The sequence below is a fragment of the Syzygium oleosum genome, unplaced genomic scaffold, assembly GCF_021117445.2.
Source record: "Syzygium oleosum isolate NSW1041296 unplaced genomic scaffold, Sole_v2.1 Sole_v2.17, whole genome shotgun sequence".
Classification (NCBI taxonomy): Eukaryota; Viridiplantae; Streptophyta; class Magnoliopsida; order Myrtales; family Myrtaceae; genus Syzygium; species Syzygium oleosum.
Window position 1 is genome coordinate 6,169,131 of NW_026607501.1, and position 131,315 is coordinate 6,300,445.

Sequence of the window (131,315 nt, forward strand, 5' to 3'; positions counted from 1 at the left end):
GGAAGAGGTTGGAGATAATCGAGTGGAAAAGCGAGAGGAGAATTCACATGGAGAGACGAAACCAGATCTCCTTGAGCCGCCGTGACTTGTGGGCCGCGAGGTGAGGGCATATTTACTATTTCGGGATTAATCGAGCTGAAAAAGTTTGGATATCTCTCTTATAAAAAGAATTATAACAAGACCAAGACATGCAAAATCCAATAATTATTTTATGGGAATATAACACAAGCAGTCCGTGAACTTTGTATCAATGTGCAATTTGATCCCTGAATTTTTAATTTGTTCAATGTAGTCCCTGAACTTTAACCGAACGTGTAATGTAATCCCTAAACTTTTAATTTGTTCAATGTCATTTCTGAACTTTTGGTACAAGTTTAATTCAGTTCCTGAACTATAAGAAAATATTCAATGCAGTCATTTTATTAATTCAAATTTCGGGACTATATTAAACAATTTCATATAGTTCAGGGACTACATTGAGCATGTACCAAAAGTTCAGAGATCATATTGAATAAATTAAAAGTTCAGGGACCACATTGAACATTAGGCTAAAGTTTAGGGACTACATTGAACAAATTGAAACTTTAAGAACTAGACATGGCCACGGGCCGGTTTAGGCTTAGAACCGGCCCGGAATTGGCCTGGGTCAAACCCGGGACCGGCCTGTGGTTCGGAACCGGAACCGGCCTATGACCTATGGGCCCAGTTTCGGGCTTGGATAAAAAATAAAAAAATAAAAACCGCAGCAGGGCCTGTAGATAAAAAAAAAAAAAACTACAGTTGGGCCTGCTGCCTGCAGATGTGCAAGACCTGATGTTTTTTATTTTTCCGGCCGGTTCCGAATCGGGCCGGAACCGGAATCGGCCCGGAACCCCCGGTTTCGGTTCATACATGGCCGCGAATCGGAATCGCCGGTTTCGAACTGGAACCGGCCAGTTCCGAACCATGGCCATGTCTATCAAGGATCAAATTATACATTGGATCAAAATTCAGGGACTGTTTGTGTCATTATCCCTTATTTTATTTGACATGAGCACGATGAGGACATACAAAGAAATACAATACTAATCATTATGTTTTACCTTATTTTTTCTGGTCAGGTTACGGTTGACCTTATTTGAGTATTGAAGAACACTGCACCGTTCTTCCTCTTCTCTTTCCGTTTTCAAACTCTTCAAGAAGAAGTCCCCACTCGTTCGTCTTCTTCCTCCTCCGCCCACCTGCAACTTCCACCGCCACCGCCAACAATCGGAAATGGATCCAAGACGCAGCTCCTTCTCCACTTCGAGAGCCAGATAGGACGAAGAGGGTTCTCTCTTCCTCTCTCTCTGTAAGCCAATGAGGAGGCTCAACAAGAATGTCAACGACCCTGATGAGCCATCGAAGCAATCCGACCCGGATGATGCTCCGACCCTCCCGAGAGATCCGGACAAGAGACCCGGGTACGGCCCAATGCGGGTCATGGGTGTGTTCGTCGTCTGCTTGATGGCCACGTCGGTCGTGTTTTCTCTGTCGGTGGTGCTCAGAGACCCGCCCACGAACGGTGTTCCTGCAGAAGGGAGGAGAGTTCATGAAGTCACAGCCCCTGAAGGTACTGACTTCATGGTTGTTTTGCTGAGCATCGGATCTGGCGTTTGTGGGTCGCTAAGCATAAGCATCTGTGTTCACTCATCACTGCTGTTGTTACTCGTGGGCCGCTAAGCATAAGCATGCGTGTTCACTCATCGCTCCTGTTGTTACTTGTGGAGCTGGATTTGTTTCGAGCCTCTCTAAATGATTAACAAGAAACGCCATTTTGCTGCAATGACCACACTTTGTAGTTCATATGTTGCTTAACCAGCATCCATTGTTTAGTATCTCGATTTTGCGGTGTTTAAAGATCCATCGAATTGTGTAGTTGCTTGAAATTTGTAGTGGGACACTGGCACTGATGTGAGTGTAGTTAGACAATCATAGTTATGTTAGGTTCATGTTGACTAGGCTTTTTTACCAGCAATAGAACTTCATACGATAGCTGACTCGGTTTGAGTTTGCGTGGGCACTCGAATTGCTCTGTAAGATACGGTGCTCGCGGAAAGCTTGTGTGGACTTTACTTCCATGCGCTTCCCTCGGCTTCTCTGACCATGTTATCTTATGTCACTGAGCATGTCAGATTAATGTTTGCATAATGTTAGTGACCCATCTGGATCTTATGGATGGAAATAACCAATAGAATAAATTGATCCATCCAAAATGAGTTTTTAGCAGCCTTTCTTTTTTAGCAATCTGCATTGCAATTCATAGTTGGAGATGGTCAAGCCCTTCTCTGTTGTCAAACCACACTCATAGCTTTTTTCTTTCTTCCTACAATCCATTGGTTCAGATGAAGTTGCCTCTCATACTGTGGAGGAGCAAAAGAATGAACTGCTTGGTGGCTTGCTTGCTGCTGGGTTTGATGAAGGATCGTGTCTCAGTCGATACCAATCAGTTTTATTCCGCAAGGAGTCAAAGCACAAACCTTCTTCTTATCTTATCTCTAGATTACGAGGCTATGAAGCTCTCCATAAGCGATGTGGACCTCATTCCAAGTCCTACAAGAGAACCTTGGAAATGCTCAAATCTGGCCATTCCACGGGAATCTCAGACTGTAAATATGTTATATGGATTTCCTTTAGTGGATTAGGGAATAGGATATTGACTCTAGCTTCAGCATTTCTCTACGCGATTCTCACGAACCGCGTTCTTCTCACTGACCCTGGAGTGGATATGACCGATCTCTTCTGTGAGCCGTTTCCAGAGGTTTCATGGTTCCTTCCTTCGGATTTTCCCCTTAGAGACCAATTCAATGGCCTCGATCAAAACTCCCCACACTGTTATGGAAAGATGTTAACCAGTAACACCTTAAGTAAGTTGGAGATACCATCTTTCACGTATCTCCATCTTGTCCACGATTACAATGATCATGATAAGCTTTTCTTCTGCGATGAAGACCAGTCTTTTCTCCAGAGCATACCCTGGTTGATTATGAGGACAGACAATTACTTTGTTCCATCTCTCTTCTTGATCCCTTCGTTTGAGCGAGAATTGGACAACCTCTTCCCAGAAAGGGAAAATGTTTTCCATTTCTTGGGACGATATCTTTTCCACCCTACAAATTCTGTATGGGGACTCATAAGAAGATATTATCAAACTTATTTAGCTAAAGCAGATGAAAGGATCGGGATTCAAATCCGAGTCTTTGATACTGGAGTTGGTCCATTTCAGCATGTTCTGGATCAGATCCTAGCTTGTACTGCAGGGGAGAATCTGCTACCAAGGACAATTGAGGAAGGATCCCCAGAGGTTACATCCTTGAATCGGAAATCAAAAGCCGTGCTAGTGACATCTTTATCGTCTGGTTATTTTGAGAGGATAAGAGATATATACTGGCATTACCCGACAACCACAGGAGAGGCAGTTAGTATTGTGCAGCCGAGTCATGAAGAATATCAACAAACCGAGAAGGAAATGCACAATAGGAAGGCATGGGCAGAGATGTACTTGTTGAGTATGACCGATGTGTTGATCACGAGCTCTTGGTCAACTTTCGGTTACGTGGCTCAAGGTCTTGGAGGTTTGAAGCCATGGATCCTCTACAAGCCTGAGAATGGAACAGCTCCTGACCCACCCTGCCGCAGAGCAATGTCCATGGAGCCTTGTTTTCACGCGCCTCCATTTTATGATTGCAAAGCTAGACGAGGGGTCGATACTGGTGAGCTGGTACCCCATGTGAGGCATTGCGAGGACATGAGCTGGGGCCTTAAACTTGTTGATTCTCATGATAATTGATAGATGCATTTTTGCATTTTAAGTGGATTCATTGCAGTAGTACTCAGCTGTTATAATTGCAGATGTTCCTGGTAAGTGGCAACACTATCACGTGGTACTAGTCCTTCAAACAGGCAGTGACCGTATCTGAGCAATCATTCTGGAAAAGAGAGTTTTGCGAGTCTGGAACATGATCCTCAGCTGGAAGTTTTATCAAGTGCTCCGGTCACAGAAAAGTCGATCTTGGCAGACTTCTGTTTGCTAGCAAAGCAATTCATTAACTACTCTTGCCGGATACATGAATACGTGCCGCCATAGTTGAGAAGGTGGCAACTTCTGCTGAAAGAGAGAGTTTTTACGAGGCATAAGTGGTTTGTAAAGAGTTTCAACCGAGATGAATGTGGGCGTTTAGTGGAATTCAAATACATATTTTCGAGCAGTGTAAGTTTGTTTGTCATCTGACAGATCAATTGTTTGCGAGAATCTGTACCCATGTACACCATTGTTACAGGTCGATTGTCCCATGTCTGAATTTTGTTTAGTTTTTTCATCTCAAATCTTTAGGTCCCCTGGTTCTCTTGTAAATTATGCATATGCACAATAAAATTTCCTGGGATTAGCAATTTTAAAAATGGAACTTGTTAGTAACTCATCTATCGAAGATGCAATTTTTCCGCTGGATATATGAGAATAGGCTATAACCTGTAATTTGGCATGGATTTTCATTGGCTTCCTGCAAACTAGATTGTAATATTGAGGCTTGTTTAGACTTGAATACATCAGAGTTACAATGATCACCACTGTTTGCATGTTATGAATTTCATCCTACTTGGCATAACCTATGTATTTAACTTTTAATTGGTTGGTCAGATCACCTGTCACTAACACATGATCGATGAGAAAAGTTCTTACTAGCAAGTCAAATGATTGGACGTTGGAGCAAATATTCAAGCACTTCTCTGAAAAAACTTCAGGATCACTTTTCACATGAGAGTGCACTTTAATGAAAGCAACTATGTCTACCCTAACTCTCTGCCAGAATTCATCCAGATTGAAGCATATTACAAGATGGCAAATTCTGCAATAGTTCCATTATTTGAGTGCACTAAAGGTGGACCGATAACTTTGGGCAATTAACAAATTCAATCTAGCAAAAGCAATTTTAGCATCTATATCAGTGCAAAAAAAGTCGTGGAGCAAAGGATGATCAAGGCAGGTGCAAGCAGTTCATCCATCGCATGTACTTTCCTTCGTAAGATAAGGTTGTTTTGATCCTCAAAAGTGAAGCTAAGACCGGCCATGATTGTTGCTTGCCTTGCCCAGTATGCTGTCTCGCATGGCGAACAAGTTAAACTTCCTTGTATGTTCAAACCTGACCTCTACCACTGCTGAGAATAAGCATCTTGACTACTCAGAATCAGAATCCGAAAATGGCATCTGGTAAGCATCTTTAGGTTCTGCATCAGTAATTGAAGAAGGCCCATCTTTTTTTGAAGTCGTTCTCCGTCGTTCTCTGCGTCCTGTTTTAGCTTCCTCCTGCGGAGACATTATATGAGCATGCTTAAATTGAGAATTGAGAATTTATTATTTATAGCCACCATGGCCGCATCCAATTATATAGCTCTGACTTGATGACCAAATTTGTCTTTCAAGATAATGAGTATACGGTGACCATAACAGTTCACCATACCATCTCCAAACAAAATAGAATCGGTGATAATGTGACTCAGGGGGATGGGGTGGCTTTTTTGATTGCTGAAAGAATGAATTGACTTCAGGAGCTTACCTTCCTGCTTGGCTGTTCTGATTGATCTGGTTGACTAGACTGTTCTGATTGATCCGGTTGACTTGGCTGACTTGGCTGACTTGGTTGACTTCTACGCAGCCATACGGTACCAAAGGACACCAATGCTCCTAAAAGCAAGAATGGACCGATTCTAGGATCTCCCAGGCGATCAAAAAATCCTCTTATGAAGCCACGGATCTTCTGGGTCATTCCTGTACTCTTGGATAAGATGTTCTGAGCACCTTTGGAAAACATGGGTTCTTCGCCCTCAGGAACAAGCTCAGGAGTCTTTGTTCTCTGAAGATGTATTAAGAACATTAAAAAGGTGTACATACATTGAGCCCAGGATACTCACCAGAACTTCTGATGAATTATAAATTTGGTCAGATAAGGCAGGCATGTTGCGATGTTTGCACCCCAAAAACGACATGTAAATACACGGGTTTCATGCATGGTAATGAGGTAGCCCAACAAATGTTATGGCAGCAGAAAAATTAAAAAGTTGATCCTGAAACCAGATGTCATTGATTAGTGCTTTTCGGTTAACAGATACAATTCCAAATGACTAAATTCTACTAGTTTCTCAGACAAAATTAAGTTACTAAACTCTCATGATAGCACATTTAAAAGGCATGATTGCCTGGCTTTTCCAAAATCAACTATCGAAAGACTTACTGAAAAATGAAAAATACTCAATGGGGCCAAATAGAAGTAGATCTATATTGCATGTTATAAAGTTAAGTTTCTGGAGCTATGAGAATACCACCTGACAATTAATTTAAGGAGAAAAAATAGAAGGTGCCTTAATGACACGATAGGACATTAAAGAAGAAAGAGCTAAAAACAAGGTATTATTGGCAAAGGCATCAAATCCCAAATCTCTAATCAACTATGCGTAAGAGAAGGTTGCTTACATAGAATGGGAGATCTCTGGAGTCGCCATCCTTGATTATACCAGAAATCCATTTACTAATCTGCACAGGCCCAGACAACATTGTATTAAGCGAAAAGAAACGGAGCTCACGGAGTGACAATATGACTGACAATCCCACCACAACAAAAAGATATTCCTACCTCAGGAATTTCGTTGGAGCCATTGTACCTTGCCACAAGCTGTGCTGCAGGATCCGCATCCTCATTTAGCAATGCATCCCACATATTTCTGGGGTTTTTCTTAACCTCAGTGTTTTCCTCTGTTGAGTTTCTCTTGTAACGTACAATGAACAACCTAGGCACATCAGCAATGTCCCTTCTAGGTCCACAGGTATCATAGCTGGTTTCTGATTGAAGGTAAAATAAGCAATATTTCTGGGAAGAAAAAATAGAAGATATTAGTGGTTGACCCATGCACAATTACCATGGCTGTTGTCTACTGAGTTGTGGCTACTGGGAATAGAATAATTTACAATCAAACAGATTCCGAAGCATAGAAGCAATAATCGATTAACATAACACCAGTAACTATGAGGTTCTAGGAGCAGTCTTCAGCCAATCTTCCCAAACAAAATCTGTTTATTGCACATAGCAAGAATACAAGAAGCCTGACATAAAGTTTAAGTCCTTGGGATGATACTATTCAAGACTTGAAAGCACCTACCCTCCTAGAAATATGCTAGAAAGCACAAGAAGACAGGAGAGACCTCCCCAACAAATGGGTGGTGACATGGATGCTTTCAAAGTAATCATTTTTGCTGGAATTATTATGATACCTGCTTTTCCACTTCTGACATGCCATTAAATGTAATGTATTCAGTATATCAACTCTATGGATTGCAGTACACTTCTGCATATGGTTGTTCCCACATACCAGGAGCCACTTGCAACAATTTCCACCAGCCTAAATGTGTGCATCATATATGAATCCTCTGAAAACCATCCAAATTTATCCATGGCATTATGCAGATAAAAAATTGTGATGTGGTTCTGCACAAATAGCTATGAGCACTGACAACTCTGTCAGGCACATCCATCAGCTATGTGACCATTTAGAAGATAAGGACAACCAAAATCTTTTGCATCCAAAATTTGAGGAATTCCCAGATGGGCATGATACGTGCATCAAACATGTCAATTGTAAGTTGACCATACTCTAAACGAGAAAACATAAAAACAAAATGACTGCAAACAAATAAAGACAAACTCACTTCCTGGGATTCCCCATTAAGCCATGTAAAAGTGAGCCGCTTATCTTTCAATGCAACAGCTGCATGTATCGAGGATTCCTCATTGTCAACTGAACTTAACTCACCATCACTAGATAACATTTCTCGGATCCTGCACATGGTCTGTCAATGTGTGAAATATTGCGATTGCCAAATTAAAAAAAATTATCAGAGGAGGAACTACCACAGACAAAATCTTATTTAATAATTCCATATAAACTATTAAAAATTAAAACTTAATACTTTTTTGCTAGAAAACAATATCAAAAGGTCGTGAAACTTTGTGTACATAAAATTGTTTTGGGACTATTCATTTCAGGCCTTTCAGAGACAATAACGCGTTGGCTGAGATAAGCTATTCAAGGATATTTAATGCCACATCATGGATTACGAAATGCATGACACAAAACCACCAGCTCATCTCCTCTTCCTGCCAGTGTAAGCTCGTTAAAATCTCAACGTGTCCACTCAAACAGACAAAGGTTTCTCAACCAACCTTATTAGCTAACCATGCGTTTCCTTTGCCTTGCCTTGGCCCTCAGCATTCAGGGACTATTCAGGGACTATTCAATTATTCACAGCATGATATACAGGTGAGGACATTGAAGCTTTATCTTTCAAGAGTTCTTTCATTTGACGTGTTATGAAGATGTGTGACAGAATTATCTCAATCGGATGTTTGTCTTTTACGAACTTCGTTGCAAATCAGTAGAGCAATACTTCGTTTAAGCCTTAGTTTTGGCCAGCAGTGCTGTCAAAGGAGAATATGTTGACCTCAATGGCTGAGCAGGGATGGCATCTGGTTTAACCTTTTCAAGATCACAATTTGCCGGTTGGTCTCTAGAGGCTATTTGAAAATAGTTTCTCTAAGCATAAACAGGACGATACGTGCAGGTTCAAGTAGTGGCTGTTTTAGGATGAAAAAAGGGTAACAGCCATTCAAAAAGTCAAAAAGAGATTAAGGTGGACATTATTTAAGAGGAGAAAACACGAACTCTTGCCATGTCTGCTGAGAAATTTTCATTTTAACGGATTCAAATGAAATCATCTAACAAACAGACAAAATAACTCATGGCAGAGGAATGATTGACTTAGAACTTCAGAAAGCTAAACTGTTAAAAAAACTAGCTCAAAATTGGGAATGGAAAAAGTACTGGGGCTCTTTGAAAAATATCATGATTTAAGGAGAAGGGATGGACCCTGCTGCTTCCCCATCTATCCATGTCTTTGGTGAGAACTCCCTGTGCTTGAGGCTTATATCCACAAGGGATCTCAGACACATAGCTGTGTAGTCTTGCATCAATTAAACTATGGTCTACAACACAGAACCTACAAGCCATTGCTAGAAGCAAGCATACAGATATTTAACAAAGAAAAAATGAACAAATGAAAATGAAAGGTCTACAGACTTTGAAACTATTTTGATCCTATCCAATTTGTGTGTTTGCATGCAAAATCTTATGCTTACAACACATATGTTGATGTTGTAATTAAAGCTTGGAAGCAAAACTTGAAAGTACACTTAATTCGTCTGAATAAACAGGGGACGCTTACTTGGCGCATTTCATTTAGCTCCCGACTGAGCCTCCCCGCTAGTATCACACAGTACCATGATTCCACATTAACTCCAGCTCGGGAATAGCCTCTGGGATCGCAACCCAGTTCATGTGATGTTACAGTCCTCAGTTGAGGAAGTTCTGCAAATATGAGGTCGCACATTTTAAAGAAGACTTCCCCATTGTTTATAAACGCCAATTATTTTGTGCTCTTTTGACTCATTCTAATCCCAACAATTCAAATAAAATGCCTTCATGTCCTTAGTTTCGTCGTGACAATATAACCAATCAGCCAAAGTAAAAGTACACCATCAATGATCAATCCTTCCCCATGCAAGTTGCAAACTACCTCCTAAGATGCCCAGAGTACAGGAAGCATGTTAGTAAAGTAATCCTGAACAACTGCTATACAAATTCCTTCTATCGACATCCTGTCAAGATAACAAGCCTATACACTAGAAATGGAGTTGGCAGGAAGGGCTAATTCAACATGATACCCATTCACAAAGTCCATTAACAGTTTCTGTTTGCAGCTTAATTGATGAATTACACCCTTGAAAATTAATTTCCAAGTCAGAAAAAGACAAACTACACACTAAAACTAATTACACTGCATAATTATTCCTGTGCAACCAGATAGTCTTTGAAAAAAACCAAACGACAATAGATGCACATAATTACCAAAATTGCAAGTAATAACCGTGTCCAACTTATTCTACTCCAAAATCTAAGAACTCAGAAACATTAACCTTCATTATCCGGCTGACATAATATCCTATTTCCCAAAGTGGATGCAACAAATTAAACAAAAAAGGAGGGAAAGTTCCTTAACAAAAGAAAATTTTCTCTAACTTTTTGGTACCATGAAATAGGGTGCCCAATTTACTATTTTGTTTTAGCTCCAAAAGTCTCCACTCTCTTGTGTCATACCGTGCAAGTCAATGTCACATACTCCTTCAGACTATACAAAGTTCAGTCATATAGTACAGGAGGGAGGCAGCAACTTTCATCAGACAAAATAAGAAAACCAATAGCCATAGAACCCTTGCTTCACCTTGATGTTTGTTCTGTTCTATCAGATTGGAAAACCAAGAGTTGTTGACTGGTCCTGCAAGTTCCCAGTGTTAATTGTCAAACAAATTCTTTTGTCTGTAATAATAACAGAGTAAAGGAGAAAAGACAACCCTGTTTCATAGAAGGGTGCAAAAATTTACAGATGAAAAATGCAAACCTAACATTGCTGTGGAATATTTATGAATGGAAAAAAACTGTCTATTTAAGTTCTAATCATTGCAGCATGTAGAAAATTAGCAAAATTCTTGGGCATACATCTGTTATTAGAAAGCCGCAGGAGATTAATTTTTTTGCCACTCAAAAGCAACATGCAGCACTTGGTTTCAGACAGCCTTCAGAAAATTCATAATTTGGCATACAGATGACATCTTTGCAATGTGACGCTAAACTCATCAACCATTTTCTTTGGCATTCAAAGTGGACAATGCAAGTGCAATTCTTTTCATTCTCGATGTAAAAGTTAGCCCCTCTTAATGGCCACGAAGGTCATTGTGATTATCGCATCTGAGAACAGCCAATATAATTTAGTGTTGAATGTGTCGGGGACTACTCAATCTCTGACGGGAAGCAAATGTGTCAAAAGACTACATTTGCAGTTTCTTTTTCTGTCTATTAATGAAATAGAGAGCAGGGATCCCATCGGGTTTGGATGGGGGAAAATAGCATCTCCCGCCCTGAAGAAAATGGAAAAAATGCCATCTAATCATCTTTATCCATATTCAGCAAAATAAGGAATACCATGGTGCACAACAGGCTTGACGCCAGGATCTTTCAAAATTACGATAGCAGGTGCAGATTCCACCTCAAACCTAGCATCAAAATTCAAAAAGCAAAAATGCTATCACCAACTTATGCTACTGATGGAAGCAAACTAAAGCAACAAATTGACGTACATCATCTAAAAGAAAACCCATCCTTTTCTACTTACGCATTCCACCAAAAGGAAGATTCCTCTTCTCTCCACAGTACAAAAGCAAATGATGCATAAGACCAATAATTCTTAGCAGCAAGACGCACAAATGGAGTGGCACGTTCCCCCGTCTTTGAGAACAAAATAACCTTTACCTATAAGGAAGAAGTGCGCAAGGTTTGAATGTACACATGTAAGTTACATATATTAACAGATACGAATAATTGATTTCTTTTTATAGGTGATATGGGGAGGGGTAATGCGGGAATCCCAATCTTGGTAAGAGTACCATCAATAGGCCAATCACTTTTCATGATTGATAAAGGTTCATATGTGCCGAATGACATAGTTATCTTTTTTTCTTTTTCTTTTTTGCTTTCTTGAGGGATCGGGCCTTTGATCTTAAGCTACAAGTCCCAACCCCCACCAAGACATGACCACAAGGCCACACATGACATAGACATCTGGCCATATGTTTCATCATGGATGAACTCGTTACGCACCTGCACGAAATAGCTGACCCCAAAGTCAAAAGAACAAAAGAGGGTGCTTTTACAGAGTTGTGCAATAGATTCAACAAAACAGTGTTTACCCGCGTAAGAAATTTCACAACCGATGGAATCAGAGATATTGAAGCTTTAAAAGTTGGGAGACGATTTCTATTGCAGCCATTAAAATTCAGGTTGATTACTGCTTGGATTATGTTATCTTAACAAAAAAAAAATAAGCATTATTGTTTCTTGATGGATAGAGGGTCTTCTGAGGACACTTTAATGCTTACTATGTTGTGTCGAGTTTTCATATCTCATTCTTTGCAAATGAAAAAACACTCCGCATTTACTATGTATTACAAACGAGAAAACGAATTTACTATCAATGGAAGAGAGGAGTATGACCATTGTATTTGGCGAGCGTGCACACCTAATAATGCATAAAAAAACCAAAATAATAGGCTTGCACAACAAGCTGTCATGCTTTTTCTTTTTCGGACTGAAAAGCTAGCTGATTTTAAGGTACATGAACCCCTTTCTCAGATCACTTCAAGCTTCACTGACAAAAGTATAGTTGATCAGTTATACTAAATGGTCGCTCAAGATCACTAACTCGGTGTAAAATCAGAAGTCAAGGAAAACTGGAGATATGTATTGACTGAAAAATTAATACACCATTCCCAACTAGTAGGATCAACCAAGTACCTTGTGAGGGCTGGTCTTTGCCATAAAAGCTTGTCCCTGCAAGTATATTTCCACCATTAAGCAAAGGAAGCAAGAAACAATCACAACTAGCAACCAGGTTTTTGAGCGAAAGGCTTTAATCTTAGTTGTTTATAAAAAAGAAGAAGAAGAAAAGAAGTGAATGAGAAAAGGAGAGAGGTATCTGGTATCTGATGTGACATATCTTGTGTAAACACACATGGAGACTGATCAAAAAATTTTGAATGTGAACATTAGGATATTAACCTGTGGAGATGTTGAATGATCATACCTATTACTAGCCACTGAATTATGAAGAACTTAATGAGAGTTATGGGTTTTTACGACATAAGTTGCATAATAAAAAATTTTCCCCTCCAATGTGATTGTAATAAATGAAAAACTTAAGGACTGTATAAGGTCCTAACGTTCTCTCTCTTTGACAGGAGTAGTTTATCACAAGGGTAACATACTATGTGCAAAAAGCATAATCTCCAACATTTAGAAAAAGTACTGGATCTGCAAGAACCCAAAGAAAAATATAAAGCACGACAGTACTGTTAAAACAACAAAGCAAGGAGTAACAACCAGAATCAACACAAAACACAATAACAGTGAGTGACCTAAAGCTTAGAGACCATGTCAAATAACCGTTGTCCCCCAGAGTCTAAAACTGTTAGGAGAAGGGCCCAGGCCCACCATATAAATCTTGCATATTTTTAACCCCAAAAAGTATATCTAGGATATTTTTTAACAAGAACTTTAGTGTCAAGCCATCTACCTGTATCTATACCCCAAATCAACCCGTTATCCCACCCCCCCCCCCCCCCCAAAAAAAATAACAATAATAAATAACCGATTAAATAAAACTTAGCTAAAAATGAAATTTCAAAAAACAGATAAGGAAGACAAAAGGAAGAGATCAGCATGTGATCTTTTGCCTCGGTACTATTCCAACATTAAGACTGTTTCATGAAGATAAATAATCAAGGGCCTCTAACCTGCAGTTTCCATTGCGGTAAACAATAGCTTTAAGTAGTTAAACAAAGGGGGCAGTTAGGGGCCTGATTGATTCAACTTGAACATACACAAAACAAAAAAGTTAATATGACTAGAGATGGACCTTCTTTCCTTAGCTACACGGCTGGATGGGACTATTTAAAGCAAACAGCTGACTGATGTTAAATATGGAAAGGTAGTTGACTATAAATAGAGATTAGAGAATCAAAGGGCAAAGAATGGGAACTCAAAAAGCGTAGGTCAATTTTGCAATTGGGTAGTGATAACTAAACTGAATATACTACCTTTGATTGCAACAGATAACACTAACTACAGTGAGTATATTAATCGTGAAACAATTGAAGACAACTAGCTCCATATATGTGATTAGTAATTTCTTTCTCAAATAAGTATTCTGCTCCGTCAATCACACTTTGTTTAGTTCTCATTTTTATAAAAACATCAGTAAAGTACGTGAAGATCGATTAGCAAGCTAAGTAAAGTAAAAATAGAGATTGACGTCTATAAATTTGGCTGTTCCTATCAAAACAATCTGGATCTGGCCCTGTCCAACTTATTCAACAGTGCTTTACACTGCAAATGCTATAGCATAACAACCGTGATGATAAATGAAGATGCAATAAAAAATTATCTTCTATTCCTACAGTTAGCATAATCTTTTTCTGCAAAAGTGACAACAGAAAAAAGAGCATCCACACTGTCAACAAGAATAAGAACTGGCAAGGAATTTGTAACTTACAAGTGATTCCTTAGAGTAGTATCGAATGCGAGGTAAACTGAGTATGGTTGTCGCAAACCAATCGGTCACCGCATCAGTACTTAATTCTCCTTCAAACCTATGAAAATTTCCAAGGTAATTTCTACTCATGCTTCTCTTCTCATTTAGAAGAAACAGAAGAACTTCTAATCATAACCCTTCCATAGGAGAGGCATTTCCAACCGTCACAAAGACTCAGAAATCAAAGCTTACTCAGCACACAAAATGGGCTAGAAAGTGAAACTCACCTAACTAGACAGTCTGCATTTCTACATTGAGGTGGAAAAGCAACAATTGAAGGAATACCTGTAGTAAATTCGTCAAATTAATAACAAAGCACACTGAGTGGAATGTCGTCTTCAGTACTCTCTCTTTATTGGATTGAAATACAAGTGAAAAGATAAGGAAATTCCTTGCATAAAGAAAAAAGCTCAACACATATTCCAGTCTTGCTTCTTAATTGCTTAAAATTTGTGACAAATGAATATAAAAGCATATTACATTTCTCATCTAAATAATGTATACGGGATGCATGCCAATGATGGTTCAATTCAACCAAATCTGCCAATTGAAAAGAAAAATACAAGAGTATTTTTGGTTTTCCTATCCAAAGGAAACCCACGGCATTTAAGGAAAATAAAGAGCATTTTTAGATCTTGACCCCTATAACTATCAAACAAGGTACCACATGGAAGAGCTGAGAAGATGGGCTACCTAGCTTTTTAGACACTTTATCCATGAAGTCAACACTAGGAGAATTATATGAGAAGCAAGCATAGGTGCATTGCTAGATGTCCCTTATGCATTTCCTAGGATCAAAGAAAAAACTAGTGTCTAGTTTGTGGACACAAATCGACTTTTGGAATGTGTTGTTCAGTTAAGATGAAATATAAATCACACCAGAGGTCTCGAGTTGATTCTTCATTCTCTCCTTTCAGTTTTCTTTATTTATATAATGGATTTAATCCATTTTTTCATTTACACGTTACGTTTCGCATGCTTAAGGCCTTCATCGTCCTAGCAGCCTTCATGTGAGGGGGGATGTTGACTTGAGATATAAAATCTAAACAGCGTTGCTCTCTAACAACTTAAATGGTTGTGCAATCAACTTCACACAGTTTTTAGCTGAAATCAACTTTTGATATAGTGGAAAAGCAAACCTTCCCTTTTTCTGTTTGATATGTACAGAGAAAAATCAAGGGCTTCTTTATTTTGGTGACATGCTAAATATTACCTTCCACATGGTCCAAACGATTTCTATCCAACACAACCAAATTAAAAACTAATAGTGATACATCCAAGTATCTCACCATTTCTGTAAAACAATTGTCCTGTTGGTTTTCTCTCAGCAAGATATGCTGCAAGTTGAACCTCGCCAAGTTCCACAGCACCAGTATTTGCAACTCCATCCAACAGAGCAGCTGAATGTAATTTAGAGGGGAACATGATAAAGGGAAAGCACATAGTGAAACCAAAGTGATAATTCTTTAGTCATCATCATGATCGCAAGATGTGAAGCAGCTACCATCAAGTACCGAAAATTCTGTTTGCTTCAGCAAAAAATTCACTCCAAGTCTATTTAATTCTAATAATTCGAATAACTTTTGAGTGCTCATATTGCTTTGTGAGAAAAAAGTTTAGCATGACCGGAAGCATTCCCGCTTTTCTTCGTACTATAGGCCAAAAAACTCTCAACTATCTTGAAAACTCACAGTCTAATCAGATTGAAACTTGAAATGCAAACCTTTGAAGATTGTGCATATGAATGAAGAACTAGAAAAGGAAAATGAAAAACAACAGATCTAGACTAAAATCGAGACTTTAAGAAGTAAATTGTCAGAATTATGCGAAAGCATGTTTCCTCTCAACATAAACATGAATTGATATCAGTTGCAAGTATTTTACTTTTGAGAATAAGAACTAGCAGTAAGAAGATGGCTCTGAGCATGAATAGCACAAAAACAAATAACCCAACAACACTTCATTAGTAGGAAGAGCGATGAGCCTGCACATAGTGGACGAGTTCAGAATTTAAGAAGAAGAAGAAGAAGTATGCAGCAATTTTTTTCTGAAACTGTGTTTACAAGTTTACGACAGAATGTAAGGAGTAAGAACGCATCCACACTCAACTAAATATCATGTATAAGTATCGGACAACTTGGCAGCTCAATTATCTAGCAAAACAATAAACAAAGTTTGAGAACTAGGAGACTAAGACTTAACAATGAATTTTTATAAATTAGGAACGTACCTATTCTTTTCCAGATGTCAAAGCGATGAGCACAACACTTGCTCCCAGATGAATATATCTAAATTAAATCATTTTAAATAAATTATTTGCAGACTACATGTGATGAGAGGAAAATAAAGTAGAAAAAGGAAAACACATGACAAGCACAAAAGCATGCCAAATTCACAAATATTGCAGTTTTTGGTTTATGTATTGCTCGATTTAGGTCCCTGAATTGTAAAATTTTGTGGAGCCACTCTCAACAATTCTAAATGCTTACGCTATTAGATGACAGAATAGTTTAATATGCAAATATTCTAACACTCCTCCTCATACGTAGGTTGGACTTTCGCTTAAGACTAAAGCCTGGAAATAAAAGAAGGGGGGGAGAGAGGGGTGGGAGGAGGAAGGGGGGTGGGGAGTGCAAATAAAGGAGCCTTGAAGAATTGAATTCGCGATATCCAACCCTGATACCATGTAAAAGCTCTGTGGAACTCTGCCCACTATTTTAAGATTTTAAGCTCTTAGATGAAGGCATGATTTTATACTTAAACATTCTGGCAATAATAATGCAGAGGTCCCTAAAAATTACAGCCCAGCTTATTAACTGGCCACTATCAATCTTCTAAAATTTTGTAACTGGATGGACCCTCCAACTGAAATGCAAGGGTCAACTGCTTGAGATACTCTAATTGATAGGTAACTTCTAAAACGAGTGCGTGAAAGTGTGGGCAATCCAATCAAGGCATCCTTCATGCTCTTTCTCTCGCTCTTGCCCATAACTTAAATGCTCCACATAGCAATCCTATATTTGAGCTGTCTTTTGGGTCTTGACTAATTTTTGCACGTGTTGACACCATGTGAAGCCTTTTCTTCCTCCATCAAATCTTTATAGAAGATTAGTAGCTCTACAGCTTTACCATTTTCATCATCTACAACTCAATCAATCAACAATATTCTCCCATTTTGTAAAATGCAAGGATCTCTATGGTTTATCATTGTTGTCATTCTATCAACCAATTAGTAGTATCTGGACTTTGAGAAAACATATCAATTAGCTAACCTGTATTATCAAATTTCTTTATCAACTCATAAAACAAACTATATCAAAGCCCATACAGGCCCGAGGAATAACTTTGACAAGAAAACACATACAACCATACAACAACAATAGCATAGGCTGCTTCTCTTTTCTTTATTTTTTTCTATCAGAGTATATAAGGCCAGTCTTATTGATGGTTCTCAGGAACTCGGTGTAATAATCGAGTGCTCATCCCTCCCTCCCACCCCGAAAGCTAAAAATAAAAATGCCTGGGCAGAGAGAAGAATGCATTTAAAATGAATTTGTCCTTATTTCACAGAAACCACGAAATCTCCCACGACAATGGAAAAGAGAAGCACCAAGATAAATTGTGAACACGTTAAAAACAGCCTGGATAAAAGCCCAAATAAGATGTAGATAGCAGTAGTACCATAAATAGCCATGGGCTGTCAGCTTCAGATGTAAGAACATCCTTCAAGGTAATGGCATTAGAAGCTTGGTCTCCAGAGTCTGATCAGAAAATGAAGAAATTGTCTATAAGCTTAACCAATGCTTGGTGTAGGTGGAAGTTTATAACCAGTTCCAATCTAAATCCAAAAAAAGGATAACCAAGAAATCGCAGTATATATTCTTACTTACCAGAAGCAGCGGCATCTAGTAACGGAAGGTGCACTCCAGAATAGCTTTTCCCAGCATATTTCTGTTTGGCCTCTTCAATAACATCCTGCGGACAAAAAAGTTAGATGCCGTACCGCATCTACCCTTATTCTCCAGTAAATAAATAGTGTATGAAAATGTACACATAACACACCTATCAGTATCACTAAGAAATACCACTCACATGTTGCTCTTCAATGCCAAACATGTCATAATTTCTTTTCCAAGTGGGGTTGGTCAGCAGTTCATAAGCATAACGAATCTGCAAAGCATGAAATGAAATGGGGTCTATATTCATGAACCCAAAACTCAATGGCAATGGAAACAGGACCCAAATAATCCTGCAGATGAGAGAAACAGGATGGATAAAGAAAAGAGAAGACAAGAAAATTCACATATGTAGATAGGTTAGAACTTTACGAGAGAATTTTTTGCCACAAGTATTCCACCATAACTGCTAGTTCAAGAGTACCGGAGAAAATGTGGATCCATTGCAGGATAAAGTCCCCAGAAAAGAGCGATACAATTCAAAGATAAAAAAAGTGGCAATGCTAAAATTCCAAAGAAAAAATAAACAATTAAAGAGTAATACGATTAAGTTCACCATGAAATTGTAGTGAGAAACATGAAGCAACCAGAAACTTCTCTGGCAAAGTACCAATAAGTCGAAGTCCAAAAAAAATGAAAAAATGGAGTGGAAGAACAAACTTGTCAGAAAAATCAGTCTGGAAAGATGGACACTATGTTCTGAATATGCAACTTTCAGCAACAAAAAATGATATCCAAGAACAAGCATGGTGAAGTTTTGCCACACTCCAAATTAACATTGAAAGAAATACCCCAGATTGCAGTCATTTCAGTTCAAGACATGTGTTTGTGCCGTCAACAGAAAAGTTTTGCGGAACAAGGCATTAGTTTTGGTGATGAAAGAATTATTTCCAAAAGACAACTTATAGGCACCAACCGTTCAAAACTTTCAGAAAGAGGAAAAGGATGTGGAAACAAGTAGGTAATACGAAATTCCCCGTCTGTTTTGAGAAAAGCGTACACCAATGAACTCTTTATAATTGCAGAAAAAATTTCCCTTTTGTCAAAAACACTTAGGAATCTACTCACTCCCCAAATAACACGTGGATAGAAGGAGCGAAGTTGTAATCATATTTTAAAGGGAAAAGGCACCACACTCTAGAGGAGACGCACATTATCTACACACATTGGTGATTCTAACTTTCTAAGACACCAAAAGAGGTAAACACATTGATAATTGAACATTCCACACAACTGATACAAGAGCAAACATAGTTGCTGCCGACTAAGTATATTTTGCCAGTTAGCTCCTTGTTTTAAACCAAAACAAGGATGAAAATATTCTAAACCCCTATTTCTAGACAACGAGCGATAGCATCATGACAAAAGTTTAAACGGCAGGATTTCAGGCCACGTACTGCCAAAGTCAATCTTTCTAAATTCTCTAAGGTCACAACCAGTGACAGAGGAAGCATGTCGGTTGTATTTGAATGAAGCAATGGAAAAACTACTGCTACCCATCGATCAACAGCATCACGGGAAGTTAGTTGATATCGAAAAAGAAAGTCATACGGTGGTTTCGCCATGACTCCAAAATTGATAAAAGCATCACAGAGGCAATTCGAGTGAAGGCATAGATAGTAGGATCATGTTGCAGCAAATAATGAGCTGACCTTTATAAATTCGGATGACTTTTGCAATTCCCCATCTGAGTTCCTGAGTTCGTTATGGTGGCCAAAACGATCAAGTTGCGTAGGGTTGTAAATGACCAAAATTGTTATTGACACATATTGTGAATGTCCATCGAAATTTAAAAACGTAGGTGCAATAAAACTAGTAAACCAAACTGGGAATAGAATCAACTTAAAGAAACTAAAACTGACCCAGATGAGGAAAGCTTCTCATACGCCTCTTCTACTTCCTGGATAGAACTATGCCTCTTCAAGACCAAAACTGCAATTTTTGAACCCCCAAAACAAAAAAGATATCAGATAACCTCCGATACAGCTCATTACTACGGCTAGATCAATCACATAAAATCCTCAGAGCAAATACATTGAATGCTTCCCAATTCCCGTATATTGGCGGATCAAGTAGTGAGCAGAAGATACCATCATAGTGACAACGAGGGAACGTGTTTGGAATAACGACGAGCTGATACACCATGGCTCCAATGAAGAGCATCAGCGGAACCGAGTACGCCTTCACCGTCGTCAGCATCGAAGAAACCCTCGCCATCTGCAACCACGAACAGAGTTACACCCACAGTCAAAGCTCCTTCTAGCCCTCGGATTAACCGCGTGCCGGTCAGTTCGGCAATGATGATCAGCACCCACCAAGTCAAACCCCCCCCCCATCAAAATTCCATTCCCTCATCATCAGCCTTCAAAAACTCTCCACCATAACCAACCCACGCGCACGCACTGAAGCTAAAACAGCCCCATTCCGACATCCAATCGCGGCAACACCCACACAACACACAGTGATCCGACAAGGACCCTGCTCGAGACGCTCAGCCCACGTCTCATTCCGCCGCGCGGGGCATCGAAACGATCGAGAAAAAACAAGAGCTTGAACACCGAAATCCCCCGCGCGCAGAGCAATCGCGGAGCAATGGTGACTCCGATCGTGGCCCAAAACGAAAGCGAATTGCTCGACGGAGGCTTAGGGCAAAACAACGAGGTTCGAGCGCGAAGGAAGGAGACGAATTCGAGAACCGGAGACTGACCTCGGGCCACAACCTCGCCGGAGCAGGGGTAAGAGAGAGAGAACGCGAGAGAGACGAGGAGCAATGGCCGGCTGGCTTGTGGTTATACGAGGAAACGGATCTTTTTAGTTATTTACTACAAGACAAAATATATATAGGCAAACAAGAAAAAAAAACCTTAAAAAAATTGACAATATGGGCTTCGTATTGTCCGTACTAAAAGCCCATTTGAAGCCCATATTGTGAAGACCGATGTGGGCTTCGACCCAAAAAAGTTGACAATATGGGCTTGTGGAAAATGGGCTTCGCGGCCCATGAATGCATCACGTTTTTCGAAGAGTTCGACGCTAGACCTGATCAAGGGCCGGGCCGTGCCGGGGGCTCGAGGTCGGTACCAACTTGTCGTCCAAGCATGCCCATGCTACATAAGATTTCGGGTAGGTCAGAGTCGTAATTTGCAGCCCGAGCTTCTTCTTTTTTTAGCGTACGGAGTGTGTTCCTAGGTACGCGCATTTACAATTGACTGTTCTAGCCCGAGCATGATAGGTTGTCCAATTGCACACGTATAGATCATGAATGTCATGTACGGGTCATGGAATTGAAATAGTTACTTGCAATTATACGTAAAAGTATCGGTATTTCATCGATAGGAATACTGATGCGACTCAATCGGCCCATTAATTCGCACGGATTGGAGAAGTTTTGCGCGAGCAATGATGTCGGATGGGTTCGGTTTAAATTCGGCGATAATACGAAAAGTATAATCGACCCAAAATTCATTTCTATTTCGAGGAAAATAAGGTGCGGAAAATGTGCTCTTGGATCCTTTTTCTTTAAGGGATTGGGGGTGGGTTTAGTGTCAATCGTCCAAAAACATCATCAAAAGGGCAAATGATAGAATGGCTAGATTCCTCTTTCGATGCCTTTAGAAGGCAAAGATGAACTTTATGCAAAAATGGCAAAGAAAGATAAGATTTGACTTCATTGTACTTGACCTTATCCTTTGGAAGGCCGTCATTATTGCCGCGGCTTAACAAATTATCTAATGTTAACGTCAATCATTTAGCTTTTGCAACGTTTAATTGAGTATGATCCCGGGTTCAATTTGGCCTTTTCTCCTGCCCATTGAGATCTTCTCCACATGGCCCCCCTAGGAAGAATTGTACAAATCACAATGCGTGTGCTCTCGAGGTCCTTGCGAATAAATCCGGTTAATTTATGAGCCGTTCGCGAAAAGAAAAAATTTGAAACCCGTGATGAAAATAATAAGGCAATGGCCGATCCGATGGGGACGAGGAGGAGTCGTCATCGGCATTGGAGCGAAGAGTATGTTGTTTGTCTAGACTACTCAAGAGGGAATCGCTGGACAGAGATTCGCATCAAATAAAGAATGGGCAAATGCATGCGCGAAAGCGGATTTGATCTATAGTGAACGTGATTCGATGTAATAATTAATTCGAGCAAAACTCCGTCAGTACCCTTTAATCTATTCTTATTCGCGCCTTTCTGGAATCCGGGTTATCGTAATCTTTAATTTATGAAGGTACTATAGTATTTGATAATTTGGCTTTACTTAGGGAAATACCCTTCTTTGATCAGCTATTGGTTGGGCAAGCGCGACTTTTGATCTTTTAAAAATTATCCCTATTGAAAGCGACACGAGGTGGAACATCTCCAATCAATTGCGAGTCACACGACAGTCACGTGCCTTCTCTTTTTCATTTTTTTTCTTTGTTATGAAAATAATTGAATTAAAGTATGATTGTTCGAGGATGACAATTTGATTAGATTCGATTGCACTATTGTAATCTCGTCTTTCTAAGTTTTATTGCATAGCAATATCTTCTTTCAGTTCCACGGGAACAATTTTTGCGGCATCATACTTTATATTTCCATTAATTAACTAAAAGGGTATAAGCATCTTAGTCAAGCATGATTTTTGAAACATGCAATTACTGAGGATAATCAACGCGTTTCGTATTAGGCATAGCTTCTTTTCTCGACCGGAGTAACTGATAAGACAAGGTGACGTGGAACCAGAAGGTTAAAACGAGGATCGGTACTTGTCAAGATCCAAATTAAAGGCGATTATAGGTCTGGCAACCCATTAAAGCACGCTTAGACCCGATCAATACAAAAAAAAAAGGGCAAAAATGAATTGTATTGATTATGCAATCATCTTCTCGAGGGTGGCTAATCGCCTCGTTCCACTCAGGCCCCGTCACCTTTTACTTGCAAGTTTAACGTCCGTCTGATAGTCGGCGGACCTAGACAGAGGGGCTTTCTGGTCCGACGTTGGTCCTGGCCAGAGCACCACCTCGGGGCCCGTCGATAAAACCAATCGCCCCGGGCCATAACACGGACCCCCCATCTCAGGCGGGCGTCGCCCCGAATTCAGTGGCTGCGATTGCATCGGGTCCATAGATCGGGTTCAGGTCAAGGGCTTTATCAAGAAGCATTATCTCTCTCTCTCCCTCCACCATTAATGCGCGGTCATAGGACGCGAGAGAATCCCCCCCCCCCCCCCCCCCTTCTTTCCTTCCTTTCGATGGAGGCCCCCCCTCGAAGTCGAGAGATGATGGTAAGTAATACTGTCATCCCCCGCTTTGTCTCTTTCCGCCGGAAGGCAACCGTCACCCACAGCTGTTACCGGGGTGGGGGACCGAACCCAACCCCACCCCGCACCCCGCGCCCCGCGCTCCCCCGCCACGTGGCGGCCTCCCATTGGCGGGTGTCGCGCTCGCCGGCGGGTCACGGGGTGACGCCAGCGCCCCCCACCTGAACCGCGTGTCGAGCTAGGGGCGGGGAATCGCGCCACCGTGGGGGTGGGGCCTCCCCGCCGACGTGTCGACCGTTAGGGAAGGCCGAACTCTCCCGGGGCCGAATCTTGGGCCCACCACCCTACCCCCTCCCGTGGGCCCCGCCGCACGCGATTGGAACCCGGAGGCCCCTCTTTTTTTTCTTTTTTTTTACCCCTCTATTATGAGAAATAAAGACAAATTTATAGAATTTAATAAAATGGGGCGATGCAATTTTTTGAGAGATTAATTCGGACAAGCGAGCCACGTTTAAGCATCTAATAAATGTGTTTGTCGAGTCATATTTCGAAATTAGTGTACATCTGGAATCACTCCTATATTCTTCGAAATTTCAGTATATCCGGTATCACCACGGAATATTGCTGTTGGAATTATGCACGGACGCAACAATTTACTTTTAAAAACTCGAGTTAGCAGAGGATAACGCACATACTTTATATGTTTCATAGCAATCCTTTGCAAACGAAGGTGCGTTAGGTAACGAGTGCCTTGGACACGAAGAGAATCGCGAGAACTGATCTCGAAAAGCCTATTTCAACAATTGTTCGAGGATGGCGTGTATCATTTTTTTTTTAGGATTAATACAATTAAAAGTCTCATATTGGTATACACAATATTTTTAGTTCAGACTAATTTTTGTCGCAAAAAAATGTCAAACCAATATCTTCACGACACATTTACAAAAAGAAATTCGCCTCACAAAAAATCTAAAACTGGTACCGCTGACCTAAATCTGTTTTTTTTTTGGTTGAATGCAGACCTAAATCTACCATCTACTAAAAGGCATACTTAACACGTCAGATCCGTAGCGTAATTATCTGCGAGACGTATGCATTTTAAAGAAATATTAGACAAAATGCGCATCGGGAGTAGATTTGAGTTAGGGTACCAATTTCGATTTTTTCTGTGAAAGGAAAATTAGATTGGCTAAATGTGTCGTGGGAGGACCGGTTGGGATTTTTGTGAGGCGAAAATCAATTTAGATAAGATGTGTCGTGACAAAACGGTTCGAGATTTTTTATGACATTAATCATTTCTTTTATAGGTTCATCTTAACTATATCTAGCAATTCATTCAACATGTATGATTAAGTTTGCGTGAAAATTGTCTAACCCCATTTTTTCGTAGGTCAAGGGGCTTGTGACGGAGGACTACTCCACTAACTAGAAAGAGAGAGTACATGCGAAGGTGACTAAATGTCATTAGGAGTATGGTCATCTGTCTACCTTGCTTCTAATTAAATTATTGGTTTGGTGACCAATAGAACCGAAAAATGCGCCCCCACAAATTTCGATTAGCGGGCATTTTAAAGAAGGAAATTCTCGATCTAAGTTTCCGTTTGTTTCGCAAAAAATGAATGATTTGAAAATTAACAATTCACGTCTGAACATATTCGTGGACGATGATAATAATTTCTGTTCATTCATTTTTTTAAAGCGATGTAAACAATTGTTTTTAGAAAAAATATTTTTCGGATCACCCATTTCCATGAAACGAGCGGAGCCTAGTCTCGATTTCCGGTTACCGACGCATCTCGCGAAAGGGGCAAGGAAGAGTCTCCCCCCCCACTTCGATTCTAGCTGAGGAACATGTCGTGCAGGACGCGAATTGCTCGCGATTCAATTGAGGGTGCTTGTTCATGTGTTCGAAATCGAAAACCCCACGTGGTGCACAGCATGTAATGACGAAATTAAAACGAGGGCACATGGAATGTGTGTGCGTGCTGTTGACTCTTACATCATCATGCATTACAGCTTTGATAACTGAACGAGTGCGAAGGAATGAGAATGGAGACAAGAGCACATTGGTTTGCTTAATGGGTTAATCATGCTTCAGTTCTTGTGATTAGGGATAATATCTTGATTAAGAGGGTGCGGATGGGTCATTAAATTCGATTGATGGCATCGTCACTTCTTGAAAATTTTACCGAGTCTCATCCTCGCCGAGGTTCCTAAGGTCGAGGGTTTTCTTTCACATTAACCGTCAAAATGCCAGACTTAGATTACCATACCGATTAATCGACATGGGATTACAATGAAAAAAAAATGCATAAAAGGGGCACATATAAGAGAGGGCGCGCACTAACCACAGACGACCCGTGTCGGGTTTAAGACCTAATTGGATGATTCATGTCAGGCAAAGGCAGACGTCGCCACCGTGCCGCCTCAATACAGATGATGTAGCCTCAAACCAACCCCACACTCCCCTCCTCCCCTCCCTCCCGGGCCCTCGACCTCGAGAAAAAGACTCGCCCACGAGTGGGCGGGTGCAGAGGACGATCATAAGCGAACCCTATTCTTGGTAGCCAATCGCGCCGACCCGCCGCATGTAGGGACCGACATACGAGATTTCCGATGCCTGGATCGAATGCTCAAGCACTCAACAAAACTTACTTAGGATCACCTTCGCAGTCACATCAATTGTCAAATGGGACCCGATCTCGTCTCAACTTTATCAAGGGCCACTAATACATAAAAGACAGAGATAAGTGCCCGTATGAATTCCAATCGACACAATTCACGTTCAAAATTGTGCGTGTGGGCACGCGCGCACGAGAGCGAGCGAGAGCGAGAGCGAGAGCGAGAGAGAGATTTAGGGAAGGTTGTCCATAATGGGCGGCGGGATGGCATGCTCACTTCAGTCCCCACAAGGACAACAACATAGAACGAGAGAAAAACCCCTCTTCTTCCCCCCAACTGTACGAGAATGAAACTCGCTTTCCCCCCGGTGATGCAAGAACCGGAACAACTTGGGGCTGCTGCCATGGAGAAAATACTCTGCACTAGAAAATTCATTAAAGAATGAAGATCGGTTAGCCTCAGCCACCAACTTAGACTTCACGTATGTCACATGTTTTGTACTCGAGCCAATCTGCACTTGCGACGCTAATGCTGCTAACAGAACATCAAACACTCCATAAAATATTCATTGTGGGCAATCACAAATTGCGCTAAAAATCTCCTTACAAATGCATAACGACATCATACAGAACATGCTTCACTTTCTTTCAATCACTCCTTGGGATTTAGAAAATCTATACAACAGGCCCACGCTCACCCATAATCTTCTTTTATGACGAATAAGAAGAAATGACCCCAAGCCTCTCCTAATGACCAATCTGTATATTTGCTTAGGAACGAGCACGAATTATAATTTTTTTTTCTAACTTGAATAGTTCCAGAGGACGTCCACGTCCATTGGTCCAGCCGAGGTTGATGGAGCTTGTTGATCCTCGAACTGCCTCCTCCCCATTCCGAAGCTCTGCATGACGGAGGAGATCTCGGTGTTCGCGTCGTTGGCGAGCCCCGTCTCTTGCGAGGCGCTGATCGCTTCCCTCTCTGCTCTCATGCTCTGCCTCATGCTCAATCCGTGGTGGTTCTCGAGCAGAGCCCTGAGGACGGAGTGCTCCGGCACGAAGGCAGGGCCCAGGTATTGGAAATTCGGTGGTACGGGGATGGGCTGAGCAGGGTATAGTGTGCTCAAGAGCGAGATTTTGGGAATCGGATTCATGGGATTCGAAGAATTGGGAAACAGAGGATTGTTGAAGTAACTGTTCATGTTTTCCTTGTTCTTTTCGAATTTCGTGGGGCTGGAGAAGCAGGGCACGTAAGCTGATCCGAGGTTGAACGTTGTCGTCTTCGAATCTTGCGGAGAAGAATCCGTTAATGGCGGCAAGCCGGAGCTCATTTCGTTCTCGAGAGACTCCGTCCTCACGAGGCCCGAGATATGGATTTTCTTCCCACCGGAGCTCTTTTGGAAGACCCTGCAAATGACCCACTCGTTCTGCAACACGAAGAACAAGAACTATAAATTTGTGCTCTTTCAATTATCATGGGAAAGTATACAAAAGAAAACGGAAATAACAGGGGAGGAGCAAAGAAATCATGGGAAAAAACAGAGGATTAGCCATTATTCATTACCTTCGAAGTCTTGGGGAGATTATTCAGAGAGAGTTTCCCCTCTAATCTGTATTCATGCATGACCCAATTCGTCTTCTCGCCCTTTGGAGCCCTCCCTCTGTAGAAAACCAAGGTCTTCTTCATACCAACCAGAGATTTTCCCCTGTAAATCTCTTTGTCTTTTCCCGTCGCCTTCCAATAACCAGCTTCCGTGGCTCTGTTGGTCCTTAAACCAGTTGGGTACTTTCTATCCCTCACACAGAAGAAATACCACTCCTTCTCCCCCATCTTCGCCTTCCCTATATACTCAAACAAAAGCAATCGCGTATGTCAATCTAATTCCAGAATGAATCAGACGTGAATAGAGATAAGTGAGATGGGGTGATTTCGTGATTGCTTACAAGGCAATTCCCAGGGCTCAGACTTGTTCAAATCCACTTCTCCGATAGCTTTAGCGGAGAAGCCGGTGTCCATCACCTTCTTCTGCAGGTAATGGGTGATGAGCTCTTCATCAGTCGGGTGGAACCTGAACCCCGGTGGCAACTCGATTTGATCATCTTCCTTCCCAAACCCGGCCAAGTTCTCCATTTCTTGAAACTGCTAATCGCCCACAGCGCCCACAGATGAAAAAGAGAGATTCAAATTCTTCAAGAATCGAAGAGCCCAAAAGTAAGCAACTTAAAAATCCTGAGGACGCGAAAACTCCCGAAGGGTAGGTGCTAAAACCACCCACGGTATGCCGTTTATATATCAACCAAGCAGAGAGCGAGAGAGACGAAACAGGGGATTTGAGATTCAGTGAATACAGAGATATTTGAGCGAAAAGTTCGAAACGAGAAGCTGTGGGAAATTTTTTTTTTTTTTGGTCGAAGCTGTGGGAAAGTTGAGGGAGGAGAAAATCTGGGGACAGGAGAAGATAGAAACTTGACAAAAAACGAAGAGACGCGATTTAAACTCAAAAGCTGCAATTTTCAAAGGGAAGATGTCAAGGAAAAAAAAAACGCATGTGGCAGGAACAGAGGCCCCTAAATACTGCTCTCTGTTAGAGAGAGAAAGAGAGAGAAACGTGGAATGTAAGGCAGCTCGTATCTTGGCTTTGGTAGGTTGTTTCTGCTCTCTCAGTTGCTTTTTTGTTCTAATCCTATCTTCTACTGTTTGACTTGAAGACAACTCACACCTCAATGTCATGCATGTGTGCTTTGATAATAACCGATTCATCATCATCTTTCAGTATGGCCAGTGGAGTTGGAGATAGCCCCATCATTTGTTTTCATTTGACAACACTGTTCATCTCTCCATCAGGAAGGTTTCGATGGGGGGGGGGGGCATCACAGCACGTCAAGGAGTTCGTTCACGAGCATGTTCGGTCGGGGTCGATCGCCCCGAGCCGTCGCTCGGCCCACATCGTCCTCGTTCGCGTTCGAACAGTCTCGAACTGTTGCCGGGAGGAAAACGAGCGATGAATCTGGTGCAAAAAGGAGGGGTATTCGCAGAACAAACTTTCCTACCTTTGGCAAAACCCTTCCGAGCCGTGTGTGAAATTGTGAATGCAAAGGAAGACTTTTTTTTAAAGTAAAAAAGTCTCTTCAGATTCGGGCACTCGACACGAGCTCGTGCACGTTTCGAGTCGAAATTACAGGCTAGCCCCTCCTCCTATTGACTTGCCCCTCCTCCCATTGACTTTGGTACCTGCTTCGAAACAGGGAGAGGGCGTGGAAGCTTTCATTTCCGTCACCATTGAACCAGAACTGTGGGCAACAGATGAAGGGAATGTCAAGCAGCAGGCTCCTGAGGTCAAGTCACTTTCAATAAAAAAAAAAAATTCAATTAGCAAGGCTGAAAAATAAATTATACCCAATTCTTAGCCAATTTGTCCCTTTTTTTTTCTCGTGTATATTTGATTAAATTATTTAATTATGCGGTATTAACTTTCAAGCTAAATCACGCTAATGTCATAAGTATTGCGGTTACATGTACATGCATGTTGTATTTCGTCCTGGCTCTGTTTGATAACGTTCATGCACGGCCCTAGCTGGTGTTGGGCTCATTTAAACTCCATCATTAGGCGAAGTACATATCGTCATGAATGCACGCCGGAGTAATTAGTACCAGATTGTTCCGAGGTTAGCATCGGTATCTCGAGACGACGGTTAGGATTACGCTCCACCGATTATGGTTGAACAATAACGTGGTAACTTTTGAAAGTAAGGTACAAAATGGTGCATTTCACATTCGATCAAGGTGCAATGAACCCATGGATGCAAACCCTCATTCTCACTTGGATTGAGCAAACAATGGTGCCTTGGGTGCCTACCTTAGCCAAACCTTATCAAGATCATTTAGGACTTTTCGGAAGTGATAAGGTTGCACTTGGATTTTGGTAGTAAATGGAAACCGAATGACTCTCAAACTTCCTATTTTTATATTACTAGGTTTCCATTTCTAGTGCCCATGATAAGAAGAAAATCACATGGTTTAATGGTAATTGGGTAAAGAGAAGCAAGAATTAGGTCTATGATTTGCGCACCCTTTTTCTAGATTAACACGGAACGATAAGATTTCGCGATAATTGCAGATGTTTCAGAGATGCACAGTTAGTATCAAGATCGAGCATCACGAAAAGCCCTGAGTCTTGCTATTAGACATGCGCCAAGTAGGCATCTCCAAGAAGGTTCATATTATTGTTAATCATGCGTACTTACACATCAAGGACAAAGGTGGAGGTGGGGTATTCCATTTGGTGTGTAAATTAAAGAGACGTCAATTGTCATGTACTTCAAAATGGCCTTCTCCAGCTGGGGCCTTTGGTACTAATTTTGAATTATACTTTTATCTTGAATTTCATAACTGAGAAATCAGTAGGTATCAAATTGTACTTTAATTGATTTCCTATCTCGCAACCATATGTCCAACAGTGGTATGTTTACGAAAAAAAAATGTGGGGGAAAGAAGATGTTTCGTAATCACTAGAGAGCGCTGCTTGACATTTGACATCAACCCCAGGCCAAATTGATTCGTGATACCATCTGAAGCGTATCAGATCCCATTTACATATGAGCTGGCATATGTACGCTACGAATTTTCAGCTGAGAAATTCCGATTGAATGATAGAGAAAAGTCGCGTGATTATTTTGACATAATGTAATATCTTACCAAATCACACAAGAGCCCATAAAATTATCTAGTATCGTCGGCATTTTAACAAAAAATATTCAAATTACAACCACCAAATTTCCTAAATGTTAATATAAAAAAAACGAGAGTTCCCTCAAGTGTACGGCACAAAAAAGGCAAGAGAGTCCAATGAAATCGGCTTTGCTAATCTAAGGAATCTACATCTAATATCTATTATCTTATTAACTATTATGGTTAAATACCAAATAAGCATCGTTTACCATTTTTTAATAATAGAATGACGAAGATGACCTTTCCCTTTCAGGGGAAACCCCCCCGATCTCCGCCGTACACGTGTCGCCCTCCGCCCATCCGAGGGGAATTTCAGTCGTCTCGGAAATCCCCCGAATCTCGCCCGCCCCGGAGCCCACGCGCCCGCCACGTCAGCGCCCCGCGAAGTTGACAGTGCCGGCCGCGCCGCACCGGATCGCAGCCCGTGGCGAGCGCCACGTGGCGCGTCGAGAGAGTTGACCGGGATTTAAACCCGCGGGCTTGGCTGGCTGGCTGGCAGGCAGCAGGAGGATGGAGGGGAGGGGCTGCTGAGCTGGCGGGGTTTCCGGGGGCCCCTGCTCCGTCTACCGCGACATGGGGGTCACGAAAGGGACGGCTACGTGGCGCGCGCTGATTGGCCAGGAGAGCCCGCGTTAGGCAGAGTGTCAACTCCTTTGAATCCCTCGGAAAGAAAGCAAAAGGAGTCCCCGGATTTCTCTCTCTTTTTCATTCGATCGACTTCTCCATGATTCGATTATTTTTTTTTTAGGGACTTGCCTAACTTTGAGATAGGACCTAGCTAAAGCGGAAAGCTTTAATTTTATTTTAATTTAATGTATTTTTAAAAAAAAATTATAGGTGTACGTGGATGCTTTTGATCGTACTCTTATTCTTCTGCGGATGACAAATTGCCACTCTTTTTTCTTTTTAGGGTTGGGTTGACTTGGGAATTGGGATTGAATGTTCCACGACCAGTGTTTGGTTTTGCAATAGATAATTAGATAATGAGTAGATCTTGGTTCTCGAAGGTTTGATCAGATGATGATGATGATGATGATGATGATGATGATGGGGTCGGGACTTGTTCGTAGACCTGTCGGGCAGGTGAGTCGGGTCGAAAAATGATCCGACCAAAATTGACAATTTAACCCGTTTTGACCAATTTCCATATAATATAAATCTAGCGACTCATACCTAACCCATTCAATACCCAAAAAATATCCGACCCGACTCATATTACACACACACACACACACGTATATATATTTACCTCAATTCAGGAAAACTCATACTCAAACTAAGGTAAAAGGACGGAACGAGCGAACACGAGATTGAGTGAGGGCGAAACACACACACACACATGTATCTATATTTACCTCAATTCGGGAAAACTCATACTCAAACTAAGGTAAAAGGACGGAACGAGCGAACGCGACATCGGGTGAGGGCGAGAGAGGGTGAAGATAAAGTCACAGAGGTGGATTTGATCTAAATAAGTTGTGAACCTATTAACACCCATATTAAATCCATTTATTATCAATTTATTAAATATAACTGACACGTATAACAACCCAACCTATCAAATATGTGTTAAAAAAATGAGTTTGCGACAAATTTTGCTAGGTCTACATATTCGTGGTTCCAAAAGTTGCAGGTAGTTTAATTGCTTGATTGTGTTTCATTTCATCACCATTTGCCAACTTAGCGAGGAATTGGGAGACAAGGAATCGAGCTCTACTATGGTTCTTCCCTTTTTTCTTTTTATATTGATTTCGTAGGGGATTCCGGTACATCGATCAGAATAGTGATGGTGTTTTCTTCAGCCGAATGAGATTTACTAGGGTTCGATATGGACGAGCCAGATGCGACGTGGGAAATGCGCGAGTGCACGAGGTGAAAGTAGGTGATTAAAAGCATATTACTTTCATATTAATCAAATGAATGTATGTGTGTTTTTGGTTTTATTTTGCTACCCCAATCACGGTGCTTAGGATCCTTCTTAACCCGAGGATGGGGGCAGGCCAACTAGCATGTGGGTCGAAGGCCAAATAGTCGTAGTTTCAATTTATTGTGCTCGACCGATGTATTTATTTCTAATCTAAAGTTTTCGATACTAAGCAACATTTCTAGTCTTGATATTAATTCCAGTATGAAACATTCCATTGTAAAATCTAGGAAAATTACCAAAAAAATCTTAAATCTATTATGCTTGTGCCAATTCATTGCTAAACTTTTTGATTTGACCAATTTAGTCATAAACCTTTTGACAATTTGTCAACTTAGGCATTTTGGCCAATTTTGGTCGAAATCGCCGACATAGATGCCAGCCATCCTATGTGGCACGGCCGATGTTGACGTGGACAATTTTTGTAATTTTTTGACTTTTTATATTTTTATAGCTATTTTTTCTTTTCTTTTCTTTTCTTTTTTTCCCCTTCTTCTTCCACCAGCCTTTGGGCCTCGGCAATGGCCGACGAGGCTCGATCTCGCTAGATCCTGGCAAGGTGACCCCGATAGGCCTGCCAATGAGGTTGAGCCTCCTTGGAGGTCGATGAGGGTCGACCTTGCCAGCTTCAGGTGAGGCTTGACCTCGCCAAATTCGACAGCGAGGTGACCTTCCTAGTGTCGGGAGAGTGAGAGCCTCACTCGAGGCCAGTTGCTGGCCATCACCAAGGCTTGGTGGTAGACAAAGGAAACAATAAAAGAAAAGAAAGAAATGAAAAAAATTTAAAAAAAATGCAAAAATTGTTCAAGTTAGCATAGGCCGTGTCACATAGGACGGCTAGCATCCACGTCAGCGATTTCTGGTTAAAATTGACGAGAAGAACTATATAGACTAATTGTCAAAAGGCTTATGATTAAATTAGCTAAATTAAAAGGTTTATGACTAAATTGGGACAAAATGTAATGAGTTTAAGACTTTTATGGTAATTTCCCTGTACAATCTTGCCAAAAAAAGAAAATTGGTATGGGCATTGTCATATAAGTTACCCCACCAAAATGTTAGTTTCCAAAATATGTATACCTAATTTATGACAAGTACAAATTAGATCTTTCAACCACACACTCCAAAAGCTGTTCTTGTAAAGAATAACTAGGGTTTGTACAACTCTTTACATTAGTTTAGAAAACATCTGTTGGAAATAGTTGCAACCAACTAGTTGGGGTTGGAGGATCTTTCTCCAACTACTTATGTACACCAAACCCATAAACTCTTTGATTTTACTACTACTTCCATTAGCCCATAAAGTCACTCAGTTACATCTAACTAGACAACCTTGCACGGTTTAATATTTTTCCTTCTCCTTCAATTTTATCAAGGGCCGAGCCAAAAAGAAAAGTGTGTTGCGTTGCGCCGCGCACCTTTTCGGGTTACTTTTTTTCTACGTCGATGACTTCTTGAGGTCCATTTGACGTGGCTTATTTCGATATTAAAGGGGGGAAAATCCTGTAGATGGCGAATTTACATTCATTTTGTGGCGGGGGCAATAATTCAAAATCACGTTTTGGACTACTCGACGGACCGGGCATTTGTTTAGATTTGACTTAAAAAGATAAACCTAATTAGGGTCAGATCCAACGACTAAACCGAACTCATCTATTCACCATCTTTCACACTTTTGACCCTCCTCAAGTTCAGCAGAGAACTAGGCATAATTCTTCTTTAGCCGCCATTGTTTAGCTTTGTATATACCTAAACACTTCGATTGGCTCAAAGGGTCTGTAGGAATTGGTCAGATATTTGCTTTAGTTTATGAGGATGGTGCGAGTCCATTGGTCCACCAGTTCATAACTGAGAATAGAACTGTTTTGTCTGCATTCCCAAGCATTATTCATTATTCTATGCCCCTTCTCTTCATTCATACACTGCCCCTCCCACATCAAAAGACCCCCCACAAAGCTCCATCACTTGACCGTTCAGCTCACCTAATCACTCATCACACTGATGTCACGGCTGCGATTTGTCAGATCTTGCTCCAATCCCATTCGATCTCAGTGGCTCGGAACCCCTGCATGATTGCTGATAAAACAACCAATATGCTTGACCTAATATCCATAGGGCTTACGTCTGAGTGGATGGACATATATTCCCCTCCCTCCACCGGTTTCTAGAGAAAATGATAGTGCATGGATAACTGGTTTCATTAGGTAGATCATATGCCGCGAGGACCTATGAGCCAGGAATAATCTCACCTAATCTTGCGCTAAACTAATGCCGATTCTTCAGTCAAATTTTTGAAACCCCTTTTGAATTTTTTACGTTGTTTGATTCGTTTTGGGGGCATCAGGACTATGTTGGCATCTGCCTTTTGAGGACAACATTGATTAGGGACATATGAGGTGGTGTACATGTTTCACTCAGCTAGGATTGAAGCGGCCAATGGCACGGGGAGTTGTGTAATGATGCCATGTTTCATATATATTTTGCTAGTTTAATCGAAGGGTTGCCAAACTAATGATGCTTTTCATCTCTCTTTAGCAGTTTCATTTCCTTTTCTAACATGCATTGTAAATTCAGTTGTCCTTTTCTTTTCCGCGTCAGTCACCAATGACGGATGTTAAAAGAATTCCGATGGGCTAAGTCATATAGAATATGCAACATGGCTCCTTTTTAATGTCCCAAGTTAATTCCTTAATTTTCGATGTAACATATAATTAGTGTATTTTTCTCGGATTCGAAATTTAAATATCTTTGTTCTAAGTCGATGAATCTGTACTAGATGTGGCCGTTGATCGCATCTGGTCACCTTAGCCCCACCTGAAATTGAATATCGCACGGCCTTTGTAAGCTCGACCTTGCAACCTTGTTAGTCGCCTAGGCTTGCCGAACAGAAAGCAAAGGTCGCCCATGCTAGCCCCAAGTATACATATTTCTATGTTTCTAGCTTAATAAGGCATGAAAAACTAGAGTTAATTATTTTAAAAACGAAACACAACTCGATTGCACACAAAAATCTCAAAAAACATGGATAACATGAACAAAATGTCAAATTCTACTTTACATAGTCAATGTCTAGAAAATTGCCTTTGAAAAGAAAGCTTTCTTCTTTCTTAAGTAACATGGGCGAGTCGAAATGTCCGCTCTAGATCGAAAGTTCGGGCCTCTTAATTGAGTAAGTGGGCTTGGACGGGCCAGTCCGATCTATTGTCCGGTCTAATTGTACTTAAAGTTCGCCTGCTTTTATTATTTCGCAAAATCACAATCGAGCTAATAATGACTAAAAAGATTTACGAGAAAAAGAAGGAAATAAAAAAAAAAAGCTACAACTAGTAGATATGCGGGCTATTTTGGGCCCATGGCCAAGCTTGATTCATGAAGTTCTAAAGCTAATCGGGGCGATCTAGATGATCTCTTTCCATGCAAGAATCATTCCGAAGCACGGATGCTCCAATATTTCACGTCCCTCTTCAAGAAATGCTCCACCCTCGCGGACGTCAAGCAGATCCACGCGCGCGCCATCCGGACCGGCTGGATCAAGAACAAGAACCTGTTCGTCGTCGGCAAGATCATCAACTTCTGCGCGGTTTCCGAGCACGGGGACATGGGTTACGCGGTCAAGATCTTCGAGAGCACGAGGAAGCCTGATGGGTTCCTCTGGAACACGATGATCAGGGGCTTCGGCAACTCGGGTCAGCACGGGAGGGCCTTCGAGTACTACGGGAGGATGCGGGGCGAGGGGATTGGGGCGGACAATTTCACGTTCTCGTTCTTGCTCAAGGCCAGTTGGCATCTGGGGTCTGTTGCTCTGAGCAAGCAGCTGCACTGCAGTACCGTCAAGTGTGGCTTGGACGAGCATGGTTTCGTGAGGAACAGCCTCGTCCACATGTATGGAATGATCAAGGATATTGAGGCTGCGGTTCAGCTGTTTGATGAAATGTCTGAACGGAATTTAGTGGCGTGGAACGCCATGCTCGATTGCCTCGTGTCCTGCGGCCAGTGCAAAGAAGCCCTCGACATGTTCGCGGATATGCTACGAAGTGGCGTAGGACCCGATGAGGCCACTCTTGTTGTGATGCTCTCGGCTTGTTCCCGAGTGGGTGCCTTGGACTATGGGAGGTGGCTCCATGACTTCATCAATCATACCGGCCTTAGTGATATCGTTCCAGTGTGTAATGCGCTCATTGATATGTATGCAAAGTGTGGTGCGGTTGGAGAGGCATATATGGTTTTTGCAGATATGAGCCGAAAAAACAGAATAACATGGAATACCATGATTCTAGGACTCGCGATGCACGGGCATTCAAAAGACGCTCTTCAACTCTTTTCGCGGATGTTAGAGGATGGATCCCAAGAGCCGGATCATGTCACTTTCTTGGGTGTTCTGTGCGCTTGTAGTCACGGCGGGATGGTCAATGAGGGAAGAAGGTACTTCGGATCCATGAGAAAAGATTACCATATCGAACCGACAGTTAGGCACTATGGTTGCATGGTTGATATGTTGGGAAGAGCAGGTTTTCTGGAGGAGGCGTATGAATTAATAAGGGGCATGCCCATACGATGTAATGCCATAGTGTGGAGATCGCTGTTGGGTGCTTGCCGTATGCACGGCAATATTGAACTTGGGGAGATGGTGAGAAAGAAACTGTTGCACTTGGAACCGGATCATAGCAGCGACTATGTTCAGCTTTCAAGCATGCACGCAAGTGTTGGTCAGTGGAATCTAGTGCTGAACGTGAGAAGAATGATGAATGACAGGGAAATTAAGAAACCTAAGCCAGGTTACAGTTTTGTCGGGGTCGAAGATCTTAGAGATGGAGTCGTTTGCAGCATATAGAAATCTAGGTTATGAAATGTGAAATATACAGATGGCTCTCCAACTTTGCCAACTTCCCTCGTTTTCTACAAGAAGATTGGTTGTGTAAAGCTTCAAGAAATGAAAATGCATAGAAAATTTACAACTTTAGTTGATTTCAGATGGCTTTTGACACTTTCAGGAGCATCCCACTTTGACGTACCCAAAATAAAAATTCACGGAGAATGGCATTTATTAGAGGAGCTTGGAAAGTATTAAGCGGTATCCACGGTAGCATGAACACATAATCAAAGTCATAGTCGAGAAATAAGGTGAAAGAGTCTTGATTATTTGTAATGTACATCATTAATTGGACAAATCCTGGAGAAGTCCAAAGCTCAAACTTGATTACAGTGTTGCATACAAGTAATAACATTTGAACATCACCATCGCAATCAGGACATCTTCTTCTCTTTCTTTTCCTTCCAATCCGCGATGTCGGCGTCTATTCTCTTTTTTACACTAGCATGAAACCCTGGGTATGGTTCATATTCAAAGACAGTTTGAAGAACCTGCATACAATAATTGAATAATATCTTTTCAAGCCATTCTCCAGAGAAAACCAAAAAAGCTCAAAACTGTGCAAAGATTCAATGACTTGCCTCAAGCAAAACAAAGAAAGGAGCCATTAGAAAGGCTTGTACAAGATTGTCCAAGAGAGCTGGCGCTCGTTTCTGAAACAAAGTGATCCAATTGAGATAAAGCTTTTTCTATGGCCAAAAGTGACTATATAATAGGTTATAATTAGTGAACAAAGCAGAAGACAGTTCCAAACTTAAAGGATATGCTCACCTCAAATACGCCATGTCCGAGGAATTGACCTGTCCAGCAGACTAATTGAGCCGCAAGAACAACCTGAAGAGAGATAAACCTTGTGAATGCGTATGAAAAATATCGAGGAGGAGATGCAATTGCCTTTTGATATAACTTCGCTTTTAAATGACAAAATTTCCCCCTTCATAGCCAACTAATTAACCACCATACTTCAGGAAAATTTGCTTCCGCATATAAACTAATCACAGGCATGTCCCAACGTCAACCTTCCGAATTTATTCTTAGTTCCATCTCCTGATGGAGATAGAGAAGAATAAGCACATTCACCCCGGTCGATGCGATTTCCTTAAATGTGCAATATGACAAGAGCAAGGCAAAGTTTAATTACATAGGAGAACTCACCGAGGCTACTAAATTATATAGGTGTACTTCTTGGAGTACATTTTTACCATAGCTTTGATGAGGAAAACTTATTCTGTACAAAGTATTATGCTATTTTGATGGTGACAAACAAGAAGTTTCTTAGGCTCTCCAAAAAGTAAATCAGAGCTACTTCTACCTTGCTTTGATTTAAGAAAACTCTTTCAGGAGAGTATCTGCAGAAGTTTGCTGCTTTTAATGATGGGTCTGCATAACACATGGAGGCGCAGCATCCTACATATCTCAGAGATCAACGGATCTTTAGGGACTTCATCCTTTTCCTTTTCATCGCTTTCTATTTCTTTGAGTTAGTTTTTAATTTGGTATATCTGCACAAGTTTGCACTCATAATCCAAATTCAAGATCCTATTCTCAAGTATATCATTTTCTTAAATATATCCAGATGGATTCTGCTTAATACTCCCTTCCACACTCAATCTCTTACTGGGCCCCAGAACCCCGGCTGTCTCCTCAAAACAATGTCAAATAAGTAGCTCAACAGCCCAACCAGCCAAAACATGTTATAATCCATATTCTATTTACTATATGTCATGTAGGAGAACCAAAACACAAGACTGCTAAAAAGTGGCTTCAATAAAGACAAGAATGTCGTACGCAAGGAACAAAGCCATCAGACAAATACTAGGATCCACCAACTGCCGGATGCTGCAAAAGCTCTATTCCCTAAAATACCAAGGTAAGAAGATGAGTAGTTTGAAGGAATTTTGACAAGGACATTCAAGAAACATGGTCGCTGTACACCATAATTCTTGCTGTCAATGTTCCAAAACTGCCACATCCGACAGTTAGGGCTGGTCACAAAACCTGACTTGATGAGGCTCACACAACTGTACTTGGTGAGGGTATCCAAGCAAATGAGTTCATGTAGGTTGGGCTCAACAACAAAATACTGGCACTTGAGATACCTATGTACAACTCTATGCTACCTAAGCAAGTTAAGAAATCTCAATGTAAGGGCACAAATGTGGCGTTTAAGTACTTATGCACCAGTCCTAGTGACCGGATTGAGATTATTTAGCATCTTCAACCATTCCACGATTCAGCCAAGTATTGACTTCGGAGTTCTAATTCTATGGTTTAGAGTCAGAATTGTTCTTTTACTCTTTAATGAAAACAACTGCAACAATACATAGTAAGAGCTTATAATGTTAACATAAGAAGAAATGAGATATCTGGTTCCACAGAAATTATCATCAGTTGACTCAGGTCCAACAACACATGGGTGTTTCCATTCACGAATGTGTTTCCTATCAACCAAGAGTGATGATCTAACAGTTTTCTCCCTCGTGATTCTCTCAAACTCTGCCCAAATTCAGAAACTCAAGGCATCCAAGGGACAAATTCACCATTTGTTAAATGCTTCTTCTCTTCCATGATATGGAACTCCACTTTAAATGAAAAACCTCACTAAAAACTAAGACGTGAGCCGAAAAATAGGTGGGTGGCCAAACATGAGATTGTTTGTACTTTACTGGTGTTGAAAATCGAATTTACGTCATCTGTCTAATCCACACACTGAAACTGTTTTTTGATCACTCCATGTACCGTAAAATTAACCGTACAGAAGTTGTTCTCCTAGAAGAAATATGATCCTATTCTCTGGAACGGCCTATGTGGAATTGATGAGCCGGTTTTTGAGTCCGATTAGTCAAAACTAAGGATCACTAGGACCACCAGGACCACCAATCCTCCTCCTCCATCCCAGAACCATCAAACAACAATCTTTTCAAGAATAGCATCACCAAACAAACAATTTGAGCTGACACAAAACGACCTGCTTCTATCTAACCAAAGGATCAAACCAAAACTAATGCAAGTCCCTCCCACTAAACAGTTATTGATGATGTCCGATAGATTCAAGTACTAATTATATCAGATATCAGATATATCAAAAAAAGAAAGAAAAAGCGAGACAAGAAACGCGATACCTTCCAAGCCAGGGAGAAACCAAGATGCCTAGCGAGCCAACTGGCCCCAACCCAGCACACCATACACAGCAAACCCGCCAAAGAACCCGCCTTTATGTCCATGCACACATAGAACACCGCGTACAGGAGAGCGAAAAAGAAGCCCAGATTCAAGAACAGGCCGTGTCTCGCCAAGAAACACTGGGGCTGAAAGCTCAACAGCTCGCAGATCGAGGGAGTGAAGTAGAAGAGGACGAGGGAAGTGAAGAAGATCGGCCAGACGAACACGGTGTGGATCAGGATGTTGACCGGGTTGCTGTGGTACGCCCCATAGAAGGCGAAATGCTTCTCGAGATCGAACAGCCCTTTCCTCCCCATGGAAGCTTTTCTCGAGAAAGGATTGGTTTTTCTCGGAAAGTCGGCGATGAAGATGACAACTTTTCTAGGTGGGGGGTCAATTATAGAGAGACGAGGCGATGGGTTTCTTGAAAACCAAGAGCAGCAGAGACCCACCGGATTGGTAATTTTGGAGGCTTGCGAAACTTCGGCCGCCATGTGAAGGTTATCGACTGTCGGGAGGTTTCGCTAAAGTGCGCCGGTCCGTGTCGAGTACTTATCCTGCGCACGGTTTGATTTCGCTAAATTTACTCTGTGTTCTCGATAGGTCCTAGGTTCCGACCGAAAACAAAACCACGTCCTAGGTTGGTTGATCTTTAAATGCAAAACTCTAATAAAAGCGAAAATCTTTAAAAAAAAATAAATAAGGAATTGTTCCTAGGTAATAAGAAAAACGGTATTAGCCCAAAAAAATAAATTGGATATGAAAGAGGTCCGTTCGATTGTAAAGTTCATCGATTAAGGTTATTTCGTTTATGTAACTCTCTAACACATGGTGCGGGCTAGGAAAATTACGATATGCTCGTGGTAAATTTATTGCTAAAACGATTCCATGTGATTGTAGAGTTATGGTGTTTAAATGTTTGTATCTTACAATAAATTCTTGAGGGTCTCATCCTTTGCTAAAACTACACCTTGAATATGAATTAACCATAAAAAGGTAAGCAATGAAACGAAACATTTATTGTATCAAATCTTTTGAGGGACTAAGAGAATGCTCATTCGTCGGGCGAGTTTACCCTCCTGTGACTTTATCCACAAAAAGTGGCCGATGCATTTATTAGCAATTAAAACTAATTTCGTCAACGCTGACTATTGAATATAGTTGGAACGATGAATATGCTAAATCGTCGTAAACCTATTATATTGCTCGCTATTAGAGGATAATGAATCCTCCCCAAATGTAACAAGATGAATTGGGGATTTACCATCGTGAACGTAAACTTATAAGGAATTATTCTCACAATCTCCTGAATCACGTTTTCCTCTTCTCTTTTTTTTTTTTGTCTCTTTTCTATATACGATCATCATTAAAACATGGTAGAGCGAAATACGATCCTAAGGTTAGCTCCACTATCAATGCTTCCACTTGTCTATTGATAACTGAGAATTTAAGTTCTTTATTGTTGTCAGAAAAACTATAAAATTATAAAATTTGTCCATGTCAGCGCCAGCTATGCCATGTCCATACCAATTAGGATGATCAGTGGCACAGCCGGTGTCTACGTTAGTAATTTCCAGCCTAAATGGGCTGAATAGACTAAATTGGTATCAAAGTGAAAAGACTTACGACTAAATTAGTCCAATTGAACTGTTTAGAATTGAATTGGTACCAATACAATACGTTTATGACTTTTTTGGTACTTTTCCCAGAAATGTTGAGGTTCGGAGTTCTATCAATGACTTATCTATTTTTTTTTTGGCGAATATTTCGATCAATTGAGCATTCTTTTCATTGTAGTCGACATTTACAGCGCAGTGATCGGTGTAAAATTCAATTATTTATTTTCTGCAACATATACCTCAATGGTTTGAAAAGGTATGAGTTATAGTGTTGTCTTCGGTCCCCTGAAATACAAAAGGCATTCTGCCCCTTAGAAACTATCGATCAGAGGACTAGGCTTAGAATGCGTTTGGTTCGAATTTGGAAAAATGCAAAAGACTTTTTGGATTAAAGAGATTTTTCGAAATGCAAAAAAGTGTTTGACATTCGCCATGCATTTGGCTCTAGATTGGACCATGCCCACTATTTTCAGCAGTTGGCATTCACTTTGAGGAATTCATTGACATACTCCAGTTGTGATCCGTATGTTGTCAAACCATAATCAGTTCACATAATGCCAACGGATATGTTGCAATCTTTTCGTCTTCTTGTTTTCATAACATTCTCTTTTACACTGAATCAATACCGGAAATTAGCAACAATTGGGTGGCAAGGTCGTCACAGAAACTAGAAGTAGCGCCGGTCGAATTTCGCGCCGTTTCGGTCCCGAAAGGCAAATTGGACTGCCGGTCAAGGTAGGCACATATATTGGAGCGTCGCATGAAGATGAAGGAAATTCCTTCCTAGTATTGACCATGTTGCCTGCGGTACAAGAGTGCAGAACTCAGAAATTGGGTGCTCGCAGAGTCCTAAATCCCTAAATGGTCGATAACGACATCTTCATTGAGGCTAATCAAGAATCTGACAAGACAAAACACAAAAAGGAGGCAAACCCAGATGGTAGAAAACTGAGGCCTTTACTGGAAATTTTGCTTCCAAGGTTCCAAATCCAGTAAAAGAATAAAAAGACCTCAATCAATACTCAAGTAACTTTTGCCAAAAAACATCTCTAGTCATTGAGCTTCGGAAGATCATTTCCAACTTGGCAATGCAATTAGCTGTCCAAGACAAAATCAAAGCACGGATTGTTGCATATCAAAGTTTTCGAATCTACAAAACTTATCTGCATATATGTAAAGCTTGTTTGGTTCCTTACATTGTCCTGCCAAATTTAGCGAGGAAAGAAAATTTGAATAAATGGAATACTTGAAGGGTCGGGTTTAAAAGGAGAATCTTGAGATGAAAAGAAAATCTCAAGCAATGCATTTTAAATTGAAATCGACGCACAAAATTGATATTACAAAAAGTATGGCCCCATCTTCTGTTTCTTTTCCTTCCAATCTGCGATTTCGGCATCAATTCTCAGTTTTACACTAGCATGAAACCCTTGATATGGCTCATATCCAAAGACAGTTTGAAGAACCTGCATACAATAATTGAAAAATAAGTCCTCAAGCCATTCTCCAAGGAAAACAAAAAAAGCTCAAAACCGAGCAAGATGCAATGACTTGCCTCAAGCAAAACAAAGAAAGGAGCCATGAGAAAGGCTTGTACAAGATTGTCCAAAAGAGCTGGCGCTCGTTTCTGAAACAAAGTTGATCCAATTGAGAAAAAGCTTTTTCTACGGCCAAAGCAGAAGACATTTCCAAACTTGAAGGATATTCTCACCTCAAATACGCCATGTCCGAGGAATTGCCCTGTCCAGCAGAATAATTGAGCCGCAAGAACAACCTGAAGAGAGATATACCTTGTGAATGAGTATGAAAAAGATCGAGGAGGAGATGCAATTGCATTTTGATGTAACTTCGCTTTTAAATGACAAATTGTCCCCCTTCATAGCCAACTAATTAACCACCATACTTCAGGCAAATTTGCTGCAGCATATAAACTAATAACAGGCATGTCCCAACGTCAACCTTCCGAATTTACTCTTAGTTCCATCTCCTGATGGAAAAGAAGATGAGTAGTTTGAGCAAATTTTGACAAGGACATTCAGGAAACATGGTCGCTGTATGCCATAATTCTTGTTGTCCATTTTCCAAAACTACTGCATCCGACACTTAGGGTTGGTCACAAAACCCGACTTGATGAGGCTCACACAACTGTACTTGGTGAGGGTATCCAAGCAAATGAGTTCATGTAGGTTGGGCTCAACAACAAAATACCGGCACTTGAGATACCTATGTACAACTCAATGCTACCTAAGCAAGACAGGAAATCTCAATGTGATTGCACAAATGTCGCGTTGAAGATACTTATTCACCAGTCTTAGTGACCAGATCAAGTCACAATATACCCACATATCGAGATTATTAGCATCTTCAACCATTCCACGATTCAGCCAGGTATTGACTTCGGAGTTCTAATTCTATGGTTTAGAGTCAGAATCGTTTTTTTACTGTTTAAAATTCAAATATCAAAAGGAAAATAACTGCAGCAATACATAGTAAAAGCTTATAATGTTAACATAAGAAGAAATGAGGTATCTGGTCCCACAGAAATCATCATCAGTCGACTCAGGTCCAAGGATCCAGTTTCAAAATGGATACCCAACACATGGGTGTTTCCATTCGCGAATGTGCTTCCTATCAACCAAGAGTGATGATCTAACAGTTTTTCTCCCTCGTGATCCTCTCAAACTCTGCCCATTATGCAAATTCAGAAACTCAAGGCGTCCAAGGGACAAATTCACCATTTGTTCAATGCTTCTTCCCTTCCATGACATGGAAATCCACTTTAAATGAAAAACCTCACTAAAAGGTAATACGTGAGCCTAAAAATAGGTGGGTGGCCAAACACGAGATTGTTTGTACTTTAGTGGTGTTGAAAATCGAATTTACGTCATCCATCTAATCCAACTGTTTCTTGATCACTCCGTGAACTGAAAAATTAACCGAACAGAGAAGTTATTTTCCTAGAAGAAATTTTATCTTATTCTCTGGAACGGCCTATGTGGAATTGATGAGCTAGCTTTGAGTCCGATTAAACAACAATTTTTTTACAAGAATAGCATCACCAAACAAACAATTTGAGCCGACGCAAAACGACCTGTTCTCAACCAAAGGGTCAAACCAAAACTAATGCAAGTCCCTCCCACTAAACAGTTATCGATGGTGTCGGATAGATTCAAGAACTAATTATATCAGATATCAGAAATCTAAAAAAAGAGAAAAAAACTAAAAAGCGAGAGAAGAAATGCGATACCTTCCAAGCCAGGGAGAAACCAAGATAACTAGCGAGCCAGCTGGCCCCAACCCAGCACACCATACACAGCAAAGCAGCCAAAGAACCCGCTTTTATGTCCATGCACACATAGAAAACAGCATACAGGAGAGCGCAAAAGAAGCCCAAATTCAAGAACAGGCCATGTCTCGCCAAGAAACACTGGGGCTGAAAGTTGAAGAGCTGACAGATAGTGGGAGTGAAGTAGAGGAGGACGAGAGCAGTGAAGAAGATCGGCCAAACGGACACGGTGTGGATCAGAATGTTGACCGGGTTGCTGTGGTACGCCCCATAGGAGGCGAAATGCTTCTCAAGATCGAACAGCCCTTTCCTCCCCATGGAAGTTTTTCTCGAGAAAGGATTGGTTTTTCTCGGAAAGTCAGCGATGAAGATGAGAACTTTTCAAGGTGGGGGGTCATCTAATATAGAGAGAGCAGGCGATGGATTTCTTGAAAACCAAGAGCAGAAGAGACCCACCGGACTGCTTGCCAAGCTTCGGCCAAAGTCCGCCGGTTTGTGTCAACTGTCAAGGGTCAAGTAGTTATCCTGCGCACGGTTTGATTTTGCACGAGGAGGTTTTAATTTACGGTGTTCTCACTAGGTCCTAGGTTGTTGATCTTTAAATGCAAAACTTGAATAAAAATGAAAATACTAAAAAACAAAAAACAAAGGAATTGTTCCTATGCTGTCGATCTTTTAAATGCAAATTGAAATAAGAAAAGACTATATTAGCCAAAATATAGATTGAATACGAAAGAGGACCATTCGATTGTGAAGTTTATCGGTTAACGTTATTTCGTTTATGTAAATCTTTAACACATGGTGCAAGCTCGGAAAATTATGCTAGACTCTTGTAGTAAATTTATTGCTAAAAAATTGTAGGATTATGATGTTTAAATGTTTGTACCTTATCCCAACCAAAAAAATAAAATGTTTGTACCTTACAATAAATTCTTGAGAGTCTCATCCTTCACTAATGATTTTTGGCCAATTTTTTTTTTATTTCTATTTTCTGAGCGAGTTTCTGAATAGGAGTATGCGTTTGATAACAACACAAAATTTCTCTTCCATAAATAGAAATTTGTTTGATAGCAATACAAAATTTCTCCTTCTTACGTTTTTTTCCATTCATCAACGGGCAGAGGTTGACGGCTGGAAGCGAGCGGCTTCGGGAGGTTACTGCAAGCGGGGGTTGGCAGAGGCTGCAGTCAGCGGGGGGAGGCGGTGGTTGGTGAGTGGCGGCGAGAGTGGGCGATCGGCGGAAGGCCGCAGGGGATGGCGCTAGGAGGCAATGGCCGGTGAGGGGTGGCGGCAGGAGGCGGTTACCAGTGAGGGGTAGCGGCGACTATATGCGGCGGGAGGTGAGGGCGAGTGATGAGAAGAGTTTTTATTTCTCTTTTTGTTCAAGAAATAAAAAAAGTATAAGATTTTTACTTTGCATTTCTGTTCCAAATCTATTTCTAGACTAAAAATTTGTTCTAGAAATAGAAAAACAAAATTGCGTTACCAAACGGATTCTGTTCCAAACCTGTTCCCGAGAACAGAAAAATAGAAAAAAGAAAAAACGAATGGTTATCATGTGTGCCTTAAAAGTACACGTCCTATTCATAATATAGTAGCTGATCTGACTGGGTTGTGTGATAGTTGTAGCTATCACATCAATGACCGTAACTCATTGTATTGCTCTCTATTATAGAATAATGAATCCTTTCCCAAAAGTAATAAGATGAATTGGGATTTATTACGTAGACATGAGCTTCCTAGGGATTATTCTCTTGGCCATTTGAACTACGTTAACCATTAGGCTTTTCTCTTCTCTTCTTTTATCTCTCTTCTATACACGATCATCATTAAAACTTGGTAGAGCGGAACACGATCCTAAGGTTGGCTTCAGTGTCAATCCTTCCGCTTGCCAGTTGGTGATTGAGAACCCGAGTTCTTTATTGTTATCACGATAGTGCACTGCCAGTAGCTCGTTGTGAATTGTTTTTTGCAAGTTCAGAAGGTTACGACATACTCTTGTAGTAAATTTATCACTAAAAATGATTTCGTTCGATTGTACAATTATGATGTTTAAATGTTTGTATCTTACAACAAATTCTTAAGGCTTTCCTTCTTTGCTAAAAGTACATATAAGAATATGAATTAACCATATATGGATAATACCCAAAAATAATAAAAAATATGAGAAGGAAAGCCAAGAAACAGCAACATTTCGAGAGTAACAGATTGCATCAAATCTTTTGTGGGACTAATGGAACGCTCATTCGTCGGCGAGCCTACCCTCCCGTGACTTTATCCACAAAAAAGTCGCCGACGCCTTTATCAGCCATTAGAAATAAGTTCGTCAACATCGACCATTGTCAATTGTTCAAATTAAAAGCTTGCTAATGCCGACCGTCAGATTAGGGACACGATAAATTTACCTTGATTTTGCTCACGTGAGGGTAGAGAGGCCCCATTTTCTCCCACGAGAAGGAATGCTCGTTTGGTTCCTTCATTGTCCTACCATATTTAGTGAGGAAAGAAAAATTGAATAAGTGAAATAACTTACGGGCCGAGGTTTAAAAAGGAGAGAATCTTGAGATAAAAAGAAAATCTCCAGCAATGCTTTTTATATTAAAATTGATTCAGAAATTTGATATACCAAGGGACGCATAGGAATGTAAGTCGACATTCGTATCCAACAACGATCAAGAATTAGTTCGCATCTCTTAGTAAATCAATTTTAGAACTACTCAAAAGATCATTATTGATCAAGGAGCTTTTACTATGGGGTTTAGGTCTATTGAGGGATGGGTTCGTTGACGTAATTGGGCTTGTCCAGTACGAACGGCCCAACCCATTGCAGTAGAGGCCCAGTCCAAACCAAAAAATTTTTTACAAAAAAATGGCCCATGCAGGTCTCGAACCTGCGACCTTCGCGTTATTAGCACGACGCTCTAACCAACTGAGCTAATAGGCCTTTTTTGATGTGATTGTTAAGATTACAAAATTTACTAAAAATCTCCATAGTAGTTGTACGAAAAACTTGTCGCTTAGAAGTGTTCAATTCCGGGGTTGGCCAACTCCTACCCTAGATACAGGAACTTGCACAGAAAGGTCGGTTCTCGGTGTGTCGAACCGGAAACCGGCCCACCTTGTCCTGGATGGAAACTTTCGGTTTCCAATTTATGGAATAGGGAATCAGTCCACCTTGTCCTGAATGACCGACCGGTCGAATTCTCGAATGAGTTCAGAAATTGGCATGATTTCTCAATGCAACATCAGAACCAGATTTATATTGGTTCGGTCAGATTCCCATGCTCATCCCCTAGTGGCGCCCCCAAGTCACGGTCATTGTTGCAAAATCTCAACGCTACTTGTAAAAGTAACTGAGGAAATTCATAATGTTTGACTAGTCCAAATGAAACGCACCACCTTAAAATTGACCCAGAGGGCCAGAGCTAGAGAATTCACAAGATCAACACGAAATGGAATGATATAGCACTCTAAAAGAAAGTTACAAGGTATATTGACCGGACTGTCGTCCTTTGTACATTTACCAATCACCAAAGTCGATCATTTGTAATACAAATGTAAGCGCAAACATTACAATTCAAGAAAGGAACTTCTCTTGGACCGAATCAGGTCCGTCACAAATCGCTTTCTTGTTCGTGATTTCTTCTTGCACCGTCGGCTGGAACATCAGGGACTACATTCCGAACCCCTCGGGCGGGATGGTTCGACACTTGAAGCAAACGTGCGATGTGGATCTGCATTGAGATATATTGTATCCCAAACATCTGGTTCACAGCATCAAAGATGACAGATTAAACAGGAAGAAATCTCAAGCCTTCATTCTTATACCAATGGAACAGCTCATTTCACGAGGTGGCCTTTCGGAGCCCAGCCGGTCTGAGGACTAGGCTACGACGAATACGCCCCCTTTCAAATCTCCGTTCTTTTGGAAGCAATCATCAGGCTTAAAAAACATCACACGAAATCTGAAAGAACAAGGAAAGTTCGCCATCGCGAGAATTGTGCTATTGCAACAGCTCAATTTCTCAGCAATGGCATACCCATTTCCCATTGCTGTCTGACTATTTAAATGCCTAGTTCAAACTAGCTCAGAGAAGCAAATATTCAATTCAAACACAAGGATGAACTCCAATTGAGACTCCATAAAAAGAAAACTTTAGCCTCTGAACAATGCATTTCTCAAGAGATGTTGTGAGAATTCAAAACGAACAGTAATTGCCTCAGAGGTAGTGACAATTTTGCAGATCATCACGCTGTGATCTGATAATACGTGCATCAAAATGCATCATTGGCAATCGATGTTGCAATTAATAGACGAATAAATAAATGAACAGGGCATCAAAGAGATTCCCAAAGACAAATCATCATACTCGCAGTGAGTGCTGATGTCCCTGTCTGTTTTTCTCATCACTTGCACAACAAAAAAAGAAAAAGGAGAAACTTTCAAAACAAGAACATATTCCAAGAAGATTAGAAAAGAGGAGCCATATGAGTCACTAGATTAAGTGTAGTATGTTCTCATCAGATAGCCATTAAAGCATTCAAGAAAAGACAAGAGGCCTCATATTAAGAACGAAAATCCTAATCACAGAAAGATTCATTGTAATTCGAGGGCATATACATGGAGGATAGTTCATCTCAGGCCCCCCATAAAAGCTGATTGCGACCCAACATCTACCGGCATTGTCATTGCACAAGTACAGAAGTTGCAGTTCAAACAGACAAGAATGCACACCACCAAGCCAAAGTCTAATACTACAACAATCATGGCAAAACAGTTCAGGAGTGGAATAATAGGAACCTAACAAAACATAGAAATCACTCGAATTGATTCATCAGAACCACACATCTTCACGATAGTCATGTTAGAAAGTTCACACATCATGGGAAACCACAAAAACAGCTCAGGGACACAAGAGACCATAAAACGGAGAAAAAGCCATTAGATAGCACAGGAACATGATTAAAACAAGAAACGCTGAAAAATGCATCAGAGAGATTCCCAACTAGACGAAGTCACCATCCTCCATAGGAGTGCTGATGTCCCTGTCTGTTTTTTCATCATTTGCACAAACCTTCACGTTTCTTGCATCACAGCGTAGCATCAAAAACGAGAATCCGAAACTTACAAACGAAAACAAGATCTAGAAATAGATCAACATGCAGAGCTCACTGAAATGCCTCAGCTGTAAGTTCTTTTCAAAGAGAAGGAATCTCTCAAAGTATATTTAGAACCATCACCGGCAGAGACCCAGATAAAAAATTTCGACACTCGATGCTTGAAAACTGATTCACTCGGACAAGAACGGCGAGAATCAAATGCCCAACGAGCCTAAAAATCCAAACTTTCGAAAATCAGATGCCCAATGAGACTAAAAATCCAAACTTTCTTCTCATAATGACAAATTGATCAGACACCCACATAAAAATTTTCGACACTCGACGCTTGGAAACTGATTCACTCGGACAAGAACGGCGAGAAATCAAAAGCCCAATGAGCCTAAAAATCCAAACTTTCGAAAATCAGATGCCCAACGAGACTAAAAATCCGAACTTTCGTATCACAACGACAAATTGATCAGACAACAAGGCGTTGAGCGAACTGCTGATCCGTACGCCATGCGCAATCTCGACCAAAACGCAGCGACAACGAAGAACAGAGCCGGCATTGCCCCAGGCGGAGAGAGAGGAAGAGCGTCTAGGGCTTTGATGAACTTGACGATGGGTTGGATATATATCGGCCGAAGGGGAAAGGGTTAGGGTTTCGAGTTCATTCTGGTGGAGTCCAGCTTCGCCGACTAACGCTGACCAAAGGTCTCCACCACCGCAATCTGACGGCCCACAAACAGCTATGCAGCTTAATCTGGGGCTGAGTATGGGCCGGGCCGGGAGGGCTTTTGCAACTTTTTGGCCCGGTCCGGCCCGAAATTTTCGGGCTCAAGGAAATCTGGCTCGAGGCTCTTGCAGTGCCTTTTGGCCCAGATCGAAGATGACCGGGCCAGCCCGGGCCAAAGCCCACAAAGAATCGCATCCTTGGCAGGGAGAAAATATTGGGTGGCCCGGGGACTCCACGTCAGCGTGGTCCCGGACCACTCATGAAGCGCCAAGTGGAGTTATTGGGTCGGTTGGCCAAGATGGAATTTATGCACAAAAAATAATCTTCTTTCTCTTTCACTAGCCAACACACTAACCCCGCACCAAAAAATATTAGGTGAGTGAGATACTTCATGTAGGCCATATAGAAAACCATGATGCTAAACTCCATGTCTTTCAATCTTTGACGTTGTTCTCTCTCTCCCTCAAACTCCTCATGCTAAACTCTCTCTCCCAGTGTCCCTCCCTCCCGATAAAACTCCTCACTCTACTCCACTCTGTCTTTCCTCTGTGAAGGTGCGTCTCCTTTGGTCGTGAACCACGTCGCGCTTCCGCTGCCCTTCTCAAGAAAACCCCTAAAATCTCTCTCTCTCTTCGAAGCGCGTTTCTTTTCATGAACTGTCACATCCCGATTTTTGGGCCTGAGAAGCCGTAGGTAAATGGTAATGAATTGGGCAAGTGATACGACCTGAGGGTCGGTAATGGGATGGACATTATGGTCGGAATGTGTGTATTGAGGGTTAGTCATGGTTCAATCGAAAGATTGTTCATGAATTGGCCTAGGGATCGACAGTGGAATGACTCCCCGATAGTACGCGTTGATTAGAGTGATATGACTGTGGAAAGACCCTTCGACCATAAGAGCCATTAGTGAGACGGTCCAGGACAATCATGGATCGACGCCGTGTCGACATGTGTCGGTTGCCGGTGATACCGCACGGCTATGCTTTGGTCACGGGTGACCATGAGTTGATTTCGGGATACCGGGTTTCACAAGGTCACATGACAACCGAGGGTCGACCATGAGTCGTTGATATTTGAACGTGGACCGGTAGAGAATCGGCCATGGATCGTTGTGTCAAGTCGGGTAGGCCATGGATAGGCCATGTGCCAGGCCACGAGCCTAATGGCTAGGCTGCGGACCTGCCATTGTGCCAGTTGCGCCGGCTAGGCCGTGTGTCCGGACATGGCCGACCCTTGTGCTAGTTAGCTAGGCCACGGACCGGCTATGTGCTTGGCCGTGTGCCGGCCATTGTGCCTGACCCTCGTGCCAAGTGTTGTGCCCGTAAGATCCGACTCCGACCAAGTCCCGTGCCCGAGAAACTTGGCCATGAACCGTACCTTGTGCCTATCCATGAGCCACGGCATGTGTTAAGCCCATTAACCGACCCCTCGCTTGTGTGGCCCAATGTGATGCTCGGCATGTTGCCCGCATAGCCGGCGTAGTGCCCGGCCTCTTGCTCGTGCGGCCCGGCATCGTGCCCGGCGCACCGCTCGTGCGGCTCGGCACGGCGCCCCGCTCATGCGGCTCAGTGCGGCGCCGTGCGGCCCGGCGCAGCGCCCGTGCGGCCCGGCGCAGCGCCCGTGCGGCCCGGCGCGGCGCCCGTGCGGCCCGATGCGCGTCCGTGCGCCCGGCCACGCGCCCGGCCATGCGCCCGGCCATGTGCCCGGCCATGTGCCCGTGTGGCCTGGTAGCGTGCCAGGCCATGCGCCCAGTCAGACCAGGCCACTCGCCCAGTTAGCCGGTTGGCTTGAGGTTATCCCATTCAACTTGAATCTTGTTTTGGTTATGTTTGGGGATATTTGAGGACATTCTCGTGTCGAACCTCGGATTGAATGGGATTATTAAAATTGTTTTGTTGCGAAAAACCCTCGGAAAATAGGGGAAACAAGTATGATGCGGGGTTGCGATTTTGGCATCGATTAGTCAATTTTGTGCACCCCGGTTGACCCGAGTTAATTGTAGGTGGAACCAGCATTTTCTAAGGACTTAGATTGGCTTCACGGTTTGGAAAATTGTAGAATGAACTAGAAGATAAAGTTGGACCAAGTCAAATCTTCTTCTCCAAGCCATATTAATTAGCTTGGACTTTGAGGACTCCCGTCATGATGATATGCAATAAATGAACGAAGACTTTGAGGCCCCATTCATCATGACTTGCATTAATTAGTTGGACTTTGGAAGCACCACAATCATGACATGCATTAATGGCCATAAAGACTTTAGGGGCATCTCATCATGTTATTTTGTCCATTGTCCATTAATGCAAAGATTTCCAAGATCAAGTTATTAATGACATTTCATGATGATATTTTGGCTCTTATTCATTAATATCAAGATTTTCAAGATCATTTCATTAATGGCTTAGATTTTCAAGATCATTTCATCATGACTTTTGGCTTATATTCATTGATGACTAAGATTTTAGGAAGATTTTGTAATGAGGGCAAAATCTAGGAAGATTTGGTAATGATGCTATTTTATCTCTTCTTTGCTTGAGCCGCTATAAATTAGGGGTGAGCATGGTCTGGGTTGGGCTGGTCCACCTCCTAACCCTAGGACCAAACCGCACAGTGTTGGTCCTCAATTTTGGGACCGAGGACCGCCCGTCGGTTCCATGGACCCGCTTGGGAACCGGACCGCCTGTTCGGTCCGGTTCCTGGGCAGGTCCATGGAACCGGTCCCACCAAATTTTCCTGGACAAATAAAAAAAAATATGTGGACCAACATCGGATCAACAGAACAAAAAGAAAAGAACATAACTTTCCGTACAATTCCTATACTATGATCGGTTCTATTAACCACATCATCCATAAATCAAGTGGGTACCCATCAAATGAGTGTCCAGAGATAAGAGAGCAGAGAGTTATGAGTGTCTAGTTACGTTTTTCTTTTTTTTTTTAAATTTTTTCTTGGTTAGATTTTTTTAATTAAAATTTTAAAAAATAAATATATTATTATTATATTACCGGTCCGGTCCGGGTGGGCGGGTGGGCGGTTCCACACCGGGAACCGGGAACCGAACCGATACCCACCGGTTCCAAAAAATTGGAACTGGGAACAGGACCGGTCCCCTCGGGAACCACCGGTTCCGGTCCGGTCCCGGGCGGTCCTGGGCGGTCTTGGGTTTTTTGCACACCCCTACTATAAATAGAGGAAGCCCTCCCCTTTCTCTCACGCCTCTCTCTCCATTCTCACACATACCACCAACCTTCTCTCTTGCTTCTTTGCTTCTTGTTCACGCCGAGAAAGAGAGAAAGAGAGAGAGAGCTCACCGACTAGCTCGTGTCTCTTCTTGTTGTTCGGCAAACTAGAGAGCTCAAAGCCAAGACGCCATCTTCCACGTGTTCAAGCCTCACGCCAAGATCCGTTTACTCACGTGTTCAAGCTCGAGAACCGCCGAGACTCCCGTGTTCCTTTCTTGTTCTTGTTTTTATCGTTGTGTAAGTGAATTCCCTAATATCGGGAAAGGATGTTGAGATGCATTGTGACGTGGTTTGCTTGGACCGTTTCTCGGTCGTTTGGTTGGTCGTAGTTGATTCATTTTCTTAGTTTGATCATGTTTCATGTTTGATGTTGTTTTGAGATAAAACTGAGCCTTGGTTGGTAAAGTGTACATGATGTGGCCATGCGTGATGTTCTCTTATTTGAACTTTGCTATTGATCTGTCATCGATGCGGGTGCGATAAGGGCCGACTTATGTTAACGGCGATCGATATATCCTCACTTGATATTAGTGTTTTCACTTGCTGAGTCTCCCCGACTCATCCCATGTTGTTTCCCTTTTTCAGGTCCGTAGGATGGCATCTCCCCCAGCCCGCGTTGGCAATCCCGTGGAGCAGAGAGCCGAAGTGCTCACCGTGATAGATGTCAGAGAAGACCGCGCCTACCGCCGAATCACGACGCTTGTGATGTTCGATGAGGGCCTAACGGACTTGGTGCCTCATCTGTACGTGGCGTGGTATCGCTATGCGAATGGAGAATGGGTTGGATCCCTATGTGGGTTCAACGGTGCTTTGGCGGTGCGGGCGGGCCGGCTCGGGATAAAGCCACGGGTGGGATGTGAGATGGCCAGGCGGACGGGACTGGGGTAGAGGTGAAGAAGCAAGGAGCGAGAAGCCGTAGTGGGTATAGGACAACCCAAGTCAAGTTTTGCTATTTACAGTCTGCTATGAAAATATGTGATAATTGTCATGACCCAAAAGAATGGGCTTGTTAAAATATGTTTGCATGCACTATAAATATAAGGTTTGCTCATGATGCTTGTCGAAATCCCGCTGTTTGTTCTAATTGTGATTGTCCCGAGTTAAGCTTCCGTTTGTGTGTAAAGAAAGATAATAATGAACGGGACGTCACATTAATGACCCTGAGGTGGGGGCGTTACATGAACCATGCCTTCGCTAGTTGCCTTCACCGTCGCCTCTTGAAGCCCATCGGTGGCTTAGATCCCGACTATGCCGCCGCCTCCGCCTACGTCACCTCCCGAAGCTCCATTGGCAGCTACGATTCGTCTTCTCTCTCTCTCTCTCTCTCTCTCTCTCTCTCTCTCTCGAAACGGCTCTGCACGGCTCCCTATCATCTGCCGAACAGCGGTGTGGTTCACAACCAGAGGAGGCATGCTTTCGCGGAGGAAAGATAGAGGAAAGCAAAGTGAAGAGTTTTCTTGGGTGGGAGGGAGAGAGAGTTTAGCGTGAGGAGTTTGAGGAAGTGAGAGAACAACGTCAAAGAGTGAAAGATAGTAACGGAGGTTAACAGAGACGTAGAGAAAAAAGGGAAAATCAGAGATTTTTGAAAATTCTGACTTGTGGACCCGGCTGGCCACGTGTCGTCCGCAGAATGGTTTTCTACATAGCCTACATGGACTATCTCATTCAGCTAATATTTTCTCGCCCATGTGTCCTCTCTCTCCTCTCCTTCTTCTCTTATATTCTCTCTCCTCTTCTTCGTTCTTTCCTTCTCCGGAGAAGAAAAACCAACCCTTTTTCCTCTCTTCAGCAAAGGCTTTCAAATTTCGAATCTTTACTTTCACTCTCAGATTTTGCTACTACGCGCTTAGTGTTGTTGCTTCGGTGTTCCTTGTTGCTCCGGCGTTCGTCAAGTGGCCATTCCTCCATCGTCGCCGACAAAGCACATTAAGTTCGCCCATGCTCTAACGAGGTTAAGGTCTCCCTCTCTTGTGAAATCAAAAGTTTATGTCCCTTGTCCTCGCTCTCTGCTTCGACGATCGCTCTGTCTCTGCTCTAGCGCTCACTTGCTCGAAAAATTGAAGCAAACATATATAAGCAAAAAGAAAAAAAAATACCTAATTTGAATAGTACATAAAGGGTTACGCTTCAAGAAAGTAATATAAAACGACAAGAGCTGGATGTCCAAAGTTAATACATCAAATTTGTTATAAACATTTCCAACTTCCAAAAGATAATATGCACCGATATTTGAATAGTCATGTTAAAAGGTAAAAAGAAAAGAAACGTCTTTTATGCTTTGTAGAGATGGAAGGAAGAGAATAATGTGAATGTTTTTGCAAAATATTCAGATTTTCTACACCTATCTCTCATTTTCTCCCCATCCCTTCTCTCCGAACAAAACATTAGAGAAGAGAATAGAAGAGAAGAAAAGAGAAAAAAAAAAGAACCATTTCTTCCTTAGTGAAATCGAGCATAGGGGAAGGAAGATGACCGGGCCGGCCTGGGCCAAAGCCTATGAAGAATTACTTCCTTGGTAGGAAAAAAATGTTAAATGACCTGGGACTCCATGTCAGCATTGTGACATTCCCGGATTTGGGCATAGGAATAACCGAGGGTCGACCTTAGACCGCTAGTACTCGGGTGAGGATCGGTTGTAAAATTTATTGTCAAGTTATGATGAGTAAGCTATGAACGAGCCATGTACCGGGTCACAGGCCTAATGGTTTGGCTACGGGCCGACCATCGTGCCTGCTGCGTTGGCCAGGCGGTCAGGCTTTGTACCAGGTCATGACCGGCCACCGTGCCCATGTGCTCGGCCGCGGACGGGCCGTGCACTCGGCTGTGTGCCTGGCACCGTGCTCGACCCTTGTACCCATGAGATTTGGCCCCGACCTAGTCCCGTGCCCATGATAATTGCCCGTGAGTCATGTGTTGTGCCTATGCATGAACTAATAGTTACACTTGAACCATGAACCAACCTTGGGAGTGCTCCGTTCGGTTTTGTGCCCAGCGCGCCGCTCATGCAGCCCGCCACGTTGCTCGTGCAACCAGGCACAATGCCCGTGCAAGCCGGCCACGCGCCTGGCCACGCACAGGCAAATTGCCCGGTCAGGCCCGGCCAGTCAGGCCATGAGCCAAGCCACCCGAGAAGCACGATTTTGCCCAGTTTTGGTCTAAACACTTCCTTAACCTTATTTGGTCATTTTTAGATGGTTTTATACATCCAACCTTGGTTCATTTGAGTTTATTAAGTATTTTATTTTATAGAGAAACCTCGGAAAGTGATTAATCTAAGTATGATGCGGGGTTCGTCTTAGGCGTTATTTGCATGTTTTTGCGAGAGCCTCTTGATCCGAGTGATTTGGGACAGAAACCAGCCCTTAGAAGTTCTGATTGTGAGCTCACGTTGGCATCAAGGAGAGGCTAGAAGTCTTAGACCAAGTCCAAGCTTATCATCTTCATTATTACCTTCATTTAATGCTTGACATAGGTGTCCCCTTTGCATTTAATTTTCTGACCAGCGTTTATGAGACCATTTATGAGGCCCTTGAGTCACCAAGGCACCAATTATTTGACCCAAAGTGAGAAAGTTTCGGCCAAGGAGAGAACCGAAGGAGAGAGAGAGAGAGTTATTGCTCATAATCATGAAATTTGGCTTATGCTCTTAATGAACTAATGAGGTCATGGCTTACCTCATACCCCAATGACATATGCGCTTACATCAATAAACCCCAAGCCATTGCCCTATAAATAGAGGACATTATGAGAGAATTGCCACACTTTTCACATATATATAGCCGGCCACTCACGCCCAAGAGAGAAAGAAAAAGAGAGAGAGCCGAGAGGGAGAGAGAACAAGCCGAGAGAGAGAGAGAAAGAGTCGGCCACCTTAAGTCGCCCGAGACCCCAAGGCCGCCGTCCCCACCGTCCATTCTCCACTCTCTAGTTCTTGTTTCATTTAGTAGTAAATGAAGTCCCTAATATCGAAAAATGACATTGAGATACGTTGTATCATGAGGGTTCCACCGTTTCTCGGTTCTTGGTGTTTCAATGTTGCGTTTTCTATAACGAGTTTGCCTTGTTTCATGGTTTTGCATATTACTTAATACCAAAATAGAAACCGAGGCGCGACAAATGAGGTAAACCGTGAACTAGCCATGCTTGAAGTTCTTGTGTTATGCTTGGTATGCACGTTATTGTTTGATTGGCTACTAAGGCCGGTACGGTAAGAAATGGTTCGTGTAACGGCGATCGATATGTCCTCGTTTGTTATTAGAGTTTTCACTTGCTGAGTCTCCTCGACTCACTCCCCGTTGTTTCCTGTTTTTCAGGTCCGTAGAATGGCGTCACCCCCGATCCGGTTTGGCAATCCCATCGAGATGAGAGCCGAGCTCCTGACGGTGATCGATGCCCGTGAGAACTGTGCCTATCGCAGGATTACGACCTACGTTATAGTTGACGAAGGTCGGGAGACCTTGTCCCGCACCCGTACGTGGCTTGGTATCGCCTAGCCAACGGGGATTGGGTCGGACCCCTTCGTGGGTTTAGCGGTCCCTTTGATGGCACGGGCGGGTCGGCTCTTGGATCGGCCATGGGCGGGGCGTGAGGACGGCCATGCGGTCGAGGGCGGGGAGGAGTGAGCGAGAGCGAGAAGCTAGTAGCCGTAAAGAAGCTAGGGACCCAAGCCAAATTTTGTTGTTTATATGGCTTGTACTCGGAGGTGCCTTTGAAATAGGCATGTGAAAAATCTAGTGTGCGGCTTGCTTGGCCCGAGATAGGGCATGTAAAATAAGTACGAGTCCATCATGTAAATACAACGTGCACCGTTTGCTTTAATTGCTTGGATTTGTCTCGTTTATTCTGCTTTCGCTTTCGTTGCGTTTCAATTTAAAATCAACCAGGCGTTTTAACAATTGTCTATGCTTCACGGGCTCGTTCCGGTCATGGTCGGTCAACAAGCATCGACCGTGAGTGGTTCGAGACCTGACAAGCATGGTCCCGAACCACTTATGAAGTGCCACGTGGAGCTGTGGGGCCAGTTTGCCAAGATGGAATTTTTGCACAAAAAGTAATCTTCTCTCTCACATGTCTGCAAACTAGCCCTGCCCCCCCCCCCCCCCTCTCTCCTATGCACACATCTAGTTCTTCTCTTACATTCTCTCTCATCTTCTTCCTTCTTTCCTTTCTCAGAAGAAGAAAAAAAAGAACCCTCTTTCCTCTCTCCGGGAAGGCTTTCAAATCTTGAATCTCTACTTTTTGCTCTCAAGTTTTGCTACTCTGCACTCATTGTTGTTGCTTCGGCATTTGTCAAGTGGCCATTCCCCCATTGTTGCCGACGAAGCACATTAAGCTCGCCCATGCTTCGATGAAGCAAAGGTCTCCCTCTCTTGTGAATTTAAAAGTTTATGTCCCTCGTACTTGCTTTTTGCTCTGGCAATTGCTCTGTCTTGGCTTTGGTGCTTGCTCGCTTGAAAAATTGAAGTAAACATATATAAGCGAAAAAACAATCAATTCAAATAGTTTATAAAGGGTCATGCTTCAAGGAAGTAATATAAAATGACAAGAGCTCGATGTCCAAAGTTAACGTATCAAATTTGTTTTAAACATTTCCAACTTCCGAAAATTAATATGCATCAACATTTGAATATTCATATTAAAAAGTAAAAAGAAAAGAAGCGTCTCTTATGCTATGTAGAGATGGAAGGAAGAGAATAATGCAAAGGTTTTTGCAAAATATTCAGATTTTGTATACCCATATCTCATTTTCTCTCCCCTTCCCACTCCCCAAAAAAACATTAGAGAAGGGAATAGAAGAGAAAAAAGGAAGAAAAAGGAGAACCATTTCTTCCTTAGTGAAATCGAGCATAGGGGAAGGAAGAAATAATCTCTGTTCTCCTTCTTCTTTCTTCCCATTTGTGTCAATTTCCTTTCTTCATACTGAACCAATATTATTCTATAATCCAATAGAGCACCAAACGTCACGTTAGGGTTTGCATTCTCCAACTCATCATGATAAATAGACAAATAGAGGAGACTCGTTGTCTGCTGAATGTAGGTCCCAAAACTGAGAACAACACGCTTGAAACATGAATCTAAGGCCAAGATCGACAAGTGAAGTAGGAGATGATCGCCTAGAACAAGAAGGAGAAAACTTTTATACACCTCAGGATTCAACATAAAGGATTGGACTTCAATAGGGCTGAAGGAGCAGGTTTGGAGTTATGTGGTCAGGATCAGGAAGAGCCCAATCAATTGGGCATAACAAGTGTGCCTATTAGATAGAGTTGAAGGGATACAAGCAAGATATGTAGCTCTTGAGAAACTCCTGCTCAAATGGATTCCGTGTAACGACAAATGAAAGCAAAAGATAAGAACATACTCTAGCCTAAAACTAGAAACCCATCTTTAAGTATCACAAATTATTAGAGGAACATGTAAATGGTAATTCGGGAAATCATAGATATATAGTTACCACAGCTTTGGAGCTAATTGACCAAGCTATCGAGTGCCAATTTCTCTGGGGCGCCAAGATGGCTCTCATCATCCTTGCCTTCCACGTCCTTTGTAGAGTCTTCCCTCTTCCGAACCAACCCTCCGAAAACTGCTGACTAGAAATCTGACGGTACTTCAAGAGACATGGCGACTTGCACTAGAGCAAATACGGAGCGAGCTATGAGATTTTGTGGAACCATTGCCAACTGTTTTAAAAGCTTAAGCTATTAGATGAAGGCACGATTCGTTTGGTCTTTTTGCCTAGTATTAAGCGAGGATTTATTTAATTGGGGAGATAAATGGGGTCTGAAAAGATTCAAACTCATGACATTCAGCTCTGATACCATGTGAGATATTGGTTGGACTATTGCTAACTGTTTTAAAAGCTGAAGCTGTTAAATGAATGCGTGATTTAATATTTAATTATTTTAATACAAGCAACGGAGTAGAGAGTGAGCAAGCGCTAGAGTAGAGATGGAGCGAGCATTGGAGCAGAGAGCAAGGACGAGGGACATAAACTTTTGAATTCACGAGAGAGGGAGAACTTTGCTTCGTCGGAGCATGGGCGACCTTAATGTGCTTTGTCAGCGACGGCGGGGGAACTGTCGCTTGACGAACGCTGGAGCAGCAAGGAACGCCTAAACAACAACTACGAGCGCGGAGTAGTAAAATCTGAGAGTAAAAGTAGAGATTCAAAATTTGAAAACATTTCTCCGGAGAAAGAAAGCCTTCGTTAGAGAGAGGAAAAAGGGTTGGCTTTTCTTCTTCTTCTGAAAAGGAAAGAACGAAGACCAAGAGAGAGAATCTAAGAGAAAAAATAAATGTGTGCAAAGGAGAGAGAGGGCGCAAGGGTGAGTGGCAAGCTAGTGAGAGAGAGAAATTATTTTTTGTGCAGTAATTTCATCTAGGCGAGCCGGCTCCACAGCTCCACGTGGCGCTTCAAGAGTGGTCTGGGACCATGCCGACGTGAATTGTCTAGACCACCTAATATTTTCTCCTTGGCAGAAGAAAAAAGGCCATGATAAGTCCCATCCTCCCGTTTGATGGTTGTGATTGATTCTAAAATAGGAAGAAAAATGTCTCGAAGAGCACCTTTTGATGATGGGATACAGACCTTTCGTTTTGGCCTACTATCAAGAGCGAGCTTTGCGGCATTCAACCCTGCATTCATATGCCTCGGCCTTGGTGCGTGAGCTGATGTATCTTCTTCAGGTATTTTCTGTTCAGGCACACATCGAAATGACATCGCGATCGAATGTATTATCGTCGAGGATGAGGTACGAAATGTCGGTCGCGATCATGGACACTTAACTTTTAATTGCTGCTCGATTTAAGGTGGTAATCGCGTTAAAACATCTGTAAATTTGTCGCGAGGAGGACACCGGTGTAATCACAACGACAACCTTATACGCAGAGTCGCAGACGATGATGGGGCGTATTCACAGAAAAGCTAAAGTGAATGTCATTGTCTTTGGACAAGACTTGGGTTTTGTCCAAAAGGGTGGAGATCAGATGAGACGAAGATGGGCATTGCACTGTCGTATCGTCACGTAACGATCGCCAAATCCATCATCGGTGAAGCCAAGAGACTGCGAAAAAACGACAGAGCGTGTGCGGTCGTATTGCAATTGCATGCATGGGTAAATGATATAAGCCGGAACAAGTGTGCGGTAGGCATTGCCACAGCTGAACTGGACCGAGCGGTTGTCCTCCACGTCTTTCGTTTCGTGTCCGATAGTCGAGCATTTCACGGACGGTCGCGCGACTCTTGTAGCATCTGACGTTTAAGAAGCAAATAAAATTATAATTTATCCGATCTCCAACAATGGGGATGTAGCTCAGATGGTAGAGCGCTCGCTTAGCATGCGAGAGGTACGGGGATCGATACCCCGCATCTCCAGTTCTTATTTTTTTTTATTGCTTTTTAGTCTCGATGCGAAGGAGACGACACAAGGGATGTCTTTTCAGTTTTCGTTCTTTTGGTTCGACAGTGATATTGGTCGTCAAGAAAGTTGAGGTTGTTCCTTGGTGTTTCTAGTGAAAAACCAGTTCTTGTGTTAACGCCAATGCATGCCCAGAAGTTGTCTTCTTGGATTATGGTTTCGTCAAAGTGAATCGATCCTCGACACGACAGCTCAGTGCCGTGTTCACGATGTGTTGTTTTCTCATGAAAAGCAACGGTTGTCTTCGAATCAAGGATGGCTTTAGAAAAGGACCAGATCCATATTAAAAAACAATGTCTCTTGGCCCTGTTTTCCTTCAATGGCAGGTGAAGAAAGGGGTTTATGATGGCAGTGTTTTGGTTTATCTTCATAATCCCGTCTGCAGAAAACATTACTGGGAGAACAGGAAATCGTCTCAAAGAGAGGCAAATACGGGCAAGCAAGCAAAACGAAAGAGCCCAACATAGCTAGGTTAAGAGATAATTGAGCATGCCATGACGTTGTTATCATCTCGTACAGACCTTTATGGAGAAAGAGACATCGCAAAAAGAAATGTGTGTGAGAGAGATGTAACGTAGCGAGGTCAAAAGGTAATTGAGCACGCCATGACTCATGATATGCCAAATGTCGCACCATTTGGGCAAAATCTTATTGAATAAGCTGATATAAACACCGTTTATCGCTTTTCTTACTACGTTGCGTGCGTCATCATAGTAGATGAGTTGACCGCATGATAATTGCACAAGGTGCAATCCTGTTGTGATTCTTGCCTGAGATTTCTCTTTGCCCCCATTTCCATCTCTATCGTCGTGGGTAGTCGAAATGGTCGTCCACCGCCACAACATAGGAGACCACCATCGCAGTGGGTCACTCGTGGTCCTCCTTGATAGGCAATTCACCGTGAAATTGATCGTCTGTGCTCGTAGGGTGGTTGCCTGTGCAATTGCTAGCTAGACTATACTGTCGGATTATTCTATACATATTTCTAAAATCTATCCATTGCATTGTGGTAAGCAATAAAGAACAGCGTTATCATCGTTGCGAGTGCACTCTGCAACTTTCCTAGCTGCTAGTCCAACACTTGAAGCAGATAAGGTCGTCATTCAGTTGGTCCAATTCAAGCCCTAAGAACAAGAAAATGTCTTCCATGGCTATCTAATCATGAGATAAAAATGTGTTGTTCACGGACCTTAGAATGCACAGAAAGCTGTGAAATCCATGCGGAGATGCAACAAAAACTAGGGAAAGCAAAGTGCTGATATAGCCTGAAAAAGCAACCCAAGAAGATTCACATCACATGATTTCGATTGGATGCATGTCAAGGCACTTTTTGGTGTCTCTCTCTGTCTATCTCTCTCCTCTCGTTGCCCATGGGTTTGGAAATTTCAACTTTCTCTTTATTATTATTTTTTTGGCCTCAACTTGTAAATATATTTCCAAGATATATGTTTCCATCATTTCCAAAAATGTTATGTCCTACAGAGTTATTACAATTTGAGATTGATATTTCTGCATGATAAATCAATTTTTAAAAGGAAAAAAAATGATGTAACGTACCTCAGCAAAGCAGACCTGAGGAGGGATGGTGCGTGCCCGTAACCTAGAACTCGATCATTAGGTGTTCGGTGCAATTTTTCTTAATCGCATACCAGATATACTTTTTATGAAAACCCTATTAAAATTCTTAAGTCTGTCCTCCTTGCCAAGATTTATGATAATAAAAAGAATTGAACGTGGACTGCTATAAAATCGAAGCTTTCTTTTCTTTTTCCTTTTTTCACGGGTGTGAAAATAAAGAATGACACTAAAATGAGGATGACACAATGAATGAGAGCTGTCTGTTGTTTTGTTATTTCAATGCAGCAACGTGCAGATGTAGACATGCATCGCAGAGAAGCATCAGCAGCCACGTGCTCGCTCGCTCGCTCTTCTTCTTCTTCTTCTTCTTCAACCTCACAACTGCCGTGTAACAGATAACATTCAATGAATTAGGGTTTTGGGATGTCGGGATATCTTTTTCCCCGTACCTCTCTCCCTCTCTCCCTCTCTCGGTTTCATGCAGAGAGAAGTAATAAATAATGGGTCAACATTGTCACACTCGCAGTGTCAAAGAAGTTGTTCTTCTTCTTCTCCATTTCACATGACAACGCAGTGAGTCATCACATGACCGACGTTGGGTCGTCGAGGTTTTTGAGGGTGGTGGGTCGGTCGGAATTTGGACTGTCCTCTTTGTTGGACTAGTTTTCGTAGGCTCATTTAATGTATGTAATGACGTGCTTTGAACAAGTCTTTTTCTTTTCATCATTTATGCAATGAGATTGCAGTATACTCGTGTGTGTATATATATATATATATATATATTTTTTTTTTTTGTCAAAAGTATACTCGTTTATATTATCACGAGAAAAATGTAACCGATTCCTTCATTTGCTTAAGGTCACTTGTCATCAGCCGGAAGTTTCGTGATTGTGGGAAATCATTAAGAAATAGGGGGGAAATTGTCCAAAAAGTACTAATCCTATTATATGGAGATCAACTCAGTCCTAAACCTTTCGATTGTGTTTATTTAGTCCTAAATCTTTTGACGATTTGCCAAAGTAATCTTCCGGCCAAATATCCAAATAATAGGTTTATGACTAAAATGAAATTTTTTAAAAAGGTTTAGGATTAAATTGATACAAAGAAATGTTTATGACTAAATTGACAAATAGTTAAAAAGTTTATGATTAAATTGACACAATTGAAAGAGTTATGACTGGATTGACTGCTGTACAATATGTTTATAATTTTTTGGACAATTATCTTGAGAAATAGGAATCCATGTTATCAAAAGATCTCGTGTGATTGTTTCCAGTATGGAACGGGTCAATCTTGCAAGTAACTGTACTCATGATAGAGATAAACAAGTAAACTAAAGAAGAAACCCTAATTAGCGAGTTCCTTGAAAATGACTATATAGTCCTTTCCGATGGATCTTTTACTAAGTATCTATGTATTGTATGTGTATACGCTATAGTCAATGTCTCCCCATGTGTATAAATGTATGGTGTCCATGGTTTTCTGAAATAGCCAGCTAAAGGTTGGAAGTCTGTGTGATCAAGACATGGGAAATGCAAATACTGCACTCCGTCGGCTTTAACTGTTTCTGGTGAATATAAGGCTTTGTTTTCTGCAACGCATGTGCTCATGGCGGCGATGTAAGAAAACTATTGCCTTGATTAAGTTTGAGTAGCCATGATATTGTAGAGTTCATGGTATGTGAAGAACACAAAAAAAGTATCTTATGTATCAAATAATGTTTTGCATCACCTCTTTAAATCAAGATAAAGTCCGAACGAAAATTGGGATGAAGCCTTGTAACGTCATGCTTAGGACCTAAAGTCAAGATGCTGTAAAAGTGGACTCTTTCCATATAATTGCCTTGGAACGTAAGTGAGACTTTTTCACAGCTTTTACCTCGGAGGAAAAAACTGCACCAAAGGGGAGCAAGAAATGGACAAAACGACCGACCCCCACAGAACAGTCTCTTTCTAACCATTTATGAATGGATCGTATGAATGACAAGTGATCAAGATCTAATCATCAGACAGACTACCGAAACCACGTGGTCAGAAGAGACGCAGCTCTGTTTTGGCACAGACAAAACAACCCTTGCACTTGGGGGTTTAAGGTCCCCACCGCAACGCATACGGAAGAAAAAGGGAAAAGGAAAGGGAGGAAAAGAGTCAGTTTCCTTGGGGAGCGCTCTCTGTATCTCGCAGCAGTACTTTCACTATATAATCCCTCCTAAACCCTCTTGTTTTGCTCCACAGCACTCCAACTTCTCCTCCCTCCTTAGTCTATCAAAATTCAGCAACTCTCTAAGGTTTGCGCCTTCCCTCAAGACATCTTAGTTTAGCTTAGTTTACGTGAATAAACCATATGGCATGTTCATTTCATGCAAAGAGCTAACTAACTATCATTTTCTGCTTGCACGAACAGGAAGGGCTAAGAAAAAATGGCTTTTCTTGGGGTACTCTTGGTGGGATTGCTTTGTTTGGGCTCATCTGTTCATGGATATGGTGATGGCTGGATCGATGCGCATGCAACCTTCTACGGTGGTGGGGACGCTTCTGGCACAATGGGTACTTATTAACTAATTCTTTTGCATATGTTCAATTTTTGCGAAATAATTGGTCACGTAGTCAAATTCAAGACATAACTCTTTCCACGACGGGTTTTAGACATTCGGCTAACGGTCACACATAAGGATCTATTCATGCTTGTCGATCCATAAAATCAGCCCTGTAGGCTTAATCCATACACGCAGTGCCCTGTATGAGAGATTGCATTAGTCTAATGAGAGCCATTTGATAAAATTAAAACGTTATACTGAGGCAATTATTCAACGCCCATAATCAATTTGGCAACGCTTTCTTTCGTGGCTAGGTGGGGCTTGTGGCTATGGGAACTTGTACAGCCAGGGCTATGGCACGAACACGGCGGCCCTGAGCACTGCCTTGTTCAACAGTGGGCTGAGCTGCGGGGCCTGCTTCGAGATCAAGTGTGTCAATGACCCGCGGTGGTGCAACCCAGGCTCAATTGTTGTCACCGCCACCAACTTCTGCCCGCCGAACAACGCACTCTCCAACAATGCCGGTGGCTGGTGCAACCCGCCTCTCCACCACTTTGATCTTTCCCAGCCTGTGTTCCAGCAGATTGCCCAGTACAGCTCTGGGATTGTCCCTGTGGTTTATAGGAGGTTGCAAATTTATTATGCTCTTTATTAGTTCACTTTAATTCTACGCCCAAAGTTATGGGCTTCAATTTTAAAACTGAATGCATGATGTTACACATAATTGCATAGATATATTAAACAATTAATTGGCGCAGCTAATCTTTTCAATGTTTCTTGTGGTAGGGTACCATGTCAAAAGAAGGGAGGCATCAGATTCACCGTGAATGGTCACTCGTACTTCAACTTGGTCCTAATCACCAATGTTGGAGGTGCAGGGGACGTCCGCTCTGTTTCGATCAAGGGCTCACGGACCGGCTGGCAACCCATGTCCCGGAACTGGGGCCAGAATTGGCAGAGCAATTCAAACCTCAACGGACAGAGCCTCTCCTTTTCGGTCACCACCAGTGATGGACGGACCGTGTTCTCCAATGACGTGGCGCCCCCCAATTGGTCCTTCGGCCAGACCTTTGCAGGCCGGCAGTTTGCGTGAATTTGAGCACAATGTCTAGTACCCTGGGCTTTGCTAGTAGTTTAGGGTCCAATTAGGACAAGAATTGTGTAGTTAGTACTTGTAGTACATAAGGGGTCAATCATGTTAATTAAGACGTGATAAAAGGATTATTTTAGGATGGCCTTCATCATGTGACCATTAAGGCTTTGTCTAATCTGTTCTGGTCTACTTTAAGAAAAGAACAGAACAGTGAAGGTGGCTGTGGTGGGGTGCCGAGTAATGTCACCACCCTTCATGAGTCAACAGTCATTTATTATCTGGTTGTGTTGTGTTGTGTCTCATCCATTGGTGAAGTTACCATGGATGGAGCATTGTAATGAGCCTTTTGTTTTGCCTTTTCAAATGTTTAGTCATGGTTCGGTGAGCACTGAACTGTAAAGGCTAGTTCTTCCTGGTTTATGGTTTGTCAGTTTGGAATATAAGGTATGGTGTTTGTCTCTCTCTCTGTCTGTAGCCCTAAAATGACATATCAAGGGCTCCAAAAGGAGCTTGCATTAGCCCAGCAATCATGTTCTACTATAACAATCAGCCCAATCTTGAATTTGGGGTTGTCTCAGCCCAGCACTTCCAAACTATCAAGAAAAATCGAGCCATCAAATTTTGACTTACGGACTTTTCTTGGAGTTTTTGGCCACGGACTCGTGGGCTTTTAGTTCAGTGCAACTATTTTGTTTTTTTCATGATTTCTTTGGATCAAAAAATCTAAATCATGTGTGGCATGCAAAAGGCCCCACGGTATCTTTCACAACCAACAGAAGCAAAGAAACAGATCAATGGAGATATTGCAATCAGATAAAAGGATAAGAGCCAAGCCCTCCCATTGGTCGATTCCCCACCACAGCCCATCTCAGCCGTTGGATCCCCAACACCACCCAAAACCAACCGTCCACTTTCAACGTTGCACATGAGCCACATGTATTGCCATGAAATCAAATTACAAAGGGCATGCAAAGACAGGCACTGCACTCTCAAGCTTCTAAAACTCCAACTCTCTTCCCTTACAAGGACTCCCAATTTTTTGCTCAATACACACAACCTTGGGTTGGAGAAGAAGATGGCCACAGTCACCACACAGGCCTCAGCTGCCGTGTTCCGGCCTTGCTCATCGAAGGCCCGGTTCTTGACCGGCTCGTCGCCTAAATTGAACAGAGAGGTCAGCCTCAAAGCTTTGCCATCGACTTCATCACCTGCTTCTTTCAAGGTTGAGGCCAAGAAAGGGGAATGGTTGCCTGGTCTAGCCTCACCAGGTTACCTCAATGGAAGGTACTAATTCGACTGTATAAGCTTTCATAATCTTTCATCCTATATAAGATCTCCCAGCAGAACATGATATTGAAGTGCTAGATCATTATTATATTGTAAACTACGAGGACAGTCTGGTCTTCAGTTCAAACATGGGTCAAAAGAGGTTTTTTTTTGCAGCATCACATGACAAACAAAAAAAAAGTATGATGCATTAGTCATGTGGCACTTAGTCAAGTAAAATAAAGTAGCAGTAATTCAGCCTTTCAAGTTTTGCATGGGAGAGACATGCCTTAGAAATTCAAATAATACAGATTAAAGGCAAAATCTCTAGAATAGTTGTAAAGAACTTTTGTTCTGCTCGAGAAAGTTGCCGTCCCTTAATTCAGATTGAAATTAGTTCCTGGAATTAGAGATCCAACTATGTAGGGACTCAAAACTCAGTAGATGTCTATGTTCAGCCTTCCAGGTGACAATGGATTCGACCCGCTCGGTCTCGCTGAGGACCCGGAGAACCTGAAATGGTATATCCAAGCGGAGCTCGTGAACAGCCGGTGGGCGATGCTCGGGGTCACAGGGATGCTGCTCCCGGAAGTTTTCACCAAGATTGGCATCATCAACGTGCCCACCTGGTTCGACGCAGGGAAGGCTGAGTACTTTGCATCTTCCTCTACCCTGTTTGTGATTGAGTTCATCCTGTTCCATTACGTCGAGATCCGGAGATGGCAGGACATAAAGAACCCGGGGAGCGTCAACCAGGACCCGATCTTCAAGCAGTACAGCTTGCCCCCTAATGAAGTGGGTTACCCCGGCGGCATCTTCAACCCCCTCAACTTTGCTCCCACTGTTGAAGCCAAGGAGAAGGAGCTCGCCAATGGTGAGTTTTCAAAACAGCACCAGTGTTCCCGTGGTTACCCGTTTCGATGGGATATGAGACATGAATTTTCACTAGAACTTACACACTTGCCTCTTAATTGTGTTTGCAGGGAGATTGGCAATGTTGGCATTTTTGGGGATGGTGGTGCAATACAATGTGACAGGGAGGGGGCCATTTGACAACCTATTGCAGCACCTTTCAGACCCATGGCACAACACCATAGTCCAAACACTAAGGGGCTACTAAATACATTTCTAGGGCACAGGGAGAGAGAGAGAGAGAGAGAGAGAGAGAGAGAGAGAGAGAGAGAGAGAGAGAGAGAGAGAGAGAGAGAGAGAGAGAGAGAGAGAGAGAGAGAGGGAGAGAGAGAGAGAGAGAGCAGTTTGCTCTTCCTGGTTTGTTTACCGCGATGATCAAATGATGTTTATGAGTAATATATTCTGGACATCTGTGTAAAAAGAATTCCTCTGTACAAGGTCATTGATCTAGCAATCAATCTTTTCATGCAAGTTTATTTTCAATACCCAATCTAAGGCCACCTGCTGAGTTATCAAATGAAGAAAGAGTGTTACAATCAGAACAAGAATCGGGGATGGTGAATTTATGTATGCTTACATCCATTCTTTCTAGCAAAGTTTCATTTACAGTGAAAATGAGAGATTTCTTTGGGATTGGTATACAAAGGAGAAACAGGGATGAATTGCAAAAGCCATCCCACCTACAAAGTATATAAATCTGTGCTCCTATATTGAATACATTATTTACAAATCCTGCAGCTGAAATTACAAAAAGGACCTGCCGCCACGTGATATCTTGGGTTTCTCTTCATGGAACAAGTTTTCCATCTCATACCCGTGCACTTTAATCCAACATCAGAGTAACTATTTGGAGAAAACCTTCAACTCTGATGCAAATAATATGCCTTCAGCTACCAGTCTCAGTATAGGAGAAACAAGGTAGACTTGTGAACATCGTCAATCGGATTGCTGCAAGGTAATAAAGAGAAGAGTTATAGCCGAGGTTCATGATAGCTGATCCTCCAACTTAATAAACGCAAGAAGTATTTGAAGGGAGAGAAATGATGGACAAAGAGGGTTTGTCTCTATTGAGCACAATGACTGCAACGTAGAGTTGCTTTACTTGTTCAACATCTGTTAAATAGATTTGGTTTATCTCAAGTGACAAAGGCATTAGGAAAAAAGGACACAAGTTTTGATTGCTAATAACACATAGCCCGACTGTGTATATGCAATACCTATATATATCCACACATGACATGAGAAAAATTGAGATTGAAAGGCACCTGAGCTTACATTTTCAAGCAAATGAAGAGTATATACAAGATGCATTATTTAATGAGACCAAACATACTGAGAAACAGAAACATAGATGGAGCCCAAATGTTGCAGCCACCCTAGTACGGATGGAAACTTTAAAATCTATTTCAGCAAATTGAAGCAAATCTAGACTAATACAGAGGAAGCGCATTATGTAATGACTCATCTGACTAACAACCATGAGAGGTTGAACTTGAGTACAACAAAATGGTCAAATCACTCACCTGATTGAAGGGGTTTCCGTTATACATAGCAATTCCACAGGGGGCAGTAACTGAACACCAATGATGATGCCCATTGTCATATATTGGCCTCTGCAGTTCAATATTGCTTGTAACTTGATAATCTACGGGATGTCCTTGTAAACTCATATCTATCTCTTGTTCCATCTTATTGCTTGCGACTTGATAATCTACATGGTGTCCTTGGAAGTTCATTCCTATCTCTTGTTTCATTTTCTTCTCATCTGGTAAAGTTAGGTTGCCATATGGAGCATATGGATATTGTTCACCAACTTGGAGACTTAAGCATGCATTCCTGTTTAACTCATTCAAAATACAGCCTTCTTGTACCATATTTTGAACTTGCCCTAAATTTCCGATTTCGGGGTGCTTATCCACTCCAAAGTAAGCAGAGCACCCTGGGAGGGAGACATCTGCGGAGCCGTCAATGGGTCTGCGAAAATGTCACATCAAGTCCTTGGGTTATGGATTTTAATTAACTCACATCAAATTACTTCACCAAATCATATAACAAATACAAATCTAGATCCTGAATTTCAACACTAGCATCAGAGCAAGTTGATGATACAACGTCGGGGAAGTTCATAAATCATGCACATTCACAAAACACAAAATATTGGTGGATAGGATTCTAAATTTACTTGTAAAGAAGAGACTCACCCTTCAGGAAGATAGTGAGGGTCGTTTTGGAATAGCAAGTGTTGGTTCTCATTTATTGGAAGCCAGGATAAAGGCTGTGCTTCTGGCATCCCACTCATAATGAAAGGTAAAGGCATAGCATTTTCAAACTGCAATGCAATTTACTTTGTATAAGATCACAATGAAACAAGCATATCGCTGTACAAGTTAGCAGTGCAAGGATGTAAAGAACACATCCCTGATTCAAGAGTATAAGACTTCAATGCACCCGCATGCACTCACAAGCACGTGCACTCGCACAGAAATTCCATTGTGTCACAAACTTGTTACCTGATTTGTTCGCTCCAATGACATAGCTTGATGCTTACCAACATTTTCCTGGTGAGAAGACACAGGAACTTTTGTATAAAACCACCTCTTGTCAAAAGAGAATTGGCCTAAGGTCATTCTAATTTAGAGTTTCAAAATCTGTTTTCTCCAGATAGCTTTAGGTTTGGAAAGTTCAATTTTTTTTTCTTTTTTGGCAAAAAACGACACTGCATAATATGGAAAACAAGCATTTTAAATGCAAGGTGAGTGACTGTAGCATAGAAAATGATTCAGACTTTGTAATCTAAGTAACATACCTTGTGCTGTCGGATGTGGTTTATAGAGGTCCTAAGCGAGTCTTCCATCTGCCTGAGTTGTTCTACATCATCAATCTTCTCCGGATTCCTCCAGCAGCTGAAACAATGGCACAGAGAAGTGGACTTAGCGAAATGAAAATACATAGATTTCTTTCATGATCTTTCATGGTGTTGCTACTTATTGTGATTCATACCCAAATATTAACAAAGTACCCAACTAGGTAGAAAGATCAAGCTCACTGCATTTGCCATCTGGATATGAACATCTCATCTAGATAGAAAGGCAAAATATCCTAGGTCTGAGGGATGTGACTAGGTTTCTACATCACTCACCCACTTTTTTATAAGCATGTAAATCCATTCAACTACGATATCATTAAATAATCTGACACACTACTTATGACTATGATTTAACAGGTCAAACAATGACTGAAGCAATACCCACTAATTAAGATTATAATAGACTAAAGGAACATGATAGCAGCGATAGGATCCAACATGTGCTCATCACAATAGATATCAACGAGGATAAAAGTAGAAACAGATACTTTTAAAACAAAAAGCTCCAAATTTTGCACCTCAATCTCTTTTGCGTTTCAGCTAGCTGACTGTGCAGCAGCCTTACTTGATTAGTCATTTCCTGTACATCATTTACAATCAAGTAAGTTTATTTATGCAGAAGGCGGTGCAGAGAAAATTCCAGCACCTCATGAATACCACTAATGCTAGCAATGATTTGATACCTCGACCGTTTGATTGCTGCAAAGAGATGAAACAACAGAACGATTACTACTCTCTTAAACATTATGCAGAAGAAATTCCACACACTTCCCAAAAGTAATCACGAACCTTGTACCAAGGAAGTCTTGTATATTGACATCATGATCCAACTTCTTAAAGGTTTTCTTCAGAACCTACACATGTCAAAAATAAATTGGAGGACGAACCAATTGACCCACAAAAAACAGCAATTTATATCTTCTATGGAAGTTGATTGGGAGAAATCTTACTTCAAGGCTCTCCAGCTTCCTGTCCAGTTGGGAGGAGAAACATCATAAACTAGTTAGATTAACATAGCTAGGTAAGATGAAAATAAAAAAAGAAGTAAAACAGTGCATGAATGGCACCTTTTTGCCCTTTCCTGAGGAGTTAACTGAGCAAACTTCGCAATGACCTCATCAATGTTGCTGAAACATAAGGCATGCAGCAGGATTTTTTAGTAGATAATGATAAGCGGTCATGTTGCCACATACTTTACACTTTAATCACATTATTATTTTCCAAAGGAAGGTACACTTCCAATCCATAAAATATTGCTTTATATATCACATATAGCCTTTGCTCTCCATTATGCTCAAATTTCAGAGGCTTGCCTCACAGCAGAATACCATGTCATCATGATGTAAACATGAAAATGAAACGGCCGATAAAGATCCTGATAATAAATTTGTCAAAGAACCAAGCCACAGTACAAAATTTGCAACAACTTTATAAAGAAAAATATGTTTTCTCCGTAAAAGTATCAGACTATGAATGACAGCAATTTATCACAACCAGATTCATAGGATCAAACATTATCGCAGTTAAAATTAAGTTCAAACGAAAATCTTCTATGAGATGTAGGCTTTGAACAGCCTTCAAACATGGATAATAGTTACTTACCCAACGTGAAAAGAAAAGAGAAAATGTATCAAGATGCACAGAGGATGGACATTTTCCAATGTGCAACCATCCATTTCTACTCTAACTACGTAACATCTCTTTTGGCTCGATTTTGACAAGTAATAGACCCATTAGATGGATGCATCCATGTGAACTGCTTAATATCCAACATAATCTTGACAAAATCATACTAATAGGGCGCATAATTGAAGCATCATGCCGATGCCCATTAATCTGAAGGAAGACCAACATCTACAATTGCTTTTGAGATTACATTGTCTACTTTCTACAAACGTTAGCATAAACCAAAAACTGAAAGACTAACAAAGAAAAAAAGTGGAAACATCATATGAACCCCAGTTTAACACCATATAATGGGTAATATTACCAATGATCCATGCACTTTTGCCCAAAAATCTTAACTGTCCACCTTTTTTTCTGTTCACAACCGTCCTTTAAAAGTGCACCAGTCATCGTAAATCAGGCCAATGACAGAATTTGCTTATGAGGCGCTAACGCCGTTAAAATTTACTGCGTGGATATTTTTCCCTTGACAATCTCTCTCTCAGCACTCATCTTCTTCTTCTTCAACTTAAAACCTACCAAATCCGAACCACAACCCACATAATCCAACACCTCCAACTATGCAAAACCTCTGACTTGTAAATACTTGCTCATGATGACGATTTGCTACCATGACCATGAGCACAAAGCTCGAGCAGCCATGGCTCTCGAGCTCAACAAAGCATGAGCGGCCATGGCCCTGAGCTCGAAGAAACTTGGAAGCTCGAGCGGCCATGACCGCGAGTATGAAGCTTGGGCAGCCATGGCCACGAGCTCAAAGAAGCTCGAGCGCCCTGGCCCCATTTAATTTTTATGTTGCTGATGTGGCACCTGTTTGCGCCACCTAAAAGAAGCTTTGCAAATCATGATAGGATAAGTATACTCAAACGCCAAAATCAGCAATCTGCCTGTCCATGTCAGTAAAAATCGATCGACAATAGAAAAGGTATAACGATGGACTAACACGAAGCATTTCAAATAGTAGAAAGACGGTTTTGAACCGAAAAAGAGTAGATGGACCGTTTTGATTTTCGGGCAAAAGTACAGTGATGCCTGGTAATATTAACCTCAAAATAACCGATGAAGGTGGGATTTTCTATTTATCCAGAAAAAGGGATAAAATGTTGCAAGATCCAAGATGTAAATCACCAGGTTCTAAATATTGAATATGTTATAAGACCTAATTATGCAACTGAATCTGCTATTGAAGACAGAAACTACAAATGATGTTGGTCCCCGGATTACCTGCGTTCTCCGTGAAACAATGTGGGCTTATCAGTCGGAGAGAACATCAAAAGGACAATGTCGATGTCGCACAATATGGATAATTCCTTCGCTTTCTTCAAGATGCCGGTTCTTCTCTTTGAGTAAGTCACGTGCCTGTTGCTACTGTTCTCAAGTCTCTTAATCTTTAGCTTAACTCTACCCATCTGCAAATTAGCCAACAGGACCTTAGGAAATTCTTCCTTTCCATCATATGCTTGTAAACTTCAAGGAACCCTTTGATTCAATGATACCCCAAATTTCTATCATCTATCCTGAAGAAATGAAATTATCCCACAAATTTATCATCCATTGCTCAGATTAATATACGTTAAGCTAGCTCCTAACATCTAAAAGCTGCCAACATAACCTTACACGTGAACAAAAAAATTCGAAAAGAAGCCAATAAGTACCAACGCTCACGGTCTCGAAACAAATCCCCTCATCTCTTCTCTTGATACAATACTTTACCTTGACTACGAAAAGAAACAACTTGTGATCATAGAAAGAAAGAGCCCATCGATAATCTCTAGAACGCGGAAGATAGCAGCCGAACAACTACGATTTTCCCTCCTTCCTTTTCTTCCGATCCCCGCTCGAGAGAAATTAATCGCCCGAAAAGATTCGAACCCAGTTTTCCTCTGCCGCAGAACTCTCGAAAGATCACAAAGTAAGAGCAACCCAGAACAAGAAAACACACGAGGAGGGGATGGGTATATGGTTTGATCAAGAATTGGAAGGAGAGCGACAAGAAAGCTTCTTCAGCAAAGATAAGGCGCAGAGGCACGGATTAATCCAAATTCCAAAACCAAATGCGGCCCAAAAAAAGAAAAGAGATTCGAGACACGCACCGAAAAAGATAGAAAAGAAAAGAAAGAAAGAGATATATCGGAAGAGCGAGAAGATGGAGGAAGAAGATGGAAGAAGAAGAAGAAGGCAAATGGGTGTTCAGCTTACAAGATTTGCAGTTGAAGGGACAAGCTGTGATTTCGGTCGTGGGAACGAGCCGAGCCAACCAAGTTTGTTCGCAGAGCGCGAGTGTTTGCGCGCGCGCGCGTAGGGATATGAAGAGACCGAAGAGAGAGAGAGAGAGAGAGAGAGAGAGAGAGAGAGAGGTTTTACTGTCCGAGCGGGCAATGAAGAGAACGGGATCTCCGCTGGAAACCAAATTCGCGGTGGCGTAAACCCCGTTTCCACGCGACCGTTAAATGGCCATCCTACTCGAAAAACGAGGGAAAAAACCGAACCTTGGACCATCGAAACATCGAAAGAACAAGAAAAGAGAAAACCTTAATCTCCTGCCGCTTACACTGTACGGATGAGACCCGAGGCTGTTACTGACGGTTGAAATCCAAAGTATCAAATCACACGCCTTCTACTAGGGTCTAAAAAAAATCGAGTTTTTATGATAAAGTATCGCCGTTGCACTGTTTCACTGTAAAAAAATATATCGGTTAAGTGATTATATTGTTGGTTTTTCGTGTTGAAGACCGTGTTTGACCCTCCATATGTGCAAGAGAGTTTTTTTAAATTTTTTTTATAACATGCATTACATATTTACCACAAATACAATCCTTTCACCACATTCGGGACATTTTTACCACAAAAATGAATTCTCTAGCATAATCCAATACGTATTTGCTACGTAAATGGTTTCTTTCTATCGTATATTATCACGTGTTATACACACATTATAATTGTGCGTGATACATTTTTGAATCGGTGAATGTTGGGACACTGATTCCCGAGTAGGTTCCGCTTCCCGGGTAGATCGACCCGATGCTCACTCCTACATTCTACCATGTGGGCAAGATTTTTACGTCTTATACAATTGTGCATGCCACACCTTTTTCTTGCTGAAATCACATACCATTGTGCATTCCATGTGTGATATATTTATGGATGTCGTATGTTTTGTGTTACCAAATGATGCATCTCGCAAGACTTGTGTTTATAAAGGTTTTTCCCTGAAGTACAAAGAACGAAAGAACCCCTTTTTTCGGGAGAAAAACAGTCAACAGAAAACCATGACAAACGGTAAAGACTATGCAGGCTATGTCGAGATTAATTCGCGTGTCAACCCGAGATGGTTGGCCTAGCTGTCATGGTAGGGGTGGGAGTCGGAATGTTGAATTCTCGCTCGATCCTCGGCAATCGCCAAAGCGGAAAAGATGAACTAGGAAACGAGTATTGCTTGATCCATGATTCTGCCAATATGAAGCATTTCTTGATCCTATCGACATCACCAAATGTAAGTTCAGTTCAGTCCCTCTTCAAGGTTGATCAAGGATTGGAGAGCTGCGAGAACATGTTCAGACTCAGATGTTCATTTTCCAAGAGCACAAAAAAAGATTCAATAGGCGACAATGAACACTAATCCGCAAAAAACTCATAAGCATTGCAGTATCAATGATAAACCCAGAAAACAAACTTGCAAGACCACATCCAAAAGCTCCCTTCATACTCTGGCGTCAGAGTGAAAAGCCAAATTGTAAAAAACGAAAATGCTTTCCAGTTTATTTTACCAGTTTCGAATTCAGAAAGTCTGATAACGGAGTTCAAGTACAATGACAGTTGCAAATCACAGTACAGGGAAAAGAATCATACATTTAGAACTCTCGCATTAGGAAGAATGTTAAATAGCTTGGTAGAAGAAACAGCATCAGTAAATTATCATGGAGATGAGGAACAAGCAAGAGACTTCGGAGACTCTAATTCACATAATGCCGATTCTAGTTCCTGTGTCGTCAGTAGCCTGGATGAGGGGGAAAACTTTGTGCTCGGCACGGATTGAATTGCTTCCAACTCTTCAGGTTCCACAGAAAAATGGGTTCCAAGTGCCCTTATTGTTCTGTCGATGAAATCTGACCTTGATATGTAGTCCCTCATGCGACATATAAATTCCAAATGGCCCCTTGCCTAAAGAGGAAGCATGCCGTTAGAAAAATCGAATTGCTTCTAATTAGAATCGTACCCTCATAGAACAAGCCAGCATAAGTGAAATTATATCAGAAAAAGTAAAAGACAATCATTTGCAGAGTCTGACTGGGAAAGGGGGGAAATAATGGCAAATGTTTCAAGTATGTCAACTTGTTGCAACTTTGACTTTTTTTCTTGATGTGGCTAAAAGCTTTTGGCGACCGAGAATGAATTTAAATTCTTCTTTGGTCCAGCCTGGATATACTCTGGTTATTGGGCTGACAGGAGAGCAGATCGAGAAACACGAAATTGAGTGAATACTTAGCATACTGATCGATATTCGGGAGCACGTGAAGGCAGCTTCAGATAAGCCATGTTTCTGATCTCGTAGTCCCACAAGAAAGATGTGTGATGGATCCACCGGCCTTTAGTGATGGATTGCGCATTCCCTCCAAACTTGCGACTGCCAAACACGTAATCTAGAATAGGTAGAGGTGTGCGCTATTAGAGTTTGATAAGTTTTTCAAATAAAACTTTCAACCATGTGGACATTTAACCATAACAGTGCCTAATCAAAGAGAAAAGAATAGAACTTCCAACTGCGACAATAAGTATTAACAAATTTTGCATTGTAATTGATGTGCTGAAAATAAACACTCCATGATATCAAAAGTCTCCACAACATTAGTGTCGAATATGACTCATCGCAAGGACAATCAAGAGAGGTTGAAGAACATTTGAAAGCCAACACATCATCAAAAAGGTTATCTCAAAGGAGACTCCTGTTATATCATGGACAACAATCAAAGCCTCGAAGCATATGAAGGTTAAGTTGCTAATTATCTGTATATGCTGACACATCATCGAGTTTGGTCCTTATGCTACATCAGACTTCCGTAATCAAAGTGCACTGAACTTTGAGCCAAGGCTCCTATTTCCAGAAAGATACTTACCTCAATCTAACTAGGGACAAACAAGGGCAAGAATTTTATTTTGTCCTTCAAAATCAATAGAAAGAAAAACAAAATAAACAAAAAATAGAGACCGGATTATAATAGTAACTATTCCCCAGTGCAAGCATTTGAAAGCTGTCAAATGTTTGACATCACGACAACCCTCAGCAACAAGATCATATCGGAACCCTCCAAGGAGTGCCAAAGAGTAAGATGAGACGTTTGCAGTCAAAGAAAGAAGCAACATCGGAACACAGCCGATTTTGAACAGTCCATGATCAAAGAAATAGTATCATGTAGAAAAAACCAAATTGTCCATAAATTGAAAAAAGCAAACATGAAACAATTTCATTTGACTAGCAATAATAGAGAAATTGGGCATATTGAAAGTTTTGAAAGTGAATACCATTCTCGCGGAGGTGGAAATCGCCAGTTCCTTGGAACACTTCATTGTAGATTAGGCTGCTCCAAGACATGATGGGTCGAGGATACGGCTGCAAATCAGGGACAGAATCCTTGTTGCATATGAAAGTAACAAAGATTGTCCCACCATCCACTATAACAGTGCCTCCCCCAGTGAACCTTTTGATGACAGGTACCTGATCGTGTAACACTGGTTTAATTTCAAGTAGTTCGGCAGGTTTCCTATGCAAAATATGCATTTACTCTATTAAATTATATTATATCCAAGCAGAACACATCTCATCAACGTATAAAGCAAGTATAAATCACAAACTAGTGCACATAGTTTCATAGTCACTTTTGTCTTAAATTTATTTCTACAGTGATGGGCGAAATACTGTCGGAAGGCAGAGTGGGTGCCACCTGTCTAACTTATGAATCAATGCCAATAACTGATTAATGGCGGCATCCTCGTTAACGTAAGACTTTTGCTTAAAAAGCAGAAAGTAAACCCATCTGTCTCAGAGACACGGGAAGGAATTTTCCTCTCCTTCTGGCTCCAATTCTTCACTCCACACGATGGAAGCCTTGACACTAGAACAACCCGAGTATTCGGCCATGTTGTTTTTTTGATAAAAAATGAACAAGAATTACATGTTCTGTCTCTTCTATATTTCTAAAGGCTCACTGCTCAGAGACTGAATCTCAAAACAAATGCTGCCAAACTCATCCATACGCGATATCAGAATATTATCAATACAATTCTAATCATGCAGACAGATTAAAAGGCCATACGACATGAATGAGTAGCCTAACCTATCGACACTTCAAAAGCTTCGAGAAAGATGAAGAACAACCACAAGCCGAGGCTTAACTGAGTAACAAAGAAGGTCGGGCATAAGCTTGTTCACATTCATGATTAAAAGTCGTACTAATATGGAAACGTCATGTTTAGTGTTAGTGATTCACCAGGTCCAACAGGATGTTCCATGGTGATAGATCAATGTAAGGATGAAAACAGGATCTAAGCTCATTATACTCCTAAAAACTTTGCCACAGGTGGCTGGATAAATCATAGAGCGATATAAGCATTCCAATACCAAACTAAAGCGCACCGAGTATAAGCAAGAGAAAACTCTCAGCTTATAATGTCACAATCCACACATATCAAGTTCATAAAGGAAAAGAAAATATGAATCATCTTCACAAGATATTAGGTGAAAACGCTCCAAAAGTGACCATAAAAACTTACCCAGAAACACCCATGACAATGGTAGGTGCCCTAGTGCCATCATTTATAATACACCAATTTTCCGACGAGGTCCGAAGTAACTGCTCCTCAATATGCAGCTGCTGCAGAATAGGCCATTCTCTCAATCTGATAAGCTTCATCAATGGACGTCCAATTTTTTGGCTTTGAGGTATAGTCATCTTGATCTTAGATCACGCCTCTCAGATTCTACTCTTAATAGGCAGTATATCCCATAACAGGAGATCCCATACCATTGATACAGCGAGACATGCTCAAAAGCAGGATCATGATTGTCTTTCCAGTCTGAAAAGGATTGCCCTGTTTTGCAAGTTTTCTTCCACATCAAAAAGCAGAGTTTCAGCAATAAATTTCTCTTTCTTTGGTAGAAGAACTTTCAGCAATAATGTTTCAAGATGATTGGAACTTGAAAATACATATAGGTATCTGCAGGTAGATGGACACTAAAGCAACTAAATAAATCTACTAAGACAACAGACAAACATCAGGGACAACCAAAGTAAATGGATGAGGAGAATACACGCCATCACCATGCACATTCTATGCCTTGTCCCCCCATTTATATCTTGCCTTTCTCGAGTTCTGAATCAATTAAGTTGTCGGTGTTTTCTGCTAAACACTTTGTACCTAGTTACAGTGAAACTTCACGCCATACACACATTTCAAACCTCGAATTGTCATAACCCAAGAGACCAAATTTCTGACACAGTCGCTAAGCAAGAACTCAAAAGCAAGAACTTTCTTTCGTTAATGCTCCATCAACCTCTATGCTTTCAAGAGGAGCATTCAGGAACCGGTAGAACCAGGCGATCGAGAGCAAATCGCCGCGCGAAAGATCACAGATGATCCCGAAATTGCGAAGCGCGCACACACGAGGAGGAGAAGCGCAACCCATCTTTAAAGAACATTAAATTCACCAACAACGCTCAATCGGATCCTGTTTTCCACGCAAAAACATGACCATTGCAGGAAAAAAAAGATTACTTCCAATCTACAACTTCGTTGCTCTACTTGACTACAACGTTTCCCATCCGAGATTTAGCTAGAAATCAAATGGGGACGAATGAAAAAGGGCTAAGACCTTCATCAAGAGTTCAAAACCTCACCTTTTACGCTGAGTGCATAGCATCAAGAAGAGGGCGCCTGCGGATCTGAAGTCCGAATCGCCAAGAAGTGGTCTGATTGCAGAAAGAGAGAGAGAGAGATGGCCCAACAAGAAAAGAAGAAAGATTACAGTATGCACCGGTGCCGGAGATTTCAAGGAAGAGGCTCCGCTCGCAAGGTAGAGAAAACAGATGGATGCAAGGCGCGGCGGCTAACGTTGTCAGTTGTATCTCGGGCAGAAGCAAGATGGCTTTCAACCTCTGGAAAATAATTATGTTTTGGCCCCTGAAGTTCGTCTCGATTATCAACTTTCCCCTGAAACCGAAATTTATTTTGTTATATGATTTGTCCTGCAGCTTTCACCGATAGTAGCAAGAATGAGACTAATGTTGTTGGAGAAGATATAGTGTGCCTAAGCATGTACCTAAAAAGTTTCGTCCCGAGTCCCGGAATCCCCAGAATGTAAGCATGTCCTTAGAAAGTTTCGTCTTGAGTCTCAAGATCCCTAGAATGTAAAATAATTAGAGTGCATTCTTTCCTTAAAAGAAGACAAAAATTTGGGAAATTGAAGGACATGGCGTGCGGAAAACAAGAAACGCATCTGTGGAATAAACGTACCTGTAAATTCAACACGTTAAAACTAGGGCCGATCTTGCAATGTAGGCTATTTTTGCAACATAGGCTATTTGTCATTCTACTCATTAATCGTCGTGTATCCAGGTGACCTACTTTCGCTTTCCTCCGTTACTCTCTCCTCTCACTTTTTCTTTGGTTTCTTTACGCCTCTTGAGGCCATGGATGTCAATGGAAATTGGGTTTTATAGGAAGAAGGGTTTGGAGGCGTTGAAGGAGCACTTCAAGAACTCCAAGTTCCCGAGCGAGGCGGAGTACTACCTATGGGTAATGTTCTCACCGCCGCGGACGCTCCCCGTGGGAGCGGGGCAGCAAAGATTGTTTGTCGCACTTCAGCTCCTCAAGTCACCGGTTCGCATTCTCACAAAGAAATCAAAACCATCCTCTCGCGAAATGTCCTCTCCTCACCAAGAAATCCTATTAAAACCCTGCAACTTACTGCGTATAAACAGAACGCAAAAACAGAGCAGAACACATACCCACAATAAAACAAGAGCAAAGATGAATGCTCTGTGCATGAAAACAGGGATTCACGCAATCACAAGGGACCGAAACAGCTCAGATCTGAAAAGAGGGCCCCCTTTGGATACGTGGCGATCGACGAATGGAGAATGGAGAGACGCATGGTCTAGATGGCAAGGCTGCCCTACCTGAACGAGGTCTCACGCACCCACAGAAAGCGGGGTCAAGAAATCCAAGTTTAGGATCTGGATTGACCCTCGATGCTTAAGGTTGATGAGCGTTGAAAGAGGAAATAACTTGGGTAGCGAGCTGGCCTTCTAGGTGGAGATTTCCTCCTATCAGTAGAAAGGCTCCCGCCGTCTTATTCTGTCGTGCTAGCGTCAAATTAGCGCTTATTGATCGGGCGGCGGTTAAAGCCATCGACGAAGAACCGATAGATGCTCGGTTTTTGGGCGATGGTGAGACCGTTGTAACTCCGAGCTCACCGGCACAAAGGCTCCGATTGAGTTGGGTAAGGGTAAGGTCACTCGTCGTCAAGAACGCCTTTGCTTCACCAGGAGTCAGGATTTGACCCAAATATTGAAAAATCTTTTACCGAAAGTTGATCTTTGGGTTTTTTTTTTTTTTTTGTTAAACGGGTTTGGTGGCGATTTGGATAGGAATTGGATTTGCGTTACAAGGATGAAGACCGATAAATTTAGAAATACAAGACTATAAATGCTGAAACTGAAATGTACACAGAGAATTTAATTTTTGATGATTGTGGATCCCTCTCCAATAAACTACACATTGCCGTTTATAATCTCCTAAACATAAAGGCTCATAAGCAGTCAATACTTTACATAAAGTTACATATGCAATTCCACAATTTTAGATCTCATGGTCGCATGTCAACCTTATCAATAGGAAATTATAACTATTTAAGTGCCACTGCACTTAACCATCAATTGGTATATATCTTCGTCTTCAATCGGCATCTTCACTTTGTCTCCTTTCTTCATTTCCCTGCATCAAAACACTAAGATAAAGTTACTATGTCATCGGCCATGTATTTGTTTATATTATCGAATCAATATGTTCGTTGACTATTCAACATCGTGTATCGATAGCTATATTATACAGTCATTAATATGTTATTCGTAGTCCTAGGTTAGTCTTGCCATTGTCAATAACTACATTATAAAACCGTTGGTGACCATCACATCACTTGTCGATAATTGTATCGATCTCATCGCCAAGTCCTACATTCAACCAAAAGAACTTCACGTCGATTAGAAAGAGTGGGTCATTTTTTGGTGTAAACAGCCTTCAATTGGCAATACCGTTGGGTAGAAGGTAAAATGAAAATATTTGTCGGGTCAATTAAAGATGTGTGTCACATATACATTGGTAGGTCAAATTTATTACCATGGAGAAATCGGTGTTTGGATTAAGCACGCAAACAGAACGAAATAGAGAGTAAAGACGAGAAAGATAAATCGAGCACAAGGTCTTGGTTCACTCTTAAACTAGGGCTACATTCAACATAACATTCTATTATAATTAGCACCTCCCACTTCTCTAATTACAACTTTCAATTGTAATAAAAAGATATTATATATAGATGGCACAAAAAAACCCTAGCCCACTCAGTTGCTATTCATGAGTTCGAGCCCAAATTACCAATAAAATACGGGCCCAACTTTTTTTTTTTTGGTAACCGAGGTGTCCGGGCCAGCTTGGGTGCACCTCGACTATTCATCGAGGGAGACTTGCACAGCAATCCACCGCCATGGCTCCCCACTTAAATCACAAGTGCTCAGCTGGGAATCGAACCTGGGACTAGTGCGCCTAACCACACAATCTCAAGTACGCCCTAACCAACTGAGCTACCCATGGGTGGGTCCAATAAAATACGGGCCCAACTTATGAAAGCCATTCTAACCAAAAAAAACTTATGAAGGCCTTCTAGCGGCTCAAGGGCGCTGCCCCCACGACTCCCGCCTTCCTGTCAGTGGGGAGTATGAACCGCACCCCAACAATCAGAACAATAATCAATCTGAGGACTAACATAGCTTGGAATTTGAATGCATCTGTTCATTGCTTTAAATTCTATCTTGCACGTCAATAAAATCGATTAAGTATACGCAGTACTTATCCTGCTGATCTTCTCCAAATTGATGTTGCTAAATTCATTTTTTTTTTTGTTTAATAATCCATTTTCTCTGTTTTTTTTTATCAACTCATTCACGTTGTTCCTTTAAGGAAAGTACGAAAATAAACTATTTCCCGATGTTTCGAGGTTGCTCTCATTGTTCGGGCACAGGACAACAACAGATAACAGGAACAGATCTCTGGAAATTTTATTCAAATCGAACATCAAAGTCACATTGGATGGAGTATGTACATAGATCCATCTGATACACAATCTCAACATTGCTCTCTTGACACGATCACAGTTCAATACGAAGTAAACGACACGCCCCGTGCGCACCCGGCCCGTGGTGAACTTCAAAAAAATCAAACACGTGTCGAGACCCGATGCATGTAACACAGGCGCGGTCCAGAGGTCCCGCGCCGCCCGCCCTCCCGGGCCTTCTAATGCCGGAAGCTCCTCTGCACCAGCTTGGTGAACTCTCTGAAGTCGATGAGCCCGTCCCCGTTCTCGTCGAAGGCCTTGATCAGATCTCCGCAATCACGTTCGGACAGATCCACGAAGCCCAGGGCCCGGAGCACGTCGCTCAGCTCCCTCGCGTCCACGAACCCGTCGCAGTTCCCGTCGAACACGTAGAACGCCTCCTTCACCTCCTCCAGGCTCACCTCATCCTCTTCGAACACCCGGGCGATCTCGGTCGCCCCGATTCGCTCCTGCAGCTTCTCGTCGCCCGGGTCGTCGGCGACGCCGAAGATCCCCAGCCTCTTCATCACCATCTTCACCTCGCCCCTGGAGAGGTCCGCGTCCTCGTGGGGGATCCTCGCGCCGCGGGCCGCCGCCGCTGGTGGCTCCGCGATTCTTTGCTCGCGGAAAGATGGGCGGGCCGCCGCCGCCGGTGGCTCCGCGATTCTTTGCTCGCGGAAAGACGGGCGTTCGTCCGGGCCATCTGGGGCTGCTGCCTCTGCATTGTGTGCGCAACAATCGCGTCTCGTCACGAGAAAGAAGCAGGGGAGGGCTTGAACGATGCAGCGGAGGTAGGAAGAGTGGTCTTGCAAAACGATTACCGAGTTGACCAACACCAGGACAGCGACTATGCCCAGGAGTGCGACTGGGTCGAAGAGGAGTTCCATCGCCTGCTCCACTTGTTCAGTCTGTGAATGATGTTGCAGCTGTAGGCCCGAACGCCCATAAGCGTTGGCCGCTGTTTTGTTTGACAGAATGCCTCAGAGAGGAGAGGGAAAGGCGAGAGGCAGTCACCGATTCAAGCTGTTAGGAAGGATTCGATTTGATTAACCAACATGGGCATGGATATATAAGCAGAGGGACATCAAGAAAGATGACAAAGGAGCGCAAAGTCTTGTTCTTCGCGTAAATGGCGAAGAAACTACACAGTGGCGTGCAGAGAAACCTTAGCGGCGGCAAGTGGTTGGAGGTTTCTCTGCTTCTTTAATGCATCGCGGTCGTTTGTTTACACTTTAGGTGGGTCGTCCATGGAGCTTCCGGGAAGTTGCAGGGTGATGTTGACGAAGGAGAGGGCTTGGCGGTTCGGAATACTATGCATAGTTTAATGCAGACCGGCAGGCCTCGGATTCGGAAAATGCGTTGTCCATGTCCGAATCACATCGGGACGAAGAAAAGCCAATGGAAAGAGACGTGGAAATTTACTGGTTTCTTGACAGAGGGGTTAGAAAGAGACTCGAAACGTTGACCAAAGATTATGTGGGAAAGGAAAGTAGAGCATGCTTGTCCTGATCTGTTGGACATAACTTTGAACGCCTCGGATGGTGTTGGGGTTGTTCCTAGAAAGATGTGAACTCGATCGATTGACTTCAGCTACGGATCAATCGCTTCATCGAGGGTCGGCTTGTCTGATGAAAGACCATTTCCAGGAAATTGTTTCCTGGACTTTTCGGTGTTTGGACGGCGGCAAAACTATTCGATCGATGGAAAAATGATCTCTATAGATCGAAAAACATGCTTGGTTTGGGAAAAAAAAACTATCTTGCTTTCTGGCGAGAAGGGATTCATTTTCTCTAATTTCTTATTTTCTATCTTCTCGGCTCTATGTGTCTCATCAATTTTTTTTTGGGATAAGTATCGTATGTTTTTTTTTCCATAAATCTAGTCTACCATTTCCTGGATATACTTCACCGATGCTCATGTTCTTCAACATTTCCAGAAAATACGATCATTTATAATATTTTACAAATGTAATTTCATAATTGCTTTCTTAATTTCTTTGTAATTCTTGTAATTTTGATGAATTGCAGAATAAAAAAATAGAAAAGATGTCAATTCCAGCTTATTAGTCATCAAATGTCATTTCTAACGTTATAAGCAGCCTTTAGTGAAACCAGTTTTTTCAACTTATTTTCAACGTAAACAAAGACTAGGACATGGCTTACTTTCTTTGAAATTGAATTTCCTAAAAGTATTTTCTGAAGACAGGAAATTTTCATTGAGAGAGAGACCTTAAGACTCATTTACAGAATATGACTAGAATAAGTGAGAGTGCCATTCATTCAATGAGACTCATGGCGGTTTAATGGTGAATCGGGTTGGTTGCAATGACAGTGGTGGAGTTTCAATGCGTTCGAAGGATTCGCCGTAACATTTCACCCCTAACTCTAAATTACGTCGAATATTCATGTTCGCATTTCATGTTTGTGTCGTGTAGCCAGGGCTGACCACAGGGCCATGCCAGACCACATGTTAGGCACGGGCACGATTGACCCGAGCCACTGTTTTTATTTGGTTAAATGACACAAATGGTTCATAAACTTTGATTCGTTATGTAATATGATCCTTGAATTTTAAATTTGTTCAATGTAGCCCTTGAATATCATATAGTCCATGGACTAAATTAAATATTTACCAAAAGTCCAGGAACCACTTTGAACAAATTTAAAGTTGAAGAACGAAACTATGCATTTGGCTAAAATTCAAGGACCACATTGAACAAATTTAAAGTTCGTGGACCATATTGCACATTGGACCAAAATTCAGAGCTCATTTGTGTCGTTATCCATTTTATATTTAAAAATTTTAAAAACTAAAAAAGTGAATTTATAAACTCTCTTTTTGGTATGTGAATTTATAAACTATGATATTCAATAATAGTTGCAAGAAATGGAAATAGTTACAACATTTTAGGAAAACTAAAACCGTACATGATTAATTAAAAATAATCATTCAAATAAACACTCAATATTGCCTCTCATACACTTCCCTCACATCACTTTGTCACTTAAATCACACATTAATTTACAACTTATAAAATTTTTTCTATATAAATATATGAACATTTCGATCTGACCAACATTGATAAAACTGAAATATTTGCACGTCAAACGTCTCTTGCCTCCATCTCGACCCTCCCTTGTGACCCTCCCATCTTGTCGATGCAATGTCGAACTCGATGCCATGATATGCGACATCGGGGAGCAGGATCTATTCTTCGATTATTTTATGAAATCTCTATGCGCTTAGTCTTGAACTTGAATCCAATGTCCTAGCACCACTTCCAAGGTGGGTCCCGCTTCAGAAGGCTAACTGTGATCAGGCCGTCGCAGCTCATTGAAGCTGCGATCCAGCTCACCCTTGCTTTATGATTGCCAAGCGGGCACGAATGCGAGGCGGCACTTGCACTTGGTGGGACTCTCTCAAGCCCTACCGATCGCAACTTGGTTTCCTCGATTAATTATGGAAATTATATTATCTTAAGAGCCGCCACTAACCTATTAGAGGCCGCTTAGTAGCCCGAGTAAGTGCGGGAGTCCGCCTTACTCCCACGAACCAAAGATTTTAAATATGATACTTGGTTATGCCAGATTAATATAGCGCTCTTTCGATACCTTATCTCTTTATAAAAACGTTTAATATACGATCTCCATCAATTTTATTACCGAAACCCTTAACATGTGGAAATAGGATCACCATGCGTGGTGCTCAAGAAATAAAAACAAACAACCAAGCAATAATAAATAAAAGCAGGTAAACCGAATGTATGTCAAGGAAGACAAAGTACCCAAGCCGTATTCGGCAAAATTAATCAGGGTTTTGTTATTAAGCCTCGGAATAGGACCCCGTTTAAATCAATAAATGTAAATTTATTAAGGGAATTGCTTATGTGACAGTTTTTTTATTTATTGTAAGAATAACAGCTTGTTTTAAGTCACAAAAAAATAAATAATAAATAATTACAAATTGTTATGGGATCCATTTCTTCGAGAATCGGTGGTTCACAACATTATGTTATTCTAACAGTAACCCAAAAACTGTTATGCTAGTAAAGCCCATCAAAATAATATGAAAGACAAATTCTAATATGATAAGAATGAAGCTAGTAAGTATACTAAACTAATAATGAAACTAGTAATGAATAACATATTGTTTTAAGTCACAAAAAAATAAATAACAAATAATTAAAAATTATTATAGGATCCATTTCTTCAAGAATCGGTGGTTCACAGCATTATATTATTCTAACAGTAACCCAAAAACTGTTATGCTAGTAAAGCCTATCAAAATAATATGAAAGACAAATTCTAATACGATAAGAATGGAGCTAGTAAGTATACTAAACTAATAATGAAACTAGTAATGAAACACCTAAATGAAATCTAATAATTTTTTTAATTTTTTTATTAATACCTTTTTTGGTATATTTCTTCATGCCAAGTACTTTCTTGTCTTTATTAATCATCCGCCCTGTACTTCTTTTCGCTCTCTGTTCTTCTTGTTTGTCTTTTGTATTCACCTTCCCCTAACTGTAACTCACTTTATTCAGCTTAAGTTTCAAGCAAGCAACATCATTTAAGCCAGAATCTCTAACCCTCACTGGATGCTCAAGCCAATAAATCCTAATTCGAGGCTTTGATCGAACATACCTCACCAGCCCATGTTCCTCTGAACAGCGATCAAGCTCGGCGTGAAGTATAAATGGACGAGGATCCGCTCGGCGGGGGACGGCGGCGCGCCCGGCGACCGTGGCGGCAACGTGAAGTCCAATACAATTAGGCGCCAGTCCGAGGGTATGGCGCGATGACTCGTAAAGGGCGTGATGCCGCGACCCCATGGCACGACAATAAAACGAAACAGAGCAGAAATCAGTAGACAAATCTAGAATGAATCAAAACCAATTTTACAGACCGGAAAGAAACGACTTGGGAGACGCGGTGGCGCGTGAGGTTCTCCGGAGAAGAATTCGAAGCTCACTGAAGACCTGGGATAGACCGAACGCTCCGCCGTCTCTGTTTTTACTCCCCCACCGTAAGTTCCGAGGCTAGTCTGGAAGATGAGGGAGCTTTGATGGGCAGTTTCTTGCCGCATGAATCCGATCCGACTCTTGTTGAAAGCTGACCACATTTAGCTCGACGAAATGGATGGCGATTTGAGACCTTCGACAACGGCGACGAGCGACTCTGTCCCACTCTGACTGGACTGAGTTGAGCGAACCCAGCAAGCAGTGAGGGCTCGCTCGATGCAGCAGAGAACGGTGCGGCGCATGCGCTGATGGTCCACTCACCGATCGCCGACTGGTTCGCCTACAGCTTCTGCCGCGAATGTTGTTATCTGTTTCGCTCTATATCTGGTAAAGACCGTTCTGCGGTGGGCGATAGGCCGCGGCAACAACTCGAGTACCGATTGCGCCACGGCTGCTTGGCCGAGAGGAAGCAGAGAAGAAGCTGACGCGACCCCAAAGCCCGACCCGGTGGAGATGATCGCGAACGCCCTCGCGCTCTGTCAATTCATGGCCCTCCCAAACAAAACCCGAGAAGAAGATCCGCTTCTGTTCAGTAAAAGATCCCTGTGCATGAGCGGTGTGTAGGTGTGGGGGATGATCTGAAGCTGTCAGGGGAGACAGAGAAAGAGGACGGAAGAGCTGAGAAGCCTTTGTTCTTCGCGAAATTGGCGAAGAAACTACGAATTGGCGGGCATGGATGGTTCGGCGGCGGTCGCTGTTTCTCGGATGCTTCGCGGGTCGCTGTTTACGCTTCCAGCGGTCGTCCATGGAACTTCCAGGAACTTGCATGGCGATGTTGACGTGACAAGAGAGCAGGCCACGGATCAGGAAAGGTGTCGTCCCCTGTCGGAATCACGTCAGAATCAAGAAAGCTGTTGGAAATAGAAGTGGAAATTTCCTGGTTTCTGGACAGACAAAGGAGGGGTTAGAATATTTCTGCCAAATAAGTGGATAGGATCCGATGGAGATTGGATCGAAAATGATCCGACTAAAATAGATTCATATAATCTGTTTTGATCAATTTTTATATTATGTAAATTTAATGTCCTATATTCGATTTAATTCATACTCAATTCGATCTCATATTGCTAAAACATTTTTAAATTTATACCCAAATTCAGATGAAAGCGCGAAGTGAGTGAGTGCGAGGTTGAAAGAGAGCAAGAGAGCTAAATTGAGTTTAAATAAGTTGTAAATCCATTTACGATTCATTTTAACCCATACTATGTTTATATCCATTTACGATCAATTTACTAAATATAACTAACCAATTTATTATCAATTTACTAATTTATAAGTTAAGAATGAGTTTATAACCCATTTTAACAGGTCTAGATTAGATAGAGACTCGAACGTTGACCAAAGGTTTCACCAAAGGTTTGTGGAAAAGGAAAGCGAAAACGCTCGTCCCTGATTCATGGGACATGAACTTGGAACCCTCGGATGGACTTGGATCTCTGTTTGATAAAGCTCTTCCTCGGAGCTTGTAACTTGGTCGATTAACTTCAACTATAAGTCAATTGCTTCCGTTCATCAAGACTCATTTTACAATTTTCAACAGACTGCAAGAACAGTACATGACTAGGAATGACAATGGTGGCGCATCATCCTAATTGCACCCGCTTATTGAGTTGTTAGGGTTATGCGCACAAATACAACGAAATAGAGAGTAAAGATGAGAAAGAGAAATCGATATGCATGGTCTATCTTGATTCACCTTTAAATCATGGTTACGTCCAACAGATGATTTCGCTATAATTAGCGACTCACAGCTCTCTGTTACAACCCTCAATTATAGGAGAAAGAGATTACGTACACTCGGTAGTTATTCATGAGCCAAAGCCCAAATTACCAATAAAATATATGCCCAAACGATCGGCGGCATTGGGGACAAGATCTATTCTTCAATTATTTTTTCAAAATCTTAAATCGAGTAGTCTTGAACCTAAATCTAATGTCCTTGAACCACTTCCAAGGCGGGTCTCGCTAGGGAACACTGACTGTGACTACGCTATCTCGGTTCACCAAAGCCGCTGTCTAGCTCACCCACGCCTTATGATTCCTCGGCAACCTTACCTTGGCCGTTAGAGTATCCCTTCCGACGATCACTTGCAAGCCCCATCCTCACCTGATCTCTACCCTCACCTCCTCCTCCAGCCATGGCCCATCCACCCTGTACACATAGTCCATCACCGTCCTTTCCTTAGAGATTAGGCTGTACGGCATCTGTTTCGCCGAAAGTCACCGATGAAAAACCTTTCAAGATGTGGATGGATCGATAAGTGAATAGACGAAGGGTCCTTTATTGATTTTGGATAGGCAAGTAAATGATAAGAAAATTGTTACGGAGATTGGAGACAATCGTGTCCAATTATGTAAATTGAGAAAGTAAAGAAAAAGATAAATTTGTAAAGAACGCTAAGTTCTTGTGATTGATTGAGAGGTCCATTACAAAGAGTATAATGTCGCTACTTATGGCCCACAATCGACGATTGCAAATAGTTATTGTATTTAAAAAGATAACTTCATTATCCTATCTGCAGACCAGTTAGCTTTCTCATCCTTTTATAAGAAGTTATATTATCCATTATTTCCTATTATCTAGTGATACTTATCCAAAAATAAGTTACATATATGAAATTATTTATCGCTACTCGGCAATTACGTATCGATATCGATGACTTTATCCCAGTGAAGATTCTCATCGATAACTAATGTTTCCCGTCGATAACTTTCTTGGTGAGTTGTCGATACACTTCAAGTTGCCGACCGTTCATTTCATCGATGACTTCTGTTGCTCACCAAATTCTGTTATTATCGACTAAGCCTGTCACTTGTCGATTAATTAATCAAAAGTCGGTCATTTTTGGGGGGTCAATGTGGTCGTGAGCTATTTTAGCCTATTTGTTAGGCATTTTTATAGATTTCTTCCTAGTATAGAATCCTTCCTATTATATATCTCCTAATTATGGTTGACATATGTCCTATATATATAACATGATTGAGCATTGTAAATGTACAAAAAAAAAATATTCATTGAATACAAAAAGGAGAGTCTTTTTCTACGGTCAACACCGTCATCCCCAGCTTGCTTCGGGACAAGGCATTGTCGAGCAGTGATGCCAATGGAAACCCTCGCGTCTCACCGTGAAGTGGCCACGGAGAACTCATTCTTTTAAATCTATCGACGAAATTCTACAAGTCGTGAATGTTTCTAATTGTGGATATGGCTCACTTGTAAAAACCACTTACAGTCGATAAATCACTTATAGAAACCAAGTTTCATTGACCAGTCTTTATAAGCTTTACCATTGTCAAAAAAAGAACACAAGTTGTTATTAATGAAAGGATCATGTCAAGTCCATTCTAAAGAGTTAAGACAGGACTTGCAGTGCTACGACACTGTTACAAACCGATTTAACTAGAAACCGCAACACGGACCGTTGTGAACCATGCAAGCACCAAATCCTTGTACTCATACCACCTCCGAGGCCCGTGACTCTTGGGAATCATGACAGTGAGCACGCCGTCGGCATTCATAGAAGCCGTGGCCTCGCTCACCCTCATCTTATTGTTGCTCGGCAACTTCACCTTGACGGGCTCGTCTCCTTGGCCGATCACCCACAAGGCATGGCCCCCGCCGGATCTCCACCCTCACCTCGTCCGGCATCAGCCACGGCCTGTCCATTTTGTACACGTAAGCTGCCGCCGTCTCTTCTTCGGAGACCTGGTTGTACGATGCGGTGCCCCACACGCACCGGCATTCGTGAGGGGCGACGAAAGGGAAGCTGTATTCTACCTGCGTGGGACGAGGGAAACGCATGAAGATTTGAAAATTTCTTTTTTCCCGTGGCACTGTCTATGAAATTGTGATCCACCGATGCAAAGCCGGCATTGCTTGCTAAGAATGACAAGATCATATGATAGTTCGGTCAACACCCGGCGATCTCTAATCCATCTAAGTGCAGACATTGGAAATCACAATGGCAGGGAATGAGCTGCCATAAAAGCAATTTAAGGCCTCAAAGCAAAGTCAAAAGAAAGAAGTAAGTGATTTTTGCTCGGATCTTAGAGAGGGCCTTATGTGTACACGTCTATCTCCCCTAGCAGAGATCAACTGTATAAGTCACACATTTGATGTTAGAGGGAAAAAAAACATTTACCGCAAAAGTGTATTCATAAGCTTCATCAGCATCCTGAGCCAAGATGATCATCAACGTATTAATACAATCATAGAAGCTTCACAGCATAATTAATAAGAGGGAGCAAAAAGGTTAAGGGGTTACATTGTTGTAATAAGTAAGAGAATTCCCCCCCAAATCCTCCTTGATAATGTCTGCAATCTGCAATATTCAAGAATGTGTTATTTTCAGCAAAATCAGCTCTCATCAGCATATCAAGAGAAAAACAAACCTCGTCACGGATTTCATCGGTAACATCTTTATGCGGAGCATCACAGAACCAACAGAAGAAGCTGATCTCGTAATGAAGAAGTGTGTGGGGAGTCACAATGCATGAATAGAAAATCTAACGAATATAAAGACAGCCTAAACAGATGCTGGGCAAATTAGCTGATTTGGATGAGCCGAATTTAGATAGAAGGTATGAGAAAAATAAGAAAAGACAGTGATAAACACTTTTTTAAAGACTCGCATCAGAATGGTATCGATTTGAACTGTTCCAAGAAAGTACACTGGAAGATGATTTGAACTATGTCCTGCTTGATATCGATTTAGGTCAGTGCATTCTTTGGGTGAAGGATTTGGATAAATACACATTTCAAAATGCAATCTGCTAAAGGACGTGGACTAGAATAGAACCAAAAAATGGGTGTGAAAACCCAATAAGGAGCCCTTGTGACGGATTAACCTACAGTTTGAACGATGATTCCTCTAAGAAAGTAAAAGAAATCAAGGTTCTATAAATGCACGATGCTGTCTTATGGAAAGACGGACAAAATCTTGTAGGAAAATAATTCTGTCCATTAAAACTTGACCTAAACGAAGAACACTTTTACTGAGTTATGGAGCCACTTGAGAAGGATAGTGACCTATCACCTGACAAAGGTCCCTTGTTCCCTTTTCTTCTCACGGGCGGCTCCATTTGGCAACCCCTTCACTTTACAAAGAGACGCCCACATACCATTAGGACAGTAGGCTCAGCAGTAAAACTAGACCTACGAAAACATATGACCTTACCATGCCCTCTTTCCACTTAATTAATGTGGCAGTTATTCTAGTTCCTTCATCGAGGAAAGTGAAAGTCTTTGTAAGCTTTGAATCTTCAAAAGAAGGATTCGGCCGGAAGTTCTAAACCAAAATGAAGCAATAAGTACAGACTCTGCAAATTCTTTGTCTAAACGAAAAAGATAACTGCATTACCTCGGTATAAATGAACGCATTCTGCATGGGGAAAACGGTAATAAAGTTCGAAAATCTCTTACAAGCCAAGAAAGGTGAAGAAAAGAAACCAACTCGCGAAGGTGATGGAATATCCCGATTTAACCCCCAATAACATTAACAGAGGAAACCTAAATATACCGTTGTTTTGCCTCCATCATCAGCGTACAAAGTTACAGACTGTTCTTCCATCAGGCAGCATTCAAAGTACAGGCGGGCTTGAATTGGGGCATTTTCTCATAAGAGCAACTGGCCGAAAACATCCTAGGCTCCGAACGAAAGAAGGTAAATCCGATTCACAATCTAAGCGAGTCGGACTTATCCATCCAAATAAATCCAAGTTGCTTCAATAATTCTGTTGTTGATAAATTGTGGAGTCGCTGTTTACACTTACGGTGGTCGTCGATGGAATTTCCAGGAAGTTGCATGGTGATGTTGACGAAAGAAAGTTTGGTGGTTCTGGTTTCAACTTGTAGTTTTTGCTGAGCAGCGGGCCTTGAAGTAGGAAATGTATCGTCCCCGTGAAAATCAGATCAGGATCAAGAAAAGCCATTGGAAAGAGACGTGGAAATTTATTGGTTTCTTGACAGAGGGGTTAGAAAGAAACTCGAACCGTTGACCAAAGGTTTTGTGGAAAAAGAAAGTAGATCAAGCTGGTCCTGATCTTTCGGACATAACTTTGAACCCTCGGATGGAGTTGGGATTGTTCCTAGAAAGATGTGAACTTGATGGATTGACTTCAGCTACGAATCAGTCGCTTCCGTTTATCGAGGGTTGGTTTGTCTGATGAAAGACCATTTTGTAGGAAATTGTTTTCCCAACTTTTCGGTGTTTAGATGGCGGGAGAACTATTCGATCAATGGAAAATGATCTCTATAGATCGAAACAGCAAGCATTGCAGGGTCGTCGCTTACAGTTTGGGTCGTCGTCCATGGAATTTCCAGGAACTTGCATGGTTTCTAGACGTGAAGATTGTTTGTTTTCTTGACAGAGGGGTTAGAAAGAGACTCGAACGTTGACCAAAGATTTGTAGATAAAAAACGTGGTCGCGCTCGTCCTAATTCATCGGACATGACTCTGAACCCTCGAAAATGGAGTCGGATTTGTTTGATAAGCTTCCTAGAGGATGTAACTTCGTCTATTAATTTCGGCTAAATCAATTGCTTCTGTTTTACGAAGACTCATTTACAATTCCCAACAATCCGCAAGGACGGTAAATGGGCGGGATAAGCGAGATTGCTTCGATCATTGAATGAGACTCACAGCGGGTTCATGGTGAATCGGACGGTTGCAACGACATTGGCAGTGCACCATCGCCGTTGCAACCGCTTGTCCGAGTCGCACTGTCAATCCCAATTTCAATGCGGATGAAGAATCATCGGTAAAATTCCACTTGTTCCTTCGATGAAGTTGACAATATGTTCGGTGGCATATTCATGTTCACATTGAATGTGCATGTTGTGTAGCTAAGGCTGGCCATCGGGCCGTGCCAGCCCACGGTTGGCTAGGGCCCCTTTTTAATTTTTCAATTAAATAAGAAAAAATCGGCTGGAGAAAAATTCAATAATATTTGATAAAAATTGGAAGAAATGTAAACATTATAATATTTTAGGAAAATAGTATATAATTACTGAAAAGCGTTCATTCAATTAAACAAGAGTGGAATCCAAGTATATCTTCAAGTTTGCAAGAAAAAATTACACCATATAAGCGCCCTAATAACGAATATACAGAAATTTCGCTCAAGGGAATGCTTGATTAATTCGGTGTCTTTGCTGCCATGTCTCCCGCCATGATTGGGATTATAAAGTGTTGTCATTGTCCTTTTGTTCATGTTGGGCACGTTTAGTTGGCGTCAATTCTTACAATGACCAATCATGCCCGCAAATAGCCATTTCAACTTTTTTTTTTTTGCATTCAAGCTGCACCTATCTATTCCACAATCCGTTGGGTAGTACTCAGACATGGATTCCAGCACCATAGACGCCTGTGGGGTTAGTAAGTCACAAGCCATGGTCTAAAGAATTGAAAAACGCGAAACTCTATTGATCCACCACTTCATAGCATAGACGATGTCTTCACTAACTCTCTCAATATGTTTGGAGGAGTTTGTTGCCAATCAATGTCTCAAACTTATTGGTAGTAGAAGATTGTGGGGGTGTTCTTGTTATGAAGCAAAGACCATACAAATTTCTAGGCACTGCTTCATGAGGGTGTCATCACCATTTGGTGGGTGGAGTTTGCTATGTCGAATCTCCGGGTGTATGCAGCATGCATATTCTGGAGCCAATTCTTCACCATCGTCAATATCTGAGTGACTTAGACATCCTCACCTCGCCCCAAACTTTCTTAATAAGGAACAAGGAGAGTTTCGAGCCCCTCCAACTTGAAACTCGGATTCAGAATAGTGGATACAGAAAAAAAAATGGTGGAATGTCCTTGTAATATTTAAGGAATTTTGCCTTCATAGCCATTATTACTTCATTGAAGAAGGAAACGCCCTCCTTTTTCGCTAATTCAGCAGACATCAAGTCTAGAAATGGAACTGTTGCATCGCTGAAAACCTGCAAGAAGTCTCTAAAGACTTCAGCCATCTTCCGGCATGCTTTCTTTAATATCTTGTACGTTAAATTCCACCCCGTTCTTACGTGTAGAGAGAATTTCTCAACTTGCCTTCCTTGTAACATGTAGAGGACCTCCAACTCTTGATTCCTCATTTGGGTGAATCTATTGTATTGGACCCACCTTGGCCGCAGAGAATCGTAAAACTGGCGGAGATCGTCTTGCACGTAAAAGTTAATGCAATGGTTGAATTCAACTCGATGTGTCTTGCACACACAAGCTGAAACCGGAGCCTGCCCCTGCAATTCCTCCCAATCATCAAGTTGTTTGTGGTTTATTCATCGTCGAATTCGCCTTGTTGTCAGGGCAGAGCCCGTACGCAAACGTTGCTGTTGCGAAACTCACTAACACTCGCACGTGAGTTGCTAGCTGAAATCCAGATTGAGTTGGGATAATTATAAACGGTTGTCGTCGTCGTTGTTTCTCATTACGGTACTTAGAGCGCGATTAAATCATTGTAAGGAAAAACAAAAAAGTGAAATTGACAAAAAGGTTTTGGAGAGCAAGAGTGTGATGTAGTGATACATGACATGAGTGAGAATGGAGAAATGATGAAATATGCGAGAGGGAAGGAGGGGAGGGGGCCCATTTATAGAGGGAAATCTTTTCCCCCTTTTTGCTTGGAAGATAGCATAGGATATGAATGGTTCCGAGGTTTTCTTTCGCCAGATTCATCGGATATCTTGATGGGAACTGTCCTGTCCCGACCCATATTGTAAACCCGGAGTTCTCGAGCCACTTTTTTAGGGCTGGCCAGCTTCGATACTTTCACGGCGAGCACGCCGGCGCCGCTCAAGGAAGCCGTGGCCTCCCTCACTCTCACCTTGTCATTCCTCGGCAGACCCACCTCATCGACTGTCGGATCTCCTCGGCCTGTTGCCCTTAGCTTTCCCTGCTTGATCTCCTCTCTCATCTTCTCCTTCTTTAGCCACGGCGCGCCCATTTTGTACATGTAATCCGTCGCCATCTCTTCCTTGGGAACTTGATCGCGCCATGTCCTCCCCCACAAGCGTCGGGGTTCTCGAGTCCTCCGATCCGGAGATGGTGCAGAACGGTTGCATAAAACTCATAGCGCCTCCCGTATAATAGGAGGACAGAAAAATCCTTCAGGCATTTTGATTAGCATTAAATGATTATTTTGTCTCTTATTAGGCATGTTAAATCAATTTTGCTTCTCATACGCGGAACTCACACCACTTTGTTATTTCGGGTTACTTTGCAACTTATAAATTCGTTTGTATGGATAGCCGAATATTTCGACTGGACTAACACGAATATAATCGAAGTTAATTGCGAGTGTAACACCTTGCTTCCCATCAATGCATACCCCAAACTCAGCCTCACGGAAATAGGTGGGGAGTGGGGATCTATTCTTCATTTATTTTTCGAGATATAGATGCGAGTAGTCTTGAACCTAAATCCATTGTCCTTGTACCACTTCCGAGGCGGGTTCCGCTTGGGAACTCTGACCATGATCACGCCGTGGCCCTACTCTCCTTGCCGTATGATACCTCGGCAACCTCGCGTTGGCTGTCGGAGCATCCCTTTCGCCGATCGCTCGCAAGGCCCGTCACCACCTGATCTCCGCCCTCACCTCCTCCTTCACCCACAGCCTGTCCACCTTGTAAACTTAGTCCATCGCCGTCTCCTCCTTGGAGACTAGGCGGTATGGCATCGTCCCCAACTCGCTCCCAGATCAGGCATAGACAAGCGGGGAGAAGTATTTTAACGACGTCGGGACATGCGTAGGTGTAACGGGGTGAAGTGGCAAGGGGGAGCTCTTTTCTTTTGCCCTCTCAAGACGGCTGATGAGCTGCTTGATAGCCTTCTGGAATTTGATTCTCCGACGAAATGCCCTTCCCTCTTCTAAGATGAACGGGGACGTAGACGGGTGGTTGTTTCCCTTCTCAAAACGCAGCCGAACGTGAGCGACCTCATCGACTCCGAGGCACGGATATATGGCGGAAACTACATGGGCACGGATATATAGAAGAGAAGATGAAGAAAGATGACGAGCCAAGACTTGTTCTTCGTGTAAACGGAGGAGGAACTACACCGGTCGGCGTCCATAGAAATGGTCGGCGGCGCGAAGTGGGTGGAGATTTCTCTGCTTCTCTGATGCACTGCGGAGTCATTGCTTACAGTTTGGGTCGTCGTGGACGGAATTTCCATGAACTTGCATGGTTTTCTTGACGTGGTGGGTTTGCCTTGACAGAAAGGTTAACCGATTCGTTTGTGTATCGAATTAGACATGGGTTAAATCATTAGAAGTTCTTAGCTATGCTCATCTTGCTCCACCAAATCAAATACACCTTGTACGAATAATTTCTACTTCTAGGTTGATTTTGTTCCCCCTTGTATTGTACGAGTAATTTCTACTCAAACTCCGACTGTTGTTTGACTAGAGATAGTTAAACCCTTTCAAAAATACTAAATTATTTTATGGCAGAATAATACTCAAGAGGTACATAAAAGGTTTCCAAGTATAGCAAATCCTAAAATACTATAGAACAAAGCAAAAGCCAGGAAGTAAATAACAAGGCATAGTTTGCAGCTAGAAGCACAATCTAGTCCCTCCAGAACAAATTTGCCACCATAAACGATCAGCGGCTAATCACTACATTCAGTGATGAGCACATGCCGAGATTTCCCACTCCATTTACAATGGCTTGTGATGCGCGTTTAGGTTCAACGTCATCGTTATCTCTCCGTGCATAGACACCAATATCCAAATGTTGAATGAACACAGATCAAATAGTTGTAAGGTGAGCCCAAAATCTAGATCTAGTTTGAGAAAGTAAAACCCCCAAAACTTGTCTTAAATCTAAATCGGAAGAGGAGAGCAGCTTAAATTCGGGGAGGTTGTGGAGCCACGTTACGAACATCCTCCTCGGTGATTGTCGACCTGACGAATGGTCGAACTGATCTCCATGTTAATCCAAGATCAGCTGTAGAAATTTATTCACACACAAAAATTCCCAGAACAGATTGGGAAAGAAAAAGAAGATAGAGAGCTTCAAAAGATGGAAGAGGGAGACAAAGAGGGAGAGGGGGGAGGGAGGGAAAGAGGGGACGGCATTGTAGAAAGGCGGCGTCTTCAAGGCAAAGGAGAGGAAACCCTAATCTAAGGATAAGAAAGGAGAGTGTCCGATTTGGCTTTTTTGAAACTTAAATATACTTTTTATTTTCAAATTTAGAAATCTATAGATGAAACTAAAAAAGTAGGAGAAAAATGCTAGCGAAAAGGAGGTCGTGCCAATTACCAAGTGGTGATTTTTCTACGGCATCGTTTTATAATGATCGGGGAAAACTGATTTTGTTGGAATGAATTTAACCATAAATTGGAACGTGGACCGTCTTGAACCTAATAAGTCCCAAGTCCTTGTACTTGTACTTGTACCACTGCTGAGGCCGGTCCCGCTTGGGAACCACGACGGTGAGCACCCCGTCGCCGCTCATGGAGGCCGTCGCGGCGCTCACCTTCACCTTGTCGCTCCTCGGCAACTTCACCTTAACCGCCTCGTCCCCCTGGCCGAGCACCCACAGGACCCAGCCCCACCGGATCTCCACCGCCACCTCCTCTCGGGTCAGCCACGGCTTGTCCATCTTGTACACGTAGACCGACTCCGTCTCCTCCTCGGTGACCTGGTCGTACGTGGTCATCCCCAACACGCGCCGGGCCCCCTCGAATCCGAAAGGGCTGACGATGGCGAAGGCGTCTTGATAGACTTTCTTCTTCTTGTTAACTTTCCTAAGAACCTCGGACATTGTCTCGGTGCGTGCGTCGGAAATTATTATGCTGTTTAATCTGTGCAAGGATTCGAAATTGCATGCTGGTTTTTATAGCGATGAAGATGCCGGTATTGCTTGTCGCGACAAAATTTTACTTGGATGAGTTTGGCTGGGCTCTGATCATTCGTCGGTCTATTTTCCTTTCTGAAACGGTTGAAATGCCGGAACTGCCGGTCGGCATTCCCTTTGGGCGGAGCAAACAATGCCGACATATGCGACGATGGGAACCGGATCATTCATTTTGGATCTTCCTGTTGTCGTCAACAAGCCCAAAATTTGGACTCAAATCAGGCAATGCCAATGCACATAACTCAAGGCGCAATGGAAAAGTTGCCCGACTAGCTCATCGACCATGGATGTCATGATAATATGATTGATCGACAAGACCCATCAATGGAATGTTTGATAAGTTCATCGATCCTGAGTTTTCAATTGGCAAAGTTAAGTGAACACGTGGCGACGATCGATTGACTTAAAGCATGCGCGCAAGTGAAGATAGGTGGAGATTCTGGCAGAGGTAGACCAAAACGCATAATGCAATGGCCCATTTTAGAAAGAGCGAAAAAAAAAAAAGAACAATCACAAGCAATGAAAAAAGAAGAGAATAATCACAGGACATGAAGACATTACAAAAATAAAATCGGATTGTGATTCAGAAGTTATAAGGATTGAAAGATCATTCGTAAGTAGATTGATTAGGATTAGATTTTGCCTAAGATTTAAATTTCAATTTGAATTAGATTTGGTTTCCTGAGTCTAATACTCATGTTTGTCTATAAAAGCATTCCAGTCGTATTTTGTAAGTTCTTTACTTTCTCTACGCATTTCTCTCATCTCCATTACTAGTTCATGTTCAAATTCGATCATTGATCAAGCATAGCCTCCAAGAATGGAAACCATATGTTTTAAATTAATAAAGGCCGTCTTGATAAACTTCCTTATCCTACTAAACTTCCTCATCGTCAAATTGCTTGGAATGCCTGGCAATCTCATCAAACATGAAGTTCATGATAGTGTAGTTGACCCACAAGACCCATCAATGAAATGCATGATAAGTTCATCCATCATGAATTTCCGATGGCCAAAATTAAGTGATGTATATGACATGTGGTGACAATGGATTAATTCGAAGTATGCACAGAAGTTAGAGATAGAGTCAAGATGGATCCATTGATCGAGAGTAGAAGAATGCGTTACGGAATGGCCCATTTCAGGAAGAGTTAAAAAAAAAAAGAACAATCATAGGCAATAAAGAAGACATCATTTTCACCGAAAGAAAAAAGAAAGGCATAACAAAAGTTACAACAACACATCGAATTTTGATTATGAAGATGGGAAAATCATTGGTAAGAGATCGATTGAAATAAATTATCTAGTTAGATTAGGTTTCTTGAATATTCATTTTTGTTTATAAAAGCATTCCACTCGTATTCAGTAAGTTTCATATAATTTCCTTATGGTTTTCAATATGTTGTTTGCGCATTGTTTAGTAATTCGATTTGAAAAATCCAAGGCATTTCAGGCCATATTAGAATTCACCCACTTTATATTCGAACTCGTATTTACTAATTTAATTGGTTATCCATCATTCTCGATTGGATTTTAATCACTAATTGAAACCGTTGAGTTCCTGACAACCAGCGTCGCCTTGCAAATATCCGCGTAACCCATCTTTTGACGACCGTAGTTGGAGAATAGAATGCCTTGCCAAATTGCCAGGATATAGACGAACGATTTGAGGGCTTGAATGCTAGTTTCAGCACTAAAAGTCACTACAAAAAAACACGAAATTTGCGACGAAAATTTGCGACGAACGTTTTTCCGTCGCAAATTTGCGACGGATTATATTTTCCGTCGCAAATTTGCGACGGTTTATTTCCGTCGCAAATTTGAGATGGATTTTGCGACGGTATTATTTTCCGTCGCAAATTTGCGACGGAAAATACAATCCGTCGCAAATTCCGTCGCAAATTTGCGACGGAAAATACAATCCGTCGCAAAATCCGTCGCAAATTTGCGACGGAAAAATGTTCGTCGCAAATTTGCGACGGAAAATAAAACCGTCGCAAATTTGCGACGGCATTGTAAGTCCGTCGCAAATTCGTAGTTTATCAGCCCGTGATATTCCAACCCTATCTCTCACTCTCGCTCTCTCTCGCTCTCTCTCGTTTTTCTCCCTCTTTCGTTTGTCTGAAATAAGCAAAATAAGTGTACATGCACATATTAATCTCGGTGAAGCTTTTGTACCGGTAAGTGTCGTAGCTAGCTTCGTGACTATTCGTCGTTGCATTGTAATTTCCGTTTTTTTAATATATGTTTATGTTTGTTATTTTTTTGTATCTGCATCACCGGTTTAACGACCGGCGACACCTCGCCGGCCTTTGGATGAGGCCAAACGGCCATGCCGTTTTGCGACGGAAATAGTTTCCGACGCAAATTTGCGACGAATAAATGAAAATTCCGTCGCAAATTTGCGACGGATACCTGATTCCGTCGCAAATTTGCGACGAATGAATGAAAATTCCGTCGCAAAATTTGCAACGGATTTGAGTATCCGTCGCAAATTTGCGACGGAAGACTATTTCCGTCGCAAATTTGCGACGAAACGTAGTATTCGTCACAAATTTGCGACGGATAAAGAAAATTCCGTCGCAAAATTTGCGACGGATTTGAGTATCCGTCGCAAATTTGCTACGGAAGACTATTTCCGTCGCAAATTTGCGACGAAAATAGTCTTCCGTCGCAAATTTGCGACGAATAAATGAAAATTCCGTCGCAAATTGCGACGGAGTTGAGTATCCGTCGGAAATTTGCGACGCAAAACTAATTCCGTCGCAAATTTGCGACGGATACATTCCGTTTCCATCGTACATTAAAAATTATTAAAAAATGATTCTTAAGTGATTATTCTTTTTTGGGTATGTGCCTAATTGAAGGTCTCGCAATCCAAGTGGACGTTGCAATTCTCATCAAATTGATCACTTTCTCCTACAAATATTTCAGTCAAATATTTGGGTAAGTCTTCTTTACATTGTAGTTTTTTCTATTTTTGCAATTTGATATTAATTGTTGCGTGAATAACATAAATTATAATTTCCAAAATTTTATGGTTTTAATTAACAACAATAGATATGATATTTTAAATATTTTACCAGAATTTTTTATTTTAATACAGACACAATGCAAAGAGAAAGGGCTTGGATGTATAATAAGAACTTACCTGGACGTCAAGGATTGACAGATGAGTTTCGTACTGGATTGGAACTATTTTTAGACTTTGCTAGTAGTAAATATGAGTTTATGGATGAAAATAAGTTAAGGTGTCCGTGTAAAAAGTGCGGTAATGGTAAATTTCTTGTGTGTGATCAAGTTAGAGAACACCTTATTAGATTTGGGTTTACTCCGAACTATTATAATTGGACTTCCCATGATGAACCATTTATATCTGATGAAGGATATGGAAGAAGTGACCAATTTTCAGTTAGGGAAGAATGTGGCTATTATGAGCAATTGAACCCATACGAGAGGATGGTGATTGATGCAGCTAGTTATAATTTTGTCACAGAAGCAAATCATGCAAGTACTAGTTATACTCCTACACGTGAACAAGTGGTTACTCGTCATGCTTCACAATTGGAAGATATAGGAGTAACGGGTTTTGAGGAGAATGTGTATAATAAAACTTTTCAATCTAATCAGTTCTGGGATGTCTTGAAAGCAGCAGATGAACCTCTATGGACAAGTTGTGAGGACCACACTAAGTTATCGGTGACAGCCCGACTATTAAATATCAAGGCAGAGCATAATGTGTCATGGATTGCTTCAACTCTTTTGTTGAAGTAATGCGGGAATCATTGCCTCGTGATAACAACATGCCAAGTGATTTTTATGATATGAAAAAGCTAGTGGATAACTTAGGTCTTCCGGTTGTAAGGATTGATGTATGTAGTAGGGGTTGTATGATATATTGGAGAGATGATGAAAATGCAGAATCTTGCAAATTCGTAGCCAACCTAGGTACAAGATTAACGGAGGCCGGGTCGTAATCGAAGCGTAAACCATGCAAGCAAATGTTTTATCTGCCCTTAATCCCGATTGCAAAGGCTTTATGCGTCTAAAGCCATCTTGAACACATGACTTGGCATGCAAATCATGAAACGAAGAGGGTCTAATGTGTCATCCTTCGATGCGAGAGGCATGGCAACATTTTGATAGAACATACCCTGAGTTTGCAATGGAGCCTCGGAACATCAGGCTAGGTCTCTGTGCCGATGGATTTGCTCCATTTGGAAGAACAAGAAAAAGTTATTCATGCTGGCCAGTTATCTTAACGCCGTACAATCTTCCACCTGGTATGTGCATGAAGACACCTTATATGTTTTTGACATTGATCGTGACAGGGCCGCAAAATCCGAAAAAGTTGATAGATGTTTATATGCAACCATTGATTGAGGAGTTACAACGGCTATGGGTTGAAGGTGTCCCTACGTATGACGTTTCTACCGATCAAACATTTGTTATGAAGGCTGCCCTTCTTTGGACGATAAATGACTTTCCAGCTTACGGAATGTTATCTGGATGGAGTACAGCTGGGATCTTAGGATGTCCGATATGTTTGGAGAGGACAAAGTCATTTAGATTAAAACATGGAAAGAAGCCTAGCTATTTTGACTGTCACAGACAATTTTTACCGCCAAGTCATCCTTTCGAAGGAATAAGAAAGAGTTCAAGCAAGAATAGGATCTGAAAGAACGCGTCCACCATTGAGGTTGACCGGGCAATCAAATTTGGGAGCGTGTGCAGGACTTTCCAACTGTTGTTGAAAACCCGCACGGCACGACTTTTGAGTACGGAAGTACACATAAGTGGACAAAACGCAGTATATTTTGGGATCTACCATATTGGAAGGCCCATCTTATTCATCATAATCTTGACGTCATGCACATAGAAAAGAATGTTTTCGACAATGTCATAAATACTGTGATGGATGTCGCCGGAAAAACAAAAGACAACTTGAACGCAAGAAAAGATATGAGAGATATTTGCGATCGGCCAATACTAGCTGTGGATGCAAGCAGCAGGGGACCAAAACCGAAAGCAGTTTATACATTGGATAAGGAGCAGAGGTGAGTTGTTTGTCAATGGTTGAAATCTGTGCGGTTTCCTGATGGATATGCTTCGAACCTCGGGAGATGTGTTGATTTGAAGGAATGCAAGTTGACAGGTTTGAAGAGTCATGATTGTCACATCCTTATGGAAAGACTAATTCCAATAGCTTTGAAGGAAGTTTTACCGAACTTTGTATGGGGCGCCATTACAGAATTAAGCAATTTCCTCCATGATATTTGCTCGACAGTGTTAAAAGCATCGCACATGGAAAAACTAGAGAGAGATATTCCAATTATTCTTTGCAACTTAGAAAGGATATTTTCTCCAGCGTTTTTTGATTCGATGGAGCATCTCTTAGTTCACTTGCCTTATGAGGCCAAAGTTGCAGGTCCCGTCCAATTTCGATGGATGTATCCATTTGAGAGGTAATGTTTTCTTTAAAATACAGTTCAAATGAGTTTATCATATAATATGTCCCGATAAGCTTCTTTCTATTTCAACTAGATTCTTATATCATTTGAAGAAAAAAGTGAAGAATAAGGCACATGTTGAAGCTTCAATTTGTAATGCATATATTGTGGAAGAAGTGACGACATTTGCATCATACTATTTTGAGCCGCACGTTCAATGCAAGAGGCGGAGAGCAGGCAGAAATGATGAGGGCCCCATTGATCCCAATTGCACAGCATTCTCTATTTTCAATTATCTGGGTCGACCAAGCGGCGGATGTCAGTTTCGTTACTTATCAGGCGAAGAACTTCATGCAGCCCATACTTATATTTTACTGAACTGTCCAGAAGTCGAGCCATACTTCAAGTAAGTGTAAATTTGTAAATATATGTTTTGCGTGTCAAATATTTGCTAATAATGATATGGTTTTTAATATTAGGATTTTCCAAACTTCAATGTTTGGACTACAACCAAATGAGTTTGACCGTTTGTGCGATGAACAATTTGCAGCATGATTCAAGACATATGTAAGTTGCCTATGGATCAAAACCACGTTATTAAAATTATATACATCATTTAGTTAAATATATATTATTAACTTTGCATGTATAACCTTAGGTTCACAGTAATTATGATGAAATTGGAGGGCAAGGATTGCTACATTATCTGTCATGGGGTCCACAGTTAAGAGTTCGAAGTTGACCAGCATATTTCATAAATGGATATAATTTTCATACTCAAGAATATGGAATGGGAAAATCCACAATGAATAGTGGTGTGTCTGTTCGGTCATCCAATGGTGACAGTTCGAAAGATGATTTTTATGGCTTGTTGGATGAAATCATAGAAATAGAGTACCCTGGACCATTAAAGATGCGGGTTGTGTTATTTAAGTGCATGTGGTTTGACCCCATCAAAGGAATGAAGGTGCATACGAAATTCAATTTGGTTGAAATAAATCACAAGAAAAGGTATATGAAGTATGAACCATTTGTCTTGGCACAACAAGCAATTCAAGTATGTTATGCATCATATCCTAGTTTGAAACGTGACAAAGCTGATTGGTGGGCTGTATGTAAAATCAAAGCACGGAGGAAAATCGAGGAACACTGGACGGATAGAGCCTACCAACAGGAGGAAGTGTCTAACACGGTTGAAATTGAGGAATATAACATACCAACTTTACGAGATCCGTATGGAGCAATGATAGATGTGGAGCCAACTGAAATTTGCGAGTTAAATGTACAAGAATGTTCAGAATCTGATTTTCAGACAGATGACGAAGACGATGACGAAGATTAAAATTTTTGTCACAAAACACTACAGATGTATAATTATTAATGTTACAGGTGCTATTTTGGTTGTTATCATTATTGTTCTTGTTATTATTGTTATTGTCGATTATTCTTTTTATTTTAATTGATCGTCCGAAATTTTGTCCCTAAATGCCGACAAGTCTAACATTATTAACGTGCCCTAACATTTCCGATATTCTAATTTCTATTGCAACATTTGAGATGCCTAAATTTTGGATTGAAAAAAAGATGTAGCAAATTTAGGACCCAAATAAATGAGATGCTAAATTTTTTACTGAAAAAAAAAATTCACAAATTTACAACGTTCATGTAGTATGTGCATATTTGCGCCAGACTCAAGCTATCCGTCGCAAATTTTGCGAGAGAATTTGTACCGTTCGAAATTGTATACGGATAATTTAATCCGTCGTAAATTTGCAACGGAATTTTTTTTATGTCGCAAATTTGCGACGAATTTTTATTTCTGCTGGAAATTTTTTGTCGATCGCAAAATTTGCGACCGATATAGAAAGTCCGTTGCAAATTTGCGACGGAAAGTTGATTTTGCGATGAGATTTTTACCGCTCAAAATTTTCGGCGTAAAAAAATCCATTGTAAATTTGCGACGGACTAAGATTTCCGTTGCAAATTTTGCGACGGACTATGATTTCCGTCGCAACATTTGCGACCGACGGCTGAGTCCGTCGCAAATTTGTCGTCCAAAATTTGCCGTTTAAATTTGCGACGGAAAAATCATTCCGTCGCAAATTTGCGACGAACAACCACGGTCCGTCGCAAAATTTAGGAGGGAATTGTTACCGTTCAAATTTGCGACGGAAAAATTAATCCGTCACAAATTTGCGACGGATTAATTTTTCCGTCGCGAATTTTTGTCGGTGGCAAATTTGCGACGGACCGAGCAAGTCCTTCGCAAATTTACATGTTATTACCCCTTCCCGACGCCGGCCCCCGCCAGATCTGCGTATTCCCCCCGCCCGTCGCCGTCGCAGCCGTCGCCGTCGCCGCCCAGCCGTAGCCGGTCGGCCCGCAGAGCCCCCCGCCCGTCGCCGGTCGACCCGCAGCCCCGCCCGTCCCCCGGTCGCCCCCGGCCCGCCCGCGGCCCCCGCCCGTCCCCGGTCGCCCCCCGCCCGCCCCGCGGCCCCCGCCCGTCGCTCGCCCCCGCCCCGTCGCGCCCGCCCCCGCCTCGCCGACCGCCCCGCCTCGTCGCGCCCTCGCCCCCGCCTCGTCGCCTACCCCGCCTCGCCGCCACCCCGCCGGCCCGTCGCCCGCCCCGCCGGTCGCCCTTAGCTCCGCCTCGTCGCCCGCCCCCCCGCCGGTCGCGTCCCGCACTACCGGCCGCCGTCGCCGCCCAGCCTCGCCGCTTAGCCTCACCGCCGTCGCCCGCCCGCCAGAGCCGGCCAACCGCCGCGACGCCGCCGTCGTCGCACATCGCACCGCCGCGCTCGCGCCGCCGTGCCGCCGCCGACCAGCCTCGCCACCCGCCTCCGATCGCCGGCCGAGGCTGTGGCCGGTCGGCCCGTCGCCGCCCCCCACGCCGTTGCCGCCGCCGACACCGTCGCCGCCCCTGACGCCGTCGCCGCCGAGCTCCGCCGTCGTTCTCCCGGTCGTGGCCGAGCACCTGGCCGACTAGTCACCATTTGAGCTCACGCTTGCGCCGGGACCGCCACTGTTCTATCGGCCGATTTTTATTGTCCTTGAACCAAGTAAGCAACTCTCTAAACGCTAGTTAGTATAATTAGGTAATTAGTCGGACTTGTTTAAGGATTATTTAGGGTCACTTTTCGTTAGCTAAATTACTGGTCGATTTCAGGATTGCATGTGGCTTTGATCAATGGTCGACTGGTTAATTTGTCTATTATGTGGATGATTAAGCGTTAAATGACGATAAGTTGATTGATTAAGCGTTTTCACAGAAAATGCTTGAAAATTGAATAATTCTATAAAAAATCAAGGAAAATTACGGAAAATTAAAACAATGGTATATGTTGGCAACAAATATGAAATTTGACCGTAAAAGTTTTTTAAACTTTTTAAAAAACAAAAATTTCAGAATATCACAAAATGGCAAAAATTAATAGTGACAACCCATTTTCAATGAAATTTAGATTTTTTAACGTTCCGGGGAAAAATATATTAAAAACTTAAAAATTTCCGTAACATTATAAAATGGCTTAACATAAATGTGGTCACCCATTGTGAGGGAAACTTTTATTTTTTTTGGGTGAAAAAAAAATTAAAAAAATATAAAATTTCAATACTGCACAGAATTGCCTAGAAAACATTTGGCCATCAACTTGCAGCGAAATGTAAATTTCTTTAGATGGCCCAAAAAAAATTAGAATTTAAAAATTTTCAAAACTTCACGGAATGGCTTATAATACCTGTGGCGACCCACTTTTAGTTATATTTAATTTTTTTAACGTGCCCTAAAAACTATTAAAATAAATAAGGACAAAAATTTTGGAAACTTTACCTAATAGATTAGACTACCTGTGGCCACCCAATTTTAGTATGGACAAATTTTTTTATTTCACGAAAAAAATTTATATTAAAAAATAATAATTTAAAAATGCTTATAATTTTAAAATTTCAAAACTTTACAAAATGTCGTAGAATATCGGTGGCCACTAACTGTTAGTGAAATTTTTTTTAGGGCCCAGAATTTTTTTTTGCAATAATAATAATTTTTTTCTTACAAAACTGTACAGAATGACTCAGAATACCTGTGGCCACCCACTTTCAGTGAAATTTAAATTTTTGTACGTTGTAAAAAAAAATTTAATCAAAATGAATGCGATTCATATAGTGATGTTTAATACCTGTAGCCACCCAAATCGTGCTCATACATTGATGTTTCATATCAAAATGAATGGGATTCATAGTATATTTGTTTGTAGGAAATTGCACGTCATAAACACTCGACATTGGCTCATTTCAAGGAAACATTTTCTCAGTCTTTCCATCAAAATGGTAAGCTTCGTCATGTACATCATTATGTGTTCGTAATACGTGTCAATAGTTATGTACACATTCGCATAACCTTCATACTTGTCAGTTTAAACATGGAGGTCACATGCCTAGAAGACAAGGCTCTTCCTCGTCCTCGTCCCCGGCCCTTTCCTCTTCCCCTGTCCCGGCATCTAACCCTCAACCACAGTATGGTCTGTCACAATATGGACACGTTGGCCCTTCCTCCAACACTCAACAACATGTTACGGGACTTGGCCACATGCGAACTGAACGTTCTCCAGTTCAATCTCCTTTAGCTCCCTCTCCTTCCGTTCCACCCCATTATTCGGCGGAACAATCGAATATTGACAGAAACATAGGTCAAGAAGATAACCGATTCTTCATATGCCCATTTGGAGATTCGTAAGTACTTCATTTTTATTTTAGTATATGTAATATTTAGGGCTTTAGATATTGATGTCAATTGAATTGTCCATGTTGCACAATATTCATATAAATGCGATTCACGGATGCTCGTCTTTGTGAGGGAATTGAACAAAATAGTAAGAAACTTTTGGATGGGAGAGTATATTACTTACAGAAATGTTCCACAAGAAGTGAAAGAAATGTGGTGGAATGAGTTCAAGGTAAGTTTTACATATTTTATTTTCTCACCAATTAAGTATGGTGTAGTATATTGATGGTCAAGAATGATGTAAAGGGACCAGAACAACTCTATAGTTTTCGATACCTAAAGGACCAGATATTTTCCCTGACATGAACTTTACAAAATCTGTCTATATTTGTCTGGTGCATGGTTATGGATATGTAATCATCATAATAATTTTTAATTTGTGTTTTTATTCATTGCAGCGGAAGTTCAAGTGGGAGGAATCGGAAGACAATGAAGTGAGAAGAATTTTCGATAAGAAAATAAGTGATTTTATGCGAAATGTCATGAATAGAGCGAAGAGCAAGCAAGCGAAGCCGTCTTTCTTTACAGCTGACAATTGCGAGGCAATTAACACATTTTGGGCATCTGAACATAGTCGGCAACTCTGTGAGCGGAATAAGAAGAATCGATCTTCTAGTTCTAGTGATGGGTCAGCCACATATGCTGGGGGCGCTATCAACATTGCGGAGCATCGCAAACGAATGGTAAGTCTGTTAAATGAGTTATTAGTTAATTTAATTCAATTACTCATGTTTACATTTTGTAGGCACATGAATTAGGGACGGAACCGACATTTGCAGCAACATTTGAATGCACATTTCAAAAGAAAGATAAGACATGGACTGGCGATCGAGCAAAAGCTGTTAAGGTATGTAAGGTTATACTTTGGCTTATGTGTAAACTATAATGAAAACCGTGAATGCTTTCAATATTTTTGGTAGATATATATAGTGATTTTATTTTCATCTATATTGTTAATGTAGGAAAAATATGATGAACTTTTAATGAGTAGTGCTAGTGGTAGTGATGATTGTCCTGAGTCCCGGCCGCCAGTTGATAATATGGCATTATGGATGGAGGCAACGGGTGGGGCGAAAAAAGGAAAAATATTTGGGATGGGATCATTATCAAGGATGTTCATGCCGAATGGTCCTGGAAGTTCATCATCCACTGGGACTGGTCGAAGGAGGTCACGACCAGACGAGAATTTGACCCAAGAAGTGCATCGTCTCAATAATTTACTTGTTAAGAAGGATGAACAAATACATAACTTGGAAGAACAAATGAGAGTCGTTATGCAACACCTTAACATCAATCGCTATGGCGATCCTCCTGTACCTCCAGCCAATCCAGTAGGTGATGGGTACAATGATGACCAACACATTGATGCCGAGAATGCTGCTGATGATGATGATGATGATGAAGATTTTCTCCGGTCTTTCTAGTTAAAATTCTCAAAATCGGGGGTAAGCTTGCTTCATAATCTTGATTTTTCATAATTTCACTCATATTCATATGTAAGAACATTTATGTTCGTCCCGAAACGTATTTTTGTTAACCATTTTGTTATTTTACACCTAGTTCCACATCCATGCATAAACGTTTTTTTTATATTCTGGACTGATTTATGTATCGACATTTCCTCAAGTCTCGACAAAAGTGACTACTTTTGGTGTCCTGCCATCGTACCAAAGCCGCGTCTTCTTCTGTATGATTTTTTTGCGTCTTCTATGGTTGTCCCGTCTCTTAGTTCATGTTTTGACTGTATTGTAAGATTGGATATCAAATAGTATCATGTAAGACTCTACAACTTTCCTTCTGTTATTTGTTTCAATTATATGTCATTGTGGCTGGTTTGTCAGAATTTATGGTTTGTTCGTTTTTCTGTTTCAATTATATATCATTGTCTCCTTTGATTGATATGGATAAGAATTTATGGCCGAAATGATATAAAAATAGCGACGAATATTTTAAGCCGAATTTTGCTATCATTAAAGTTTGTCACTAATTTGCGACGAAATTCGCGACGAATTTTCTAACGAAATTCGCGACAAATTTTACGACGAAAATTGCGACGAATTTTGCGACGGACAAACGTCCGTCGCAAATTTTGCGACGAATTTTGCGACGAAATTGCGACGGATTTTTGCGACGAATTTTGCGACGGACAAGCGTTCGTCGCAAATTTTGCGACGAATTTTGTGACGGACAAACGTTTGTCGCAAATTTTGCGACGAAATTTGCGACGGATTTTTTGCGACGAATTTTGCGACGGACAAACGTTCGTCGCAAATTTTGCGACGAAATTGCGACGGATTTTTGCGACGAATTTTGCGACGGACAAACGTTCGTCGCAAATTTTGCGACGAAATTTGCGACGGAATATTTGCGACGAATTTTGCGACGGACTATGTGCCGTCGCAAATTTGCGACGAATTCTTTTTCTTGTGAATTTTCCGTCGCAAAATTTTGTGACGACCGATTAGCGACGGAATTTTTTCCGTCGCAAAATCCGTCGCAAATCCGGTATTTTTTTGTAGTGAGTGTTAAATAAGCTGAACACACTGCTCAGATGAATCTGCACTCAAGTAGTGTGGTAAAAGAGACAAAAGATCAAATTGTCAACCGTGTTGATCAACAAGCTGAGAGGCTAATGATAAGGGTTCATCACATCGATAGTTCGAGCACTTGCAGTGTTATGACACTTCGTTAAGACCAAGAAATCCCAACACGGACTGTTTTAAACTTATTAAATGCCAAGTCCTTATACTCGTACCACTTCTGAGGCCCGTGCCTCTTGGGAATCGCAACGGTGAGCACGCCGTCGGCGCTCATAGAAGCCGTGGCCTTGCTCAACCTCATCTTATGGTTCCTCCGCAACTTTACCTTGATGGTCTCGTCTCTTTGGCCGATCACCCACAAGGCATTGCCCTGCCGGATCTCCACCCTCAACTCATCCGCCTGCAGCCAAGGTCTGTCCATCTTGTACATGAACGCCACCACCGTCTCCTCCTCGGTGACCTGGTCGAACGCCGTGGTGCCCCGCACAGGCTGGGTGGCGAGGAATTCGAGAGGGGCAACGAAATAGAAGGCCGTTTCCTTGACTTTGTTCCGGGCATTGTCGATTTTGTTCCGGGCATCGTTGATCTTGTTCCGGATCCCGCCTCGTTGGCCTGAGGGAGGAGCCAAGAACTGCATGACGACTTGAATTTTCTCTTTTCTTACTGTAACACCGGTGTTGTGAAGCTGTGATTCACCGATGCAATGCCCCCTCTTCTCATACAGATGGAATTGCCGGAATTGCTTTCGTCATGACCCTTGGATGACATTCACTTTGATTGTTTGACTTCAGTTTTTTAACGATTGACCTTGCCGAGATTGCTTGCCACCCTCAGGCAGGCTTATTATCCATGTCCCTTTGCAACACCTTCTCTAGCGAATGCCATATGGAATTATAAAGAATATATTTTTAGGTATAAGGTCATTACTAATTATTGATGACTAAATTGGCAAATCATTAAAAGTTTTAAGACTGAATTGATAAGTTATCAAAAGATTTATGACTGAATTGGCATTCGTATAACATGTTTAGGGCTTTTTGGACAAATTTCCCTATAAAATCATCTAAGTCGAGTCATATTTTTATCTGTGCGCATGTGTACAAGTGTGTGTATACACTCGCATAAAACAAAAGGTCAAGTCATTTTTTTATTTGTTTTAAGTGGGGTTCATCAACATCCGATGTAGATGTAGGCTTCGGAGATTCACGCAATGGATGTTTCCAAATATTAAATTTTTACACGAAACTCTACAGGTCATGATTTTTTCTAACTGATATTGATTGATGAATATGGCTCGCTTGTAAAAATCTCTTATGATAAATAAATTCTGTAGAGCAATATTTATAAACTTAGACATCGTTTAAAAAAAAAAGTTGGCGTCCAAAGTTTACAAGCGATGATATAGTAGCACAATCATCCACATCAGCCAACATTGCTAATTGTTAGAATATTTCAATATAAAAAATAATGCATTCATTTAACGGCTTAAACTTTTAAAACAAATGGAAGTGGTCCGACAAAATCTCACATTAATGCTAGCAATATCATGTTAAATCGATTCTAAGGCAGTACTTATTTCAGAAAAGCGAAGTTCGGGTACCATGAGGCATAATGAGGAATAGTTCGAATACTCGCAATGCTAAGACACTTTGCTAAAGCCAATTTAACTGGAGATCCCAACATGAACCGTTTCGAACCATGAAAACACCAAGTCCGTGAACTCGTACCACTTCCGAGGCCGCTGCCTCTTCGGAATCACGATGGTGAGCACGCCACCCGGGCTCATAGAAGCCGTGGCCTCTCTCACCATCATCTCACTGTTCCTCGGCAACTCCACCTCGACGGGCTCGTCTCCATGGCCGATCACCCACAAGGCATAGCCCCACCGGATCTCCACCCTCACCTGATCTGCCGTCAGCCACGTCTTGTCCATCTTGTACACATAAGCCGCTGCCGTCTCTTCCTCGGAGGCCAGGTTGTACGACGTGGTGCCCCACACGCGCGGGACTTCGCAAGGGTTGACGAACGGCATGGAATGCTTTACCTACACAGGACAAGGGAAACGCATAATGATTTGAATATATTTTTTTCCCAGCGCTCCAATGACAATGTAGATGCAGAGAGAAGGGTCACGACAATGTTTCTCATTACAATTGACTGCATAATGGCAATTAAAATCTGCTGTCTAAGTTGCCAAAAGCTGGTTTTTCCTTCATTAACATTGCAGCGAAGAGCTTCTATCAAGAGGGGAGCAAAATGCCAAAAGAACTGGGGTAATTGTCTTGTTCACCTTCAAGAATTCACGTGCAATTAAACGGGAAAAACAAGAGAGAAAGAGGTGAGCAGTTGACAATCGTGCTTGGTGAAATGGGTACACAACATAAAGCGTGATCATGTACCAAGCCATCGCTCCTCCTGATTTGTTGGACGAGCTCTCCCTCGATTTGCTCCGACCTCCCCTCGTCCCCGTTCACCTTCTTTCCCTCGTCTCCGGCCATCGCTCGCGGCTCAAACTCTCTTCAATGGCACGCCCCTGTTTGGGAGTAGGTCAACTAAAACTCCACACCTGAGCTGTCGCTTGGAAGTGGCAACGGGGGGGAGCTCTTTTTGTGTTCCCTCCTTCTCGAAATGGCTGTTGAGCTGCTTGATTGCCTGGTCGATCAGTGATTCTCCGGTGAAATGCCCGGAATGGCTTCCCCTCTTTTAAAACGAACGAGGACGTCGGCTGAATGGGAAAGGCCGCATTGACTCTGACCTGACTACCAGGCTTAGTTTGACTAGTCAATGTCGGCAGAGCACGCGCAAATAGAAAGGGGAGGAAGAAAGAAAGAAAAAGAAAGGCATTTGCGCGTACGCTTCGCGTCGCGTCACGAAGAACTTACCGCGGCGCAAGTACTACCACCAGAGTCAGAAATTCACTGCACAACTTGCTTCATCGTCACGATTGCAAAATCCAAAATACTTTCACTACAAAAAAAAAAAAAAGATTTAGTCACGGAAAATTTGCGACGAAAAATTATTCATCGCTAATTTACGACGAAAGAAGCGATGGAAAATTTTCCGTGGCTAATTTGCGACGAAATTTGACACAAAAATTTTTTCGTGGAATTTGCCACGAAAAATTTTCCATAGCTAATTTGCGACGAAAACTTCTCCATGGCTAATTTACGACGGAATTTGTCGCGAAAAATTTTCCGTGGCTAATTAGCTACGGAAATAACTACTCTTGGCATTTTCCCTACTATATTTATTTCCGTGGCTAAATCTGTGACTAATTAGCCACCGATTTAGTCACGGAAATAACTACTTTTAGCATTTTCCCTATAATATTTATTTTCGTGGCTCACGGAAATAACTATTATAGGCATTTTCCCTATTATATTTATTTCCGTGGCTAAATCCATAGCTAAAATAACTACTCTTGGCATTTTCCCTACGATATTTATTTCCATAGCTAAATCCGTGGCTAATTTGCGACGGAAAAAAAACTCGTCGCTAATTTGAAACAAAAAAAAAAAAATTCGTCGCTAATTTGCGACGGAATTTGTGACGAAAAATTTTTTGTGGCAAATTAGCGACGGAATTTGCCACGAAAATTTCTCCGTGGCTAACTTACGATGGAATTTATCACGAAAAGTTTTCCGTGGCTAATTAGTCACGAAAATAACTACTCTTGGCATTTGTTTTACTATATTTATTTTCGTGACTAAATCCGTGGCTTAATATACTCTAGGCATATGGAGGGAAAATCGAAATGTGTTCAAAACCAAAAAGCCTCCCAAGGCTCCAACTTTCTCTTTCTTTCTCTCCACTTTTTGCTTTTGCTTCTCTCTCTCTCTCTCTTCGTTTGCGGTCCGTCCTCGCGGTTCCACCTCGATCAATCTCTCGAGCGCGTCGAAAGCCGGAGCGCAGCTCGGTCCCTCGATCGAATCGGGCTAGGGCTCGCCGCCGATCGTCATCTTCCCGGAAATGAGGTGATTCTGGCGAAGGTATGGCGCTCTCTCTCTCTCTCTCTCTCTCTCTCTCTCTCTCTCTCTCGCTCGTTCGCTCCCGTTCTCGCTGTTCCGCTTCGTCCCGTCCCTCATTTTCCCGGGATTTTTGATGCGAGATGCTTGCAGCGCGATTCGTTGGAGGCGCGGTCGAGACCGTGGGGAGCGGCCGGGGCGAGCATGGCGACGGTGGCTGGGCCGGGCTCGTTTCCTCCGGATAAGTTCCGTCCCGGCGGCGGCGGCGGCGGAGGCGGAGGAGGAGCTTCGAAGATTGGCGCGAAGCTGAGAAGAAAGACTCCGTCGGAGCTGAAAGTAATCCTCTAGAGATTTGTGGCGATTCGTTTGCCAAGTGTTTGTGTTTTTTTCCTTTTTTTGTGGCTGCGGTGACGAGATGATGCTTAGCTGGTTCTCTGGACCGCTTTGCTTTCGATGATGTATTTCTATGGACTGCAGCATAGCTTAAGATGTGACTCGCTCTGCTTGAGCATGTTGACTTTTGATTTGAGGCTCCAAAAAGTCACTAGCTTTTTAAGTTGGCACGCCGATCCCAATTACTCTTTGCTTTGCTTTACTCGTGCCTTCAATTTGGTTGTTGAAAAAAACTAAAGAAAATCGACGGCCGCGATATATAATTAATGTGGCTCGACTGGATTGATGTCCTATGCAGGGAGAGCAACTGAAGCGCGTCAATGTTGTTGAGCTTGTAGATGAATCTGCTGCCCCTTTACTTGAGACTCTGAAGTAAGTGTTTCGCTGATCGTATTTGAGTTTTCATTCTATAAGCACGAGATCAGTCATTGGGGAGTGTTTTCTTTTTCTTCCACTGACAATGCCGGCACGAATGATGGTCTTAAGAAATCAGAAGTGTTTAAACTACCAAGATACATTGATACGCGAGTTAATAAAGTATACCCTGCCAAAAAGTGAAGGTTTAAAATGTCATCGCCGAAGGAGAATGTGAAGGTAAGGGCATTTTCCGGTATAATTAATAGATGTTCTAGATTCTGCTTTATGTCACTCATCTGTCTTAATTTCGAGAGCTCGAGCTTCGGGGGGGAGTTATTGTCTATCGTTGGCGTGCTAGCAAGATAAAAAGTTATTTCCTTGGTTATGTGCTCTTAAGCAGGAAACCAGTACAGTGGAGCAGAGTCATGCAATGAAGAATCTTGCTGTGCTTTCGAACATGGCTACAAGAAGCAAACAGCATCTTTAATGGTATTGATGAGATGCCCAATACTCTCTTTATGTTGCTTAATGATTATTGATGAAGTCAGCACCTTCTTGTATGTTTCGTTCCTCATATACCTGCAGTTCCGAGGATTCTATTTTCTCTTCTAAAGTTGCTGAAAATCATGGAGTACAAACTCAGTCAACACTTGAGAGGTGTAACCAGAGTAGATTCCGTACAGTTGCCGAGATATCGTCTAGTTCCGAAAAACTATCTGGCTTGGCGAATATCGATATGGTAATTACTCTCATCTGCTTTCCCTTGAGCCGTTGGTATATCCTTCAGTAATATCACCACTATCTTTGTAGGATAAAGCTCTAAAAGGATTGGCTGCTCAAGAACCATCTTCTCATTTATTTGATGGTTGTTCTGAAAATTTTACTTCTACCTCGACTTACTCGGGCTGCTCTCAATACAACGTAGTTGGCCAAAAGGCTCCACTGGATTTCACTTTGAAGACCGTCATGCGGATTGCAGCATCTTCTTCAGTAAATAGCTAATGTCTTTTGCAGTTAATAGTGTTGTGAGGGCTTACAACTGCTTGGAGACTCCTGGGGCATTTCGTTCCTAATCTGGAAATATTTCAATTTTGGTCGTTACTCGATAGGGTCATTATGAAAATTATTTTAAATCTTGTATTAGGGTTTGAAGATTTTTCCACTGCCTGTGCATGATGACTTCTTATGTAATTCTAAACGGCATTAAAAACATGGGAAAAAAATATACTTACACCAAAACCTGGTGCTGCTTGCACTGAAGATATCGTATGAAATGGGGAGCATCTCTTGATTTGAGAAATTTAGCTGAGTTTTCTACTTGCCAATTGGTTCCTGAATCATTTTGTTTATTGGAAATGTCTGCTCTCATCTAAGAACATCAAAATATTTGCTTTCTTAAAACATATAAATGGGTGGCACACTATTCTACAATCTGCATGCAAATTGACAACTTTGATTAATAGCACAAGTTGTGGCAAGGTTATTAATTTTCACACACCATGCTCAAGCATGGTGTTCGTTTACTCATCTAGTTCTTTTATATTGCTCAGGGTTTGGTGTATGCTTTCTTGTTGTCCAATTAACTTTTTTTCCTTCATTATTTCCAGGATTTACAGGTTAATTACAAATGGTAGTTACAACAGTGTTCCCAATCATACATCTCTTTGTGCTTGCCCTGAGGGTCAAAGAACTAGCCATTGTTCAAGAACCCACATTGCTTCCACGGGCTTTTGCTCTACGGCTTTGAATTCATGGATATATCCTCAGTCCACTCTTCCACTTTCTCTTATGTCAGTGCTGACCTCACCAGCTGCAGAGAAAGGTTTGTCAAATGAAATATAAGATATGGAGGGTGTCCCCCTGAACTTGTCACTAATCCTCTCCTTTTTGTTTAGTGGAGATGGACTTCTTAAAGAAGCGACAATTGTCATGGGAAGAGTCATTTCGCAGTCTTTACTACTTATTCCGGAAGAACTTATGTAGCGTATTTTACGGTAATTTTCTCCTCCTTGAGATGCTCAGATACTTTGTCGACTATCTCATTATCTTCTGTTGGAATATATGTCGAAGTCATTTTCCACGAATGTGTATGACGTAGTGCTGCTATTAGTTAAGCAATGCAAAGCTTTGCTACTTCTTCGTTCGTATAAGCAAGTACTTTCCATGCTTCTTTCTGATTTTTTCGTTTCAATCTTGGACTAATGGCTTCTGTATATGTAAGTATCTCGAGTTTAGGAAGTTGTACAGCTAATGACCTGAAAATTTATAGGCTTAATGTAGGCCAAATCAATGGCATCTGAAAGAGCTCTTTGTGATGACAAACGCAAGCTAGTATTTATTAATTTGCTGGTACTCATGAAGAGCGTGTTTTGTATTAATAATAACATTTCAAATATTTAAAAATTGGAAGAGGTATTTGTGCCCTTACGGTGCCTATAACTTTCTGCAATGTCTAGAGTATCCATGACTCTGGATGCTGCTGAATATCTTACACAATGGATCTCTCATGACTTAATAAAGAGTCAATTCTAAAGGTAAAGCAGTAATTATGCCATGTGAATAACAGGACTTTGTTAGAAGGCCATTTCTCGCCAAGAACTATATCAATTAGTTCTTTCTGGTCATTATATAATCATCCTGTCTGTTGATTTGTTGCCCTAATATGCTATTTTATTCATGGGAATTAGTGTGCACTTCTCAATTTGTGGTAATGTTTACTGCTGATGGTGGCTCTGGAAGAAGCAAAACGACTTGCAGTGCTTACGTGTCCCGGTCGACAAGAGGTCTGCGGTCATTATTTAGAGCATGTAAGTCACAGCAATTGGTGTTAGCTTCTGTTGCTGCATGCACCTTTTACTCGTTAATAGTGTTTATTCCGTTCTGTCAAAATTTCCTAAGTACTGTCACTTGATTGAATCTCTAGTTTGGGATCACCTTCAGGGCTTGCTCAGCTAGCAGGAACCATATATGGGATTTGTCAAGACTATTTTGTTTAGCCTATTTTATACAACAGAAGTTTATTCCCGTGAGGCATCATTGTCCTGTTGTTAGCATTCAATAAAGATATTGCTGATGCATACATATCTTGTTATCGAAATATCTGGCTCGATTGCAAGTTGCTCATTAGCCAAGTTGTATAAGTGATCCTGAGATCAGTATAAGATTACATTTATTGCCCATTTGGACATGATCATGATCTGTACTTGTTGGCTGTGATTTAGTTTCCGTCTGATGACCTTTTATTTCCGATAAAGAAAAGAAAGAATTTCTATTGTTGGAGGTCTTATCTATCATATTGGTCAAGCTATCATTGCGAAGGATATGGATCAATTAGTTGCAGTTGTCACATTGACCAAATTAGTCCCTTTTCTTGAACTTCCTTTTTTCTGGAATAATGCCTGACCATTCGGTTTTGTCTGTTTTAATTAGGATATATGTTTTTCTATGCCTCTATGCCATTCAAAGGTGGAACAACTTGCTACGGAAGATCTGGTTGAGCTTTCAGAGACAAAGAAGCATAATTTAGGCCAGGTAAGGTTTGTGTCTAGTTATATCTTTGCCCTACTGCTCTCGCCCACAATGAAAACAATCTACCAAAAGCACAAACCCTTTTTTTTTTGTAGACTCGCATCAGCGCCAAGGTGCAGAGGAAGGTTGCAAGGGAGATCAAAACCGCTCGAGCTTTCGGCCTCATGCCTTTCACGACAATGGGAACGAAATCCTTTGTCTTTGGAAAAACAATGGATAATCTTGAAAAACAATGGAGAATCTTGACGAGGATTACGAGTATGGGACCTTTGAGGGGACGGGTGGTGACATGGAATGAGTGACGCGATCTTGATGCCACCGAGGTTTCTGTGAGGATTGTCCATTCGACTTTTCGATCTCATCCTGGCATGCTCCTTTGACTTCTCTTTCTTTCTGTACTTTCCAATTTTGGGCAAGTTCATAGCGATGAATTAGAGCGGACCAGAGCTATGTAGAGATTTCTGATGTTGGATAAACTAGGCGCGAAGAGCCATTCTTGTGGAAAATGTTGATGAATGTATTCATTTTCATATTATTATAATATTTTGATGTTATTAAGTGCTTAATCAATGTTAAATATAAATTCTAGAAATTAATTTTGCTGTTAATTAGAGTTAAAATCAAAAAATAAAAGAAATGATTTTATCATACGATCACAAATTATAAAAGTTCGTTGCAAAAATAAAATTTCGTTGCTAATTTCGTCTCTAAACAATATTTGACGCAGAGTTAGTCGCTAAAGAATTAATAAAAATTCGTCGTAAATTCGTTCCGGAACAAGGTTCGTCGCAAAAGTCAAAATTTTTCGTCGCTAAATTAGCGATAAATTTTTCCACAAATAAGTTCGTTGCAAATTACCGGTCAAAAAAAAGATGTTCGTCGCAAATTAGCGACGAATTTTGCAACGAATAATTAGCGACGAATTTTGCCACGAATAGAATTCATAGCAAATTAGCAACGAATTTTGCGACGGATAATTTCGTGGCAAATTAGCGACGAATTTTGCCACGAATAATTAGCAATGAAAATTGAAATTTTTCGTCGCTAAATTTTGCGACGCCTTATTAGCGACGAATTTTTTTCGTCGCTAAAACTTAATATTTTTGTAGTGTTTCCTTAGTCGCTCGTATCTACAGCACTGACGGATTAGAAAGTGCTTAAGAATTAGCACCGAATCTTATCAATAATGTCACTTATTGAAATATATATAGAACTAAAAAGCTTGCCTGCAAGATAATCACCGAGGAGCTCCAAACAAAACAAAAGCCACAAAACAAAGTCTGTGTGCATCAGGATTCTGGAGAACTGGTTTCTCTGGCGAGAAGCATGACTACGATCTAGGGATGGATCAAGGCACACCTGATAGCCCCCATCCCAATGCGTAGAGTGTCGAGAGGAGTTTAGAAGGCCTCACGCTCGACCCAAACAGTTGTGATTTGAACAATATGTATCTATTATTTCATATTAAGCTATTGTATTATTCTTTATTTCATATTTTATTGCTTTATTTTTTCTTTATAATTTCTAATACATTTCCTTTTGCTTTAGATCAATATAAAGCATTCGAAACTTTCAATTTGATTATATTGACGCGGAGCCAAGACTTGTTCTTCGTGTAAATGGCAAAGAAACTCCACGGTGGGCGTGCATAGAAAATGGTTAGCGGCGGGAAGTGGGTGGAGAAGGGAGATTTCTCTGCTTCTTCGATGCATTGCGGGGTGGTTGCTTACAGTCTGGGTCGTCGTCCATGGAATTTCCAGGAACTTTGCATGGTTTCCTGACCGTGATGATTGATTGTTTTCTTGACAGAGGAGGGGTCAGAAAGAGACTCGGACGTTGACCAAAGATTTGTGGAAAAAGAAAGTGATCCAGCTCGTCCTTATTCACCGGACATGTCTCCGAACCCTCCTCGGATGGAGTGGGATTTTTTTGATCAGCTGTTCCTGAAAATGTAATATGAAGTGAATTCTTTGGAAAAAATTGAAACAGTCAATGCAACTAAAAGAGTAGGAGAAAAATGCTAGCGAAAAAGGAGGCCAGGCCAATTACCAAGTGGTGATTTTTATTACGGCACCGTTGATTTAATGATCGGGGAAAACTGATTTTGTTGGAATGAATTTAACCGGAAATCGGAACGCGGACCATCTTGAACCTATCAAGTCCCAAGTCCTTGAACTTGTACTTGTACCGCTTCCAAGGCCGGCCCCGCTTGGGAACCACAGCACCACAGCACCTGGCCACCTCGAATCCGAGAGGGGCGATGAAGTAGAAGGCCATCTTGATAAACTTCCCTATCGTTAGATTGCTTGGAATGCCTGACAAGCTCGTCAATCATGAAGTTCATGATAATGCAGTTCACCCACGAGACCCATCAATGGAATGCCCGATAAGTTCATCCATCGTGAATTTTCGATGGGCAAAGTTAAGTGATGTATATGACATGTGGTGACGTTCGATTAAATCGCAGTATGCACAGAAGTTAAAGATCGAGTCAAGAAGGATCCATCGATCGAGAGTAGAATTCATAACGAAATGGCCCATTTCGGGAAGAGTAAAAAAAGAGAACAATCATAGGCAATGAAGAAGGCCTCACTTCGACAAAAAAAAAAAAAAGACATCACAAAAGTTACAACAACACGTCAAATTTTGATTATGAAGATGGGAAAATCGTTTGTAATAGATCGATTGGAATAGATTATCAAATCAGATTAGGTTTCTTGAATCTAATATTCACTCTTGTTTATAAAAGCATTACACTCGTATTCTGCAAGTTTCATACAATTTCCTTGTGGTTCTCAATATGTTGTTTGTGCCTTATTTAGTAATTAGATTTGTGCAAAATCCTAGAGATTTCAAGGCATATTAGAATCTACCCACTTTTCATTCGAAGTTGTATTCACTAATTTAATTGGCCATCAATCATTCTCGATTGGACTTTAATCACTGATTGAAACCGTCAAGTTCCTGACAACCAGCGTCGCCTTGCAAATATCCACGCGACACATCTTTTGACGACCATAGCTGGAGAATAGAAGGTCTTGCCAAATTGCCAGGATATAAACGAACGATTTGAGGCCTTGAATGCTAGTGTCCGAAGTGAAAGTGCTAAATAAGTTGAACACAATGCTCAGATGAATTTGTACTCAAGCAATGTGGTAAAAGAAACAAAAGATTTATCAACCATGTTGATCAAAAAGCTGGCAGGCCAATATCAAAGGGTTCAGCACATCGATAGTTCGAGCAGTTGCGGTGTTGTGAAACTTCGTCAAGACCAAGAAATCCCAACGCGGAACGTTTTGAACTTATTAAACGCCAAGTCCTTAAACTCGTACCACTTCCGAGGCCCATACCACTTGGGAATCACGATGGTGAGCACACCGTCGGCGCTCGTGGAAGCGGTGGCCTCGCTCACCCTCATCTTATGGTTCCTCCGCAACTTCACCTTGATGGTCTCGTCTCCCTGGCCGATCACCCATGTCGCATTGCCCTGCCGGATTTCCACCCTCAACTCGTCCGCATTCAGCCACGGCCTGTCCATCTTGTACAGGAATGCCGCCACCGTCTCCTCCTTGGTGACCTGGTCGAACGCCGTGGTGCCCCACACGCGCCGGCCTTCACGAGGCTCGACAAAATGGAATCCAAGTTTGGAAGAGAGACGTCTTGTGATTTGAACTTTCTTTTTTCCGTTACACTTGAAGATGGAATTGCCATTCATCGATGCAAAACACTTGACGATTTGAACTTTCTTTTCTCCCTAACACTTTGAAGATGGAATTGTGATGCATCGATGCAATGCCGACACTGCTTGCTCTTCTTATAATTGGCATATGCCGGAATCACTTCGTTGCGATCCATGGATGAAATGCCAATGGCTCGTCGTGATTCCTTTTGGGCTGAGCAACCAATGCTGTATAGAATGAACAGACACTACATATAAAAAAAAAAGTTATTGTTTCAATTATAAAGTTATTAATAACTATAGATGCGAGGCTATAACGGTGAATCCGGAGTGGACACTAAAATTTGAAAGCTTGCTTTATGTGTGTAGCGTGATCGCATCTAGGTTACGTATAAAGAGAAAGGAATAAAATTTCTATAAAATCGAGTTATTAAGGACGTGTGAATTGAGTAAATTACTCGATGAAGAGAAAGTAGGAGGTAGTTAACTTTTGATGCAAGGATAATTTCGAAAAATAAAAAGTGAGACAAATGAGTATTTTTTTTTTCCTTAAATTATGAATTGATAGATCGTAAGAACAAAATAAACACTAAAGAGAGCTTGTATAATGTTCTGAACCTTTCTCTTGTACTTATAATTCCTCGATGAATTACCGAAATTGATTGACCTTTTCTATAAGGGATGATTCATGAATATAGACGAGTAAGGAGTGTTTCTTCTTCTGAAAAATGATTCATGAATATTATATTATCTTCGAATCATGTAAATCAAATCCATCTGAATTGCTTCGTTAAGAATACAAAAAAAATTAATTTTATGGCACTGATTTATAGAAAAATGTAGCATATTCTTGTTGAGCACTATTCTTTCATCTTCTTGTGGGCTTATGTGCCACCACTTATCATTATGGGCTTTAAATAGACACAACATTACATTCAAACAGTCCCTTCTTTTACTACTAGAGTTCGTGACTTGGGGAAACCAAACTTTTCATAAATCAATTTCTTTCATATTAAACCATTGTACTATTTTATATTTCATATTTTATTGCCTAATTATTTCTATTCTTTCATTTTACTGTTGCCCGTTATTATATTTTCTTTTACTTTAGATCAATACAAAGTATTCAAAGCTATCGGATTTGATTAAATTCCAAAGATGCACGCAAACCACTCTGACTATATATATCGGATAAGGCTCGATCCAGGCAGTCGCAACCCATAAGATTCATCTGGGTGCGAGACGCTGGGATTCGAAGTGGATTGACACTTAATTACCAAATCAACTGCTTGGAGAGTTCAAATTGACGTTCTTAAATAATGTCTTAAAACACAAGTAAATGGAATAACTCAGCACATAGATCAAGATAAATTGGAAATACGAATGATGATCTTAAAAAGTTTCACTCAAACTATATCTTTCCCAATACTACCCTTCTTTTTCAAAAGGATTCGAGTGTTACCCCCCATTTTGGTGCTTCTTTCGTCCTTGCATCTACCTTTAGTGAATGTGCACTTCTCACCTAATGATAAATTTTATTTTAGAAGACAAAAGTATTTAGATTACTTAAACAACCTTAATATTAAAATGAGAGCTCGTTGACTTCATTGCAGCTTTACATGCATGAAGTGAAAGTTCAATATGAATAAAAACATTATCTTTGACATCTCCAATTTCACTCTGAAAAAGTCACTTAGGAGACATGTTACAGTGGAAGTCGACTCTGACACCCAGTGGCTCAAGTACTAACTTTTCTCACCAATAGTAACTCCAAGAAATGGCCATCTTTCCAGGTTGATGTCTACACCCCCACCCAAATTTATGATGAGCCATTAATTTGAGGACTAATTGTAGATTCAAGAGTCAATGATTGCCAGTGAAGCCAGAGCTAGAAACTTGCATAGATGTGTTTACCTTCAGCATATGAAGGTTGACTCCCTTCAAGGCATTATTCAGCTGAATCAGAATTGAATGGCGGGCTAGACTACATCACGCGTTCACTGAGATTGTTCGATAAACTACTTCAAGTTGGTTCATATGCCAAACTTTTCTTTGGTTTGATTGTTCGGTTCAGTCTTTCTAAAAACTGCAATTAGGCCGATGATATCGACAAACTGCGCGCTTGTCTCCCTGCCAAGAGAAACGACAAAGATGGAAAAGAGAAGCACCACGATTGCTGAAAGAAATCCATGGAATTGTGTAGGTAAAGAGAGCCCATAGCAGCTGATGTGATGAACAGGTTGTGGCTGATATTTGCTTTGCAGAGACAAAATATCTCAATGTTCTGTGTCTGGCTTATCAAGGTCTCCCACAGATCTGTCTTTGTTTGTGCAACAAGATTCTGAAAAGAAAGGGAAATGTTGGCGGGCTGTTTTCGTGCTTACCGGAGATTGATGTTACACGTTTTCTTATCAGCGGCTGGCGATTTCCGTAAGCATTGTGGAAGCCATTCCTTGCTAACAGCTGTTTCTCAATCTCACTCTGAACTGTGGACCAAAGAAACGGTGGAGTACTGAGTTTTCATTGCCCAAAATGGGGCCATTAGTGTTTTGGAACGGAAGGAAATTAAGAAGAAATGTTGCTTTTAATTGATACTTGATCGCCTCGTGGATTTGTGACTTTCCGATGAAATGCCCGAAATGCTTCCTCTTTTAAAATGAATGAGGACATCAGCTGAATGTGAACCACCTCATTGACTCTGACTTGATAAATTGACTGTTGAGATGAACGTGTGAATTGTGTTAAAAAAATCTCACACTAGAGAGTTGATGTGGTGCGAAGTAGTTAATATAATTTAGCTATCACATAACTTATTGGTTAAGCTTTCAAGTGAAGGTGGGATCAATTAAATATGTTGACAGGCTCATACTTAAGCTTTCTTAGCGATCTCCTCAAGTTAAGATATCAAGTTCCTGTTGTGCGCTCTCAACAAATGGCATCAGAATGATAGATTTGTGGGCCCCCGGTCTGTTTCAGTATTTAGTAATAGCTCAAGGAAGAAATCTCATGACCAACGTGGTTTCTGGGCAACCTTCATGACTCGGTCCGATGGAAGAGACTAGTGATGAAGGTGCGCACTATGGTACAATAACGCAATTCTGATGACAGCTTTCATAGTTTGGTAAGGAATGAAGGTGGGTATTGTTGTTGTTGCGATTCTCACACACAACAAAGTGGGGATTCAAGTTGAGATATGTTGATATAGAAGGAAACCTAAACTAAAAGAATCAAACCTAACACAGAAATCACACGTAGGGAGGGAGATTGTTGAG

General features: G+C 41.6%; 14 protein-coding genes, 2 long non-coding RNA genes, 6 other non-coding genes and 2 pseudogenes across 28 annotated transcripts; 6 read left to right on the forward strand and 18 right to left on the reverse strand.

Annotated features, from left to right (window-relative positions):
• Positions 1–1,156: 1,156 nt before the first annotated feature.
• Positions 1,157–4,337, forward strand: LOC115691112 (galactoside 2-alpha-L-fucosyltransferase-like). Its single transcript, XM_030617692.2, has 2 exons — positions 1,157–1,591; positions 2,364–4,337. The coding sequence occupies exons 1-2, from the start codon at positions 1,339–1,341 to the stop codon at positions 3,806–3,808; spliced, it is 1,698 nt and encodes a 565-aa protein (XP_030473552.1). The 5' UTR covers positions 1,157–1,338; the 3' UTR covers positions 3,809–4,337.
• A 515-nt stretch (positions 4,338–4,852) lies between these two features.
• On the reverse strand, positions 4,853–21,057 carry LOC115691111 (uncharacterized). Its single transcript, XM_030617691.2, has 21 exons — positions 20,930–21,057; positions 20,313–20,439; positions 20,085–20,154; positions 19,875–19,917; positions 18,359–18,436; positions 18,157–18,241; positions 17,948–18,027; positions 16,497–16,554; positions 15,556–15,666; positions 14,494–14,551; positions 14,228–14,324; positions 12,472–12,507; positions 11,294–11,430; positions 11,104–11,174; positions 10,346–10,399; positions 9,290–9,432; positions 7,718–7,858; positions 6,648–6,881; positions 6,488–6,547; positions 5,574–5,870; positions 4,853–5,323 (listed from the first exon to the last, which is right to left on the reverse strand). The coding sequence occupies exons 2-21, from the start codon at positions 20,437–20,439 to the stop codon at positions 5,195–5,197; spliced, it is 2,109 nt and encodes a 702-aa protein (XP_030473551.1). The 5' UTR covers positions 20,930–21,057; the 3' UTR covers positions 4,853–5,194.
• LOC130140200 (uncharacterized) lies at positions 11,658–12,465 on the reverse strand. Its single transcript, XR_008818213.1, has 2 exons — positions 11,868–12,465; positions 11,658–11,778 (listed from the first exon to the last, which is right to left on the reverse strand). It is a non-coding gene; the product is annotated as an uncharacterized LOC130140200 (long non-coding RNA).
• Positions 21,058–26,619: 5,562 nt separating the features above from the next.
• LOC115691137 (NAC domain-containing protein 100-like) lies at positions 26,620–28,712 on the reverse strand. The gene is made up of 3 exons (XM_030617720.2): positions 28,028–28,712; positions 27,648–27,925; positions 26,620–27,510 (listed from the first exon to the last, which is right to left on the reverse strand). Exons 1-3 carry the CDS (start codon positions 28,212–28,214, stop codon positions 26,890–26,892), a joined length of 1,086 nt encoding a protein of 361 aa, XP_030473580.1. The 5' UTR covers positions 28,215–28,712; the 3' UTR covers positions 26,620–26,889.
• A 7,359-nt stretch (positions 28,713–36,071) lies between these two features.
• LOC115691100 (pentatricopeptide repeat-containing protein At4g21065-like) lies at positions 36,072–37,691 on the forward strand. The gene has a single exon (XM_030617672.2). It carries the CDS (start codon positions 36,176–36,178, stop codon positions 37,565–37,567), a length of 1,392 nt encoding a protein of 463 aa, XP_030473532.1. The 5' UTR covers positions 36,072–36,175; the 3' UTR covers positions 37,568–37,691.
• A 150-nt stretch (positions 37,692–37,841) lies between these two features.
• On the reverse strand, positions 37,842–41,223 carry LOC115691101 (2-hydroxy-palmitic acid dioxygenase mpo1-like). The gene is made up of 4 exons (XM_030617673.2): positions 40,729–41,223; positions 38,378–38,440; positions 38,188–38,259; positions 37,842–38,097 (listed from the first exon to the last, which is right to left on the reverse strand). Exons 1-4 carry the CDS (start codon positions 41,083–41,085, stop codon positions 37,981–37,983), a joined length of 609 nt encoding a protein of 202 aa, XP_030473533.1. The 5' UTR covers positions 41,086–41,223; the 3' UTR covers positions 37,842–37,980.
• A 2,315-nt stretch (positions 41,224–43,538) lies between these two features.
• LOC115691102 (2-hydroxy-palmitic acid dioxygenase MPO1-like) lies at positions 43,539–46,169 on the reverse strand. Its single transcript, XM_030617675.2, has 4 exons — positions 45,632–46,169; positions 44,096–44,158; positions 43,940–44,011; positions 43,539–43,850 (listed from the first exon to the last, which is right to left on the reverse strand). The coding sequence occupies exons 1-4, from the start codon at positions 45,986–45,988 to the stop codon at positions 43,725–43,727; spliced, it is 618 nt and encodes a 205-aa protein (XP_030473535.1). The 5' UTR covers positions 45,989–46,169; the 3' UTR covers positions 43,539–43,724.
• Positions 46,170–48,540: 2,371 nt separating this feature from the next.
• TRNAI-AAU (transfer RNA isoleucine (anticodon AAU)) lies at positions 48,541–48,614 on the reverse strand. The gene has a single exon. It is a non-coding gene; the product is annotated as a tRNA-Ile (tRNA).
• Positions 48,615–49,886: 1,272 nt separating this feature from the next.
• On the reverse strand, positions 49,887–49,964 carry LOC115691141 (small nucleolar RNA snoR122). The gene has a single exon (XR_004006944.1). It is a non-coding gene; the product is annotated as a small nucleolar RNA snoR122 (small nucleolar RNA).
• A 38-nt stretch (positions 49,965–50,002) lies between these two features.
• Positions 50,003–50,088, reverse strand: LOC115691140 (small nucleolar RNA R44/J54/Z268 family). Its single transcript, XR_004006943.1, has one exon. It is a non-coding gene; the product is annotated as a small nucleolar RNA R44/J54/Z268 family (small nucleolar RNA).
• A 566-nt stretch (positions 50,089–50,654) lies between these two features.
• LOC115691139 (small nucleolar RNA R44/J54/Z268 family) lies at positions 50,655–50,742 on the reverse strand. Its single transcript, XR_004006942.1, has one exon. It is a non-coding gene; the product is annotated as a small nucleolar RNA R44/J54/Z268 family (small nucleolar RNA).
• A 102-nt stretch (positions 50,743–50,844) lies between these two features.
• LOC115691138 (small nucleolar RNA Z267) lies at positions 50,845–50,920 on the reverse strand. The gene has a single exon (XR_004006941.1). It is a non-coding gene; the product is annotated as a small nucleolar RNA Z267 (small nucleolar RNA).
• Positions 50,921–63,052: 12,132 nt separating this feature from the next.
• TRNAA-AGC (transfer RNA alanine (anticodon AGC)) lies at positions 63,053–63,125 on the forward strand. Its single transcript has one exon. It is a non-coding gene; the product is annotated as a tRNA-Ala (tRNA).
• Positions 63,126–63,723: 598 nt separating this feature from the next.
• Positions 63,724–65,197, reverse strand: LOC130140311 (uncharacterized). Its single transcript, XR_008818320.1, has 2 exons — positions 64,726–65,197; positions 63,724–64,323 (listed from the first exon to the last, which is right to left on the reverse strand). It is a non-coding gene; the product is annotated as an uncharacterized LOC130140311 (long non-coding RNA).
• A 1,678-nt stretch (positions 65,198–66,875) lies between these two features.
• On the forward strand, positions 66,876–68,837 carry LOC115691123 (expansin-A15-like). The gene is made up of 4 exons (XM_030617703.2): positions 66,876–67,033; positions 67,150–67,292; positions 67,597–67,909; positions 68,069–68,837. Exons 2-4 carry the CDS (start codon positions 67,166–67,168, stop codon positions 68,373–68,375), a joined length of 747 nt encoding a protein of 248 aa, XP_030473563.1. The 5' UTR covers positions 66,876–67,033; positions 67,150–67,165; the 3' UTR covers positions 68,376–68,837.
• Positions 68,838–69,350: 513 nt separating this feature from the next.
• Positions 69,351–71,036, forward strand: LOC115691088 (chlorophyll a-b binding protein 4, chloroplastic). Its single transcript, XM_030617659.2, has 3 exons — positions 69,351–69,659; positions 70,100–70,515; positions 70,625–71,036. Exons 1-3 carry the CDS (start codon positions 69,451–69,453, stop codon positions 70,759–70,761), a joined length of 762 nt encoding a protein of 253 aa, XP_030473519.1. The 5' UTR covers positions 69,351–69,450; the 3' UTR covers positions 70,762–71,036.
• A 72-nt stretch (positions 71,037–71,108) lies between these two features.
• LOC115691087 (agamous-like MADS-box protein AGL65) lies at positions 71,109–77,587 on the reverse strand. 5 transcript variants are annotated; one of them, XM_056319134.1, is made up of 13 exons: positions 77,305–77,409; positions 76,819–76,988; positions 76,330–76,514; positions 74,487–74,546; positions 74,370–74,388; positions 74,209–74,273; positions 74,103–74,118; positions 73,938–73,999; positions 73,360–73,456; positions 73,064–73,111; positions 72,755–72,882; positions 72,077–72,527; positions 71,109–71,501 (listed from the first exon to the last, which is right to left on the reverse strand). In XM_056319134.1, the coding sequence occupies exons 3-13, from the start codon at positions 76,512–76,514 to the stop codon at positions 71,490–71,492; spliced, it is 1,143 nt and encodes a 380-aa protein (XP_056175109.1). In that variant the 5' UTR covers positions 76,819–76,988; positions 77,305–77,409; the 3' UTR covers positions 71,109–71,489. The 5 variants fall into 5 exon arrangements, with proteins under 5 accessions (XP_056175109.1, XP_056175110.1, XP_030473518.1 ...); XM_056319135.1 differs by lacking the exons at positions 76,819–76,988; positions 77,305–77,409 and adding an exon at positions 77,470–77,587; XM_030617658.2 differs by lacking the exon at positions 76,819–76,988 and having other exon boundaries at positions 77,305–77,439.
• A 1,254-nt stretch (positions 77,588–78,841) lies between these two features.
• LOC115691089 (uncharacterized) lies at positions 78,842–83,294 on the reverse strand. 3 transcript variants are annotated; one of them, XM_056319468.1, is made up of 5 exons: positions 82,998–83,294; positions 81,874–82,191; positions 80,626–80,864; positions 79,597–79,745; positions 78,842–79,266 (listed from the first exon to the last, which is right to left on the reverse strand). In XM_056319468.1, the coding sequence occupies exons 2-5, from the start codon at positions 82,050–82,052 to the stop codon at positions 79,021–79,023; spliced, it is 813 nt and encodes a 270-aa protein (XP_056175443.1). In that variant the 5' UTR covers positions 82,053–82,191; positions 82,998–83,294; the 3' UTR covers positions 78,842–79,020. The 3 variants fall into 3 exon arrangements, with proteins under 3 accessions (XP_056175443.1, XP_056175442.1, XP_030473521.1); XM_056319467.1 differs by having other exon boundaries at positions 81,874–82,207; XM_030617661.2 differs by lacking the exon at positions 82,998–83,294 and having other exon boundaries at positions 81,874–82,227.
• A 3,373-nt stretch (positions 83,295–86,667) lies between these two features.
• Positions 86,668–87,354, reverse strand: LOC115691117 (probable calcium-binding protein CML45). Its single transcript, XM_030617699.1, has one exon. It carries the CDS (start codon positions 87,352–87,354, stop codon positions 86,668–86,670), a length of 687 nt encoding a protein of 228 aa, XP_030473559.1.
• A 7,426-nt stretch (positions 87,355–94,780) lies between these two features.
• LOC115691118 (18.9 kDa heat shock protein-like) lies at positions 94,781–95,592 on the reverse strand (annotated as a pseudogene).
• A 7,228-nt stretch (positions 95,593–102,820) lies between these two features.
• Positions 102,821–103,258, reverse strand: LOC115691119 (uncharacterized). The gene has a single exon (XM_030617700.2). It carries the CDS (start codon positions 103,256–103,258, stop codon positions 102,821–102,823), a length of 438 nt encoding a protein of 145 aa, XP_030473560.1.
• Positions 103,259–117,600: 14,342 nt separating this feature from the next.
• Positions 117,601–118,858, reverse strand: LOC130140307 (uncharacterized). Its single transcript, XM_056319388.1, has one exon. The coding sequence runs from the start codon at positions 118,151–118,153 to the stop codon at positions 117,785–117,787; it is 369 nt and encodes a 122-aa protein (XP_056175363.1). The 5' UTR covers positions 118,154–118,858; the 3' UTR covers positions 117,601–117,784.
• Positions 118,859–119,925: 1,067 nt separating this feature from the next.
• On the forward strand, positions 119,926–124,930 carry LOC115664498 (uncharacterized; annotated as a pseudogene).
• Positions 124,931–127,629: 2,699 nt separating this feature from the next.
• LOC130140220 (uncharacterized) lies at positions 127,630–128,239 on the reverse strand. The gene has a single exon (XM_056319063.1). It carries the CDS (start codon positions 128,077–128,079, stop codon positions 127,630–127,632), a length of 450 nt encoding a protein of 149 aa, XP_056175038.1. The 5' UTR covers positions 128,080–128,239.
• Between the last annotated feature and the right edge of the window lie 3,076 nt (positions 128,240–131,315).

Bases quoted from the DNA above. Each gene is read 5' to 3' on its own strand.
- LOC115691100 (XM_030617672.2), top strand. From the start codon at position 36,176: ATGCTCCAATATTTCACGTCCCTCTTCAAGAAATGCTCCACCCTCGCG.
- LOC115691117 (XM_030617699.1), bottom strand. From the start codon at position 87,354: ATGGAACTCCTCTTCGACCCAGTCGCACTCCTGGGCATAGTCGCTGTC.
- LOC130140307 (XM_056319388.1), bottom strand. From the start codon at position 118,153: ATGCCGTTCGTCAACCCTTGCGAAGTCCCGCGCGTGTGGGGCACCACG.
- LOC115691123 (XM_030617703.2), top strand. From the start codon at position 67,166: ATGGCTTTTCTTGGGGTACTCTTGGTGGGATTGCTTTGTTTGGGCTCA. The intron at 67,293-67,596 runs GTACTTATTAAC...TTTCGTGGCTAG, and splicing joins GGACGCTTCTGGCACAATGG to GTGGGGCTTGTGGCTATGGG. The intron at 67,910-68,068 runs GTTGCAAATTTA...TTCTTGTGGTAG, and splicing joins GTCCCTGTGGTTTATAGGAG to GGTACCATGTCAAAAGAAGG.
- LOC115691111 (XM_030617691.2), bottom strand. From the start codon at position 20,439: ATGGCGAGGGTTTCTTCGATGCTGACGACGGTGAAGGCGTACTCGGTT. The intron at 11,175-11,293 runs GTAAGTAGAAAA...TTTTGATGCTAG, and splicing joins TCTTCCTTTTGGTGGAATGC to GTTTGAGGTGGAATCTGCAC. The intron at 6,882-7,717 runs GTGAGTTTGTCT...TTTTCTTCCCAG, and splicing joins TTAATGGGGAATCCCAGGAA to AAATATTGCTTATTTTACCT.
- LOC115691101 (XM_030617673.2), bottom strand. From the start codon at position 41,085: ATGGGGAGGAAAGGGCTGTTCGATCTCGAGAAGCATTTCGCCTTCTAT. The intron at 38,260-38,377 runs GTGAGCATATCC...ACTTTGTTTCAG, and splicing joins TCGGACATGGCGTATTTGAG to AAACGAGCGCCAGCTCTCTT. The intron at 38,098-38,187 runs GCAAGTCATTGA...TATTGTATGCAG, and splicing joins CTTTCTTTGTTTTGCTTGAG to GTTCTTCAAACTGTCTTTGA.
- LOC115691102 (XM_030617675.2), bottom strand. From the start codon at position 45,988: ATGGGGAGGAAAGGGCTGTTCGATCTTGAGAAGCATTTCGCCTCCTAT. The intron at 44,159-45,631 runs GTATCGCATTTC...ATCTCTCTTCAG, and splicing joins GTTTCTCCCTGGCTTGGAAG to GTTGTTCTTGCGGCTCAATT. The intron at 43,851-43,939 runs GCAAGTCATTGC...TATTGTATGCAG, and splicing joins CTTTCTTTGTTTTGCTTGAG to GTTCTTCAAACTGTCTTTGG.
- LOC115691112 (XM_030617692.2), top strand. From the start codon at position 1,339: ATGAGGAGGCTCAACAAGAATGTCAACGACCCTGATGAGCCATCGAAG. The intron at 1,592-2,363 runs GTACTGACTTCA...CCATTGGTTCAG, and splicing joins TGAAGTCACAGCCCCTGAAG to ATGAAGTTGCCTCTCATACT.
- LOC115691088 (XM_030617659.2), top strand. From the start codon at position 69,451: ATGGCCACAGTCACCACACAGGCCTCAGCTGCCGTGTTCCGGCCTTGC. The intron at 69,660-70,099 runs GTACTAATTCGA...GTCTATGTTCAG, and splicing joins CCAGGTTACCTCAATGGAAG to CCTTCCAGGTGACAATGGAT. The intron at 70,516-70,624 runs GTGAGTTTTCAA...TTGTGTTTGCAG, and splicing joins GGAGAAGGAGCTCGCCAATG to GGAGATTGGCAATGTTGGCA.
- LOC115691089 (XM_056319468.1), bottom strand. From the start codon at position 82,052: ATGACTATACCTCAAAGCCAAAAAATTGGACGTCCATTGATGAAGCTT. The intron at 80,865-81,873 runs GTAAGTTTTTAT...TATTTTGCATAG, and splicing joins ATTGTCATGGGTGTTTCTGG to GAAACCTGCCGAACTACTTG. The intron at 79,267-79,596 runs GTATGCTAAGTA...CTTCCTCTTTAG, and splicing joins GTGCTCCCGAATATCGATCA to GCAAGGGGCCATTTGGAATT.
- LOC115691087 (XM_056319135.1), bottom strand. From the start codon at position 76,514: ATGGGTAGAGTTAAGCTAAAGATTAAGAGACTTGAGAACAGTAGCAAC. The intron at 73,112-73,359 runs GTATGTTACTTA...TCTTCTCACCAG, and splicing joins ACCACATCCGACAGCACAAG to GAAAATGTTGGTAAGCATCA. The intron at 72,528-72,754 runs GTGAGTCTCTTC...ACATTTTCGCAG, and splicing joins CCTCACTATCTTCCTGAAGG to ACCCATTGACGGCTCCGCAG.
- LOC115691119 (XM_030617700.2), bottom strand. From the start codon at position 103,258: ATGTCCGAGGTTCTTAGGAAAGTTAACAAGAAGAAGAAAGTCTATCAA.
- LOC115691137 (XM_030617720.2), bottom strand. From the start codon at position 28,214: ATGGAGAACTTGGCCGGGTTTGGGAAGGAAGATGATCAAATCGAGTTG. The intron at 27,926-28,027 runs GTAAGCAATCAC...TTGAGTATATAG, and splicing joins TGAGCCCTGGGAATTGCCTT to GGAAGGCGAAGATGGGGGAG. The intron at 27,511-27,647 runs GTAATGAATAAT...TTCGTGTTGCAG, and splicing joins ATCTCCCCAAGACTTCGAAG to AACGAGTGGGTCATTTGCAG.
- LOC130140220 (XM_056319063.1), bottom strand. From the start codon at position 128,079: ATGAATGGCAATTCCATCTTCAAGTGTAACGGAAAAAAGAAAGTTCAA.